Source organism: Mauremys reevesii, linkage group 14, assembly GCF_016161935.1.
Source record: "Mauremys reevesii isolate NIE-2019 linkage group 14, ASM1616193v1, whole genome shotgun sequence".
NCBI classification, from domain to species: Eukaryota; Metazoa; Chordata; order Testudines; family Geoemydidae; genus Mauremys; species Mauremys reevesii.
In genome coordinates, this window is record NC_052636.1 from 851,479 (window position 1) to 988,679 (window position 137,201).

Sequence of the window (137,201 nt, forward strand, 5' to 3'; positions counted from 1 at the left end):
GCGGGCGTCGGTTACCCAGGACCCATCGCCCGGCCCGAGATGCAGCCACCTCTGGGGTGGGCGGCCGGTTACCCGGGACCTCGCCCGGCACTGAGATGCGGCCACCTCTGGGGCGGGCGGCCGGTTACCCGGGACCCCTCGCCCGGCGCTGAGATGCGCCCACCTCTGGGCGGGCGGCCGTTACCCGGGACCTCGCCCAGTGCTGAGATGCGCCCACCTCTGGGGCGGGCGGCCGGTTACCCAGGGACCTCGCCGGCGCTGAGATGCAGCCAGCTCTGGGGCGGGCGGCCGGTTACCCAGGGACCTCGCCCGGCGCTGAGATGCAGCCACCTCTGGGGCGGGGCGGCCGGTTACCCGGGGACCCCTCGCCCGGTGCTGAGATGCGCCCACCTCTGGGGCGGGGCGGCCGGTTACCCGGGGACCCCTCGCCCGGCGCTGAGATGCAGCCACCTCTGGGGCGGGGCGCACCAGTCAGCAAATGAATTTGGAAGAGGAAACGCAGGGAAAGCACCGAGGCAGCTGCAGGGCGCGGAGAGAAGCCCTGGGTAGGATGCCAGGGGTCACACCCAGCTGTTTCCAGAAAAAGCCGGAGTCCTGGCACCCAGCCCAGCCCCAATCTACCCCCCACCCACACTCCCCTCCCAGAGCCGGGGAGAGAACCCAGGAGTCCTGGCTCCCAGCCCCCCCTGCTCTAACCCACCAGCCCCCACTCCCCTCCCAGAGCCTGGGAGAGAACCCAGGAGTCCTGGCTCCCAACCCCCCCGGCTCTGACCCACCAGCCCCCACTCCCCTCCCAGAGCCGCGGAGAGAACCCAGGAGTCCTGGCTCCCAACCCCCCCGGCTCTAACCCACCAGCCCCCACTGCCCTCCCAGCGCCGGGGAGAGAACCCAGGAGTCCTGGCCCCCAGCCCAGCCTGCCCCCATGTTTCCATCTGGTTTAGGGGGCACATGGGGCCGGGCTGGTGGCACAGGACGGTGCCAAGGGAGAAGCAGGCACCCGGCACCCCCCAGAGACCGAGAAAGGGGCGCCAGGGGGCACCCTGCTGCCAGGAGTGAGGGGGGGCTCAGCAGGGAGTGTTTCTCCCCCCCACTCCCGATTTCTCCCCGGCCTGGCCCCGGCTAATCCCGGCCCAGGTGCCAGGGTTAAATTTGGCCTGGATTCCCCAGCTGCTGCCCGAGCCAGGAGCCGTCCCCACCCCCACCCCCACCCGCTACTCCCCCCTCCCCCGACACAACTGCATGGGAACGGACCAAAGGAGCGGGGAGCCGGCAGCACTGCTGCCTAGGGGAAACTGAGGCACCAGCCAATGCCAGACACATCATGGAGCCGGGGAGAGAACCCAGGCGTCCTGGCTCCCAGCCCCCCCCTGCTCTAACCCACCAGCCCCCACTCCCCTCCCAGAGCAGGGAAGAGAACCCAGGCATCCTGGCTCCCCGCCCCTGCTCTACCCACCAGCCCCTCCTCCCAGAGCCAGGACAGAACCCAGGAGTCCTGGCTCTCAGTCCCCCCTGCTCTAACCCACTAGGCCCCACTCCCCTCCCAGAGCTGGGGAGAGAACCCAGGAGTCCTGGCTCCCAGCCCCCCTGCTCTAACCCACCAGGCCCCACTCCCCTCCCAGAGCCGGGGGGAGAACCCAGGAGTCCTGGCTCCCAGCCCCCCTGCTCTAACCCACCGGCCCCCACTTCCCTCCCAGCACCGGGGAGAGAACCCCGGCGTCCTGGCTCCCAGCCCCCCTGCTCTAACCCACCAGCCCCCACTCCCCTCCCAGAGCCGGGGAGAGAACCCAGGCGTCCTGGCTCCCAGCCCCCCTGCTCTAACCACCAGCCCCCACTCCCCTCCCAGAGCCGGGAGAGAACCCAGGCGTCCTGGCTCCCAGCCCCCCCCTGCTCTAACCCACCAGCCCCCACTCCCCTCCCAGAGCAGGGAAGAGAACCCAGGCATCCTGGCTCCCACATACACCTGCGAGAGGTGCAAGTGGGTGGGGGGGGATCTCAGGGCAGTTGCAGCTGTTGGGATATTTCCGGCCTGTGGGGCTGAGCTGGATAATATAGCTGGGGAGGGGCAGTGGGGTCCTGTGGCTGGAATGGGGGAGGGCTGGGAGCCAGGACTCCTGGGTTCTCTGCCCGGCTCTGGGAGGGGAGTGGGGGCTGGGAGCAAGGACTCCTGGGTTCACTCCCCGGCTCTGGGTGGGGAGTGGGGGCTGGTGGGTTACAGCAGGGGGCGCTGGGAGCCCGGACTCCTGGGTTCTCTCCTGGCTCTGGGAGGACGGGGCTGGTGGGTCAGAGCAGGGGAGCTGGGAGCCAGGACTCCTGGGTTCTCTCCCTGGCTCTGGGAGGGGAGTGGGGGCTGGGGGGTCAGAGCAGGGGGGGCTGGGAGCCAGGACTCCTGGGTTCTCTCCCCGGCTCTGGGAGGGGAGTGGGGGCTAGTGGTTAGAGCGGGGAGGAGAGCCAGGACTCCTGGGTTCTCTCCCCGGCTCTGGGAGGGGAGTGGGGGCTGGTAGGTTAGAGCAGCGGGGGCTGGGAGCCAGGACTCCTGGGTTCTATCCTCTGTGTACTTAGTTCCATCCCATCCGCTCCCCCTTGCCTCAGTTTCCCTGTCTGGGTTCCTTAGTGCTGGTATAATGAGGAGCCGGGAGAGGCCAGGACACGTCTTCCCCCCTCCCCCTCGGAAATTCCTGCCCTTCCTCTGGATTTTCCATTTCCTGCCATGGGAAAGACGCACTTCCCCTCCCCGCTGGGCCAGGGCGTGGGGGGGTGTCCCTGCACCACCCCCCCGCGGCTCCCTCTCCTCACCGCCCCCCTCCTGGGCAGGGCTTTGCTTTGGCAGGCTTCGGGGAGAGAACCCAGGAGTCCTGGCTCCCCTCGGCCCCGCCGGCGTGTGGGACCTTGGCACCGTACTGCCCCAGGCTGAGGGTGATTCCCCGCCCGCTCGGCTGCTGGGGGCGGCTCTCCCGGTACAAAGGGGCCCTGTGTGAGCGCGGCTGTGAGTCACCGGGGCCGGGGGGCAGCCGGCGGCTTGGCTGGAGCTCCCCCCTCCCGCCCGCACAAAGGGCCTTTGAGAGAGGGGCCGGGAGCGGGTTGGGGGGACCACGGGGGGCCTGGCTCTATGCTGTGGGGAACTGGGGGGGTGGGGCACCAGCCTTTTCCAACCACTAGCCTGGTTCACTGCCCCCTCTGTGTATAGCATGGGGGGGGGAAGCCCCCTCAGCATGGCAGACTAGCCATTCCTAACCCCCTACTTCCCACAGAGTCGCCCGCCCTGCTGTGTGTCATGGGCCCCGCGCTGTGATTCCCCGGGGGTGATTCTCCCCGATGTGGGGACTGATATCTGGGAAACTGAGGCACTGACAGATGGACAGATGTCCCCAGGTAATGGAACAGGGAGAGAACCCAGGAGTCCTGGCTCCCAGCGCCCCCTGCTCTGACCCACCAGCCCCCACTCCCCTCCCAGAGCCGGGGAGAGAACCCAGGAGTCCTGGCTCCCAGCCCCCCTGCTCTAACCCACCAGCCCCCACTCCCCTCCCAGAGCCGGGGAGAGAACCCAGGAGTCCTGGCTCCCAGCCCCTCCGCTCTAACCACCAGCCCTCACTCCCCTCCCAGAGCCGGGGAGAGAACCCAGGAGTCCTGGCTCCCAGCCCTCCCTGCTCTGACCCACTGGCCCCCACTCCCCTCCCAGAGCCGGGGAGAGAACCCAGGAGTCCTGGCTCCCAGCCCCCGCTGCTCTAACCACCAGTCCCCACTCCCCTCCCAGAGCCGGGGAGAGAACCCAGGCGTCCTGGCTCCCAGCCCCTGCTCTAACCCACCAGCCCCACTCCTCCCAGAGCCGGGAGAGAACCCAGGAGTCCTGGCTCCCAACCCCCCCTGCTCTAACCCACCCGCCCCCACTCCCCTCCCAGAGCCGGGGAGAGAACCCAGGAGTCCTGGCTCCCAGCCCCCCCTGCTCCAACCCACCGGCCCCCACTCCCCTCCCAGAGCCGGGGAGTGAACCCAGGCATCCTGGCTCTCCCCTCCCCCCGCTCTAACCACCAGCCCTCGCTGGTTCTCCGACCCCAGGGGCTGCGGTGGCTGCCTGAGCTTCCTGGTGGGACTCATTTAGCTTCCTGGCCGGCTCGGTGTCTGCAGAGCCCCCCACCCCCTCCAGCCACATCCTCTCTCACACACACACCCCCCACAACACACACGCAGCTTTGGGTCCCCGGCTCCTACAGAGACCCTGCGCACTCGGGGCTGCATGGTGTGTATCTTAGACCCCGTAATGCCTGAGGGGGATTCCCCGCCGGCTCTCTGGGCCCTGCTATCTCCGGACCGGTTGTGGGGCGCCCCGGGGGAGGGACACTGTGCCGGCCCCGGGCTGGAGGGGGGGACGTCACCCTGTCCCCAAGCACAGACCTGCTCTGAGTGTCTGGAGAGCTTTGCGGGGGAAGGGTTGGAGCCCGGATGCCTGGGTTCCATCCCTTGGCCGGGGAGGGGAGTGGGGTCTAGTGGTTACAGTGGGGGGGCTGGGAGCCAGGACGCCTGGGTTCTCTCCCCACACACTCCCCTTCCAGCCCTTGTATCCTAGTCAGTTCCTGGGTCTCTGCCCCAAGGGCCAGGCCTCCCCCCTTCTCCTGGTAGCGCCCCCTGAGCCCCCAAGCACGGCTCCCCCCCGGCAGTAAGTGAAACCACCCCCTGGGGCCCTGCCCCACAGGAGAGGTGGGGGGCCGGACTGGCAGCCCCGATTGGTAGGGGGGAATCTTGTGCCAGCCCCCTCCCCCCGCTCTAATCACTATACCCCACTCCCCTCCTGGAGCCGGGGAAAGAACCCAGGAGTCCTGGCTCCCAGCCCCCCCCTGCTCTAACCCACCAGCCCCCACTCCCCTCCCAGAGCCGGGGAGAGAACCCAGGAGTCCTGGCTCCCCGCCCCCTGCTCTAACCACCAGCCCCACTTCCTCCCAGTGCCAAGGAGAGACCCCAGGAGTCCTGGCTCCCAGCCCCCCCTGCTCTAACCCCCCCGCCCCCACTCCCCTCCCAGAGCCGGGGAGAGAACCCAGGAGTCCTGGCTCCCAGCCCCCCCTGCTCTAACCACCAGCCCCGACTCCCCTCCCAGAGCCGGGGAGAGAACCCAGGAGTCCTGGCTGCCAGCACCCCTGCTCTAACCCACCAGCCCCCACTCCCCTCCCAGAGCCGGGGAGAGAACCCAGGAGTCCTGGCTCCCCCTCCCCCGGCTCTAACCACCAGCCCTCGGTCGTTCTCTGACCCCAGGGGCCTGTGTTGTCTGACTGAGCTTCCTGGCGGGACCGATTTAGCTCCCTGGCCCCCACACAAACATCCTTCCCCCCCCACACCCGCCTCACACGCAGCTCTGGGTCCCCCAGCTCCTATGGAGGCCTCCGTGCTCAGTGCTTCCCCCCTGCCGGCCACATTTGGTGCTGCACGGTGTGTATCTTAGACCCCATAATGCCTGAGGGGGATTCCCCACTGGCTCTGTGGGGGCTACGCTGGGGCTGTCAGTTCCCTCCTGTCTCCAGACCAGTGTGGGGCGCCCTGAGGCAGGGACGCTGCGCTGGCACCAGGCTGCCCGGGGGATCGATAAGCCAGGGGGGCATCCAATGGGCCGCAATGGGGGTCGAGTGGTTAGAGCAGTGCAGGAGGGCAGGCTGGGAGCCAGGACGCCTGGGTTCTCTCCCCGGCTCTGGGAGGGGAGTGGGGGCTGGTGGGTCAGAGCAGGGGGGGCTGGGAGCCAGGACGCCTGGGTTCTCTCCCCAGCTCTGGGAGGGGAGTGGGGGCTGGTGGTTAGAGCAGGAGGGCAGGCTGGGAGCCAGGACGCCTGGGTTCTCTCCCCGGCTCTGGGAGGGGAGTGGGGGCTGGTGGGTCAGAGCGGGGGAACTGGGAGCCAGGACGCCGGGGGTCTCCCCCCGGCGCTGGGCGGGGCGTGGGGGCTGGTGGAGTACACCAGAGCGGGGGGGGCTGGGAGTCAGGAGAGAACGCGCCAGCCCCCACTCGCCTCCCAGGGCCAGGAGAGAACCCTGGAGCCCTGCCGCCCAGCCCCCCCGGCTCTACCCACCCGCCCCCACTCCCCTCACAGAGCCAGGAGAGAACCCAGGAGTCCTGGCTCCCAGCCCCCCCTGCTCTGACCGACCAGCCCCCACTCCCCTCCCAGAGCCGAGGAGAGAACCCAGGAGTCCTGGCTCTCAGCCCCCCCTGCTCTGGCCCCCCAGCCCCACTCCTCCCAGAGCCGAGGAGAGAACCCAGGCGTCCTGGCTCCCAGCCCCTGCTCTAACCACCAGCCCCACCCCTCCCAGAGCCGGGAGAGAACCCCGGTGTCCTGGCTCCCAGCCCCCCTGCTATAACCCCCCAGCCCCCACTCCCCTCCCAGAGCCGGGGAGAGAACCCAGGAGTCCTGGCTCCCAGCCCCCCCTGCTCTAACCCACCAGCCCCCACTCCCCTCCCAGAGCCGAGGAGAGAACCCAGGCGTCCTGGCTCCCAGCTCATCTAATCCACAACACAACTGGTGCCCCTGCCGATCCCCTACAAACGTTCCTCTGTCAGATGCCCCCCAGCACCAGGATTCCCCCTTCTCCCCGGCACGACCCCCCGACAGCCTGCCCCCTCCTGCCCCAGGTCCCCTCCCCTGCCCCTGTGCTGCCCTCGCAGGGCCCTGGCAGGGGGATGTGGGGCAGACGAGGGGCCAGCTCCCACCTTTACCGCCCCCCGTCTCCACCACAGCTCACCCCAAGCCAGCGGCTCCTCCAGCCCTTCCCCGACTGATGCTGCAGCTCCGGCTCTGCCCCCCCTGGCCCCCATACTCTGCTTCCTCCGCCCCTATTTCCTGCCCCTGCCCCTCGCGTGGGGGGCTGGGAGCCAGGACTCCTGGGTTCTCTCCCCGGCTCTGGGAGGGGAGTGGGGGCTGGGGGCTTAGTGCAGGGGGCGCTGGGAGCCAGGACTCCTGGGTTCTCTCCCGGCTCTGGGAGGGCAGTGGGGGCTGGTGGGCTAGAGCAGGGGGGGCTGGGAGCCAGGACTCCTGGGTCCTCCCCCCGGCTCTGGGAGGGGAGTGGGGGCTGGTGGTTAGAGCAGGGGGTCTGGGAGCCAGGACTCCTGGGTTCTCTCCCTGCTCTCGGAGGGGAGTGGGGGCTGGTGGGTTGGAGCAGGGGGGGCTGGGAGCCAGGACTCCTGGGTTCTCTCCCTGGCCCTGGGAGGGGAGTGGGGGCTGGGGGGTGAGAGCAGGGGGGGCTGGGGGCCAGGACTCCTGGGTTCTCTCCCTGCTCTCGGAGGGGAGTGGGGGCTGGTGGTTAGAGCAGGGGGGGCTGGGAGCCAGGACTCCTGGGTTCTCTCCCCGGCTCTCAGAGGGGAGTGGGGGCTGGTGGTTAGGGCAGGGTGTAATAAGGGGGGTGCATGGGATGGGGGGGCAGAAATACACCCCTCCAGCCTTCAGTCCTCTCACTCACAGCTGGCAGGGCCCGTCTGCCCCACCCGGCCCAGACCCGCTCCCGAAATGCGGCCACCTCTGGTGTGGAGCAGAGCTCAGCTGGGACAGCTGCCAGCAACACTGGGGGCGGAGACTGCGCCCCCCACAGTCCATTGCCCCCAACCAGCCCTGACACGCAGGAAGAAACTTTCCTGCCTGTGTCGACACCCGCGGTCCTGAGACACCTTCTGTTCCCGGAAGTCACCAGCGTCAGCGCCAGGTGTGCTGGCCCGAGAGCCCCCCCCGCCTTGTCCCCACCCCCCCGGCTTGGAACAGGCCTCCCTTCCCTTTGGCTCCCTGGGGTGAGTGGGAGAGGAGAGAACCCAGGAGTCCTGGCTCCCTGCCCCCCCTGCTCTAACCCACCAGCCCCCACTCCCCTCCCAGAGCCGGGGACAGAACCCAGGAGTCCTGGCTCCCAGCCCCCCCTGCTCTAACCCTCCAGCCCCCACTCCCCTCCCAGAGCCAGGGAAAGAACCCAGGAGTCCTGGCTCCCAGCCCCCCTGCTCTAACCACCAGCCCCCGCTTCCCTCCCAGAGCCAGGAGAGAACCCAGGAGTCCTGGCTCCCAGCCCCCCTGCTCTAACCACCAGCCCCCACTCCCCTCCCAGAGCCGGGAGAGAACCCAGGAGTCCGGGCGCCCCGCCCCACATGGTGCAGAGGTACCTGCCCGCAGACAAGGCTCCTTCCCCATTCCCTGAGCACCGACACCCTGACTCATTTCCTGTCTCCCACTTCCTCGTTCACCTGCTCTGGTCACCCCAGTTGCTGCCTCCTCCCCCCCACTGACACTGTGGGGCTGGATCTGATGAGCCTCATCCCGTTAGGAGCCCGCAGGCCTGGGTGCTCCCCCAGGGGGCGCAGAGAGACGGCCCGGGGACCCCCAATGCTGGCAGCCCTGCGCCCCCTAGTGCCGGGGTGTTGGGGCCAGCACTGACGGCCAGAGAGCGCCCCCTGCTGAGCCCCCCCCCAGCCCAGCGCCCCCTGCTACCCCCACCCTGCCCCCAGCGCCCCTGCTGAGCCCCCAGCCCAGCGCCCACTGCTACCCCCACCCTGCCCCCAGCGCCCCTGCTGAGCCCCCAGCCCAGCGCCCACTGCTACCCCCACCCTGCCCCCAGCGCCCCGTGCTGAGCCCCCCAGCTCAGCGCCCCCTGCTACCCCCACCCTGCCCCCCCAGCGCCCCCTGCTGAGCCCCAGCTCAGCGCCCCTGCTACCCCACCCTGCCCCAGCGCCCCTGCTGAGCCCCCTCTCCCACGGCCCAGCCCCCTGCTACTCCCCACCCTGCCCCCAGCCCAGCGCCCCCTGCCACCCCCCGGCTGCCCGGGAGAGCCCAGTTCTGGGGGGAGCCCAGGGACCCCTCAGCCCACAGGCCCCATTTGCCCCGGGCGCCGCAGGGCCCCCCCACGAGACTGGACCATTCTGTAGCATTGCCACTGGTTTTTATGGAAGCGGCCCGCGGTATCGCTTTGCCCCCGGCCCCCTGAATCCTCGGGGCGGCCCTGCAGGGATCCGTGGGGCGGGGAGCAGCGCTGGGGGCCGGGGGGCTGGGCCGGAAACAGCCCCCGCCCAGCAGCGCACTGCGGACGCCCCCCCCCGCTCCCCCCATGTCCCCCGGGGCGCGGGCTGCGGCTGCCGCCGGTTCTCTGCGGCGGGACCCACCTGCGGCCGCCTCCAGGGGCGCCGGGACCCCCCCGGGGCGCAGGATCCGGGGCGCACGGTCCCTCCTGGGGGCGCAGGATCCGGGGCGCACGGTCCCTCCTGGGGGCGCAGGATCCGGGGCGCAGGGTCCCTCCCGGGGCGCAGGATCCGGGGCGCAGGATCCGGGGCGCACGGACCCCCCTGGGGGCGCAGGATCCGGGGCGCACGGTCCCTCCTGGGGGCGCAGGATCCGGGGCTCACGGTCCCTCCTGGGGGCGCAGGATCCGGGGCGCACGGTCCCTCCTGGGGGCGCAGGATCCGGGGCTCACGGTCCCTCCAGGGGATGCAGGATCCGGGGCGCACGGACCCCCCTGGGGGCGCAGGATCCGGGGCGCACGGTCCCTCCAGGGGATGCAGGATCCGGGGCTCACGGTCCCTCCCGGGCCCCAGGATCTGGGGCGCACGGTCCCTCCTGGGGATGCAGGATCCGGGGCGCAGGATCTGGGGCGCACGGACTCCCCGGGGCGCAGGATCCCGCCCGCCGATCCGGGCTGCGCCGCCCTTTGTCCCGCACACGCCGCCGGGCTGCTCCGGGCGCCGCCGCCTCCATGTGACCGGCCCGGGATGGGGGGCGGAGCCGGGAGGGGGCGGGACTGGAGTCCCGGCTCCCGCCCTGGCACCGCTCCCCCTGCCCGGCACCGCCCCCCCCAGCGCCCTCCATCGGGGCACCGCCCCCCCCACTGTCCCCCAGCCTGGCACCGCCCCCTCACTGCACCCCGGCCTGGTACCGCCCCCACCGCGCCCCTGGCCTACCGCCGCCCCCACCTTCCAGCCTGGCACCGCACCCCTGGCCTGGCACCTCGCCCCATAACCCGCCTGGCATCACCCCTACCTGGCACCGCACCCCTGGCCTGGCACTGTGCCCCTGCCCCCACCTGGCACTGCCCCTGCCTGGCACCTCGCCCCATACCCCTGCCTGGCACCACCCCTGCCTGGCACTGTGTCCCCACTTGGCACCACAACCCCAGCCTGGCACTGACCCCACTGCACCCCCAACCGCCTCCCAGTCTGGCACCGTGCCCCCACCTGGCACCGCACCCTGGCCTAGCACTGTGCCCCTGCCCCCCACCTGGCACTGCCCCCTGCCTGGCACCGCCCCCCCACCTGGCACCGTGCCCCCAGCCTAGCACTGCACCCCCACCAACGGGCACCTAGGCCCCCCCACCTGGCACCACACCCCCCCACCTGGCGCTCTGCCCGCAGCCTGTGATTTCCGGTGAGCCGCCAGCGACACCCCGGGCCCTGTGCTCCAGGCCGGCCTTGGCCCCCTTTATCTCCGGGTGCAGCTGGCAGGGAACGCGGCCCGGGGAGGGCGTGTGGCTGCGGGTCTCGCTGCCGCTGAGCCGCTCACCCATGTGTCCTGGCCCCACACTGCCCCAGACCAGCGATTCCCCTCCGTCTCAAGGGCTGCCCAGCTCCCTTCCCTGCCTGATGGGGCGCAGCAGGGGGCGCTGTGGTACGAGGCAGGCGGGGGGCAGCAGGGGGCGCTGTGGTACGAGGCAGGCGGGGGGCAGCAGGGGGCGCTGTGGTACGAGGGGGGGGCAGCAGGGGGCGCTGTGGTACGAGGCGGGCGGGGGCAGCAGGGGCGCTGTGGTACGAGGCGGGCGGGGGCAGCAGGGGGCGCTGTGGTACCAGGGGCAGCAGGGGGCGCTGTGGTACGAGGCAGGCGGGGGGGCAGCGGGGGGCGCTGGGGTACGTGGCAGGCGGGGGGGCAGCAGGGGGCGCTGTGGTACGAGGTGGGGGCAGCAGGGGGCACTGTGGTACGAGGTGGGGGCAGCAGGGGCGCTGTGGTACGAGGCAGGCAGGGGCAGCAGGGGGCGCTGTGGTACGAGGTGGGGCAGCAGGGGCGCTGTGGTACGAGGTGGGGCAGCAGGGGCGCTGTGGTACGAGGGGCAGCAGGGGCGCTGTGGTACGAGGCGGGGCAGCAGGGAGCGCTGTGGTACGAGGCAGGCGGGGGCAGCAGGGGCGCTGTGGTACGAGGGGGCAGCAGGGGCGCTGTCGTACGAGGCAGGCGGGGGCAGCAGGGGCGCTGTGGTACGCGGCAGGCGGGGGGGCAGCAGGGGCGCTGTGGTACGAGGCAGGCGGGGCAGCAGGGGCGCTGTGGTACGAGGCGGGGGCAGCAGGGGCGCTGTGGTACGAGGGGGCAGCAGGGGCGCTGTGGTACGAGGCGGGGGCAGCAGGGGCGCTGTGGTACGAGGTGGGGGCAGCAGGGGCGCTGTGGTACGAGGGGGCAGCAGGGGCGCTGTGGTACGAGGCGGGGCAGCAGGGAGCGCTGTGGTACGAGGGGGCAGCAGGGGCGCTGTGGTACGAGGCGGGGGCAGCAGGGAGCGCTGTGGTACGAGGCAGGCGGGGGCAGCAGGGGCGCTGTGGTACGAGGGGGCAGCAGGGGCGCTGTCGCACGAGGCAGGCGGGGGCAGCAGGGGCGCTGTGGTACGAGGCAGGCGGGGCAGCAGGGGCGCTGTGGTACGAGGCAGGCGGGGGCAGCAGGGGCGCTGTGGTACGAGGCGGGGCAGCAGGGGCGCTGTGGTACGAGGGGGCAGCAGGGGCGCTGTGGTACGAGGCGGGGCAGCAGGGGCGCTGTGGTACGAGGCAGGCGGGGGCAGCAGGAGGCGCTGTGGTACGAGGCAGGCGGGGGCAGCAGGGGCGCTGTGGTACGAGGCAGGCGGGGGCAGCAGGGGCGCTGTCGTACGAGGCGGGGGCAGCGGGGCTGGGAGCCAGGACTCCTGGGTTCTCCCGGCTCTGGGAGGAGGGGGCTGGTGGGTGAGAGCAGGGGGCTGGGAGCCAGGACTCCTGGGTTCTCTCCCAGCTCTGGGAGGAGTGGGGTCTGGTGGGTTAGAGCAGGGGCCGGGAGCCCGGACTCCTGGGTTCTCTCCTGGCTGTGGGAGGAGTGGGGCTGGTGGGTTAGAGCAGGGGGCCGGGAGCCAGGACTCTTGGGTTCTCTCCCGGCTCTGGGAGGAGTGGGGGCTGGTGGGTTAGAGCAGGGGCCGGGAGCCAGGACTCCTGGGTTCTCTCCCGGCTCTGGGAGGAGTGGGGCTGGTGGTTAGAGCAGGGGCTGGGAGCCAGGACTCCTGGGTTCTCTCCCCGGCTCTGGGATGGGAGGGGCGGCTGGTGGGTTAGAGCAGGGGGGCTGGGAGCCAGGACTCCTGGGTTCTCTCCCTGGCTCTGGGAAGGGAGTGGGGGCTGGGGGTTAGAGCAGGGGGGCTGGGAGCCAGGACTCCTGGGTTCTCTCCCTGGCTCTGGGAGGGGTATGGGGGCTGGTGGGTTAGAGCAGGGGGCTGGGAGCCAGGACTCCTGGGTTCTCCCGGCTCTGGGAGGAGTGGGGGCTGGTGGGTTAGAGCAGGGGGGGCTGGGAGCCAGGACTCCTGGGTTCTCTCCCCGGCTCTGGGAGGGGTATGGGGGCTGGTGGGTTAGAGCAGGGGGGGCTGGGAGCCAGGACTCCTGGGTTCTCTCCTGGCTCTGGGAGGGGAGTGGGGGCTGGTGGGTTAGAGCTGGGGGGGGCTGGGAGCCCGGACGCCTGGGTTCTCTCCTGGCTCTGGGGGGCGGGGGCTAAGTGATGGCCATGGTACCCTCGCTGGGTGGCAGAGCCGGACGGAGCCGCAGGAAATGCCCCTTCCCCCTGCCCGGGGTCACCCCCACGTGACTCCGATGCCCAACACACCCCACGGAGAAAGAGCCTCGGGGTTACACCCCCAGGTGCAGGGGTGCCCCAGGGAGCAAAGGCTGCTGGGTAACCTCCCAGTGCATTGTGGGGCCTGGTGCATGATGGGACAGGCCGGGGGAACCGAGCGGGTTCCCGTGCCCACCGGGACGGCGGCTGGGCCCTTCCGGCACCGCGGCACCAGGCTGAAAGCCCAGGGGGTCCCGGGCATGGGCGCCCTGCTGGGGGGGCACAGGGGATGCCGCGCTCAGCTCGGGCACCCCCTGAGCTGCACCCCCTGCCCTGGGAGCGGGGCTGGCAGCCTCCCTCCCTTCTACCCTGGGGAAACCGAGGCACAGGACACGGCCATGGGCCCACACTGAGTGACAGAGCCAAGGGCAGAACCCAGGCGTCCTGGCACAAGAGGAGAGCTGGCGGGACCCCCCCACCCCCTGCCCACCAGAATAACCCAGACCCCCACGGCGGCAGCGCTTACCTGGGAAGGGTCAGACCCGGGTCTGCCCCGGGGTGGGGATTCTGCTGCCCGAGCTGGACACTTGCCCCGGCCCTGGCCGGTGTGTGACGCGAGCCCTTCCCTGCCCTTCACCTCACTGCACTGGACCCGACCCGAACCTTCTCCAGCCATTTTGAGGCCCCCCCAAATCGGTTCCACCCCCGAGCACTTTTGATTCGGCGTCTTCGCCAGGCCGGCCGGGCAGCGGGTGATCAGACGCCCGCCCAGCGCCGCCCGGCTCGGCTCCACTCTCATGCTTCAGGGCCGCCCACTGCAGGGGTCAGGAAGGGTTTACTCCCCCCCCCGGTGCAGACTACGTGGTGTGACGATCGCCCCGTCCTCTCCTTTGCCCACCGGCCGGGGGAGCCGCCCCCCAACCCCCCTATCTGAGAGGGGAGGGGTCGGGCACAGCAGCTCCGGGGGGGGCCTTGTGCCAGGGGCGAGCGAGGGGAAACTGAGGCACGCACCTGGTATTCACACAAACCAAGAAGGACGTTCCCACCCGTCCCCTCTCTGGGTGGCAGGGTCTGGACAAGCGCCCGGTCGATGGCTTCCTGGCACCCGCCACCGTGAGGGCATCGTGGGCACCCGCAAGGGGCTGGGGGGTCACGCCCCAGGGAGCGACGGGCTCAGGCTCTCTGCAGACTCAGGCAGCCAGTTCCACTTGCGCCCCATTTCCTTCCTTGTCCGCCTAACGCCCCAGGCCAGAGGTGCCCCCCCGGCTCAGCGCCTCCCCCCGGCCTGGCCCAGCACCCCACGCTCTCCATGGGGCGGCCCCGGCTCCCAGACCCAAACACGGCTGCCTCGGGGGTGGGGCGGGGGGCTGATCCCTCACCCGGTGCTGAGATGCAGCCGCCTCTGGGGTGGGGCCAGGGCGTTACGTGACTGAGCTGCCAACCCCCTCTGGCTCGTCTATGGCCCAGCAGCCCCCTGCCCCCCAGCTTGGGGGTCGCAGAGCCGCGTCCGTGAGCCGCTGTCCAGACCCCCCGCCCCCCGTCACTGCTTCCCACGGGCCCCGGATAGGCCTGGGACCGGGCATCTCGCTGTCAATACAGGGCTCATTCAACCTCCTCCCTAGGGTACAGCGCCCCCTGCAGCCCCCTATCCTGCCCCCCAACCCACCCCCTGGGACACAGCGCCCGCTGCTGCCCCCTATCCTGCCCCCTGGGCTCCCCCCAGCTCTACCGGTGCCCCTCACTCCCGACCCACAGCCCCTGCCCCCTCCAGCTCTGCCGGTGCCCCTCACTCCCGACCCGCAGCCCCCGGCCCCCAGGTCTGCCGGTGCCCAACACTCCCAACCCGCAGCCCCTGCCAGCCCAGCCCTGCCCCCCACAGCTCTGCCAGTGCCCCTCACTCCCGCCCGCAGCCCCTGCCAGCCGAGCCCTGCCCCCCCCGCGCTGCCGGTGACCCTCACGCCCGACCGGCAGCCCCTGCCAGCCCAGCCCTGCCCCCCAGCGCTACCGGTGCCCCTCACTCCCGACCCACAGCCCCTGCCCCCTCCAGCGCTGCCGGTGCCCCTCAGTCCCGACCCGCAGCCCCTGCCCCCCCCAGCTCTGCCGGTGCCCCGCACTCCCCACCCGCAGCCCCTGCCACCCCAGCCCAGCCCCCAGCGCCACCGGTGCCCCTCACTCCCGACCCGCAGCCCCTGCCAGCCCAGCCCTGCCCCCAGCGCCACCGGTGCCCCTCACTCCCGACCCGCAGCCCTGCCAGCCCAGCCCTGCCCCAGCGCTGCCGGTGCCCCTCACTCCCGACCCGCCGGCCCTGCCAGTCCAGCCCTGGCCCCCCAGCGCTGCCGGTGCTCCTCACTCCTGACCCGGAGCCCCTGCCAGCCCAGCCCTGCCCCCCAGCCCTGCCGGTGCCCCTCACTCCTGATCCGCAGCCCCTGCCAGCCCAGCCCTGCCCCCCAGCCCTGCCCGTGCCCCTCACTCCTGACCCGCAGCCCCCTGGGCTCCCCCCAGCGCTGCCGGTGCCCCTCACTCCCGACCCGCAGCCCCTGCCCCCCCCAGCGCGTCCCGTGCCCCTCAATCCCGACCCGCTGGCCCAGCCCCCCCGCGCGACCGCGGCCCCGCACGCCCGACCCGCAGCCCCGGCCACCCCACCCCGGCCCCCCAGCGCTGCCGGTGCCCCTCACTCCCGACCCGCAGCCCCTGCTAGCCCAGCCCTGCCCCCCCAGCGCTGCCGGTGCCCCTTGCCCGCTGGTGGCCTGACCCTTTGAAGGGCCGGGAGCTGCCTGGGTCACCCCCGGGGCTGGGCTTTGGGGAGCCAGGAGGGAAGCTGCAGCCACGGGAACATGCAGGGAGCTGCCTGCAGGGGGCGCTGCTGGGGAGGTCACGGTCAGGGCAAGAGTCACAGGGCTCGGGTCACCATTGGGCACCCCCTGCTGGTCGGATGCTGCAAAAACCCAGTGGGTTCCCCCGCCCCGTACCGCAAAACCAGGAGTCGGAGTGACCCGAAATGGAGCTGACTGGCCTGGCCATGTTTTCGGGGGGGGCCTGGCTCCCCCATCCAGGCCCTGATTCCCTAACCCGGGAGGGGCTGAGGATCGCGGGAACCAGCCCCTCCATGGCTCGGCTTGGGGTGCCGACCCGACCCTGCACGTCTGGGGTGGCAGATTTCGGTTACCGATCGGCCCGAGGCGTCAGGTGATCGGGCTGCAGCCGCAGGATCGTTCGGGGGGGAGATAACGAAACACACCAAGGGTCGACGTTTAAAGCTTTATTAATAAACTAATGAAATGACAGCGGAGAGTGACGGGTGCGTCCCCACGTCACGCAGCGGCCGGGGGAGTTCGTGCCCCGAGCCCTAACTCCCTGTCACACTCACACTCGCCCGACCCGAGGCTGGCCAGGCCTGGGGGGAACGTAAGGGGGGGGACGGGAGTTCTGTCCGGGCGCCGCTGCCATCGCCGAATTGCTCCGGCTCTCGGGAGGGTTTTTAAGTCCAGGGGCCTTGGGGGGTTTGTTCCACATGGTCTTTGTACCAGTCCAAACCGCCTCGACTTTCCCAAAACCCACCGGCCAGACGTCCTTGTCCTCGTTCCCCTCCGGGCGGCCTTCATGGGCTGCTCAGCTGCATCTGCCTTTCTCCCGGCCGGCCGGTGATTTCCGGGGCCCCTCGCCGGCCGAGAGGCAGGTGTGTGTGGTGGCCTTGAGCGGGCTGGGCTCAGCGACGGCCCTTTGGGCCTAGCAGGAGCGCGGCGTTAACCCGCTCTCTGCTCTCGTCCTCCTCTGGCCGCTCGCGACCGGCGAAGGAAGCTTCCGTTCCGCACTCACACCTTTGACCCGTCCCAAAACGCCCTGCGACGCTTGCACCAGCGTCGGCCACACCCAGTGCTGATCGGCCTTCCCCACGGGGACCCCTTGGGCCATTGGGGTGGGACACTGGGTCACCGGAGCTGCTGGTTCCTTGCACGTCACGGGGGTGATTCCCCTGGAGCGCTCCAGCCCAGCCCTGCCCCAGAGCTACCCTGCCACTGCCCGGCCCGCCTGCGTTTAAACCCTCACTGCGCCCCCGACATGACTGACGGCCCAGCTGCACCCCACACTGCGGCAGGGGAACCCCCCACGTTCCTGCCAATCTAACCTGGGGGGAAACTGCTTCCCCACCCCACGTAGGGTGATCAATTAGACCCTGAGCATGTGAGCAAGGAGCAGCCAGGAGATACGGTGAATTAATTGTACAGCCAATGCCACCGCCTGGCTGACCCGTGCGATACAGTTCAGCGTTCCAGGATTTCCAGCCTTAACGACTCGCGTCCCGGGTGGCACCGTGACTAACGCTTCCCTGAAGCCCCAGTATATTAGCTCTACTGCACGCCCCAGAGCTGAAAAGCCAGTTATTTCCTCAAAGAAGGAAATCAGTTTAGTCTGGGACGATAATATGCAAGTACGCTAAAGTCCAGACCAGCAATAATATCTACTTGGTGTTTTAATTGGGCCAATTTCCCAAAGCTGAAAACAATTATGAGCCAAATCAGCTGGAAGGAAGAATTTAATCAGAAAAACGTGAGTGGTAATTGGGACTCATTTAGGAACAGCTTACCGGATGCCCCACAAACCACAATCCTACAATTGAGGGAGAAGGCTGTGCTGGTAAAAAACGAAACACACTCAACACCACTCTGGTTTAGAAAAGTGAAGGCAATGGTAAAATATATATATAAAAAGGGGGAAGTTGATAGCAATGAATATCAATCAGAAGTTAGGAATTGTAGAAGACTGATAAGGGAAGCTAAGGGACACAAGGCGCAATCTGTGGCTAGCAGAGTTAAGGACAGTAAGGACAAAACATATTAGGGGGGAAAGAATCCTGACAATGGTATTGGTCCATTGCTAGATGGGACTGGTAGATTTATCAATAATGCAGAAATGTTCAATAAATATTCCTGTTCCATAGCTGTGGGCGGGTGGGGGGGCGGAGAGATGAGCCAGTTTCATCATACGGTGATAACACCGTTTCCCTTCTAATAGCATCTCTGGAGGACGTTAAAAAGAATGTACTGAAGTTAGACATTTTAAAATCAGCAGGTCCCGCTAACTTGCCTCCAGGAGTTTGAAAAGAGCCGGCTGAGGGGCTCGCTGGACCGGCAACGCTGATTTTCAATACGTCTTGGCGCACTGGGGAAGTTCCAGACGTCTGGAAGAAAGCGAACGTGTCAATTTACAAAGGGTAAATGGGATGACTTGGGTAATTCTAGGCCTCTCAGCCTGACATCGACCGATCCCGGGGAAGATAAGGGAGCGGCTGATAAAGAGCGAAAGGAGGTCAATGTCATTAATGCCAATCCACGTGGGTTTATGGCAAACGGCTCCGTCAGTCGAACTTGGTAGCTGTTCTGAGATGACAAACGTGGTCGGCAGCAGTCCCCGCTCCTGCCCTGACGGGCTTCAAACAGCCCTGGGGGAAGGTTGTGGCTGGGGGCTGCTGAGCTGGGCTGATGGGGAAGTGGCTGCAGCTGGGACACGCCCCAACCAGGCCACATCTGGCCTGTATGAGAGGCTGGGAGCCAGGAGCCCTGGGCGTCTCTCTCTGGCTGTAGAGGGAGAAGGGCCTGGCTGCAGGGGGCTGGACACAGGGTACCTGTGGAGCAGGGCTGGGGACAGGCAGAGGAGCCGGGGAGCTCCAGCCGGGAAAGCCCCAGGCTGCGGCCTGGCGAAGGGCTAACAGGTACTGGGGGTTGTAGGGGGCAGCCCAGGGGTCGGCCAAGGCAGCAGGTCCAAACCCTCCTTGCCAGTGATGAGTGGCTGATCCTGCAGCCTGCCCCAGGGCGTGGGAGTGAGACGATGACTGGCAGTGGCCTGATACTGGGGAGTGGGTGGGGGAGGCAGGAGGGGGCACTCACTGTACAGGGTAGGCAGCACCCCCTGCCCTGCCCACAGCCAGCCCCTGTCTGCAGCCAGCCCTGCACCCCCTGCCCTGCCCTGTCTGCAGCCAGCCCCACACCCCCTGCCCTGCCTGCAGCCCCACATCAGCCCCTGTCTGCAGCCAGCCCTGCACCCCCTGCCCTGCCTCCAGCCCCCCATCAGCCCATCTGCAGCCAGCCCCGCACCCCCTGCCCTGCCTCCAGCCAGCCCCATGTCCACTGGTGCCCTGCAGTTCCCACACCTTCAATGAGGGGGGCAGGGAGCAGCTGGGACCCACACATGTGCAAACACCCCCAGAGAGTGGCGGGGACCCACACGTGTGAAACGGAGCTCAGTTCTAGTTCAGGCCCATCTGTTAAAAACAGAACTTCAGGTGGGTTAACATCCAGCTGTATTTTCCCAGACACGTCCGGCTTTTTGGGTCTTAAATCGCCATCCAGGAGGAAAATACGGTCGTATGGTGACGCGATTGGCACAAAACATACAGACTGTGGCACATCCCTTAAATCAGAACTTTTTATAGGGAACTGGTTGCGAAGAAATGAAAAGATTTTGTTCCTTTTTTTTAAAGTCATCCCTGCCGGGGCCCTGCACTTCCTCAAGCCGGCCCTGCCTGGCAGTAGCCGTACACTGAGGTGAGGTGGGGATAGCGGGTGGGGGTTTCCCAGGGAGGGGAGCCCCTAAGCCTGAGGGGGTCACTGCCAGGGGCAGCACCCCAGGTAACAGGGCACCGGGTCCAGGGAGGGACACGGGGTCCAGGGGACGGGCAGATCACCGGAGCCGGTGGGCGCTCCGGAGCCGGAACGAGCCAATTCCCAGGAGTCACCCGCAGGACGCGCCACGTCTACAGCGTTGCTAAAGGTTTCTGTAAGGTGCGTGAGGGGTGATTTTGCCTCCGCGTCTGGCCCTGGTGCCACCGCTGCTGGGACCCCCCGGGCCGTCCTGGGGCCACCCCCCACGGGCGTTGGCAAGTGGCAGAGGGGTCGGAGAGCCCCGGGAACGACGGAAGGATCCGAAACCCTGCCTGAGCGAGAGTCCCCAGGAGCGAGCCCATCGCCGTCCCTAAGTACCTACATGGGTGCAGGGCTCTGCTGCTCTGGGCCAGTCCCGGGGGAGCCCTTCCGGGTGCCAGCTGCCCCCGCAGGGTCGCTCGCTGGCACCAGGGGAAGCCCCTTGGCTTCACCGCCTCCTGGACCAAACCTCCGAGCCTCCAGCCCCTGCTGCTCAAATCCAGCCTGCATCCTGCACAGGGTGCGCCAGCCCTGGGGGTAGCTGTTAGGGATCGAGCATCCCGGCGGCGTGACCCTGGTCTTCTCGGACTCCCGTGGCCATGGGGCCCAGACCCCCACGCCTGTGACCCCCGTGTCTCTGCAGAGAGTAAACCGACTTTCCCCAGCCATGCACCACACAGGGGAAACTGAGGCACACACGCTACTCATACAAAATATTACAGCAAATCCGCACTCCGGGGAAGAGAGATTTAATAACGGGCTTGTCAGTCTCGCAGGGAACGGTCTGGCACCACCCACCAGCTGGCAGTTGCGGCTGGACAAATTCAGACCGGGAAGAATAGTGGGAGCAATTTAACCGGGGGAACAATCTCCCGGCCGTCGGGGCGGGTTCTCCGTCGCTGGCCCCTTTTCCAAGCGAGATTGGATGCGGTTCTGACAGCTCTGCTCTGGGAAGGGGTTGGGGCCGACGAGCCGTAACCCCTGGGACAGAAATGACATTTCAAGCCCAGAGATCGGGCCACGGTGTGTCCCGGGGATCAGCGGGAGAGGGAGGGGGCCTATTCTGCAGGCAGCAGGGGGGTCTCTCCCTTGGCAGGCCACGCTACTCCCCAGAATCAGCAGCATTTCAGGGGCAAGGGGTTACAACCACCTGATGGAGTCTCGTCGCACTTTCCCTCCTGCTGGGATCTCTGCAGGCTAAACGTTACCGCGGAGCCGTTTTTAAACCGGCAGCCCCCCCAGAACGTGCGGCCAAGAGTTTCAAAGATCTGGCCGAGGCGCCGGCAGGGGGTTAACAGTGCCTGTCACCAGCTCGCACGGCGCGGGGGGAAGTCCCGGGACAACGCCGGTACAAAGGATAAACAGGAGGCCCCAGGTAGGCAGAGGCCGGTCAGGCCGACATCCCAGCCACGGTAACGGAGCGAGCGGCTGATTTAAAAACGTCCAACTCCGGCAGTATGTGACAACCGTGCCCCAGCAGCGTGACTCCCCCCTCCCCTGCCTTCATTCAGACCCTGCACCCAGCTCTGGGGTGGGGTCCGGCTCCGAGCACCCTGACTCATCAGCCCGGCAGGGACAGGCAGGGACAAACAGCACAGGGTGGGGTGGGTGGGTTGAGTTCAGTCCTGGCAGGCTAAACGCTGCGCGCATGCGCGCGTGCGCCACCGGCTTGAAATACTGCAGCCAGGGCCCAGCGCTCTCCCCCCAGGGGGGCCCCTGCCCCTGTGGCAGCAGCAGCAGCTGGGGTGGTGCCCCACCCTCCCCGTGCCCAGCCCGTGCCCACTCCGGCCCCAGGGCCCCCATTGCTCTGAGCACCGGGAATTTCCCGGCCCAAGGCACCACGGCGAAGGAGCTCCCGACCCCGCTCCCCCTCCAAGCACAGTGCCCCATGGGCAGCGGGCTCCAGCCTGCTCCCAGGACCGAGGGCTGCAGCCCCCCACCCCGTGGCAGGGACGCCCGGCCAGCCCCGTGCCTGGAACCACTGGGACATTTCCCAGCCGTCCCCATGCGGCGGGTTGCAGCCGTTCTCCTCCCCGCTCTTCGGCACCCGGGCCGGGGGGGGCCCAGGATATGTACGCGGGGAGGGGGGGTTCTGAGAGGTACCAGGGTCGAGGCCACCGCCTCCGGGATCCAGTGAGAAATGGTTTTCCCTGCACCCGCCCCAGCCAGGGAGTGGGGCCGGCTGGTTATTACCAAGCAGATCAGAACGTCTCCTCCCCGCCCCTTGGAGCTGGATTTTCACCCCCTCCCCGGCACCAAGGGACCGGAGCTGAGCCCCATTTACACACGTCCCTCTGCCATTCCTTTGCTAGGGAAACCAAACCGTCCCGAAATCTGGAGACAAAATGGCTAAGTCGGCAGCACCGCGAGGGGTTCGCAAATCCCGCGGCTTCCTTGCGGGGTTTCTTTTTATTTCTATGGCAAGCGCCCCTCTCCCCTGGGCTGAATGTCCTGTGTGAGGTCCCCGTGTGCTCGGCTGGGGGCCGTTCCCGGTGCCCCAGCCGGCACCGACAGAGGCTCTGCTGCCGCGGCCCCGCAGGAGTCACTTTCCCGGCGGCTCTAGCCCCACTTCTTGCCCGTCTGCCCCTTGGCCTTGGTCCGTGCGCAGAGCGAGGCCAGGCAGCCGGGCCCATGGCGCCCCATGGAAACGAGCAGTGAACCCCAGGAAGGGGGGTGCAGGGCCCCGACTCCCCGACTAGCGTGACCTCCCCTGCCCGGTGCGCACGAGGTCCCGTGCTCCCCCCCGCGACACGGGATACAAGCAGGTGCCAGTCCCGGCCCGGGGAGAAGCCTTCGGCTCTGAGCCCCGGCTCGGCCGTCAGGACTCCCCCTCTGTGCCGGTCTGAGCGTGAGATAATATTTCACTGGAAGGTGACGGGGCCAGAAAGAGTTAATCACCTCACCGCCTGACCCGAGCCGGGGCGAACCTTAAGGGTGGTTAGGAAGATCCGTAAATGAAGAGCTGGGAAATGCAGCCGCATTGGTAGAGGTAGAAGGGGGGATGCTTGCTCAGGGCTTGGGATGTCAGCAAACAAGGCTTGTCTGTTGCTATAGGTCTGATTCAAAGATCGAAAAAGGAACATTAACATTTATAACGATACCTGAGTGCAATAGGATTATTGTCTGTGTGTCTCTGGGAAGGTGGTGGGCACCTGGATCTGAAATGTTTAATGGATAAATTCCCCAGGCTGGTTGGGAGAAGGAGTTAAGCCGGCGGAGAGGCTGCTGGAAACGTATAAGAACCTGGGACACGATCCTGCTTCATCTCCGATCTGCTTTGGGTTTCAACAGGGGAAACCTTAAGCCCCAAGGACTGAGATCCCCAGTCACTGGCGGGAGCCGCCCTGAATACGGACCTGGGACTGGAACCTCTGGACTATTTCTAAAAGGACTTTTGGCAACTACAAGCTCATCTCTGCTGTGTCTGAACCTCGAGAATTGAATTCACGTCTGGCTGTAGATTGATCTTTTAACCAACACGCTCTCGCTTTTCGTTCTTAATAAATCTTAGCTGAGTTACTCAGAATTGGCTGTAGCGGGTATTTGGGGTGAGATCTAAGTTATACCTGGACCTGGGTGTGTGGCTGACCCTTTGGGATTGGAAGAACCTTTTCTTTTGTATGATGAGATCAGATGTTCAGGAACCGTCGTCGTCTCTGCCGCGTGTGTCTGGCCGGGGGCCGGGCACTGAAGGGAGCTGCGGGTTTGGACTCTAAGGGAGCAGGGAGGTAACACAGAGGCTGGTTCGTGCCGGTTGCTAAATCGAAGTATTGGAACAATCCCCAGCGTCCGGGGCTGCTCGGCCCCGTTTGCTCTGCGGTTCCCCCGCCCCGAGAGCCCTCGGCTGGCTGCCCCGGGCGGCGCCGTCGCAGGGCTGGCGCAGGCACCACTCGCAGGCGTTCTGGAAGAGGCGCAGCCAGGGCGAGACCTCCATGGTTTGGCGCCAGGCGGGCGGCATCCAGGCCCACTGCCAGGGCAGGACGCAGCGCTCGGGGTGCGGCATCATGGCCAGGTGGCGGCCGTCGGGCGAGCAGAGCGCGGCGACGCCCAGCGGGGAGCCGTTGGGGTTCAGGGGGTACTGCTGGGTGGGCTGGCCCTGGTCGTCCACGTAGCGCAGTGGGGCCAGGTGCCCCGAGGTCACGGCAGCCAGCACCTCGGGGGAGCGGAACCGCATGCGACCTGGGGCGGGGGAAAGAGGGGGTGAGCCGGGCAGAGCCCCCCACGGGCAGACCCCCCTACACAGGCCACTGCCTCCATATCCCAATGTGGCCTTGGGGGAGCGGAACCGCATGCGACCTGGGGCGGGGGAAAGAGGGGGTGAGCCGGGCAGAGCCCCCCCCACAGGCCACTGCCTCCATATCCCAATGTGGCCTCGGGGGAGCGGAACCGCATGCGACCTGGGGCGGGGGAAAGGAGGGGGTGAGACGGGCAGAGCCCCCCGCGCGGTACAGGCCCATCATATTTGTGAAATAGAGTGGGGCGCGGGGGCTGTGTATACGGGAGCCCGGCGCTGAGATGCAGCCAGCTCTGGGGTGGGACGCGGGGGCTGTGTATACGGGGACCCCTCGCCCGGTGCTGAGATGCAGCCACCTCTGGGGTGGGGTGCGGGGGGCTGTGTATACGGGGACCCCTCGCCCGGTGCTGAGATGCAGCCAGCTCTGGGGTGGGGCGCGGGGGCTGTGTATTCACAGATTCCTCGCCCGGCGCTGAGATGCGGCCAGCTCTGGGGTGGGGCGCGGGGGCTGTGTATATGGGGACCCCTCGCCCAGTGCTGAGATGGGGCCAGCTCTGGGGTGGGACACAGAGGCTGTGTATATGGGGACCCCTCGCCCGGTGCTGAGATGCAGCCAGCTCTGGGTTGAGGCGCAGGGGGCTGTGCATACGGGGACCCCTCGCCTGGTGCTGAGATGCAGCCAGCTCTGGGGGGGGCCCGGGGGGCTGTGCATACGGGGACCCCTCGCCGGGAGCTGAGATGCAGCCAGCTCTGGGGTGAGGCGCAGGGGGCTGTGGATACGGGGACCCCTCGCCCGGTGCTGAGATGCAGCCAGCTCTGGGGGGGGCGCGGGGGGCTGTGCATACGGGGACCCCTCGCCCGGTGCTGAGATGCAGCCAGCTCTGGGGTGGGGCACGGGGGCTGTGTATACGGGGACCCCTAGCCTGGCGCTGAGATGCAGCCAGCTCTGGGGTGAGGCGCAGGGGGCTGTGTATACCGGGATCCCTCGCCCGGCGCTGAGATGCGGCCAGCTCTGGGGTGGGGCGCGGGGTGTGTGTATCCAGGGGTGGAGCCAGCCGCCCCCAGCCCTGGCAGAGCCGTTACCTTCTCCATGTGCCACCCAGATGCCCAGGGTGGAGCCGGCCATGCCCCGCAGCATCACGGCCGAGCTCTCCTCGACGGCCACCGCCACGAAACGCGACTCGAACCGGCCCGAGTCGTTGGGGGCCAGCAGCACCCCGGGGCGGGCGGCCCCCTCTGCGGAGAGACGGACGGAGAGTGAGCCCTGCCCTGGAAACCCCCCCCAGCCGATACCCCCAGACCCCCCTCTGCTCTCCCAACCCCCCCGCGACACTCCCCCAAGCCCCCAGCCCCACTCACCCGCGGCGTCGCTCCGGGGGCTCTCGCCCCCCACCCAGCCCAGCAGCGCCATCAGCTGGCAGCCGTTGCAGACGCCCAGGCTGAACGTGTCCCTGCGCCGGCGAAACGCCTCGAACTCGGCCCGGGCCCGGGGGTTGAAGGTCACCGAAGCTGCCCAGCCTGGAGCCAGGGAGGGACACGGGGGGGGAGGTCAGTCACTGGGGGGGGGATGGGGCCCGGGGCCTTTTCCTTCTGGGGCCACCGGCTCCCACCCAGCCTCCGAGGGCAGCGACGGGCTGGCTCAGAGCTTGGGGGACACCGGCTCAGGGGCGAGGATGCTGGGGACACACTGGTTCAGGGGATGAGGGGACAACCTGGCTCGGGGACACACCAGCTCAGGGGACGAGGGGGACACACCAGCTGGGGGACACGCCGGCTCGGGGCAGGGTCTCACCTTTGGCAGATCCCAGGACGTCCGCGGAGCTGAAGCCCCCCACGAAGACCAGGCCCCTGAAGGACTCCAGAGTCACCTCCCCCGCGCACCGGTCCTGCAGGGTCACGTCCCAGGCCTGGGGGGAGAGGGGAGCGGGGGCTAGTGGTTAGAGCGGCGGTGGGGGAGGGGGGGGCAGGACTCCCGGGTTCGGGGTGGGGGGGGGGTCTCACCTGGAACCCGGCCAGGACGAACGCTGCCACCATCGCGCGGTCCCCGTTGCTGCCCTCCTCCCGCAGGACGGCCACGCGCGGGCCGGGCTGGGCTGGGGGCAAAGGGGGGGGGTTAGAGACCGAGTCGGCTGGGTTCGTGCCCCGGGAGAGACCCCTCCCCGCTGGGACCTGGGGCTGCCCCTCCCCAGACCCCAACTCCCCACCGGGACCTGGGACGCCCCTCCCCCAGACCCCAACCCCGCCGGGACCGGGGCGCCTCCCCAGACCCCAACCCCCCGCCGGGACCCGGGGACGCCCCCGCCCCCCCCCCAGGGGCCCCGGCCCTCACCCAGCTGGCGCAGCAGCGGGGGCTTGACCGCAGGGTCGAAGGTCAGGGTGAAGGTGGGGCCCACGCGCCGCGCCAGCCCCCTCTCCTCCTGCTCCACGCAGTGGGGTGACGCCTGCAGCCGCTCCAGCTGGAAACTCGTGGCCTCCCAGAGGGCCCGGAGCTCCCCCACGGGGCGCGCCAGCTCCTCCTGCCCGTTCACCCGCAGCCGCACCTGGGGGGCACGCAGGGGCGTCGGCCGGTGCCCCTCACTCCCGACCCGCAGCCCCTTCCCCCCCCCCCAGCTCTGCCGGTGCCCCTCACTCCCGACCCGCAGCCCCCTGGGGTCCCCCAGCTCTGCCGGTGCCCCTCACTCCCGACCCGCAGCCCCCCGGGCTCCCCCAGCTCTGCCGGTGCCCCTCACTCCCAACCCGCAGCCCTCCGGGGTCCCCCCGGCTCTGCCGGTGCCCCTCACTCCCGAGCCGCAGCCCCCCGGGGAACCCCAGCTCTGCCGGGGCCCCGCCCTCCCGGCCCACAGCCCCGGGCTCCCCAGCTCTGCCGGTGCCCCTCACTCCCAACCCGCAGCCCCCCAGGCTCCCCCAGCTCTGCCGGTGCCCCTCACTCCCGACCCGCAGCGCCCGGGGCTTCCCCCAGCTCTGCCGGTGGCCCTCACTCCCGACCCGCAGCCCCCCGGGCTCCCCCAGCTCTGCCGGTGTCCCTCACTCCCGACCCGCAGCCCCCCGGGCTCCCCCCAGCTCTGCCGGTGCCTCTCACTCCCGACCCGCAGCCCCCGGGGCTCCCCCCAGCTCTGCCGGTGCCCCTCACTCCCGACCCGCAGCCCCCCCCAGCCCTGCCGGTGCCCCTCACTCCTGACCTGCAGGCCCCCTGGGCTCCCCCCAGCTCTGCCGGTGCCCCTCACTCCCGACCCGCAGCCCCCCGGGCTCCCCCCAGCTCTGCCGGTGCCCCTCACTCCCGACCCGCAGCCCCCCGGGCGCCCCCCAGCGCGGCCGGTGCCCCTCCCTCCCCACCCGCCGCCCCTGCCCCAGCTCTGGGGTGCCCCTCACTCCCGACCCGCAGCCCCCCGGGCTCCCCCAGCTCTGCCGGTGCCCCTCACTCCCGACCCGCAGCCCCTGCCCCCCCCAGCTCGGGGGTGCCTCTCACTCCCGACCCGCAGCCCCCCGGGCTCCCCCCGGCTCTGCCGGTGCCCCTCACTCCCGACCCGCAGCCCCACTCACCATGGCCTGCGGGCCCAGGGGGCCCGTGTGCCCGATGGGCAGGCACCGCACTCCGGCCTCCTCGTACCGTCTGCAGACGTCTCCCGCCGCCGCGCTGGGCACCTCCAGCACCAGGCCCAGCTCCTCGGCAAACAGCACCTCCCGGGCTGGGGGGAGGGGGGGGGGGGCTCGTGTGAGGTTGGCCGTGTGGGGGAGGGGTCCCGGCTCTCACCTCTGGGGGGGCTCAGGACAGGGGTTTGGGGAGGGGTTATGGGACAGCGCCCCCCATTCCCCGCCGGGCTGGGGGCTCAGGGTGGGGATTCGGGAGGGGGTTACTGATGGGGGTTTGGGCTCGGGGATTCGGGAGGCAGGTTGCAGTGGGGTTTCCATTCCCTGCCGGGCTGGGGGCTCGGGGGATTTGGGGAGGTTGCGATGGGGTTTGGGTTGAGGGATTCGGGAGGCAGGTTGCAGTGGGGTTTCCATTCCCTGCCGGGCTGGGGGCTCGGGAGGTTGCGATGGGGTTTGGGTTCGGGGCAGGGATTTGGGAGAGGTTTGCAGTGGGGTTTCCATTCCCGCCGGGCTGGGGGCTCAGGGGTTTGGGGAGGTTGCGATGGGGTTTGGGTTCAGGCGGGATTCGGGAGGGGTTGCGATGGGGGTTGGGTTGGGGATTCGGGAGGTTGTGATGGGGTTGGGTTCGGGGATTCGGGAGGCGGGTTGCAGGGGGGTTTGGGTTCAGGGTGGGGATTCGGGAGGTTGCAGTGGGGGTTTGGGTTCAGAGCGGGGATTCGGGAGGTTGCGATGGGGTTTGGGTTCAGGGTGGGTATTGGGGAGGGGGTTGCAGTGGGGTTTCCATTCCCGCTGGGCTGGGGGCTCAGGGGTTTGGGAGGTTGCGATGGGGTTTGGGTTCGGGGGATTCGGGAGGCGGGTTGCAGTGGGGTTTCCATTCCCCGCCGGGCTGGGGGCTCAGGGGATTCGGGAGGCGGGATGCGATGGGGTTTGCGTTCAGGGGATTCGGGAGGTGGGTTGCGATGGGGTTTGGGTTGGGGATTCGGGAGGGGTTGCGATGGGGTTTGGGTTCAGGGTGGGGATTCGGGAGGGGGTTGCAGTGGGGTTTCCATTCCCGCCGGGCTGGGGGCTCAGGGGGATTCGGGAGGCGGGATGCGATGGGGTTTGGGTTCAGGGTGGGGATTCGGGAGGGGTTGCGATGGGGTTTGGGTCTGGGGTTTGGGAGGAGGTTGCGATGGGGTTTGGGTTTGGGGGATTTGGGGAGGGGGTTGCGATGGGGGTTTGGGTTTGGGGGGGATTCGGGGAGGGGGGTTGCAATGGGGGTTTCCATTCCCCGCCGGGCTGGGGCTCAGGGGATTCGGGAGGCGGGATGCAATGGGGGTTTGGGTTCAGGGTGGGGATTCGGGGAGGGGGGTTACGATGGGGGTTTGGGTTCGGGGGGGATTCGGGGAGGCGGGTTGCAGTGGGGTTTCCATTTCCCGCCGGGCTGGGGGGCTCAGGACGGGGGTTCAGGGCGAGGCCCCCCAGCTACCCCCAGGCTGGGGGGTTCGGGGCAGGGCCCCCCACTCACCGCTGGCTCCGGGGGCCACCAGCTCGGCCTGCAGCCCGCAGTTCCCGGCGAAGGCCATTTCCAGCAGGCAGGTCACCAGCCCCCCGTCGCTCACGTCGTGCCCCGCACTCAGCACCGACTCTGGGGGGGCAGCACCGGGTGGGACAGGACCCCAGCCCCCAGATCCCCAGCCCCTCTGACCCTGGGGCGCCCCAACTACCCCCAGCTTCACTGCCCCCTCAGACCCTGGGGACCCCCATCTACCCCCCAGCTTCACTGCGCCCCCTCAGACCCTGGGGACCCCCCCCACCTCCCCCCCAGCCCCCCCCAGCTTCACTGCACCCCCTCAGACCCTGGGGACGCCCACCCCCAAGTACCCCCCCAGCGGCTCCCATGCCAGCTTCACTCCACCCCAGCCCCTCCCCTGCCCCAGGGGCACCCCAGCCCTCCCGCTCCCCGCCCCAGGGGCACCCCAGCACCCTCCCCCGAGAGCAGGGCCCGTGCCCCCAGCAGGGACACCCACCTTGCAGCAGCCGCTGGGTGAGGCGGAAGGCGGCCGCCAGGGCCCCCGGGCTCTCCAGGTCGGGGCAGCGATCGCCCAGCTGGGAGTAGCACTGAGCCAGGGCGCTGCCCCCCAGCCGGTGCCGTTCGGGGCCCAGCCCCACGTACAGCAGGGCCCCTGCAGGGCGAGAGAGACGGGAGAGCCGGACGCCGGGGTCCCCGTGAACCAGCCCGTCCCCCCCCCCGCCCCGGAGCCAGCCCGTCCCTGCCCCACTCCCCGCCCCCCTGAGCCGGCCAGTCCCCGCCCTGGGGCCGGGGGGGGAGCCGGCGCCCCCCAGAGGGAACAGGCCCCTGCCCCGCCCCCCTGCCCCTCACCTTGGCCGTCGGGGCACTTGAGGTCGGGTGTGACGGTGGCCGTGATGTCCGGACACACGGCGTAGGCGGAGACGACCAGTGTCCCTGTGGGGAGAAGGGACGGGGTCAGTGGGGACGGGAAGGAGGCAGGCTGGGGGGCTCCGGGGGCAGGAAAGCCAGGGCGCCTGCAGGGGAAGAATCGGGGGCCGGTTGGGGGGCAGATGGGGGGCGTGAGGCCTGGCTGCAGTGGGGGGCGTAGCTCTGGGGACGGGCGTGGGGCGCACCCCCCCCACCAGAGGGGGTTTGTGGGAGATGAGGCAGCGGGCAGGGTGCCTCAGTTTCCCCACGGACACACGCTGAGCGTGGAGAGGTCGCGTGGCCGCCACGGGCCGAGGGGGGGGAGGGGGCCCACCCCACACTCACCGGGCGCCACGACGACGTCCGGGCCCACGCGGGCCGCCATGCTGAGCGAGTCCTTGCCCCCGTCCACGGCGACCCCCAGCTGGGCCATGACCTGGCACATGGCCCCACAGGCGTCCACCAGCGCCGCCCCCTCGCCCGCCTGCCTGGCCGCCCACATCCAGTTCCCGCTGCACTTCACGTCCTGGGGCGGGGTTAGCCACGGGGTCTGTACAGCCCCCAGCCCCGCCCGGCCCCAGCCCCGCCCGGCCCCACAGCCCCAGCCCCAGTTCCTGCTGCACTTCACGTCCTGGGGGCGGGGTCCCGTCCAGCCCCAGCCCCCCAGCCCCAGCTCCATGGCCCCCACCTCCAGTTCCCGCTGCACTTCACGTCCTGGGGGGTGGGGGGGGGTCAGCCACGGGGTCTGTCCAGCCCCCCAGCCCCCCGCCCGGCCCCCCAGCCCCAGCCCCAAGGCCCCACCTCCAGTTCCCGCTGCACTTCACGTCCTGGGGGCGGGCAGTTAGCCACGGGGTCCCGTCAGCCCCAGCCCCGCACTGCCCCATAGCCCCCGCCCGGCCCCAGCCCCATGGCCCCACTTCCAGTTCCCGCTGCACTTCATGTCCTGGGGCGGGGGTTAGCCACGGGTCTGTCCAGCCCCAGCCCCGTCCTGCCCCATAGCCCCCGCCCGGCCCCACAGCCCCAGCCCCATCGCCCCACCTCCCGGTCCCGCTGCACTTCCCGTCCTGGGGGGCGGGGGGGGTTAGCCACGGGGTCTGTCCAGCCCCCCAGCCCCCCGCCCGGCCCCATAGCCCCCCCCCGCCCGGCCCCCCAACCCCAGCCCCATGCCCCCCACCTCCAGTTCCCGCTGCATGTCACGTCCTGGGGGGGCACAGGAGGATTAGCCATGGGGGGAAGTGTCAGACCCAGCCCAGCCCCTCCCCAAGCAGACTCCCCCAGCCCCCAACCTCCCCAGCAGCCCCCCCGCCCGGCCCACAGGGCGACTCACCCGCAGGTCGGTGACGCGGGCGAAGACCAGGTTGGTGAGCGCCTCCCCCACGGCCAGCCGGGCCCCCGCGGCCGGGTCCACCAGCCCCTTGAGCGGCTGCTCCCCGAGGGCCGTGGCCGCCCCCACCCTCTCGAAGGGGGACAGGGCCACCACGGCCACGTCGGCCAGGGGGGTGTGCAGGGGCCCCACGCACTGCTGCTGGGCCACCAGCCCCGTCACCGACCGGTCCACCTGCCACAGGGGCCACAGGGAGACGGCTCAGGGCGGCCGGACCCCTCCTGGGGGGGGTGGGGGGCACTACCCCCCCCCGGGACGACGGCAGAGACACGGGGTCGGGGAGGGGCCGGATGGGAGGCAGGGGGGATCCTCCCTTGTCGCGCTGTTCTGCATGGACGCCGGGCGTGCCTCAGTTTCCCTGCGCGCCGCACCAGGGGCCAGGTGACTTTTCGGGGATGCCGTGGCCGCCCCCTGGGAACCTGAGAGCCCGGAGGGGGGTGCGACCGGGTGACTCTTGCCGGAGGAGGAGCTACGGGCCGGGCAGCTGGAAGGGGTCAGTCTCGGGGCGCACGGGGGGGTGGGGGGGACCACCCCTGGCTCTGGGCTCCCCTCCCCCAAGCTGGACTTGGCTGGACGCCCCTGATTTCGGTGCTAACGAGGCTCTGCCCTAGGCTGGGACCCTGCTGTGTCCCCGCCTGACAGGGTCCGGGGTGCTGCCACCCCGGGGGCACGCGGCCCTCCCCCCTCCGGGGGGGGGGGGGGGGCAGGGGCGGGGGCAGGTACCTTATTGGTCAGGTAGCGTTTGCTGGCCACGGCCGGCAGCCGCAGGACCCGCTCCAGGGCGTCCCCCACACTCAGCCCGGGGGGCAGGCGCAGGGGGCGCAGGGCGGGGCTCTGGCGGGACAGGACAAATTCCTGGAGAAAAGACGGGACAGTCGTGAGTTAAACCAGCGGGGGGGCCGGGGGCACTGCCGTGGGAGCTCCAGCCCCGGCCCCTCCCAGCAGGGGCACCGTGGGGGGCAGGTGGGGGCACTGCCGTGGGGGGAGCTCCAGCCCTGGCCCCTCCCACCAGGGGGCGGGGTGGGGGGCCGGTGGGGGGCACTGCCGTAGGGGGAGCTCCAGCCCCGGCCCCTCCCAGCGGGGCGCAGGGGCACTGCCGTGGGAGCTCAGCCCGGCCCCTCCCAGCGGGGGACGCGGGGGCACGGCCGTGGGGGGAGCTCCAGCCCCGGCCCCTCCCAGCGGGGGGGCGCTGTGGGGGGCAGGTGGGGGGGCACTGTCCATGGGGGGAGCTCCCGCCCCGGCCTCTCCCAGCAGGTGGCGCCGTGGGGGGCAGGTGGGGGGGGAGCTCCAGCCCCGGCCTCTCCCAGCAGGTGGCGCCGTGGGGGGCAGGTGGGGGCACTGCCGTGGGGGGAGCTCCAGCCCAGCCCCTCCCAGCAGGGGGCGCCGTGGGGGCAGGTGGGGGCACTGTCCGTGGGGAGCTCCAGCCCGGCCTCCCAGCAGGGGCGCCGTGGGGGCAGGTGGGGCACTGCCGTGGGAGCTCCAGACCCGGCCTCTCCCAGCAGGGGGCGCCGTGGGGGGCAGGTGGGGGGGGGATCTGTGGGCCCGACCCCAGGCCCCCCCCCCCCCCGGTACCTTCCGTGGCATGCGGCCCAGCACCCTCTCCAGCTGCAGGTCGACCGGCGTCCTCTTCCCGTTGGGCTTCCCCGGCCCCACGTCCGTCACCGGGGCCTCCAGGTCGTCCACCAGCACGATCTGGGGGGGGAACCCGGGGGGGGGGGGTCAGTGACGAGTCACAGCCCCCAGCCTACGCCCCGGAGCGCTGGGGGTGGGGCCAGGGGGCCTGGCGGTTAGCGCCCCACCCCCAGCCCCGTAGGGACGCTGCTGCCCCACGGCGACGCATCAGAGCCAGCCGCCCTGGCCGGCAGCGCCGTGGGGCCGCCCCCCAAGTACCCAGACGGGCAGGGCCCGGCCGGGGGGGGGTTCTCCCATTAGTCCCACCCACGGAGCCCAGAGGCCCTGTCCCCCGAACCCCATCAGGCCCAGCCAGAACCGACCCCCTCCAGTAGCCCACGTGCCCTGTCTGCCCATGCAAGCCCGGCCCCCTGCCCCACAAGCGCCCTGGCCCCACCTCCCCAGGGCCCCAACCCCTGCCCCAGTGCCAGCCAGGCCCCCGCCCCTGACTCCCCAACCCCGCACCAGTGCCAGCCAGGCCCCCGCCCCCTCCCCAGACTCCCCAACCCCCACCAGTGCCAGCCAGGCCCCCGCCCCTGACTCCCCAACCCCGCACCAGTGCCAGCCAGGCCCCCTCCCCAGACTCCCCAACCCCCACCAGTGCCAGCCAGGCCCCTCCGCCCCAGACTCCCCAACCCGCCCGGCGCCCCCCCCATACCCGGCCGTCCCCGGTGACGGTGCCCACGACGTCCACGGGGCAGCGCTCGCGCCGGCCCAGGCGCTGCAGCAGCTCGGCGTCGGGGGGGCGCAGCAGGAGGGCGTTGGACTCCTGGTACTCGGCCCCCCAGATCTCCAGCACGCTCAGCGTGGGGTCCCCCAGCTGCGGGGCACGCGGGGGTCAGGCAGGTTGGGGGGCTGGATCGGGGTCCCACACCCCCAGGAGGGGCCGGAGGGATGTGGGGGTCCCACACACTCAGGAGCGACGGACAGGGTGGGGCCAGGGGCTGGGGGGAAATCCGGGGTCCCACACGCCCTGGAGCCCCACACCGGAGCCCTGCTGGGGCGGGGCTGCAGCCAGCCCCACGGGGCGAGTCCCCACAGCTCCCCAGAACCCAACACTGGGGACGGGGGGGGCTACAGCTGGGCTCAGCCTCTGAAAGGGGAGAGTCCTGGGAGATTGGGGGGGGTTGCGGCCCCACCCCTAGCCATGGGGTCACGCCCGGCTACCCTGAAACTGGGACAGACCCACACCCCTGGGAGTCACTGGCATGGGGGGGGCGAGGGGCAGGGGGTCCCCACACCCATGGGAGCAGCTGGCATGGGGGGCAGGGGGTCCCCACACCCCTGGGAGTCCCTGGCATGGGGCGCGGGGCCGGGGGTCCCCACACCCCTGGGAGTCCCTGGCATGGGAGGCAGGGGGTCCCCACACCCCTGGGAGTCCCTGGCATAGGGGGCAGGGGGTCCCCACACCCCTGGGAGCGGCTGGCATGGGGGGCAGGGGGTCCCCACACCCCTGGAAGCGGCTGGCATGGGGGCAGGGTCCCCACACCCCTGGGGGTCCCTGGCATGGGGGGCAGGGGGTCCCACACACCTGGAAGCGGCTGGCATGGGGGGCAGGGGGTCCCCACACCCCTGGAAGCGGCTGGCATGGGGGGGAGGGGGCAGGGGGTCCCCACACCCCTGGGAGTCCCTGGCATGGGGGGCAAGGGATCCCCACACCCCTGGGGGTCCCTGGCATGGGGGGCAGGGGGTCCCCACACCCCTGGGAGGAGCTGGCACGGGGGGAGAGGAGGCAGGGGGTCCCCACACCCCTGGGAGTCCCTGGCCGGGGGGGCCGGGGGTCCCCACACCCCTGGGGGCGGCTGGCATGGGGAGCAGGGGGTCCCCACACCCGTGGGGGCGGCTGGCATGGGGGGCAGGGGGTCCCCACACCCCTGGGGGTCCCTGGCATGGGGGGCAGGGGGTCCCCACACCCCTGGAAGCGGCTGGCATGGGGGGCAGGGGGTCCCCACACCCCTGGGGGTCCCTGGCATGGGGGGCAGGGGGTCCCCACACCCCTGGGGGTCCCTGGCATGGGGGGCAGGGTGTCCCCACACCCTGGGAGTCCCTGGCATGGGGGCAGGGGTCCCCACACACCTGGGGTCCCTGGCATGGGGGCAGGGGTCCCCACACACCTGGGGGTCCCTGGCATGGGGGGCAGGGTGTCCCCACACCCCTGGGGGTCCCTGGCATGGGGGGCAGGGGGTCCCCACACCCCTGGGAGTCACTGGCATGGGGGGCAGGGGGTCCCCACACCCATGGGAGGAGCTGACACGGGGGGAGAGGGGGCAGGGGGTCCCCACACCCCTGGGAGCAGCTGGCATGGGGGGGAGAGGGGCAGGGGGTCCCCACACCCCTGGGAGTCCCTGGCATGGGGGGCAGGGGGTCCCCACACACCTGGAAGCGGCTGGCGTAGATCACGGCCCCGGCTGGGTCACTCAGCTCCTTCAGCACGTTCCCTGGAGGGCGGGGCAGGAAGAGTCACCCACGGCGGGGGCACCGGCCCCCCCGCTACGCCCCCCCACCCCCGGCCCGGCCCTGCCCCCCCCTCACCGTTGCCCCCGGCCCCCTGGTCGTGCAGGCTGCAGACGGGGTTGGCCTCCCCTCTCTCCACGCAGCCCCGCAGCACCCGGTTCATCTTCTGCTCCATCTCGGGGTCCCCCCGCTGCACCGCCCCGAAATCCAGCTCGCTGGCGTTGTCCCCCTGCACCTGGGGGGAGACGGGGGGTCACCCCACACAAACCTTGTTACACTCCCACCCCCCAGCCTAATCCTCCCAGCAGCCCCCCAAATCCAGCTCGCCAGGGCCGTCCCCCTGCTTCTGGGGGTGGGGGGGACGGGGCTCACCCCAGCAGCCCCCTGCTCTCAGGCCGGGGGGAGCATGGGGGGCACTGGCCAGGCAGCGCTGGGCACAGAGGACTTTGGGCTTCGTCAGGGAGTTGGGGGGATCCTGGGGGTCACGGAGGGATGAGGCCAGGCAGGCCCCACTACAGACATGTGGGGGGGAGGGCTGCGTGGGCCCCACTGGGGATGTAGCAGGGTGGGGGTAACACAGGGCCGGGGCTGAGGGGCAGGCCCCACTGGGAGGGGCGCTATCGCTGGGGTTGACTTGGGGCAGGGCTGAATGGGAGCAGTGAGGGGTGGGGTGCCCCGGGGCGAGGTAGGGGAGACAGGTTAGGGATGTAGGGCGCAGTACAGGCAGTGGGTGGAGGCTGACCCCACAGGAAACCCCGTCCCTGCCCCCCAGCTCCCCCCCTCACTCACCTGGATGGAGGAGGCCGAGCTCCCCCCGACTCCGATCCGGTACACGGGGCCCCCCTCTTTCACCTCCTGCATCCCTGGAGGGAGAGCGAACAGTCAGACCCCCCCAGCCCCACGGCGGGCGCTGCCCCTCCCTCGCCCCCCTGCCCCTTGCAAAGGGGGGGAGACTTGGGGCCAGTCACCGTGGGGTCGGGGGGGGCAGGGCGGTTCTTAGGCAGTGGGGCGGGGGAAGGCAGAGGGGGTTCCTGGGGAGCGGCCGGGGTGGGGTTGGGGGCACTGCAGGATGGGGAAGGCAGAGGGGTTTCCTGGGAGCGGCCGGGGTGGGGGCTTGGGGCACTCACCGGGCTCGGGGGGCTCCTTGCGCACGTGACTGGCCTCCATGGCGCCGATCCCCCCGCTGAACATGATGGGTTTGATCCACTCGCGGCGCCGCCCGTCGGGGAGCTGCTGGCCGAAGGAACGGGCGAACCCTGCCCGAGACGGGGGGGTTAGCGCAGAGACACCCCCTCCGCCCCTCCCCACGGGGCCCCGCCCGCTCCACCCCAGAGCCGGGCGCATCCCCGCCCCCCGCCCCGGCGGGCAGACCGGACCCCGCAGCCGACGGGGCGACTCGGGAGCCCACCCCGTGAAGACCCCCGCCCGCCGGGATGGGCCCCCCAACACTCACCGGCCAGGACCGGCTCCCCGAATTTATTGCCGTAGTCCGAGGCGCCGTCGCTGGCCCGGAGCGCCACCTGCAGGGGGTGGGCGTAGTTCTGGGGGTACGGCAAGGCCGGGTCCTCCCAGGGCAGAGGGTAGCCTGGGGGCAGGGAGAGACGGTCAGGGGGTGCCGGGGGCCCCACCCCACGGCGGCCGGTCGGCTGGCCGGGGACCAGGGCCAGAGCGAGAGCCCAGCAGGCAGCGCCCCACGGGGCTGGCAGGTGGGGAGGAGAAACCCAGCCTGTCCCCCAAGCAGAGGAGATTGATCGGGGGGGGGCAGCAAACAGACCCCCCCGCAGCCAGGGGACCCCGGGGCGGGGAGCCAGGGAGCGTGGCAAGCCAGGCGCTGGCTGGTGCGTTCGCCGGGGCAGAGCCACGCGGCAGGGTCCCGGGCACGCCCCGGTCGCAGCCCTCGGGGCAGGCTGGTCGGGGGCAGGCCTGGCACAGGGGCGGAGGGCAGGATAAGGGGTCGGGGCCGAGCTCTGCGGCCTGCCAAGGAAAGGGGGCGGGGGGCCGAGCCAGCTCCAGGAGGCGTTTCCGGGCAGGAGAAGTCGGGGTGCAAAGAGAGGGGCCCGGGGGGGGGGGCATGGGGGGTCCCGGGCCCTGCTCCCAGCGTGGGGGGGGCTGGGCTGGGGGGCAGGGCCCCCCCGCTCTCACCAGGGATGTGCAGGTTCCCGAAGCCGTACCCGGCCGTGCCGGCGATGACGTGGGCCCCGCGCCCCGTGCACTGCACGTCCCGGATCCGCCCGCCCGTCCCCGTCGCGGCGCCGCTGAAGGGGGCCACCCCTGGGGGGGAGCCGGGGGGGAGCGTGAGCGGACGCCCCTCCCGGGTACCCCCAAAACAGCATCCCCCCCAAGTGCCATGCGCACGGGGAGCAGGAAAGCGCATGGCGTCCGCCCCACAGCCACACTACCCACCCCCAGACCCCTGCCCCACGGACATCCCCTCACCCCCCCCGGCCCGGATTTCCCCCAGGGTCCCCCCACCACCCCCCCAGACCCCTGCCCCACGGACATCCCCTCACCCCCGGCCCGGATTTCCCCAGGGTCCCCGGCCACACACCCCCCGGCCACCCCCCCCACCCCTGCCCCACAGACATCCCCTCACCCTTCCCCCGCCCAGATTTCCCCAGGGTCCCCCGGCCACACAACCCCGGCCGCACCCGGCCCACAGCTAGTCCCCGGCCCCCCGCACTGACCCGTGGGGAAGTTGTGGGTCTCGGCAGTGAAGATGACGTGCCGGGTCGACTGTCTCTTCTCGAAGGGGCTGGGGCGGGAGGGGTCGCGGGGCCACAGGGACCACACGTCCCTGCCCTGGATGGCACTGGGGGGCAGAGAACCGGCCACGGCCATCAGCCACCGAGCCCCCCAGCCATCCCTGCCCCACGGGGATCCCAGCCACGAGCCCCCCAGCCATCCCTGCCCCACGGGATCCCAGCCTCCGAGCCCCCCCGCCATCCCGGCCCCCCGGGGATCCCAGCCCCGCGCCCCCCCGCCATCCCTGCCCCACGGGGATCCCAGCCACGGAGCCCCCCAGCCATCCCTGCCCCACGGGGATCCCAGCCACCGAGCCCCCCAGCCATCCCTGCCCCACGGGGATCCCAGCCACCGAGCCCCCCAGCCATCCCTGCCCCACGGGGATCCCAGCCACGAGCCCCCCAGCCATCCCTGCCCCAAGGGGATCCCAGCCACCGAGCCCCACCCCAGCCCTGCCCCACGGGATCCCAGCCACCGAGCCCCCAGCCATCCCTGCCCCACGGGATCCCAGCCACCGAGCCCCCCAGCCAGCCCTGCCCCACGGGATCCCAGCCACCGAGCCCCCCAGCCATCCCTGCCCCACGGGGATCCCAGCCACCGAGCCCCCCAGCCATCCCTGCCCCACGGGGATCCCAGCCACGAGCCCCCCAGCCAAACCTGCCCCACGGGATCCCAGCCACCGAGCCCCCAGCCATCCCTGCCCCACGGGATCCCAGCCACCGAGCCCCACCCCATCCCTGCCCCATGGGGGCGGGGGGGAGAGCACCCCAGCCACCGAGCCCCCAGCCCATCCCTGCCCCACGGGATCCCAGCCACCGAGCCCCCAGCCATCCCTGCCCCACGGGATCCCAGCCACGAGCCCCCAGCCATCCCTGCCCCACGGGATCCCAGCCACCGAGCCCCCCAGCCATCCCTGCCCCACGGGGATCCCAGCCACGAGCCCCCCAGCCATCCCTGCCCCAAGGGGATCCCAGCCACCGAGCCCCCCAGCCATCCCTGCCCCAAGGGGATCCCAGCCACGGAGCCCCCAGCCATCCCTGCCCCACGGGATCCCAGCCACGAGCCCCCAGCCATCCCTGCCCCACGGGATCCCAGCCACCGAGCCCCCCCGCCAGCCCTGCCCCACGGGGATCCCAGCCACCGAGCCCCCCAGCCATCCCTGCCCCATGGGGATCCCAGCCACGGAGCCCCCCAGCCATCCCTGCCCCATGGGGATCCCAGCCACCGAGCCCCCCAGCCATCCCTGCCCCACGGGGATCCCAGCCACCGAGCCCCCCAGCCATCCCTGCCCCGCGGGGATCCCAGCCACGGAGCCCCACCCCATCCCTGCCCCATAGGGGTGGGGGGAGAGTATCCCAGCCACCGAACCCCACCCCATCCCTGCCCCATGAGGGCGAGGGGAGAGCACCCCAGCCCCGGCCGCCAGCTGGAGCCCTGCTCCCAGCCCCACGGGTGGGGGTCCCAGGCAGGCACCTGCTGTTGTCGGAGAACTTGATGACGTTGTTGGAGTTGCTGCTCTCCTGGGTGCGCATGATGGACTCGAACAGCGACTCCGCCACCTCCTCCCCGTCCACCAGGAGGCGCCCTTTGAAGAACCAGTGTCGGCTGTGCTCGCTGGGGGGCAGGGAGGGGGGTGAGACATGCACACGGGGGGGGGCCTGTCCCCTCTGGGGGGCACCGGCTCCCCCCAGCCCCAGGGCGGGGACTGGCCGGCTCCGGGGGGCGGGTAATAGGGGGGCGCCGGCTCCGGGGGACAGGAAATGGGGCAGGGGGCGCTGGCTCGGGTGCGGGAATGGGGCAGGGGGGCGCCGGCTCGGGGGGGGGGGGAACGGGGCCGGGCCGGGCCGGCTCCGGGGGGCGGGGAATGGGGCAGGGGGCACCGGCTCTGGGGGCAGGGAATGGGGCAGGGACTGGCCGGCTCGGGGCGGGAATGGGGCAGGGACTGGCCGGGGCCAGGAATGGGGCTGGGGGCACCGGCTCGGGGCAGGGAATGGGGCAGGGACTGGCCGGCTCGGGGCGGGAATGGGGCTGGGGGCACCGGCCCGGGGGCGGGAACGGGCAGGGACTGGCCGGCTCGGGGCGGGAATGGGGCAGGGACTGGCCGGCTCGGGGCGGGAATGGGGCTGGGGCACCGGCTCGGGGTGGGAATGGGGCTGGGGGCACTGGCTCCGGGGCAGGGAATGGGGCAGGGACTGGCCGGCTCGGGGCGGGAGTGGGGCTGGGGCGCCGGCGCGGGGCGGGAATGGGGCTGGGGCGCCGGCGCGGGGCGGGAATGGGGCTGGGGGCACCGGCTCGGGGCGGGAATGGGGCAGGGACTGGCCGGCTCGGGGGCGGGAGTGGGGCTGGGGCACCGCCCGGCCGGGCGGTACCTGTTGGACTGGGCCAGGTCGAAACACTCCACGCTGGTCGGGTTGCGCCCGAAGCCCCTGAAGAGCTCGGTGTAGAAATCCAGGTCCCAGGCGCCGAAGGCCAGGCCTGGGGGCACAGACCTTTGACCCCCAGCACTCGCCATGGTGGGCAGAACCCCCCCCCCAGGACATCGGGGGGGGAGAACCCAGGCTGCTGGGGACATTGGGTCACCCACAGCTCCCACCCCACCCATCATACACCTCGCGGAGCCCCAGCGTCCACCCCGGGGTGCCCCTCTCCCCCCCCCACGCCCCAACCCCTGCAGCGCGCTCGGCCCCTCCCCCACCGTACCCAGCCCCCCCCAACCCGGGCGCCTCTGCCCCACAGAGCCCCAGCGTCCACCCCAGAGTGCCCGTCTCCCCACGCCCCCAACCCTGCTGTGCGCTCGGCCCCTCCCCGCCATACCCAGCCCCCTGTACCCGGGGTGCCCGTCTCCCCACACGCCCCAACCCCTGCAGCGCTCGGCGCTCCCCACCCCCATCATACCCAGCCCCTAAAGCCGGGCCTCAGACCCCAGCCTGACTCCCATGATACACCCCCCCCCGTAGCCCTGGTGCTGCGCCCCCAGACCCCTCCCCCGTACGCAGGCCCTGCCCCCCCTACCCAGCTCCTGGCTGGCTCTCTCCAGCGCGGGGCGGCCCCCCCCCAGCACGTCCACGTGCCAGGTGGGGGCCGGGCGGGCGGCCACGGCGAAGCTGCGGATCGGCTCCCGGTAGCGCTGCTCCGTCATCCGGTCGCTGAGCGCCGCCTCCAGGGCGGCCTCCTGGGCGGGCGTGGGGCGCTGGGCGCACTGCCGGGTGGGAGTCAGAGCGGGGCGCTGTCTGCCCCCCCCGCCCACCCCTCCCCGCTGGGGACAGGCGGGGGGGGCTGGGAACACGGACCCCCCACCCCAGGGGAGCAAGGGGACCCCCCGCCCACCCCTCCCCGCTGGGGACAGGCGGGGGGGGGGCTGGGAACACGGACCCCCCACCCCAGGGGCAGGAAAGGGACCCACCGCCCACCCCTCCACAGCCGCCCACCTCCCGCTGGGGACAGGCAGGGGGCTGGGAACACGGACCCCCCACCCCAGGGGCAGGAAAGGGACCCACCGCCCACCCTCCACAGCCGCCCACCCCTCCCGCTGGGGACAGGCGGGGGCTGGGAACTGGACCCCACCCCAGGGGCAGGAAAGGGACCCACCGCCCACCCTCCACAGCCGCCCACCCCTCCCGCTGGGGACAGGCAGGGGGCTGGGAACACGGACCCCCCACCCCAGGGGCAGGAAAGGGACCCACCGCCCACCCCTCCACAGCCGCCCACCCCTCCCCGCTGGGGACAGGCAGGGGGGGCTGGGAACACGGACCCCCCACCCCAGGGGCAGGAAGGGGACCCACCGCCCACCCCTCCCCGCTGGGGGCAGGCAGGGGGGGCTGGGAACACGGACCCCCCAACCCAGGGGAGCAAGGGGACCCACCGCCCACCCCTCCCCGCTGGGGGCAGGCGGGGGGGGCTGGGGACATGGACCCCCCACCCCGGGGGCAGGAAGGGGAGACAGACAGACCGAGCCCCCCCCCCCGCACTCCCCCCCTGGAGATCTGGGCATCGGGGAGGGGGGCAGCCAGCGGCCCAGGATCTCCCACCCCCCCGGGGTCCCCCGCGCCCCCTCACCTGCAGCAGGTAGCGGTGGGAGCGCTCGACCCGCCCCACGCCGGCCAGCCCCGCGGCCCGGCACACGGACACCACGTTGGTGCTGAACGCCGTGGAGACGCTCAGCCTGCGCCAGGGGAGGGGGGGTCAGTGCCGGGCCCCACGGCTGCCTCCCCCCGCCCCACGGCGCCCTCTCCTAGGCCTCCCACCCTGCCCCACGGCGCCCCCCTGGGGCGGCCCTGCTTCCGGGGAGAGCGCCCCCCATGAGCCCCCACCCCACAGCGCCCCCTAGCGCCGCCCTGGGGCAGCCCTGCCTGCCGGGGGAGAGCGCCCCCTGCTGAGCCCCCTGCCCCGCTCCCTGCCCCCCAGCACCCCCTAGCGCCCCCCTAGAGCCAGCCCTGTCTGCCGGGAGAGCGCCCCTGCTGCCCCGCCCGCTCCCTGCCCCCAGCGCCCCTATTCACCCCAGCACGGCGCCCCGCTGAGCCCCGGGACGCACCGCGGCCCGATCTCCATCAGCAGGTCGGTAGGCGCCGGGCGCAGGAAGGACTCGGTGGCCACGTCTCCGGATTCCAAGGGGCAGCCGAAGAGCCAGTGCAGCAGCTCGGTCTCCCGGGGGCTGGGGGGGGACGCGCCTGCGGGGGGGGGAATGGGGCTGTGTTACCCAGCAGGCAATGGGGCTGGGGGGGGGGGGAGAAATGCTTCCTGCGGCAGGTTTCATTTCAGTGGGTGCCCCCGGTTCTCGGGTTCTGCGAATGGGTTAATAACACGGCTCCGGGCGCCACCCCCGGGTTCACAACCCTCTATCGTATCCCTCCTTAGCCCTCTCGTCTCCAATCCCCGGCTTCTCAATCCCTCCTCGCCCCGTAGCCGTCATCGCCGGCGAGGCCCTTCTCGGGGCCTTTTCCAAGCCTCAGTTTTTAATCTCTCTGTAAGATGGGGTGACCAGAACCGCAGGTGGCATTCGAGGTGTGGCCGTGCCACGGATTTATAGGGGCAATATGATATTTTCTGTCCTATTCTCGATCCCTTCCCTAGCGGTTCCCAATGTGCTGCTCACTCTTTGACGGCCGCATTGAGCCGATGTTTTCAGAGAACTATCCACAGTGACGCCAAGATCTCTCTTGAGTGGGAAGAGCGAATTCAGACCCCGTCACTGTGTGTGCAGAGCTGGGATTGTGTTTTCCAGTGTGTTTATCAACACTCACTGAAGGACTGTCTGGATATGTGGACTCTCTACTGAGACCCTATGCCACCAGCACTCCCAGCTATCTCCGTGACACCACTGATTTCCTGAGGAAACTACAATGCATTGGTGACCTTCCAGAAAACACCATCCTGGCCACCATGGATGTAGAGGCTCTCTACACCAACATCCCACACGCTGATGGAATACAAGCTGTCAGGAACAGTATCCCTGATGATGCCACAGCACAACTGGTTGCTGAGCTCTGTGCCTTTATCCTCACACACAACTATTTCAAATTTGATGACAATATATATCTCCAGATCAGTGGCACCGCTATGGGCACCCGCATGGCCCCACAATATGCCAATATTTTTATGGCTGACCTGGAACAACGCTTCCTCAGCTCCTGTCCACTCACGCCCCTTCTCTACCTACGCTACATTGATGACATCTTCATCATCTGGACCCATGGGAAAGAGACTCTGGAAAAATTCCACCACGATTTCAACAGCTTCCACCCCACCATCAACCTCAGCCTGGACCAATCTACACGGGAGGTCCACTTCCTAGACACTACGGTGCAAATAATTGATGGACACATTAACACCACCCTATACCGAAAACCTACCAACCGCTATGCCTACCTTCATGCCTCCAGCTTCCATCCCGGGCACACCACAAGATCCATTGTCTACAGCCAAGCACTGAGGTACAACCGTATCTGCTCTAACCCCGCAGACAGAGACCAACACCTACAAAATCTCCACCAAACATTCTCAAAACGACAGTACCCGCACGAGGAAATAAGGAAACGGATCAACAGAGCCAGACGTGTACCCAGAAGCCTCCTACTACAAGACAAACCCAAGAAAGAAACCAACAGGACTCCACTGGCCATCACATACAGTCCCCAGCTAAAACCCCTCCAGCGCATCATCAGGGATCTACAACCCATCCTGGAGAATGATCCCACACTTTCACAGGCCTTGGGTGGCAGGCCAGTCCTCGCCCACAGACAACCTGCCAACCTGAAGCATATTCTCACCAGCAACTGCACACCGCACCATAGTAACTCTAGCTCAGGAACCAATCCATGCAACAAACCTCGATGCCAACTCTGCCCACATATCTACACCAGTAACACCATCACAGGACCTAACCAGATCAGCCACACCATCACCGGTTCATTCACCCATGTCCACCAATGTAATATATGCCATCATATGCCAGCAATGCCCCTCTGCTATGTACATCGGCCAAACTGGACAGTCTCTAAGGAAAAGGATAAATGGACACAAATCAGATATTAGGAATGGCAATATTCAAAAACCTGTAGGAGAACACTTCAACCTCCCTGGCCACACAATAGCAGATCTTAAGGTGGCCATCCTGCAGCAAAAAAACTTCAGGACCAGACTTCAAAGAGAAACTGCTGAGCTCCAGTTCATCTGCAAATTTGACACCATCAGCTCAGGATTAAACAAAGACTGTGAATGGCTTGCCAACTACAGAACCAGTTTCTCCTCCCTTGGTTTTCACACCTCAACTGCTAGAACAGGGCCTCATCCTCCCTGATTGAACTAACCTCGTTATCTCTAGCTTGCTTCTTGCTTGCATATATATACCTGCCCATGGAAATTTCCACTACTTGCATCCGAAGAAGTGGGTATTCACCCACGAAAGCTCATGCTGCAAAACGTCTGTTAGTCTATAAGGTGCCACAGGATTCTTTGTTGCTTTTATCAACACTGACATTCACCTGCCAGTTGGCTGCTCCGTCACCCAGCTTCGGCCTCGCTGGAGCCCTGGGTGTGACGAACAGTGCGACCCGAAGGTGGGGAACCTGCGTAGGCCGGGCCGTGACAAAACACCAGCACACTAGGCACTGGCTAGCCGAGCGCACAAGCCTGACCCGGGCGGAGGTGCAAGAACGCCCGGCGACGCACAGACATTCGGGAGAGACGGTGCGGGAACCCAGCAGCCCCCTCCTAAGGCGAGGCGGGGCGGGCGGGAGACCGGTTTGTGCAGAGCAGCAGGTACAAGGAGCAGGCTGGTAACTGGCAACGTCCGGAGTGTAACTCGTTCGTCCCCAAGTCACAGGAACGGCGCCGGCGTCCAGCGGAGCTGGTACCATTGCCGGGGGCTTACGTGTGTCACCACAGAGCCAGGGCGACCTCTGCCGCTGAAGCCTGTGGTCTGTCTCGCACGTGAAACGTGTGGGGGGGGGGATACAGGGTTACATCCCCCCCTCCCCGATTGCTCGATCATAGGATGTGTTTGGGCTCCGCTCCCCAGCCTGAAAACCGCCCGTTTCTTCCCACCCTGTGTCTCCTCTCCCCAGCTATCGAGCCACGAGCGGATCCCGTGACGTACCCCGTGACCGCCGGCTTTGCTAAGAGCCTTTGGTGAGGGACGCTGGGAAAAGCTTTTGGGAAGTCCAGGCGCAGAATCCCTCCGGCCATCTGCCTCGGGCCTTTTGCTCGTTTCTCTTCGCATGTGTTTAGCCTCCCTGATTGTACCCGTCCACGTGACGTGCCAGAGTTTATTCCCCTTTCCATTGCCCCGCGCAGGATCTGCCTTGCGGGTTTCGACGGACGCCTGTTGGGCTCTAACCACTTCTTTTGCGTTGCTGTTTAGCCACGGTGGCACGTTTTTGATCCTCTTACTGTGATTTTTAATTTGGGGGCCGTAAATTTATTCTGGTGGCTCTGAAATTGCCAGGCAGCTTGGCAGGCGTGTCACGTGTGGGACGGCACCGTCCCATTTCCTTGTCGCCAGCAGCCAGGCTGGGCAGGGAGGCGGCCCCCGGCTCTGGGCGTCCCGAAACCCGAGTGCCAGCAGCTGGGAAGGGGCGACAGGGGCTGGGTCACTGGGGGATTCCCGGCTCGGTTCATTCCCCCCGGGACACCGGGCGCCGGCCGCTGTCGGCAGACAGGACGCTGGGCCGGACGGACCTTCGCTGTGACCCAGTCTGGCCGCTCGCCAGACGTGCCCCACCCTTGGGGGGTGCCAGGACTAGCTGCTCCGAGAAAGCTTCGCTGTTCGCCCCCCCCGGCCATGTGCCCCCCCCGGTACCTGTCCAGCTGACGTTGTAGCACAGCTCCCGCTGCAGGGCCCGGACGCCCCCCAGCACGGCCTGGGCCGAGCGCAGCAGGGAGTCGGGGACGCTCTCCGCCCCGGGACGCTGGTAGTAGTGCAGCACCGCCATGGCCGGCCCTGGGGGGGTGGGGGGGAGAACGGGGTCAGCGCAGAGCCACACAGCCCCCACGGCGCCCCATACATCACCCACAGCCACAGTGCCCCACTGCGCCCCACAGCGCCCCATACATCACCCACAGCCACAGTGCCCCACTGCGCCCACAGCGCCCCATACATCACCCACAGCCACAGTGCCCCCACTGCGCCCCACAGCGCCCCATACATCACCCACAGCCACAGTGCCCCCACCGAGCCCCCACAGCCACACAGCCCCCACATCACCCACAGCGCCCTACACAGCCACAGTGCCCCACTCGCCCCACAGACACACAGCACCCCCACAGCGCCCCTCCCCAGCTACACAGGCCCCACAGCACCCCACCCCACAGCACACCCATACATCACCCACAGCACCCTTACACAGCCACGCAGCCCCCAGCGCCTCCACCCCCAGCACCCTCCCAGCACCCCATATATCACCCACAGCACCGCTACACAGCCACAGTGCCCCCACTGTGCCCCCTCAGACACAGCGCCCCTCCCCAGCTACAAGCGCCCCCACTGTACCGCCCCAGCACCCCATACACCACCCACAGCACCCTACACAGCCACACACCCTCCACCCCAGGCCCTCCCACAGCCACACAGCGCCCTCATACATCACCCACAGCCACAGTGTCCCCATTGCACCCCTATGCAGCCACACAGCACCCCATATACCACCAACAGTGCCCCCCACAGCACCCCCCCACTAACCACAGCGCCTCCATACACCCCCACTGCACCCCCATGTCCCTACACCATCCAGAACACCCCGGATCCAACAGCACCCCCAGACCACCCCCTCAGCGCACCCCCATAACACCCCCAGCCACACAGCACCCCCATACCTCCATGCACCCCACGTGCCCCATACACCACCCACAGCGCCTCCACACTGCACCCCACAGCACCCCTGGGTCCAACAGCGCCCCACCCTCCATGCACCCCCACGTGCCCCCAATACAACCCCACGTGCCCCATACACCACCCACAGCGCCCCCATGCCTCCCCACAGCCACACAGCGCCCCATGCAACCCCACGTGCAACCACCCACGTGCTTCCCATGCACCCCAGCGCCCTATGCAGCCCCGCCCCCGGCCAGACCCCGCCACGCGCCCGCGGCACGAGCCGACCTACCGGCCCGAAACAAGTTTGCCGCGCGCGCCTGTCCCGGGGCGGAGCTCACGCGCATGCCCTGTGCCGGGTTCATGGAGCATGCGCAGTCACCGCGGCTGAAGCCACTTCCGGTCTCCCTGCCCTTTCCCTGCCCTCACAGCCTGGAGCTGCTATGAACAGGGGGCTAAAGAGGGGTGGGGGCAGGGGCTGAGCAGGGGTCAGGAGAGGGCAGGGCCCCAGAGGACTCAGGGCCTGCGGCAAAGCAATTCCGGGGGCCCTTCCTTAAAAAGTTGCAATCCTGTAGAATAGTGGGGCTGTGGGGCCTGGGGAAAATTGCCCCACTGTGCCCCCCATGCACCCCCCCACTGTGCCCCCCACTGCGCCCCCCATGCACCCCCATGTGCCCCCCATGCACCCCCATGTGCCCCCATGTGCCCCCCCACTGCACCCCCCACGTGCCCCCCATGCACCTCCCACTGTGCCCCCCCTGAACCCCCCAGGCACCCCCCACTGCGCCCCCACGTGACCCCCACGCACCCCCCACAGCCACAGCCCTGGGGGTGGGGTGAGCAGACAGCAAAGGTGAAAAATCAGCCCTGGGGGTGGGGGGGTCATAGGAGCCTGTATAAGAAAATGACCCCAAAATTGGGCCTGTCCCTATAAAATGGGGAGCTCTGGTCTCCCCAGGGACAAGGCATCTGCCCTGTCGTTTCCACCTGCGTTCAATCAGGCAGGGCAAGGGAACCAAAACTGGTGATGGGGAAGGTTCACATGCTTCCCTGCCCAGCAAGGTGATATCTACCAATCTCCTGGAACTGGAAGGGCCCTTGAAAAGTCATCCAGTCCAGCCCCCTGCCTTCACTAGCAGGACCAATTTTTGCCCCAGATCCCTAAGTGGCCCCCTCAAGGATTGAACTCACAACCCTGGGTTTAGCAGGCCAATGCTCAAACCACTGAGCGATCCCTCCCCCTTTTCCTAAAGCCAGTTAAGCAGCATGCTAAGAGCCAGCGAGCCTGGGGCAGGAGTAACAGAACTGAAATCAGGAAATGCAGTATAGTCTAGCTTGCACGGCTTGCGTCATTGGCAAGTACGACTGCATTTGTAATTCTGGGGTTTTTTTCAATGAACACCGGGTGGAATTGTGCAAAGTGATATCGGATTGCTTCCTTTCGATGCACCAAAGCATTGGGATGTTGTGGTACAGTGTTTTCCATTGTGATACACTGGGATTGTCTCCACGAACTGTCGTACTACACAACAGGTGTCAAAGACAGCTGCCTAGCAGGGATACAATTTCCTGTGTTGTGGGTTGTCGATCTGTTTAATGCACACACCGGAAAACGGAACTTCAGTGCGAGTCTTGACATTCTGAGGACTGCAGTTTGAAAAGAAAATGCCAGTGTGAAAAATGTGTTATGTTGGTGATGTAAATGTAATGTAGTGTTTTAATCAGGGAATTACCAATATGATTTTTTTCTTGTGCATTAGTGAGACATTTATCTGCATGCAATGTTCTGAACAATCAGTATAAAAGTGTCTACATTATGCTATTGACAATAACCTACCTATCTGTATTTACACTTACAGATCACAGTAATGGAAACAAAAGGATTGTTAAGAATTGACCCCTTGTGTGATGAGGGGAGATATGAAAGAACCTTCCTGAGGAATTAACATAAGAACGGCCAGACTGGGTCAGACCAAAGGTCCATTTAGCCCAGGATCCTGTCGGCCAACAGTGGCCAGTGCCAGGTGCTTCAGAGGGAACGAACAGAACAGGGAATCACCAAGTGATCCATCCCCTGTCACCCATTCCCAGCTTCTGGCAAACAGAGGCCAGGGACACTAATTGGAGGTGATTTTTTTTTTTTTTAGAAACTTATGTTCATAGTTTACATGTAGGGTTAGCATGAGACTGGTTTAAATAAATAGAACCACTAGCATTTAGAGTGAGTGAGAAGGTGTTATTAGCAACATCGGTCAGAGCAGATGAGGTGATCGGATAATATGAAACCAAGGCTGTGAATATGAGCACTGTCGCGGCAACTATTCATTAAACAGAAAATGTGTCGGCTGCGACACTCCCTGCACATTTCAGACCCTTCGTCTACCAAGATACTGGAAAATTCCCAGTGGGACTTTGGGAAACAAACACTGTGGAACATAAGATGGGCAGAACTGTGGGCCCCTCACCCTAAAGGGATTCCATGCCACATGTTCATGATTATTTGTCAGTGTCGTGTCACTGTGATGTGTTTTCTAATTAGAAGTGTTGCAGAAATGTATTTACAGCATAAAGACATCCGTTCTGTAGAAACCACACAAGAGGCTCCAACTAGGTTTAGAAGAAAAATAGCAATTCTTTCGATACAAGAGTTAGTTAATAACTTTGTTACAGAAACCTGGTGAGCCCATGGGATATGGGGGGCGACTAGGAAGAGTGGAAGAACGTCATATCACAGTTCTCTGAATACACCTACAGCGGGATAAGCCAGGGCTGGTTCTGTAATGGTGACTCTGTATGAATAATGGCTCTCAGTAGTAGAGGGGGTGAGTGGTTGATATTGACAGAGCAGTGAAATCTAATTATAATTATATATATAATTATATTGTATTTATTATAAATATATTAAATCATTATATCTACCAGCAGTAAACTAAAAGTTTGAGAAACAGACCAGGGTACCAAATATGATTTAAAATATGACCCCCACACAAGAAAAAAAATATATTTGCAAAGCAGGCACTTAATTGCAATAATTGACATTATTCTATTTAGAGTGTTGGTCACAATGTAGTCATCGTTTGAGTACGTTCTGATTTGTTCTGAGCTCATGGAGTACTGCATGTCCTGCAACCCTGTTACTTGCAAAACAGAAAATGAAGATTGCATGATGGTAAGAAACACACAATTGTATCCAAAACACACGCCATACATTGGAGCAGATAAGTGAGCAGAATAGGATTATTTTATTGTACAAACACAAAAGTCACAGCCCAAGATCTAGCCAGTTGCATAGTGACCAAATGGAATAACCCGCCTAAGGAGCAGCATTCTTGCAATAATTTCATATTAGTAAATATTCCCACTGCTGCGGCTAGTCCTATCTTGACTAATGAGGATGTGTTCAAGGAATATGATTTTATCCATTTTATGAAGGAATTGAAATTATATTTCGCACGATTAGTTCTGAGATTTCGTTTGCCGCTCTAGTACGTCTCAAAGCTCCAGGGTGACTCCAGTAAGACGTGGGCGTGGGTGCCCTGCCTTCCAGAAGGAACTACTGAAGAAAACCTATCGGAGAAGAAGGAAGCGTATAGCTGCACGAAGTGCGCGCAGTTCGGCTGTTCACCAAACATGTCAATTGTACATTATTTTGCTAAGAGACCTATTGTGGTTTTCTTGGCATAACGGAGTTAGCATGTAAATGAGTAATAGAGACGTTACATTTGAACGTCCATTTCAGGAAAGAAAAAAGTGTGTCAGTTACTCCGTATCAATACATACATTGAGACCAGGGGTAGGCAACCTATGGCACGGGTGCCGAAGGCGGCATGCGAGCTGATTTTCAGTGGCACTCACTGCCCGGGTCCTGGCCACCGGTCCGGGGGCTGTGCATTTTAATTTAATTTTAAATGAAGCTTCTTCAACATTTTAAAAACCTTATTTACTTTCCATACAACAATAGTTTAGTTCTATATTATAGACTTATAGAAAGAGACCGTCTAAAAACGTTAACATGTATTACTGGCACACGAAACCTTCAATCAGAGTGAATATATGAGGCCTTGGCACAGCGCTTCTGAAAGGTTGCCGACCCCTGGTTTAGATGCTTCTTTCTGAATAAATCTGGACCCGGAAAGCAAGCTGTTCTTGTTTCTATACCCTGTTACCATAATCTGGTTTTAAAACTTTGAACAATACCTCCCTTTATTTGCGTCACATTTACAAGGGAGATTCCAGAATTCTAGCAAATTTTGAACCGTGCATCGCGGTTCCCTACCGCTCCCCTTCGCCATCCCCTGGGCTAGGGAAAGCGGGCGGTGACGTCACCATTGGCTACCCAAGGAGAAAGGGGAGCGGTGGCTAATGGTGACGAGGCAGCGAAAAGCACAGGGGTACGTCTCAGCCCAAGATCGGTCACCAGGGGGTGTTGACACGACACTGCCCCCGGCTGGCGGGAAGGGCAGAAGGCGGAGGCAGGTCGGCCGGACCAAGCGCCTGGGGGGCGCCCCGGAGGGAGAGGGTGCAGGGGGCTAGGGCCGCGAGGGAGTGCAGGGGTGTCACCGCGTGTGGGGGAGTCCGGGCCCGGCACCCCCCCACTTCCTGCGATTCACCGGGACTCGCAGCCAGCCGGGAAAACCGAAGGTTTATTAGCCGACAGGAACGTGGTTGAAAACAGAGCTTGTAGGTACAGAGAGCAGGACCATCTTGGGGCCAGGGAGGCCAGACCCCAGGTGTGGACCCCCCGCCACCATTTCCCCAGCCGGCGCCAGACTGGAACTCTCCAGCCCCTCCTCTGGCCTTTGTCTCTTTCCCCGGCCAGGAGGCACCTGATCTCTTTGTTCTCCAGTTGGCACCTTGCCGGGGAGGGCTCAGGCCATCAGTGGCCAGGAGACAGGGTGTCGCCATTCTCTGTGCAGACCCATCGCACCGGCCCTCCCGGGCTCTGCACCAATCACCCCCCTTTCTCCCCCCACCTAGATACATAAGAAAGACACGAGGGAAACTGAGGCACCCATGCACTATTCAGAGAGCAAACATTAAGACCGTTCCCACTTGGTCACATCGGGGGTTAGGGGAGACGCGGGCGCGGGCGGGGAGCGGATCGATACCTGCATGTCCTCAGGGGAGGTTTAACGCCCATTGGTGACCCGGCGTCTGCGGATATTGAGGCAGGGCTGTGTGTGTCTCAGCCCTCAGGGAAAATGCTGCCCAGGGCCCACCCCGGGGAGGAGGCTCTTTCTTCGGTCAGGAGCTGGGTGGCCGTGAATTAGCCGGCAAAGCACCCCCTGATCTCTGACTTGGCGGCGGGGGAAGCGTCCCTTTATTCCCCGTACACATTCTGGGGAGATGAACTGCTCCAGCTCACAGTGTCATGCTACCTGTCGCTTCACCTGTGAATGACATCTCCCGCCGTCCCTCGCGAAGCAGCAGCATCCCCCTTTTCTCTCAGGGGAAACTGAGGCACCAACCCCTAGGATCTGCCCAAGAGACGCAAGCGGCAGAGCTGCAGGGCCGTAGCCAGGGTGGGGTCGAACCCGGCCCATCCTCCCCCCAGCACTGGCAGCCCCGGTACCGCTCCAGGCCGGGCGAGAGAGGCACTGCCCAGAGCCCCAATAAATCTGAATCTGCCTCTGGGGACACGGGAGGAGCCCGACTGGATCTGAGCAGTGGAAAGGTTTCCTGGCCAGCTGACAATCCCACGTGCCTCCTTGGGCGGGGATTGGGCTGGGTCCCCCGTAGGGCGCTGTAAGGAGCAGGGGATTCCCAGTAAAAATAACCAGCCCCCCCCCGCCCCATACACATGGGGTGGGACGACTGGGACCGCCCCCGGTAACAAAAGAGGTTTTGCTGAAAACTCACCACATGTGAGGGATCCCGACAGATGAGACACTGACCCCAGGTCACTGCGTATCTCAGACCCTACCCCGCTGCCAGCCCATCCCTGGGAAAGGAACGAGATTCACGAAGAGCAGCAAAGCAGCGAGTTATCACTGGTTAATAGGTCGGATGCACACAAAGGCTTGCAAAGCCCTCAGAGCAGCGTCGCGGCGGCGAGGGAGGAGATTGCTGGTACCTGCCCAAAGACGGGACGCTCCTCGGTCCCTTGTTCCAAACGGCCCTTTGGCTTGTAAATCCGCAGCCCGGAGAATCGGAGCCGGCGAGAGGCCAAGCCGTGATGGCCCCGCTTGCAATTCAGAGCATGGAAAGTTACCGGCCCGGTTTGGAGCCCGGGGTCCCACGAGCCTGGGACGTTACTGGTGAAAGATGGCCTCTTAGGTCACGTGACCTCGGCCCGTGTCCTTGCCCGGTTCGCTGAATCGCAGGGGCAGCCAGCCCGATTCATAACTTCCGATGCAAAGCTGCTACCGGCCTGTCAACAGGATAATCCCACTTGGCAAAGCGTCACTTTCCCAGTGATACCCTCCAGGAGATAGTGCAAGATTTAGTGCAACTTCGTAACCATTAGTGCAACTAGTCGTGTTTACACAGCATCACAAGGGCTTCTCCTCCCCGCCAGGAAATCCCCCCATCGATCCCCCCCTGCCCCTTCACGCCCAGTTTTCTACACCCCAATACGGAAAAGAGGCTTGAGATGCCCAGGCTTTGCCGTTGCCGCGCTCTCGGGGTCCCGGGGCAGAGCCACTGATGGGGTTTGGGGCCAGGGGGAGGTACGGGGGCTGCATCGTAGGTACGGGGCAGCGGTGGGATGCCCAAGGTGTGGCGGATGTAGCGCCCCTGCTGTCATAGGTGAGGGCCCCACGTTCCCACGGCCTCTCCAGGAGCCTCTCGTTTCATTTCCTGGCTCCAGCCTGCGATAACGGGGAGATTCCTGCCGCCCCAACGCACTGCTGCCACCGGGATCGGGGATGCTTCCAGTTAAAGCTTCGTCCTTCGTTTCATAAACCTTCTTTGGGGTTTTTTACAGGGGCTCTCGGGTGCTGCCTGGCGCGCCGGCGAGGTGGGTTCAGGGAAAACCAGAGTAGCCTGGACCTGTGGGTGACGCTGAGGTGGCATCTCTGTGAGTAGCCGGTGGCAGGAGCAACGTTCCCTCTCGTTCGTTACTTGGGGTGCGGGAAGGGAGCTCTGGGGTGGGGCAGGAGATGAGGGGTTTGGGGTGCGGGGGCTGAGGGCTCCAGCTGGGGGTGCAGGCTCTGGGGTGGGCCCAGGGATGAGGGGTTTGGGGTGCAGGCTGCCCCGGGGCTGCAGTGGGGAGAAAAGACTCCCCTCATCTCTCTCTCCCGCTGGCAGCAGCTCTGGGGTGGAGGCGCCTCTCCCTGCGGCAGCCCCACACTCCCCAACTCGCTCCCCTCCCGCCCACCCCCTCACCTCTCTCCTCTCCAGGCCCCTGTGGCTGCCTGCGCGGCCCTTTAGAGCCGGCTGCGCGGCCGCGCGGCTTAGAGGGAACTTCGGCCAGGAGCTGGATACCGGCGGGGGGACGATTCAAAGGTACTCGGGGGCTAGCGGTGCAGCTACTGTTAACCTGCGGGTGGCGTAGCTCAGAGGCGAGTGCCGGAGCAGCTCCCAGGCTGCCGGAGACCTTCCACGAGAGAGACTCCCTCTCAGGGGATAATTAGGTGACTCAGGTCTGAGTCCCCCCCCCGAACCACCACAACACAACACAAAACACAAGACAACTTTCAGGTTTCCAATATAATTCAGGTGATCGCACCTGGTTCCCACAGGGAGCCTGATTCGGGGACAAGAAACTTCTCTTCTGGTCAGATCAATTGGTGACCCCTCAAACAATAACATACAACGCTCTAAAACCAGGTCACATGTTCCAAGATCACAAAAGCTTGTCATACGTGTTCGTTTTCACTTACTTGTCACCTAGTCAACCTCTGAGTCAAGTTGTGGTTGGTCAAACACAGGTGCCTCCCACTTACGTGAGTTCACATATCTCCAGAACTCCTGCCACGTGTGTGGGTGGAAGGGGTCTCCTCTGTGGGAACGTTTGCAGCATGAGAAAAACCCCCTCCGGTGTATTTTCACCCTTTTTAACCTTTCAGAGGAGGAGGACGTAGCGGAGAAGCGATGCAAATGCACAAAACACAGGAGCAAAACCAAAATCTGCTCTACGCTCCAGCCCCATATCGGTACAGCTGCATTGCTTAGGTGTGTGAAAAACCCACGCCCCTGAGCGATGGGTTATACTGACCCAACGCCCCATATAGACAGCGCCGTGTGGCCAGGAAAGCGTCTCATTTGAGAGTCTCCTCCTTACCGATGCAGCATTTTAAGTGCAGTAGACAAGCCCTAAGAGAGAAAACCAGAGAATCGGGCTCAGCGTGCGGGTACCCTGCCCTCTGATACTGGAGCCCGACACATTCAGACCCTCGCTGGTTACCGTTATTTCCGCTGCATGAAAGTCCTTGCTACCCAGGCAGCCAGGCTGGGCTCCCCGGGGAAGGAACGTCCGCTGAGGAACTCTCTTTCTCTCTCTGCCTTAGGAAACTTTGGAGCCAAAGAGTGAAGGCTGCTTGTGCTCAATCTAACCGTGGGATCCTTTGGGACTGTAAGCGTGACACTGAACTAGGGAGCGGTGTTCTAGGAACAATTTTCCTTGGGCCGTGGCTCACCATAGCTTCCCTTACTGGGTGAAACCCAAGACCCGGGTATGTACCGGTACTATTTCTACCCTTCTTTCTAAATCATTGGCCTGGGTTATAGTAAATGTACATGGCTCTGAAGTAGAACCCTTCACCAAACCACTCAAAAATCTCAGCCGGGCTAGTGCGGAACGGCTTCCCCAAACATCCCCAGCGTTGCTTTAATTCGGTGGCACAGGTCACGGCTAGGAACTAGCGACAGGCCTGGATCGGGATCTCTCTAAGTTACCAGAAGCGACATTTCTATTCAAAATCGGCTATTTTTCTGCAGCTATTACATTTTTAACACTGGTTTCATTTTACACACATTTGTGGCTCCTACAAAGGATAAATTCAACAAAAACCCCCACTTCTATTGCTTCCACACCCTGTGTCGTGAAGGGCAGCATTTCCCATAGCATGGGATTAGCTAGGAGAGACCTTCCGTAGAGCCTGATTTCTGAGTGGAGATTTGAAATCAGCAGTGTTTCTTCGTTAGCATGGCCAGTGAATTGGAGAGTTCGCTCCTGCTGACAGAACTGCACTTGAACTTTCTCCACGTCATCGTGGAGAGGTGGGGAAACGCAGCGCTGAAGTGAGAAGTCATGACTTTAGCGAATGGTCACATGTCTCAAAGTCTTCAATAAATCTGAGCTCCAGCCTGTCCAACTAAACTAATCTCCAGCTGGGCGACCAACCAGCCTTCGGGAGAGCTAGAAACCCACATCACAGAGGGAGACAATACATGACAATAAAAGTGTCAAGGGAAAATCCAGAGCAGGTTACATCTGATCACTCAGACTCAAGACAAGAGTCTCCCAGGACATTCTCCTCTGATCCACTCAAACCTGCTTCACTAAGTACCGTCTCATTTTTTGAGTTACATTATATACAAAAGTTTTAGCATCCTCACAGTGTGGGGGGGGGAACAGCCCCCTTGCCAGAAGTGGCTTTACCGATAGATGGAACCTGGGATTTAAACTCCAAATGATCCCACTGCGTTTGGGATCCATCTGAATTCCCCTCCCAGGTCTTCGACACTTTCATCTCCACTCACAGCGACTCCGATCTAGGATTAAAGAAGTCAAAACGTCATCTCCAAGCCCAGACAGCTGAGAACACTGCACCACACGACACTCTGAATGTGAAGAGGATAAACTCTGCATGGCTCAGACAGGAGGTAACAGTTCTGGAACGATGGGGAAGGAGGGAATCTCTCTGAGTCAGCCCATCTCCTTCCAGTGTCACAGAGGCTGAAATGACACTTTCCCCCTGCACCACCTGCTTTTCACTGTATTTAAATATATTTAAAATGAAAATTAAAAAAACGTCCACAAATAACTGCTCTTCAGCACAACCCAGAGCGACCTGTATCACTGGTGACTCTAGCGGTGCCTTTGCAATAGCAGGAACGGTATAAATGCGACGCTCCCTGGTTCCTGGAAGGAGGCAGGCACTCCCATTACTCATGGGACAACGGAGTTGATAGAAAGGACAATTGGGACCACCTCAAAACAGGGCGAACGGCAAAAATGGGCCACTCATCTGGCCAAGCTGAGGGATAACAGTGCTGCAAACGGTGCAAACAGCCTGAAAGGTTACTACGTGGGAATTGGCACAATTCTGGTAGCCCTAACGGCACAATTCCGGTAGCTACAATTCCGGTAGCCCTAACGGTTTTTCTGGCGTTTCTCTCCCTTGCAGATTCTCTGATGAGAGATGAAGGCGGCGCGCCGAGTGAAGGTTTTCCCGCACTCGCCGCATTCGTAGGGTTTGTCTGCTGCGTGGATTCGCCGATGTTTAAGAAGGGCCGAGCTCTCCGCGAAGCTTTTCCCACACTCACACTGATAGAGCCTTTCCGCCGTGTGGATTCGCTGGTGCGTGATAAGGTTTGAGCTGTGAGTGAATCTTTTCCCGCACTCGCCGCATTCGTAGGGTTTCTCACCCGTGTGAATTCTCTGGTGGGTAATGAGGTTTGAGCTCCGCGTGAAGGTTTTCCCGCACTCAAAGCAGACGTAGGGTCTCTCCCCGGTGTGGATTCGCTGATGATTGAGGAAGGCGGAGCGATCCGTGAAATTTGTCCCACACTCACTGCATTCATAGGGTCTCTCGCCCTTGTGCATTCTCTGATGCGTAGCAAGTTCTGAGCTCTGAGCGAAGCTTTTCCCGCACTCGCAACATTGGTAGGGCCTCTCCCCCGTGTGGATTCTCTGATGCTGAATGAGGTTTGAGCTGGCAGTGAAGCTTTTCCCGCACTCGCAGCATTCATAGGGTTTCTCCCCTGTGTGGATTCTCTGATGCGTAATCAGGTGTGACCGTCGAATGAAGCTTTTCCCGCACTCACAGCATACGTAGGGTCTCTCCCCTGTATGGATTCTCTGATGCGTAGTAAGATCTGAGCTTTGAGTGAAGCTTTTCCCGCACTCAGAGCATTCATAGGGCCTCTCCCCTGTGTGGATCCTCTGATGCTGAATGAGGTTTGAGCTGGCAGTGAAGCTTTTCCCGCACTCGCAGCATTCGTAGGGCCTCTCCCCTGTGTGGATTCTCTTATGCGTGATCAGGTGCGAGCGTCGAATGAAGCTTTTCTTACACTCGCGGCATTCATAGGGTCTCTCCCCGGTGTGGATTCTCTGGTGCGTGGTGAGGTCTGAGCTCTGAGTGAAGGTTTTCCCACACTCGCCGCACTCGTAAGGCTTCTCCCCCGTGTGGGTTCTGTGATGCGCAGTCAGGTTTGCGTTCGGAGGGAAGGTTTTCCCGCCCTCGCGGTACTCGGAGCGTTTCGCACCGGTGTGGACTCTCTGATGGGCAATAAGGTGTGAGTGCCAAAGGAAGGTTTTCCCGCACTCGCAGCATTCAAAGGGTCTCTCTGCTCTGTGGGTTCTCTGGTGTTTAGTGAGGGTTGAGCAGCGACTAAAGGTTTTCCCACACTCAGCGCACGTGTTTCTTTTCGTTCCCCTGGGGAGTTTCTGCTGGGCTGTGGTTTCCTTGAGGTCCTGGTGTGTTCCCTGGCAGTAAATCAATGTTCCCGATTTCTCCTCGGGCTGGTTCACCTCCTCTCTCTCTGCTCTGTGCTGAATCTCACAGGATTGACCCTGCTCGTGACTCCTGGACACATCCCCTTTCGACCTTTGCGATGATGCTCCGTCTGAGTCCACTTCCTGCGGAGACTTCTGCTCCACATTCTCACTCTCCATCGCACCTGCTGGGACAGAGAGAGAAACCTCAAACTGGGCTGGACAGGGGAAGAGCAAACCAGAATAAGTGCAGGAGAGATGTCAAATAAAAACCGGGAACTGAACTCCCCCAAAGGGAAACAATTCAGCTTCACAGCCCATCTAAACACTCAGTGGGAAGGGAAGAAGCTACAGCCAGGTGTCTGTCAGGATCTGTAGGACGCCATGAGCTCTAGCTTCCCTGGGGATACGACATCTGCTGGGAACTCAGAGAGCTCCCAAGGTCTTTGTAGAGGATCCCAGATGTTTCCTTCAGGCACTTCCAGACTCCGAGTAGGTTTCGTGTTTCCTCACCTGTGCAGGGACGTCTCAGCATCTCTCTTTCCTCTGAACCCTGCAGGTCTGGGACCCCCGGCTCTGCCCCTTGTTCCAGCTGGGAGATCACGTCAGGTCTGGAAACGGGAAACCCTGCTCAGAGGAAAGAAAACAAATGAGATCAGGTGAATTCCTAAGACGCTGTCATTCATTTTTTTTTTATTAATTAAGCCCCAGTCCTTAGTAACCAATAAAGTCCAGCTCCAGCTCCCCAGCTCCTCAAAGGTGCAGAACACTTTGCTTGTGAGGGACATATCTGCTGGGAACACGCACAGACTAAAGGCCTAGAAAACATGACCTGTGAGGGAAGGTTGAAAAAAATGGGTTTGTTTAGTCTGGAGAAGAGAAGACTGAGTGGGGACATGATCACAGTTTTCAAGTACATAAAAGGTTGTTAGATAATAAGCCAGAAAATATTGTGTTGCCTCTATATAAATCCATGGTACGCCCCGGCTTGAATACTGCGCGCAGTTCTGGTCGCCCCATCTCAAAAAAGATATAGTGGAACTGGAAAAGGTTATGCTGGAGGTCTATAAAATCATGACTGGTGTGGAGAAAGTAAAGAAGGAAGTGTTATTTATTCCGTCTCATAACCCAAGAACTAGGAGTTACCAAATGAAATGAATAGGCAGCAGGTTTAAAACAAACAAAAGGAAGTATTTTTTCCACACAACGCACAGTCAACCTGTGGAACTCCTCGCCAGGGGATGTTGTGAAGGCCGAGAATATAACAGGGATCAAAAAAGAACGAGATAAATTCATGGAGGACGGGTCCCTCAATGGCTATTAGCCAGGCTGGGCAGGGATGGTGTCTCCAGCCTCTGTTTGCCAGAAGCTGGTTATGGGCGACCGGGGATGGATCACTTGATGATTCCCTGTTTTGTTCACTCCCTCTGGGGCACCTGGCACTGGCCGCTGTCGGCAGACAGGATCCTGGGCTACCTGGACCTTTGGTCTGACCCAGAGTGGCCGTTCTTTTCCTTTGCAGGCCGCCCTTCTCTGGGGTGAATCCCATGGTCCTTTCTACCAACTCCGTTGTCCTGTGGGTCATGGGAGTGCGTGTCACTCCGGCCAGGAGTGTCCATCAGCCTCATGTGGGGTTAATAGGGGTGACCTCAGGTAGGAGAAATCTAAAAGTAACCTGGGCTTTGCCTCCTCTAGGATTTTCCAGCCTGCTGGAAGTAGCTATCCTAATGTAAACACCCCGCTAGATGGGCCGTGCTGACATAAAAGACGGTGGAAACATCTCCATTTTCTCTTCTTTTCCTGTTTCATTTCTTGGGACTGGATTTCTAACAAGGAAGCTTTACACAAGGCCCGAGGTGGCTGATCTTTTGAGATCAGAAGAACCCTTTGTCTGATGACAGTGGTTTTCAGTATCCACTAATCACAACGTCTAGGGTCTGGGGGGTGACAGAAATGCTTAAGGAGATCGCATGTTTGACGACTGTGCGGCGAGACAGACATTTACTTTTCTTACTGCCTTGGTACATCTCATGGTGGAATAACCACCCCCTTGGCGATGAGTCTGCCCCAGTTCTCAGCAGTTTGTCCTGAATCTGGTATTCTCAGCTGGAACCCACTGAGTCATGGTGACAACAGGATCTCAGCGGTGTTAGATGTCAGGAAAGCACCTATTGCAGCATTAGGGAACCTAGGTGTGTCCAGTGTAACGGGAGGGAGTATGAAAATCCCTGGGTGTGGAGAACACGGGGAAATTAGAAGCTAGAATTCAGGAGCAATAGACTCTAATTCCTCTGGCCAAGCAGACTGAAAAATAAGCATCAGGTCAGGTGACGTCAGGAATGATGGCCCCCAAGATCCAAGGAGCCTGCAGAGAAGAGAGATGGTGGCTATTGCAGCTGCTGATGGAGGAGAAAGACTCTCAGATGTTTCACTACCAACCGAGGCCATTTTCACATGCTGGGGGGCAATCCAGACCCGTGAGGAGTTGTGTCATCTGTAATCCTGGGTGACTTTCAATGTTCTGCTGCTGGAGCTCCCTTGTCTGGATGCTCCCAGCCAGCATTCAAGGCCGCGCTGAGTGTCTGTGAGATAAATAACCCTGGCCCAGCAGCTCTGACTGCAGCTGCCTGCTTCTTACACCCCCCGGCACATTCTGGATCCTACCAGCCTTGAATAAACCTGGCAAGAGTCAGCAACCGCTGAATTTCCCCCAAACCACGTGCTCTGCAATGGCGACTTTTTCCTGGACTGTTAGAGAAATAACAAGAATTCTTTGCTGATCAAATGACACAACTCATTACTTTAACTAGAGTGAGCTATCAACGTGAGAACGGCCCTACTGGGTCAGACCAAAGGTCCGTCCAGCCCAGTGTCCTGTCTACCGACAGTGGCCAGTGCCAGGTGCCCCAGAGGGAACGAACAGAACAGGGAATCATCAAGTGACCCATCCCCTGTCACCCATTCCCAGCTGCTGGCAAACAATCAAAAAGAAATATTTCTTCACACAACACACTGTTAACCTGTGGAACTCCTCGCCAGAGGATGTTGTGAAGGCAAAGACTATAACAGGGTTCAAAGAACTAGATAAGTTCATGGAGGACAGGTCCATCAGTGGCTATTAGCCAGGCTGGGCAGGGATGGTGTCTCTAGCCTCTGTTTGCCAGAAGCTGGGAATGAGCGACAGGGGATGGATCACTTGATGGTTCCCTGTTCTGTTCATTCCCTCTGGGGCACCTGGCACTGGAAGACAGGACACTGGGCTAGATGGACCTTTGGTCTGACCCAATCTGGCCGCTCTTATGAGACACACCAGGAAGGGGACAGGGTCCACCTAGCTCGCTCCCTGATTTTGACATCTTTGCTTCAAACTCCCAAGAGCTCCTGTTCCCTCCCATTGCTAGTTCCCCCATTTCCTGCAGGAAATGTTACCCAGCCCCCACCTCCCCTTTACTCCCCTCCTCCAACTCCTCAGCATCCCAACTCCTTCCCACATCTTCCAGCCCCCCACTTCCCCCGGACGTCCCAGCTCACGGGAACTCTTTACCCCGAACCTACCCCCCGACCAGCCTACCACTGCCTGGAGACGCTCCTGCTCTCTCTCCCACTGCTTGGGCCTGCCAAGGATTGTTACTTGTATTACCGTAATGCTCATATTCTCAGTCGTTGACCAGGATCCGGGTAGTAGCGGTTATTAAACATTCATACTTTTAGTTCAACAAAGAGTCTCTCTGAATTCTAAGACCCTTGGCCGATAAGTGACCCGATACAGGCATGTTCTCTATGATGCTGTATTTTAACCGTCTTGAACCCCTTCCATGTCTACACAACTGCAGATATGCTTGGAAACCCTCTCCTTAACATAGATCTATAACGCTGGCATAGGCACCTATAGACTTGGGAAACTCATCAGGGATGTGTGACATTGCGGTCTATACGATTTTATAAAAATCTGATAATGAGTGAATATAATGTAACGGGAATATGCTTCATGCAAAAGGTCTCGTGTAAGGTATCATTACAAAGCTTATTGTCTACTGAGTGGGATTATCCTGTTTGTACGAATGTATCACTCTTGTAGCTGAAACTAGGAATATGAAATATAACGCTGGGGACCTATTGTAATTATGCAAAGTGAGGGCCATTAATGATGGTTTGGAATCGTGATGGCTCCGATTAACTGGGGAGATTGACGGGATGGCTGCGTTTGCGGGCAGGAGGAATGAAGGCTTGAGAGGGGTCTAACAGTGACATGTGATCATGTCACCTGAACTGGAATCCGTCTTTAACCTGGTGCTTTTCCAGTGGGGGGGGGGGTGGGAACCCAAAGGGACAAAGGATTCCCCCCTTATGCAAGAGATATATAAAGGGGGAACAGAACAGGGAGGAGCCGTCATGGGGAATCCCCCAGCTCCCACCTGAGCTGGAAGAAGGGCCGTACCAGGGGAAAGGATTGTGCCCAGGCCTGGAGGGTCTCCAGTCTGAGGAAAAACTTACTGAAGCAGCTCTGAGGGTGCGATTATCTGTGTTCAGTTTGATTAGACAGAGATTTGTGCGTTTTATTTTATTTTGCTTAGTGACTGACTTTGGTCCGTCTGTTACTACTTGGAACCACTTCAATCCTACTTTCCGTATTTAATAAAATCACTTCTTACTTATTAATTGACCCAGAGTATGTCTGAGTACCTGGGGGAGCAAACAGCCGTGCATATCTCTCTATCAGTGTTATAGAGGTGACCAACTGAGGAGTTCACCCTGCATACACTTTATAGAGGGTAAAAGGGATTGATTTGGGTTCAGACCCCACTGGGAGTTGGGCATCTGAGTGCTAAGGACAAGCACACTCCTGTGAGCTGCTTTCAGGCAAACCTGCAGCTTTGGAGCAGGTAATCCAGACCCTGGGTCTGTGCTGGAGCAGACGGGCGTGTCTGGCTCAGCAGGACAGGGTGCTGGCATCCCGAGCTGGCAGGGAAAGCAGGGGGCAGAGGTAGTCTTGGCACATCAGCTGGCCGCTCCCAGGGGGGTTCCTGTGATCCAACCCGTCACAGGACGAATGTTACAGCAGGGAAATCAACAGGGAAGAATGACTGTGGGGTAAGAAGGACCCGCAGAGAGACTATCTTGAAGAACTGTTAGTTTTCCCAGCCGTAAATAATCATGCCAACACACACTAATCAGGTAAGCTGAGAATGTACAGAAATGACACCAGAACATATGTTTCTGGGAGAATATTCTCGGCAATGACGTATCCTTTGTCTGAAACCCTCTGCCATGATATTGATACGGGAACTTAGCTGTGGGCATGAGAGCCGCGCGTCCCCTCCAGATACAGGAGAGAGACAGATCCAGCTCTTAGTCTGACACCAAAGGCTGGTAATGTCCCTATTTCGGTCTGTGCTCTCTATGGTGCTGTGCTAATCTCTGCTTGAGGGTCTTAGATTAAATAATTCCAGGTGAGCCGGTTATTTCGACAACCTCGAGTCGTTAACTCGGACACGCACCAATCCCCCCGGGCTGGAGATTCTACGGACGCAGACCAAAAAGACGTCCCCCCAGAGCTGGCAAGCTAAGCCTAAGACAAGAGACAGATGGGATCAGACAGACAGACGGGCGGCATGTCCCAGTCTGTACCCTGAGCCAAAGGGTAAGGAACAGATTGTGAAACCTGCAAGAGAGGAAATTTACACACACACAAAAGCAGCAGGATCTATTTATGAGTGAGGATAATGGGGCGTGGGGGTACGTTTCACCCTGCCCCTTCCAGCATGGAGGCAAGCTGGCAGTGGGATCTGTCTCACGAACAGACAATCACAATCACAGCACACAAAAGAATCCAGTTCTGCACTCTGATTGTACCTGTGGTGTAGTTTTCCCCAATACTTCTTGCTACCACTTCAAATTCTAGACGTCATTAAATAAACACGTCCTTGTTTTCACTCGAAACACGTCTAAGTGCTGCGTTAGGCGGAGCGGTGACGGGAGGTGTAACTGTTAAGCTGGAATATCTGTGAACCTGAGAGTAAAGAGCGTCCAATGGAACAGGAGCTGGACTCTCCAGGGAGACTCGCAGAGGGCCCAGCGCTTTGAGTGGGTCTGTCGCTTCCCTCTTGAGAATATTTTGAAGTGCTGTAAAATCCACATGCAGCCTCTGACGTGGTCTCCTCTTGAAGGTTTTGCCAGGACAGCTCGATTGTTTAGGGCAGTGAAAAATCACTTTCCCTCCTGCTCCCTTCCCCTGCAAATCCAACACAGCTCTGCTGGCAAAAGTTCGAGCGTGGACACAGTTATCGTGGCAAAACGTCCACGACAAAAAAATGAAGCAAACTAAATGCCCAGCAACGACTTTACTGCAGAGCTCAGGGTGCCCAGGGCTGTGTCCTGCCTTTCGGCGGCTAAACGTAAACCTCTGCGAACCAGAAAACAAAATTCATGTCCACGCCACCCCTACAATGCAACCTTTCCTGTGCTCAAACCTCCAACCCTGCGGCTGGCAAGAGGCGCTGGGAATGCAACGGGGCAAAGGTGAACAAATTACCACAGGAACTGGAGAATTCTCCAGCTGTTGAAGTCTTCACGTCGAGACCGGATGCCTTTCCGAATAGGATTTAGTCAAACACAAGGTGTTCAGTACAGAGCAGCAGTCACTGGATGACATTCTATTGCCGGTGTTACTGTGACATTCCATACCTTGGGGGAGCGCCCTGTACCCCCCCCAATCCTCACTGATACGTAATTGTGATCTTGCGGAGAAAGCAGGCCTTGTAAGGCATCGGGGAAAGCTTAGGATCTGCTGAGAGTCATTTCTCTATCCATAGGTGTATCATTAGTGCCTAGGAAGTTCTGAGAATTGTGGTGTAGGGTTGTCACTAAAACCCGCTGTACGTTGGGGAATCAGCCAGATCTTCGCTCTCCAGAGACAACAGCCAGGAAAGTAACCAACGCCGGGACCAGTGTCTAACAACCCATCACCAGCCATTGTCCCGCAAGGGAGCTGCAATGCGACGACTCACCCGCATGAGGCCACACCAGGGGAATTGCTCCACCTGGCCTGAAGACTCAGCGACGCCCCCCAAAGGTGCCGGGACGTGTGACCCCCAAGCACATGGGCTGAGGGTATCAAACAGAACCCAGGGGCCCCAGGCTTGGCCTGTCTCCTGCCCCCACCTACGCTGCAAGCAACAAGGACATTGAAGACTTGAGACGCCAACAGAAGATACTGGCCCAGATTTCAAGGGAAGAATCTGTCTATTAAGGAGGCAATAGCCGGGGGGGTGAGAAAACCTGCTTCATCCAGATGCTGCCCAGTCTAATAGGGTTGAGAGTTTGGACTGCGTGCGAGTTGGGTGGGGTGGGGTCGGGGGTAGTTAGGGTGGGGTCTCGGGAGGGGTGGTCAGGGGACAAGGCGCGGGGTTGATGGGTTGCAGGTTCTGAGGGGCAGGATGGGGGTCCTGGGGTGGGTAGTTAGGGTGGGGACTCGGGAGGGGTGGTCAGGGGACAAGGCGCGGGGTTGATGTGTTGCGGGTTCTGAGGGGGCAGGATGGGGGTCCTGGGGGTGGGTAGTTAGGGTGGGGTCTCTCGGGAGGGGTGGTCAGGGGACAAGGAGGCGGGGTTGATGGGTTGCGGGTTCTGAGGGGCAGGATGGGGTCCTGGGGGGTAGTTAGGGTGGGGTCTCTCGGGAGGGGGTGGTCAGGGGACAAGGCGCGGGGGGGGTTGATGGGTTGCGGGTTCTGAGGGGGGCAGTCGGGGACAGGATGGGGGGGACAGGCTGTTTTGGGATGCACAGCCTTCCCTACCCGGCCCCCCAATACAATTTTGCAGCCCCGATGTGCAGGGCCGGCTTTAGGAAGTGCGGGGCCCGATTCGACCAGGTTTGACAGGGCCCTGGCAGGGATGACTAAAAAAAAAAAAAAACCACGTAAAAACCCACGTGGGGCTTGTACTCGCCGGGTGGCGCTCCGAGTCTTCGGCGGCGGGTCCTTCACTCGCTCCGAGTCTTCGGTGGCACTGAGGGACCCGCCGCCGAAGTGCTGCCGAAGCCCCGGAGCGAAGGAAGGACCCGCCGCCGAAGTGCCGCCAAAGACCCGGTAGGGAACGGGGTTGTTAAGATTTTGGCAGCTCATCCCTGTGCTGGACCAACCCCCAGGTTTACCTTAGCAAACAGGAGAGATTTGACCGTGTGCCAAACTGCTCCTGGGCTCTGTTCCCGCAGTGTTGTGTAGCAGGGGAGGGCAGAGGGCTGGTGTGTGTGTCACTGGCATGGGGGGTGATGCTGAAACCGGGCAGAGGGGAGGTTGCATTGTGGGGGTGACATGAACCTTATTTTGTCACTTCCCTTTGTAAGAACCGAGGGGACGGGACTCCTTACCCAGCGAGGTCACCGTCTCATAGTTCTCCTGCATGACGGCTCTGTAGAGGGCTCTCTGAGCGGGGTCCAGCAGAGCCCCCTCTCCCCTGGTGAAATACACAGCCACCTCCTCGAAGGTCACCGGCCCCTGAAAGAGCAAGAGTCCAACACTCAGTACCTGCTGCCCCACTCACAGCCCCACTATTCGTGGGGGAGAGGAGCCCATCAAATGGGAGCTCTGGGTGGCGTCCCATGAACAGAGTCCCACCTGCACCCTGCTCAGCGTATCCAGCAAATACCAGGGGGAGGGGACGAAGCGAGAGCCCCTTATCTCTCCCAGCAGATCCATCACACACCTACCAGCCACCGACTGATACAGGAGATGGAGCCCCCAGCAGGGTCCAGGGAGAGCTCCCTGGTAGGAAGCCCAATAACCTCCTCCTTGTGAGGAGCTGGATGTGAAGGGAGGGGAATCTCCCCTAAGCCTGACTGGTGGGTGCCCCCTTCATATCTCACAGCAGCCGCTGGTTAGTCAGGGCAGGCTCCAGCCCTGGCAGTCTGGTGAGTTTTCCACGCCTGCGATGAGATCTACCTACTCCGCACTGGCCATGCTGGGGTCAGCTGTGCATCGCAGGCTGAGGAAACCCCGCCAAGCTCAGCCTGCAGACGGGATATAAAGGGAAGCAGACGAGCTTTGTCGGGCCGGACTGCCCAGGAGGGAAGATGCAGATTGCGAGCTTCTCGCCCGGGATCTGCGGGAGCCCCTGTCCACAGAGGCCAGGCACCCCAAACCCCAGGCGGACACGGGACAATTTGCAGTGACCCCGGCAGGGGCTGAGACGTCACAGCCGACCACCCGAGAGACCCAGAGGACCTGGTAGGAAGTGGCCCAGGGGAAATAGACCCTAAGTCCAAGTCATAGGACCAAGAAATCGGTCAGCGTGCTGCAGCGGGATCCCCGCTGACACACCCCGCTGTTCAGTCCCTGGGCTGGGCCTGGAGGAGCAGGGTGGGCCCGGGGCTCCCTACCTCCTGCGGCTAACCCCACCCAGGGGTGGCAGCTCCCCAACCGCTAGGTCACGCTCTCCTGTTTTCCGGGTTAGGCCATCAGGGAGACTCTGGCAGCTGAGACGCAAGCTCCCCGCTGACCCTGCACGACCAGAGACCCCTTCACCGGGTGCATCTACCCCATGACACAGCCCCATCTAGGTGGGTCTTTCCCCTTCCATAGATTAGGGGATTTCTACTTCTGAACCCTCCTGGGTCCGTTCCTAGAATCTAAGCCATGTGTTAAATGAGTCCAAGTTTTAAACGCCCCCCATGTATGATCTAAAACCAGTAACCAGGAGTTTGGCTGAGAACTATATAGATTCTCCCTCCCCCCACAAATACATCTAAAAATATTTTTCTAAGCCACTATTTCACAAGACCAGAAGCAAAGTTCTAAAGAGTCTGGACTTTACAGCTGACCAGGTCACACGTTCATAAAACCCACATGAGAAATTAGGTTTGAATTGAAACCCCCACCCTCTTCAAGGCCTCATTTGTCTGCATAGTCTATCGTTTGCATCCCTGTCTCGTTAAGACACGTCGTCCTCACAATGGCCTCTGTGACAGCATATGGGTCGCAGTTGGCTGCAGGCCGGCGGTCCTCGAAGTAGCCACAGCCGTCCTGGCCGACTTGGCGGGGGATACGGATGCTGGCCCCTCGGTTGGCCACGCCAGCAGAGAACTCAAAGATGCTTGAAGTCTCGTGGTGCCCGGTCAGTCGCCTGGAGTTGTCCCTGCCCCCTCTGGGGTCGTACACACAGATGTGGTAGTCGTGTCGCTTGCTTAGCTTCTCAATGGCAGCTTCAATACATTTGAGACCGCCCTCCTTCCTCATGTCTTCTGTGCTGTAATTGGTGTGGCACCCAGCTCCGTTCCAGTTGCCAGTCATCGGTTTGGGGTCCAATGTGGCCACGACCCCAAAGTCTTCACAGACGCGGTGCAAGATGAACCTTGCCATCCACAGGTGATCTCCCATCTCGATGCCTTCACAAGGCCCGACCTGGAATTCCCACTGGGAGGGCATGACCTCAGCGTTGGTGCCACATATCTTCACCCCGGCATAGATGCACGCCTTGTAGTGGCGTGCATCTACACGGGCTCTACATGAGCGCGGCCGGCCCGGAGCGCGGGGAGGGGCGAAGGGAGCCAACCCTCCGCCGGCTCTTGCATCAGCTGGGGAGCGGCCGCCCCACTCTGCCCCCGGCCCCGCTGCCTGGCTGGGGCGCTATAAGAGGCGGCGGCGGCTGCAGCCGGGCTGCGGGCGGGGAGCTGCATCGCGGCGCTGGGCTCCTGCGCGGCCGGGGACGATCCATCAACATGTCTGTGTCACACAGTTCCAAGCTGAACAAGGTGGTCAGGGACCAGTACATGAGGCTTCCCCAGGGGGGCAAGGTCCTGGTGACTTACGTATGGATTGACGGGAGTGGAGAAGGAGTCCGCTGTAAAACTCGAACCATGGACCAGGAACCAAAGTGCATAGAAGATGACCCAGAATGGAATTTCGATGGATCCAGTACAGACCAAGCTGAAGGCTCCAACAGCGATATGTTCCTGATACCAGTCAGGATGTTCCGAGACCCCTTCTGTCTGGACCCTAACAAGCTAGTGTTGTGTGAAGTCCTGAAGTACAACAGAAAACATGCAGAAACTAACTTGAGGAACACATGTAAAAAAGTCATGGACTTGGTTAAGGACAGCCACCCGTGGTTTGGAATGGAGCAGGAGTACACGCTGCTGGGCATCAATGGACACCCGTATGGCTGGCCTGATAATGGGTTCCCAGGTCCACAAGGGCCTTATTACTGTGGGGTTGGAGCAGACAAGGTGTACGGTCGAGATATTGTCGAGTCCCACTACAAGGCGTGCATCTATGCCGGGGTGAAGATATGTGGCACCAACGCTGAGGTCATGCCCTCCCAGTGGGAATTCCAGGTCGGGCCTTGTGAAGGCATCGAGATGGGAGATCACCTGTGGATGGCAAGGTTCATCTTGCACCGCGTCTGTGAAGACTTTGGGGTCGTGGCCACATTGGACCCCAAACCGATGACTGGCAACTGGAACGGAGCTGGGTGCCACACCAATTACAGCACAGAAGACATGAGGAAGGAGGGCGGTCTCAAATGTATTGAAGCTGCCATTGAGAAGCTAAGCAAGCGACACGACTACCACATCTGTGTGTACGACCCCAGAGGGGGCAGGGACAACTCCAGGCGACTGACCGGGCACCACGAGACTTCAAGCATCTTTGAGTTCTCTGCTGGCGTGGCCAACCGAGGGGCCAGCATCCGTATCCCCCGCCAAGTCGGCCAGGACGGCTGTGGCTACTTCGAGGACCGCCGGCCTGCAGCCAACTGCGACCCATATGCTGTCACAGAGGCCATTGTGAGGACGACGTGTCTTAACGAGACAGGGATGCAAACGATAGACTATGCAGACAAATGAGGCCTTGAAGAGGGTGGGGGTTTCAATTCAAACCTAATTTCTCATGTGGGTTTTATGAACGCGTGACCTGGTCAGCTGTAAAGTCCAGACTCTTTAGAACTTTGCTTCTGGTCTTGTGAAATAGTGGCTTAGAAAAATATTTTTAGATGTATTTGTGGGGGGAGGGAGAATCTATATAGTTCTCAGCCAAACTCCTGGTTACTGGTTTTAGATCATACATGGGGGGCGTTTAAAACTTGGATTTAATTTTTTTTTAATTGACTTTATACTGTGTTAAATGAGGTTGCCACACGGTGTCCTCCTCCCTGTGTGTTCCCATGGGAGGCCGGGAAAAGGGCACGCAGGGTCCATGAAAGCAGAAGGAACGTTTGGGCAGCCGACCTCGGGGTTCGGTGTCTCGGCCGCGTACGTTTTATTGCCGTTATCGGCCAAGCATTTCTAGTCATGAGAAGAGCGGTTGCTGGCGGGGGCTAGGGACCTGGTTGGCCTCGCAGGGGTGGTTCTGAGTGAGGTGATTTGTCCGGAGAACATTTATAAAGAGGTCGGTTGGAAAGCGCGCAGGCCGAGGAAGCTTTCCTGGGGCAAGGATCTGCCACCTCAGCTCCCCAGCAGCTAGACGGAAGGAGGCGTCACCTCCCGATTCCCCCAGATTTCCCTTTCCCTGCAGACAGACACCCCAGATTCTGCCGTGCTGGGAACATGCTCCATCGCTTCATTGCGGTGCAGGCCTGGCCCCTCCTGCCAGGCAAAGCCCCCACCGCTTTAACCCCCCAGGAAAGAGCAGAACCAGAGGAGTCACTTTGGGGGCTCACCCCTGACACTGACCCCTGAGCAGTGCACACCCCAGCTCGGGGGATATGGAGTCAGGAACCGGCTTTGCTTCTCCCAGATCACAATGGAGGCTGCAGCCTCTGACCCAGGACGCTGAATCCTAATAACCAGGACAGAGCGTTTGAGCCGCCGTCCCTCCTTTAGCAACAGCCAGAACCTGTGGGGAGAGCAGCTAGTGAACCCCCTCCCCAGAGGGACAGGTGTTCAGGTCACTCCCTGTCTTTCCTTGCAGTGACTCCGGATTAACTCTGGTCTCAATGACACCAGAAGCTCAGTTCAGAAAGGATGGGGCCAGAATCCTCTTCAGCAGATCCCTGGGTGGGCTCCTAACCCCCTTCCCACCTCCCTCAGCCCCAGATCTGGGACAAGGACTCAGGGCGAGAATTTTCCCCACAGAACCGGAAGTCCCGGCAGTTTTCCAGAGGGGAGAGAAGCAAAAATCTGCTGGTGGTTTCACCTCATGGTGTTTGATACGTGGATAGAAAGTTACCACCCGCCTCTGCTGGCCACTCACACAGGCAGAGGGAGCCCTGGGGGGGTGCATCTTTAACAGGGGAATGGAAGGCCAAAATAGTACATGTCCATGGCCTGTCACTAGCAAATAATGGCCACCATGGATCCACCCCAGAGGTGGCTGCATCTTAGCGCAGGGGGAAGCAGCCCCTGATGGAGACCCTTTGTCATGGGGTTTGGGAAACTGCTGGGCCCTCGCTGCACTCAGAGCGACCTCCTCATCCCGTGTCGGCTGGAGCAGAGAGAAGGGTCCTGCCAACCCTCCTGCTACCAGCCGGGACCCACTGATCCCCAAACAGGGGGAGGCCTCTGGCTTGGACGGGTATTAAATATGTGGCTGGTCCCTTTCATGGGCAAACCTTTTAACAGAGCTAACGGGGGGAAGAAATGACATTCACAGGAGAGGAGGAAAGATGATCTCTGGGCAATTTAACCCCCTGCGACCTCCAGGACGGAGAAGGACTCAGGGCAAAAGGTTCTCTCCAAGGAAGAAGTCGCTGGGATTTAGGAACCTGGGGAACAGCCCCAAACCCGAGAGGATTTTTAACTGACGTTTGATAATGACATAGAAAGAGGCAAAACCTGAGATTTGAGATCAATGTTCAGAAATGAAAGACAAAGGGTGGAAATCTGAGGGATTTCGGACCCAGTTTTGCAAATTATAGAGAGGAAAGTGGAAAACCTGAGGGATTTTATAGCAGTTGTTGACAAGAGGTAAAATCTGAGTGTATTTCCCATCAATATTTGATAAATGAATAGAGTGGAAATGGACATTTGCAAAGATTTTACAGCCACCTTCAAGAATTCGAGAAAAGGGGTAAATCGGAGATTGTTCGTATTTTATAATTAGAGAGACGCGGGGGGAGGGGGGGAGAATCTCAGGGCACATTCAATTAGTAACAGACAACTAGAGAGAACAGGGGTAACATTTTGGAGTATTTTATATCAATCTTTGAGATTTGCAGAAAAAAGCAGGACCCAAACTATGTATTTGATCACATGAGATGAAACACACCAGTGTCTGAGGGGATTTTATGTTGCTGTTAAATAACTAGTTGGAAAAGGGGGATGGTTGGACTGGATTTTATGTGACTGTCCAACACACAAACGGAAAGTGACGGTTCCCCCCAGCACCATCATTCACACGGGCCGCAGGGAGCCCTGGGGGGGGGGGGGACCAGTTTTAAGGTGGCCGGGGAGGGGGAGCTGGAAGGTGCCTGGATGAGGGAAGGGGCAGCAGGGGGGGATGGGCAGAGGCTGGGGGCGACTGTTGGCAGTTCGGGGGATTGTGTAACGGGGTCTGGGCCGTCCCCATGGGGGACACGTGCTCCCCCCTTCGCCGCCCTGGCAGAGACCGGCCCCCCATCCCCACCCCAGAGGCAGCCGGGTCTCAGGGCTCCCCCAAACAGCCCCCACTGACCCCAACCCCTTTGGGGGAACGACTCAGGGTGACAATTTCCCCCCAGGCCCAGGGCAAATCGCTGCAGATACAATGGGTGGGGGTTTGGAGGAGATTTTAAATGGGCATTTGAGGATTATGAAGAGAACAGCGGAAAATCAGGCCAGACGAGAGAGCGGCTCATTGGAGGGGATGGGGGGGGGAATCTCCCCGGATTTTAGAGCCACGTGTGAGATAGAGAGAGAGAAAAGGGGGCAGAACTAGAGGGAATTTGTATCAGGGGCAAGAGGCCAGGGGCCGGATCCAATTACCCCCCCCAGTTACCCCATCCCACTGACCTTCCCCCACTGCAATTCCCGCTTCCCCCGCCCCCGACACCTCCCCCCACACCACAGGGGCGCCCCGCCCAGCCCCCAGTCTCTGTGTCGCCCCAGAGTGACCAGACAGCAAGTGTGAAAAATCGGGGAGGGGGGGTAATAGGAGCCTATATAAGAAAAAGACCCCAAGATCAGGACTGTGCCTATACAATCCGGACATCTGGTCACCCTAGCCCCCCCCCCCAAATTCCAGCTGTGCCGGGGGCAGCTCCGAGGGGCCTCCCAGGTTCCCTGGGGCAGAGAGTCACTTTTCTGCCCGGCCCCAGTGCCCCCCCCCAGCTCTCTCACTCACGGGGGGGGCTCCAGCCCGGGAGCTGGTCCCAGCTGGAGAAAGCCCCCTCCCCGGCCGGGCACCGAGGGGTTAATGCCGGGCTCCCCCCCAGCAGCAGCTGCCCAGGATCACCAGGGAGGCAGCAGCAGCGCCTGCTCCGTGCCAGGCCCCCCCCCCGGAGGAGCAGCGATGGGGGGGGCGCACCCCCTGGCTGGAAGCAGGTTCCATCCTACCCAGGGGTTACAGGTCGGTTCAGTGGCTCTCAGCCCCCATTGCACAAATCGCTCCAGCCCCGTCTGTGGGCTTTGTTCTCCTTCCTCCCGGCACCCCCCGCTCCCAGCTGCTCCAGCCCCTTCCTGTGCCTGCCACCCCCCCGCCCCCCAGCTTACCGGCGGCCCCTGCCAGCAGTCAAGGGCGATGGGGTGATGCAGGAGCCAGGGGAGCCCCGGCCAGGGCGTGCAGGGGGCGAGAACCCAGGAGTCCCCCCCCCACACACCTTAAGTTGCAGGAGAGAGAGACGGGGAGGGAGGTGTGGCCAGATGCCCTCTCTGGAGCCGCAGCTGATTGGTGCATTCCCCTGCAAGCTGACAGATCCCCTGTGGGGGTGTGTGTTTGTGTGGGTGTGTGTGTGGGTGTGTTGGGGGGGGGTGTCCCTGCCAGAAACTGCTCCCCGGAGGAACGTGCCACCCTGTTAGTCTGTATCCGCAAAAAGAACGAGGAGGCCTTGTGGCACCTTGGAGACAAACACACGTATCTGAGCAGAAGTTTATGGAGCCCAGAGGGATTGTGAAACCCCAGCGATTGTAAAAACCGGCTCACTGAGCTCAATTCCTACCTGTAGCAGTTACTCGTAGGTGAGGGATTGTGAAACCCAGAGATTGTAAAAACCGGCTCGCTCAGCTCAATTCCTACCTGTAGCAGTTACTCCTAGGTGAGGGATTGTGAAACCCCAGCGATTGTAAAAACCGGCTCACTGAGCTCAATTCCTACCTGTAGCAGTTACTCCTAGGTGAGGGATTGTGAAACCCCAGCGATTGTAAAAACCGGCTCGCTCAGCTCAATTCCTACCTGTAGCAGTTACTCGTAGGTGAGGGATTGTGAAACCCAGCGATTGTAAAAACCGGCTCGCTCAGCTCAATTCCTACCTGTAGCAGTTACTCCTAGGTGAGGGATTGTGAAACCCAGCGACTGTAAAAAGCGGCTTGCTCAGCTCACCAGCAGTTTCCTCGCACACTTGTAAAAAACAAGAGCCCAAACCTGCTCTCTGGTGCAATTTGCTGCTGGTAGCAGAGATCGAGACCAAAGCTGGTTCTCATGTGCTGACTCGTCCTCATGTGCCAAAACTCGACAGAGTGTGTGTGTGTGTGTGTGTGTGAGAGCATCAAGTCTTCGGCTTCCAAACGACACAGCCTGCTGCACAAATGCCTCTTAATAGGGGATTGTAAAAAAAAAAAGGGGGGGGAGTCATTGAAACATGATTTGGGGGGTCTGGGTGTCTAAGGTGCCAGGCACAGAACTTTATTTTCTCCTCACTCGGGTGTTCTGGTCTCTGGATGGAGGCTTGGATACAAATCCAGCCCCCTTCCCCGGGGCACGGCCCTGCCCCCTGGCCCGCAGCCCCATTCCCCGTGGCACCCAGCCCCATGGCACCCAGGGCCCTGCCCCATGGCACCGCCCTGCCCCATGGCCCCCAGCCCCATTCCCCACGGCACCCAGCCCCATGGCACCCAGGCCCCTTCCCCGTGGCACGGCCCTGCCCCCTGGCCCCCAGCCCTATTCCCCCCTACCCCATGGCACGGCCCTGCCCCCTGTCCCCCAGCCCCAGTCCCCGTGGCACCCCGCCCAAGGGCACCGCCCTGCCCCATGGCACTGCCCTGCCCCTTGACCCCCAGCCCCATTCCCCATGGCACCCAGCCCCATGGCCCCCTGCCCCGTGGCGCGGCCCTGCCCCCTGACCCCCAGCCCCATTCCCCATGGCACCCAGCTCCATGGCACCCAGGGCCCTGCCCCATGGCACAGCCAGCCCCAGCCCCATTTCCCGTGGCCTCCAGCCCCACAGCACCACGGCCACGCCCCCTGGCACTCAGCCCCGCCCCTTACACTCCCCCGCACCCGGCACCGCCCACCCCGATTCCCCCACCCCTCTCTGGGGCGGGGCACCGCCCGCGCGCCAGGCCCCGCCCCCCCAACCCGGAAGCAGCTCCCGGCCCCGCCCCCTCGCGCGCGCGCGACGCCCTCGCTCCAACAGTCCTAACGGCACCGCCTCGCGCCGGGCCCGCGGGCGCGTCACTTCCGGGCTCTGCTGCCCGCCCCGCCCCGCCTTCCCCTTTTCTTCCCGGCGCGCGGGGACCGCGTGGAGACCGGTAAGAGCCGGAGCCGGGTCAGTGCGGGCCGGGGGGGTCGGTGGGGGGAGGGGCCGCCTTGTCTGTCACTGGCTGAACCTCCCCCGCGATCCCCCCGTCGCTCTGACTATCCAATACCAACACTGCCAGAGTGACCCCGTCCCCCCGATTCTCCAGCGCGGGTCTCAGATCTGTGCCCCTGGCGCCCCCTTGTCTGTGCCGGCGTCTGTCACTGGCTGAACCTCCCCCGCGATCCCCCCGTCGCTCTGACTATCCAATACCGACACTCCCAGAGTGACCCCGTCCCCCCGATTCTCCAACGCGGGTCTCAGATCTGTGCCCCTGGCGCCCCCTTGTCTGTGCCGGCGTCTGTCACTGGCTGAACCTCCCCCGCGATCCCCCCGTCGCTCTGACTATCCAATACCGACACTCCCAGAGTGACCCCGTCCCCCCGATTCTCCAACGCGGGTCTCAGATCTGTGCCCCTGGCGCCCCCTTGTCTGTGCTGGCGTCTATCACTGGCTGAACCTCCCCCGCGATCCCCCCGTCGCTCTGACTATCCAATACCCACCCTCCCAGAGTGACCCGTCCCCGATTCTCCAACGCGGGTCTCAGATCTGTGCCCCTGGCGCCCTCTTGTCTGTGCTGGCGCCTGTCACTGGCTGAACCTCCCCCGAGATCCCCCCGTCGCTCTGACTATCCAATACCAACACTCCCAGAGTGACCCCGTCCCCCCGATTCTCCAGCGCGGGTCTCAGATCTGTGCCCCTGGCGCCCCCTTGTCTGTGCTGGCGTCTATCACTGGCTGAACCTCCCCCGCGATCCCCCCGTCGCTCTGACTATCCAATACCGACACTCCCCGAGTGACCCCGGCCCCCCGATTCTCCAGCGCGGGTCTCAGATCTGTGCCCCTGGCGCCCCTTGTCTGTGCTGGCGTCTGTCACTGGCTGAACCTCCCCCGAGATCCCCCCGTCGCTCTGACTATCCAATACCGACACTCCCAGAGTGACCCCGTCCCCCCGATTCTCCAGCGCGGGTCTCAGATCTGTGCCCCTGGCGCCCCCTTGTCTGTGCCGGCGTCTGTCACTGGCTGAACCTCCCCCGCGATCCCCCCGTCGCTCTGACTATCCAATACCGACACTCCCAGAGTGACCCCGGCCCCCCGCGTCTCCAACGGGTCTCAGATCTGTGCCCCTGGCGCCCCCTTGTCTGTGCTGGCGTCTATCACTGGCTGAACCTCCCCCGCGATCCCCCCGTCGCTCTGACTATCCAATACCGACACTCCCAGAGTGACCCCGTCCCCCCGATTCTCCAGCGCGGGTCTCAGATCTGTGCCCCTGGCGCCCCCGTGTCTGTGCTGGCGGCGGTCACTGGCTGAACCTCCCCGCGATCCCCGTCGCTCTGACTATCCAATACCGACACTCCCAGAGTGACCCGTCCCCGATTCTCCAACGCGGGTCTCAGATCTGTGCCCCTGGCGCCCTTGTCTGTGCTGGCGTCTATCACTGGCTGAACCTCCCCCGCGATCCCCCCGTCGCTCTGACTATCCAATACCGACACTCCCAGAGTGACCCCGTCCCCCCGATTCTCCAGCGCGGGTCTCAGATCTGTGCCCCTGGCGCCACCTTGTCTGTGCTGGCGTCTGTCACTGGCTGAACCTCCCCCGCGATCCCCCCGTCGCTCTGACTATCCAATACCGACACTCCCAGAGTGACCCCGTCCCCCCGATTCTCCAACGCGGGTCTCAGATCTGTGCCCCGGCGCCCCTTGTCTGTGCTGGCGTCTGTCACTGGCTGAACCTCCCCCGCGATCCCCCCGTCGCTCTGACTATCCAATACCGACACTCCCAGAGTGACCCGTCCCCCGATTCTCCGCGGGTCTCAGATCTGTGCCCCTGGCGCCCCTTGTCTGTGCTGGCGTCTGTCACTGGCTGAACCTCCCCGCGATCCCCGTCGCTCTGACTATCCAATACCGACACTCCCAGAGTGACCCGTCCCCGATTCTCCAGCGGGTCTCAGATCTGTGCCCCTGGCGCCCCCTTGTCTGTGCTGGCGTCTGTCACTGGCTGAACCTCCCCCGCGATCCCCCCGTCGCTCTGACTATCCAATACCGACACTCCCAGAGTGACCCCGTCCCCCCGATTCTCCAACGCGGGTCTCAGATCTGTGCCCCTGGCGCCTCGTTGTCTGTGCTGGCGTCTGTCACTGGCTGAACCTCCCCCGCGATCCCCCCGTCGCTCTGACTATCCAATACCGACACTCCCAGAGTGACCCCGTCCCCCCGATTCGCCAGCGGGTCTCAGATCTGTGCCCCTGGCGCCCCCTTGTCTGTGCTGGCGCCTGTCACTGGCTGAACCTCCCCGCGATCCCCGTCGCTCTGACTATCCAATACCGACACTCCCAGAGTGACCCGTCCCCCGATTCTCTACGGGTCTCCGATCGGTGCCCCGGGCGCCCCGTTGTCGGTGCTGGCGTCTGTCACTGGCTGAACCTCCCCCGCGATCCCCCCGTCGCTCTGACTATCCAATACCAACACTCCCAGAGTGACCCCGTCCCCCCGATTCTCCAGCGCGGGTCTCAGATCTGTGCCCCTGGCGCCCCCTTGTCTGTGCTGGCGTCTGTCACTGGCTGAACCTCCCCCGCGATCCCCCCGTCGCTCTGACTATCCAATACCAACACTCCCAGAGTGACCCGTCCCCCGATTCTCCAACGCGGGTCTCAGATCTGTGCCCCTGGCGCCCCCTTGTCTGTGCTGGCGTCTGTCACTGGCTGAACCTCCCCGCAATCCCCGTCGCTCTGACTATCCAATACCGACACTCCCAGAGTGACCCGTCCCCCGATTCTCCAGCGTGGGTCTCAGATCTGTGCCCCTGGCGCCCCCTTGTCTGTGCTGGCGTCTGTCACTGGCTGAACCTCCCCCGCGATCCCCCCGTCGCTCTGACTATCCAATACCAACACTCCCAGAGTGACCCCGTCCCCCCGATTCTCCAGCGTGGGTCTCAGATCTGTGCCCCTGGCGCCACCTTGTCTGTGCTGGCGTCTGTCACTGGCTGAACCTCCCCCGCGATCCCCCCGTCGCTCTGACTATCCAATACCAACACTCCCAGAGTGACCCCGTCCCCCCGATTCTCCAGCGCGGGTCTCAGATCTGTGCCCCTGGCGCCCCTTGTCTGTGCTGGCGTCTGTCACTGGCTGAACCTCCCCGCGATCCCCGTCGCTCTGACTATCCAATACCAACACTCCCAGAGTGACCCCGTCCCCCCGATTCTCCAACGCGGGTCTCAGATCTGTGCCCCTGGCGCCCCCTTGTCTGTGCTGGCGTCTGTCACTGGCTGAACCTCCCCCGCGATCCCCCCGTCGCTCTGACTATCCAATACCAACACTCCCAGAGTGACCCGTCCCCCGATTCTCCAACGCGGGTCTCAGATCTGTGCCCCTGGCGCCCCTTGTCTGTGCTGGTGTCTGTCACTGGCTGAACCTCCCCGCGATCCCCGTCGCTCTGACTATCCAATACCAACACTCCCAGAGTGACCCCGTCCCCGATTCTCCACCGCGGGTCTCAGATCTGTGCCCCTGGCGCCCCCTTGTCTGTGCTGGCGCCTGTCACTGGCTGAACCTCCCCCGCGATCCCCCCGTCGCTCTGACTATCCAATACCAACACTCCCAGAGTGACCCCGTCCCCCGATTCTCCAACGCGGGTCTCAGATCTGTGCCCCTGGCGCCCCCTTGTCTGTGCTGGCCCCTGTCACTGGCTGAACCTCCCCCGCGATCCCCCCGTCGCTCTGACTATCCAATACCGACACTCCCAGAGTGACCCCGTCCCCCCGATTCTCCAGCGTGGGTCTCAGATCTGTGCCCCTGGCGCCGCCGTGTCTGTGCGGGCGTCTGTCACTGGCTGAACCTCCCGCGATCCCCGTCGCTCTGACTATCCAATACCGACACTCCCAGAGTGACCCCGTCCCCGATTCTCCAGCGCGGGTCTCAGATCTGTGCCCTGGCGCCCCCTTGTCTGTGCTGGCGTCTGTCACTGGCTGAACCTCCCCCGCGATCCCCCCGTCGCTCTGACTATCCAATACCGACACTCCCAGAGTGACCCCGTCCCCCCGATTCTCCAACGCGGGTCTCAGATCTGTGCCCCTGGCGCCCCCTTGTCTGTGCTGGCGTCTGTCACTGGCTGAACCTCCCCCGCGATCCCCCCGTCGCTCTGACTATCCAATACCGACACTCCCAGAGTGACCCCGTCCCCCCGATTCTCCAACGCGGGTCTCAGATCTGTGCCCCTGGCGCCCCCTTGTCTGTGCTGGCGTCTGTCACTGGCTGAACCTCCCCCGCGATCCCCCCGTCGCTCTGACTATCCAATACCGACACTCCCAGAGTGACCCCGTCCCCCCGATTCTCCCGCGCGGGTCTCAGATCTTTGCCCTGGCGCCCCTTGTCTGTGCTGGCGTCTGTCACTGGCTGAACCTCCCCCGAGATCCCCCCGTCGCTCTGACTATCCAATACCGACACTCCCAGAGTGACCCCGTCCCCGATTCTCCAGCGCGGTCTCAGATCTGTGCCCCTGGCGCCCCTTGTCTGTGCTGGCGTCTGTCACTGGCTGAACCTCCCCCGCGATCCCCCCGTCGCTCTGACTATCCAATACCAACACTCCCAGAGTGACCCCGTCCCCCCGATTCTCCAGCGCGGGTCTCAGATCTGTGCCCCTGGCGCCCCCTTGTCTGTGCTGGCGTCTGTCACTGGCTGAACCTCCCCCGAGATCCCCCCGTCGCTCTGACTATCCAATACCGACACTCCCAGAGTGACCCGTCCCCCGATTCTCCAGCGGGTCTCAGATCTGTGCCCTGGCGCCCCTTGTCTGTGCTGGCGTCTGTCACTGGCTGAACCTCCCCGCGATCCCCGTCGCTCTGACTATCCAATACCGACACTCCCAGAGTGACCCGTCCCCCGATTCTCCAGCGGGGTCTCAGATCTGTGCCCCTGGCGCCCCCTTGTCTGTGCTGGCGTCTGTCACTGGCTGAACCTCCCCCGAGATCCCCCCGTCGCTCTGACTATCCAATACCGACACTCCCAGAGTGACCCCGTCCCCCCGATTCTCCAGCGCGGGTCTCAGATCAGTGCCCCTGGCGCCCCTTGTCTGTGCTGGCGTCTGTCACTGGCTGAACCTCCCCGCGATCCCCGTCGCTCTGACTATCCAATACCGACACTCCCAGAGTGACCCCGTCCCCCGATTCTCCAGCGCGGGTCTCAGATCTGTGCCCTGGCGCCCCTTGTCTGTGCTGGCGTCTGTCACTGGCTGAACCTCCCCGCGATCCCCGTCGCTCTGACTATCCAATACCGACACTCCCAGAGTGACCCCGTCCCCGATTCTCCAACGCTGGTCTCAGATCTGTGCCCCTGGCGCCCCCTTGTCTGTGCTGGCGCCTGTCACTGGCTGAACCTCCCCGCGATCCCCGTCGCTCTGACTATCCAATACCGACACTCCCAGAGTGACCCGTCCCCCGATTCTCCAACGGGTCTCAGATCTGTGCCTGGCGCCCCTTGTCTGTGCTGGCGTCTGTCACTGGCTGAACCTCCCCGCGATCCCCGTCGCTCTGACTATCCAATACCAACACTCCCAGAGTGACCCGCCCCCGATTCTCCAACGCTGGTCTCAGATCTGTGCCCCTGGCGCCCCTTGTCTGTGCTGGCGTCTGTCACTGGCTGAACCTCCCCGCGATCCCCGTCGCTCTGACTATCCAATACCGACACTCCCAGAGTGACCCCGTCCCCCGATTCTCCAACGGGTCTCAGATCTGTGCCCCTGGCGCCCCTTGTCTGTGCTGGCGTCTGTCACTGGCTGAACCTCCCGCGATCCCCGTCGCTCTGACTATCCAATACCAACACTCCCAGAGTGACCCCGTCCCCCGATTCTCCAGCGGTCTCAGATCTGTGCCCTGGCGCCCCTTGTCTGTGGTGGCGCCGGTCACTTGCTGAACGTCCCGAGCGATCCCCCCGTCGCTCTGACTATCCAATACCGACACTCCCAGAGTGACCCGTCCCCCGATTCTCCAGCGCGGGTCTCAGATCTGTGCCCTGGCGCCCTTGTCTGTGCTGGCGTCTGTCACTGGCTGAACCTCCCCGCGATCCCCGTCGCTCTGACTATCCAATACCGACACTCCCAGAGTGACCCCGTCCCCCGATTCTCCAGCTCAGATCTGTGCCCTGGCGCCCCTTGTCTGTGCTGGCGTCTGTCACTGGCTGAACCTCCCGCGATCCCCGTCGCTCTGACTATCCAATACCAACACTCCCAGAGTGACCCGTCCCCCGATTCTCCAACGCGGGTCTCAGATCTGTGCCCCTGGCGCCCCCTTGTCTGTGCTGGCGTCTGTCACTGGCTGAACCTCCCCCGCGATCCCCCCGTCGCTATGACTATCCTATACCGACACTCCCAGAGTTACCCCGTCGACCCGATTATCCAACGCGGGTCTCAGATCTGTGCCCCTGGCGCCCCTTGTCTGTGCTGGCGTCTGTCACTGGCTGAACCTCCCCGCGATCCCCGTCGCTCTGACTCTCCAATCCCGACACTCCCAGACTGACCCGGTCCCCCCGATTCTCCAACGCGGGTCTCAGATCTGTGCCCTGCCGCCCCCTTGTCGGAGCTGGCGTCTGTCCCTGGCTGAACCTCCCCCGCGCGCCCCCCGTCGCTCGGACTATCCAATACCGACACTCCCAGAGTGACCCCGGCCCCCCGATTCTCCAGCGCGGGTCTCAGATCTGTGCCCCTGGCGCCCTTGTCTGTGCTGGCGTCTGTCACTGGCTGAACCTCCCCGCGATCCCCGTCGCTCTGACTATCCAATACCGACACTCCCAGAGTGACCCCGTCCCCCGATTCTCCAGCGCGGGTCTCAGATCTGTGCCCTGGCGCCCCTTGTCTGTGCTGGCGTCTGTCACTGGCTGAACCTCCCCGCGATCCCCGTCGCTCTGACTATCCAATACCGACACTCCCAGAGTGACCCCGTCCCCCGATTCTCCAACGCGGGTCTCAGATCTGTGCCCTGGCGCCCCTTGTCTGTGCTGGCGTCTGTCACTGGCTGAACCTCCCCGCGATCCCCGTCGCTCTGACTATCCAATACCGACACTCCCAGAGTGACCCGTCCCCCGATTCTCCAGCGCGGGTCTCAGATCTGTGCCCCTGGCGCCCTTGTCTGTGCTGGCGTCTGTCACTGGCTGAACCTCCCCGCGATCCCCGTCGCTCTGACTATCCAATACCGACACTCCCAGAGTGACCCCGTCCCCCCGATTCTCCAACGCGGGTCTCAGATCTGTGCCCCTGGCGCCTTGTCTGTGCTGGCGTCTGTCACTGGCTGAACCTCCCCGCGATCCCCGTCGCTCTGACTATCCAATACCGACACTCCCAGAGTGACCCGTCCCCCGATTCTCCAACGCGGGTCTCAGATCTGTGCCCTGGCGCCCCTTGTCTGTGCTGGCGTCTGTCACTGGCTGAACCTCCCCGCGATCCCCGTCGCTCTGACTATCCAATACCGACACTCCCAGAGTGACCCCGTCCCCCCGATTCTCCAACGCGGGTCTCAGATCTGTGCCCCTGGCGCCCCTTGTCTGTGCTGGCGTCTGTCACTGGCTGAACCTCCCCGCGATCCCCGTCGCTCTGACTATCCAATACCGACACTCCCAGAGTGACCCCGTCCCCCCGATTCTCCAACGCTGGTCTCAGATCTGTGCCCCTGGCGCCCCCTTGTCTGTGCTGGCGTCTGTCACTGGCTGAACCTCCCCCGCGATCCCACCGTCGCTCTGACTATCCAATACCGACACTCCCAGAGTGACCCCGTCCCCGATTCTCCAACGCGGGTCTCAGATCTGTGCCCTGGCGCCCCTTGTCTGTGCTGGCGTCTGTCACTGGCTGAACCTCCCCGCGATCCCCGTCGCTCTGACTATCCAATACCAACACTCCCAGAGTGACCCCGTCCCCCGATTCTCCAACGCTGGGTCTCAGATCTGTGCCCTGGCGCCTTGTCTGTGCTGGCGTCTGTCACTGGCTGAACCTCCCCGCGATCCCCGTCGCTCTGACTATCCAATACCGACACTCCCAGAGTGACCCCGTCCCCCCGATTCTCCAACGCTGGGTCTCAGATCTGTGCCCTGGCGCCCCTTGTCTGTGCTGGCGTCTGTCACTGGCTGAACCTCCCCCGCGATCCCCCCGTCGCTCTGACTATCCAATACCGACACTCCCAGAGTGACCCGTCCCCGATTCTCCAACGCTGGTCTCAGATCTGTGCCCTGGCGCCCCTTGTCTGTGCTGGCGCCTGTCACTGGCTGAACCTCCCCGCGATCCCCGTCGCTCTGACTATCCAATACCGACACTCCCAGAGTGACCCCGTCCCCGATTCTCCAACGCGGGTCTCAGATCTGTGCCCCTGGCGCCCCCTTGTCTGTGCTGGCGTCTGTCACTGGCTGAACCTCCCGCGATCCCCGTCGCTCTGACTATCCAATACCAACACTCCCAGAGTGACCCGTCCCCCGATTCTCCAACGCGGGTCTCAGATCTGTGCCCTGGCGCCCCTTGTCTGTGCTGGCGTCTGTCACTGGCTGAACCTCCCCGCGATCCCCGTCGCTCTGACTATCCAATACCGACACTCCCAGAGTGACCCCGTCCCCGATTCTCCAACGCGGGTCTCAGATCTGTGCCCTGGCGCCCCTTGTCTGTGCTGGCGCCTGTCACTGGCTGAACCTCCCCGCGATCCCCGTCGCTCTGACTATCCAATACCGACACTCCCAGAGTGACCGTCCCCCGATTCTCCAACGCGGTCTCAGATCTGTGCCCCTGGCGCCTTGTCTGTGCTGGCGTCTGTCACTGGCTGAACCTCCCCGAGATCCCCCCGTCGCTCTGACTATCCAATACCGACACTCCCAGAGTGACCCCGTCCCCCCGATTCTCCAGCGGGTCTCAGATCTGTGCCCTGGCGCCCCTTGTCTGTGCTGGCGTCTGTCACTGGCTGAACCTCCCCGCGATCCCCGTCGCTCTGACTATCCAATACCGACACTCCCAGAGTGACCCCGGCCCCCCGATTCTCCAACGCTGGTCTCAGATCTGTGCCCTGGCGCCCCTTGTCTGTGCTGGCGTCTGTCACTGGCTGAACCTCCCCGCGATCCCCCCGTCGCTCTGACTATCCAATACCAACACTCCCAGAGTGACCCCGTCCCCCCGATTCTCCAACGCGGGTCTCAGATCTGTGCCCTGGCGCCCCTTGTCTGTGCTGGCGTCTGTCACTGGCTGAACCTCCCCGCGATCCCCGTCGCTCTGACTATCCAATACCCACACTCCCAGAGTGACCCCGTCCCCCCGATTCTCCAACGCTGGTCTCAGATCTGTGCCCTGGCGCCCCTTGTCTGTGCTGGCGTCTGTCACTGGCTGAACCTCCCGCGATCCCCGTCGCTCTGACTATCCAATACCGACACTCCCAGAGTGACCCGTCCCCCGATTCTCCAGCGCTGGTCTCAGATCTGTGCCCCTGGCGCCCCCTTGTCTGTGCTGGCGTCTGTCACTGGCTGAACCTCCCCCGCGATCCCCGCCGCTCTGACTATCCAATACCTACACTCCCAGAGTGACCCCGTCCCCCGATTCTCCAACGCTGGTCTCAGATCTGTGCCCCTGGCGCCCCTTGTCTGTGCTGGCGTCTGTCACTGGCTGAACCTCCCCGCGATCCCCGTCGCTCTGACTATCCAATACCGACACTCCCAGAGTGACCCGTCCCCCGATTCTCCAGCGGGTCTCAGATCTGTGCCCCTGGCGCCCCTTGTCTGTGCTGGCGTCTGTCACTGGCTGAACCTCCCCGCGATCCCCGTCGCTCTGACTATCCAATACCGACACTCCCAGAGTGACCCCGTCCCCCCGATTCTCCAGCGCGGGTCTCAGATCTGTGCCCCTGGCGCCCCCTTGTCTGTGCTGGCGTCTGTCACTGGCTGAACCTCCCCCGCGATCCCCCCGTCGCTCTGACTATCCAATACCAACACTCCCAGAGTGACCCCGTCCCCCCGATTCTCCAACGCTGGTCTCAGATCTGTGCCCCTGGCGCCCCTTGTCTGTGCTGGCGTCTGTCACTGGCTGAACCTCCCCGCGATCCCCGTCGCTCTGACTATCCAATACCGACACTCCCAGAGTGACCCCGCCCCCGATTCTCCAGCGGGTCTCAGATCTGTGCCCTGGCGCCCTTGTCTGTGCTGGCGTCCTGTCACTGGCTGAACCTCCCCGCGATCCCCCCGCCGCTCTGACTATCCACTCCCGACACTCCCTGAGTGACCCCGGCCCCCCGAGTCTCCCCCCCGGGTCTCAGATCTGTGCCCCTGGCGCCCCTTGTCTGTGCTGGCGTCTGTCACTGGCTGAACCTCCCCGCGATCCCCGCCGCCTGACTATCCAATACCGACACTCCCAGAGTGACCCCGTCCCCCGATTCTCCAACGCTGGTCTCAGATCTGTGCCCTGGCGCCCCTTGTCTGTGCTGGCGTCTGTCACTGGCTGAACCTCCCCGCGATCCCCGCCGCCTGACTATCCAATACCGACACTCCCAGAGTGACCCGTCCCCCGATTCTCCAACGCTGGTCTCAGATCTGTGCCCTGGCGCCCTTGTCTGTGCTGGCGTCTGTCACTGGCTGAACCTCCCCGCGATCCCCGTCGCTCTGACTATCCAATACCGACACTCCCAGAGTGACCCGTCCCCACGATTCTCCAGCGGGTCTCAGATCTGTGCCCCTGGCGCCCCTTGTCTGTGCTGGCGTCTGTCACTGGCTGAACCTCCCGCGATCCCCGTCGCTCTGACTATCCAATACCGACACTCCCAGAGTGACCCGTCCCCCGATTCTCCAGCGCGGGTCTCAGATCTGTGCCCTGGCGCCCCTTGTCTGTGCTGGCGTCTGTCACTGGCTGAACCTCCCCGCGATCCCCGTCGCTCTGACTATCCAATACCGACACTCCCAGAGTGACCCCGCCCCCGATTCTCCAACGCTGGTCTCAGATCTGTGCCCTGGCGCCCTTGTCTGTGCTGGCGTCTGTCACTGGCTGAACCTCCCCGAGATCCCCGCCGCTCTGACTATCCAATACCGACACTCCCAGAGTGACCCGTCCCCGATTCTCCAGCGCGGGTCTCAGATCTGTGCCCTGGCGCCCCTTGTCTGTGCTGGCGTCTGTCACTGGCTGAACCTCCCCGCGATCCCCGTCGCTCTGACTATCCAATACCGACACTCCCAGAGTGACCCGTCCCCGATTCTCCAGCGCGGGTCTCAGATCTGTGCCCTGGCGCCCCTTGTCTGTGCTGGCGCCTGTCACTGGCTGAACCTCCCCGCGATCCCCGTCGCTCTGACTATCCAATACCGACACTCCCAGAGTGACCCGTCCCCCGATTCTCCAGCGGGTCTCAGATCTGTGCCCCTGGCGCCCCTTGTCTGTGCTGGCGTCTGTCACTGGCTGAACCTCCCCGCGATCCCCGTCGCTCTGACTATCCAATACCGACACTCCCAGAGTGACCCGTCCCCGATTCTCCAACGCGGTCTCAGATCTGTGCCCTGGCGCCCCTTGTCTGTGCTGGCGTCTGTCACTGGCTGAACCTCCCCGCGATCCCCGTCGCTCTGACTATCCAATACCGACACTCCCAGAGTGACCCGTGCCCCCGATTCTCCAGCGCGGGTCTCAGATCTGTGCCCTGGCGCCCCTTGTCTGTGCTGGCGTCTGTCACTGGCTGAACCTCCCCGCGATCCCCCCGTCGCTCTGACTATCCAATACCAACACACCCAGAGTGACCCCGGCCCCCGATTCTCCAACGCTGGTCTCAGATCTGTGCCCTGGCGCCCCTTGTCTGTGCTGGCGTCTGTCACTGGCTGAACCTCCCCGCGATCCCCGTCGCTCTGACTATCCAATACCGACACTCCCAGAGTGACCCCGTCCCCCCGATTCTCCAACGCGGGTCTCAGATCTGTGCCCTGGCGCCCTTGTCTGTGCTGGCATCTGTCACTGGCTGAACCTCCCCGCGATCCCCGTCGCTCTGACTATCCAATACCGACACTCCCAGAGTGACCCGTCCCCCGATTCTCCAACGCTGGTCTCAGATCTGTGCCCCTGGCGCCCCCGTGTCTGTGCTGGCGTCTGTCCCTGGCTGAACCTCCCCCGCGAGCCCCCCGTCGCTCTGACTATCCAATACCGACACTCCCAGAGTGACCCCGTCCCCCCGATTCTCCAACGCGGGTCTCAGATCTGTGCCCTGGCGCCCCTTGTCTGTGCTGGCGTCTGTCACTGGCTGAACCTCCCCGCGATCCCCGTCGCTCTGACTATCCAATACCGACACTCCCAGAGTGACCCGTCCCCACGATTCTCCAGCGCGGTCTCAGATCTGTGCCCCTGGCGCCCCTTGTCTGTGCTGGCGTCTGTCACTGGCTGAACCTCCCCGCGATCCCCGTCGCTCTGACTATCCAATACCGACACTCCCAGAGTGACCCGGTCCCCCCGATTCTCCAGCGCGGGTCTCAGATCTGTGCCCTGGCGCCCCTTGTCTGTGCTGGCGTCTGTCACTGGCTGAACCTCCCCGCGATCCCCGCCGCCTGACTATCCAATACCGACACTCCCAGAGTGACCCGTCCCCGATTCTCCAACGCTGGTCTCAGATCTGTGCCCTGGCGCCCCTTGTCTGTGCTGGCGTCTGTCACTGGCTGAACCTCCCCCGAGATCCCCCCGTCGCTCTGACTATCCAATACCGACACTCCCAGAGTGACCCCGTCCCCGATTCTCCAGCGCGGTCTCAGATCTGTGCCCTGGCGCCCTTGTCTGTGCTGGCGTCTGTCACTGGCTGAACCTCCCCCGCGATCCCACCGTCGCTCTGACTATCCAATACCGACACTCCCAGAGTGACCCCGCCCCCGATTCTCCAACGCTGGTCTCAGATCTGTGCCCTGGCGCCCCTGGTCTGTGCTGGCGTCTGTCACTGGCTGAACCTCCCCCGAGATCCCCCCGTCGCTCTGACTATCCAATACCGACACTCCCAGAGTGACCCCGTCCCCGATTCTCCAACGCGGGTCTCAGATCTGTGCCCTGGCGCCCCTTGTCTCTGCTGGCGTCTGTCACTGGCTGAACCTCCCCGAGATCCCCGCCGCTGTGACTATCCAATACCGACACTCCCAGAGTGACCCCGTCCCCGATTCTCCAACGCGGTCTCAGATCTGTGCCCTGGCGCCCCTTGTCTGTGCTGGCGTCTGTCACTGGCTGAACCTCCCCGCAATCCCCGTCGCTCTGACTATCCAATACCAACACTCCGATTCTCCAGCGGGTCTCAGATCTGTGCCCTTGGCGCCCCCTTGTCTGTGCTGGCGTCTGTCACTGGCTGAACCTCCCCCGAGATCCCCCCGTCGCTCTGACTATCCAATACCAACACTCCCAGAGTGACCCCGTCCCCCGATTCTCCAGCGGGTCTCAGATCTGTGCCCTGGCGCCCCTTGTCTGTGCTGGCGTCTGTCACTGGCTGAACCTCCCGAGATCCCCGTCGCTCTGACTATCCAATACCAACACTCCCAGAGTGACCCCGGCCCCCGATTCTCCAACGGGTCTCAGATCTGTGCCCTGGCGCCCCCTTGTCTGTGCTGGCGTCTGTCACTGGCTGAACCTCCCCCGAGATCCCCCCGTCGCTCTGACTATCCAATACCAACACTCCCAGAGTGACCCGTCCCCCGATTCTCCAACGGGTCTCAGATCTGTGCCCTTGGCGCCCCCTTGTCTGTGCTGGCGCCTGTCACTGGCTGAACCTCCCCGCGATCCCCGTCGCTCTGACTATCCAATACCGACACTCCCAGAGTGACCCCGTCCCCGATTCTCCAACGCGGGTCTCAGATCTGTGCCCCTGGCGCCCCTTGTCTGTGCTGGCGTCTGTCACTGGCTGAACCTCCCCCGATCCCCGTCGCTCTGACTATCCAATACCGACACTCCCAGAGTGACCCCGTCCCCCGATTCTCCAACGCGGGTCTCAGATCTGTGCCCTGGCGCCCCTTGTCTGTGCTGGCGTCTGTCACTGGCTGAACCTCCCCGCGATCCCCGTCGCTCTGACTATCCAATACCGACACTCCCAGAGTGACCCGTCCCCCGATTCTCCAACGCGGGTCTCAGATCTGTGCCCTGGCGCCCTTGTCTGTGCTGGCGTCTGTCACTGGCTGAACCTCCCCGCGATCCCCGTCGCTCTGACTATCCAATACCGACACTCCCAGAGTGACCCCGTCCCCGATTCTCCAACGCGGGTCTCAGATCTGTGCCCCTGGCGCCCCTTGTCTGTGCTGGCGTCTGTCACTGGCTGAACCTCCCCGCGATCCCCGTCGCTCTGACTATCCAATACCGACACTCCCAGAGTGACCCCGTCCCCCCGATTCTCCAGCGCGGGTCTCAGATCTGTGCCCCTGGCGCCCCCTTGTCTGTGCTGGCGTCTGTCACTGGCTGAACCTCCCCCGAGATCCCCCCGTCGCTCTGACTATCCAATACCGACACTCCCAGAGTGACCCCGTCCCCCCGATTCTCCAACGCGGGTCTCAGATCTGTGCCCCTGGCGCCCTTGTCTGTGCTGGCGTCTGTCACTGGCTGAACCTCCCCGCGATCCCCGTCGCTCTGACTATCCAATACCGACACTCCCAGAGTGACCCGTCCCCGATTCTCCAGCGGGTCTCAGATCTGTGCCCTGGCGCCCCCGTGTCTGTGCTGGCGCCTGTCACTGGCTGAACCTCCCCCGCGATCCCCCCGTCGCGCTGACTATCCAATACCGACACTCCCAGAGTGACCCCGTCCCCCCGATTCTCCAGCGCGGGTCTCAGATCTGTGCCCCTGGCGCCCCCTTGTCTGTGCTGGCGTCTGTCACTGGCTGAACCTCCCCCGCGATCCCCCCGTCGCTCTGACTATCCAATACCGACACTCCCAGAGTGACCCCGTCCCCCCGATTCTCCAGCGCGGGTCTCAGATCTGTGCCCCTGGCGCCCCCTTGTCTGTGCTGGCGTCTGTCACTGGCTGAACCTCCCCCGCGATCCCCGTCGCTCTGACTATCCAATACCGACACTCCCAGAGTGACCCGTCCCCCGATTCTCCAACGCGGGTCTCAGATCTGTGCCCCTGGCGCCCCTTGTCTGTGCTGGCGTCTGTCACTGGCTGAACCTCCCCGCGATCCCCGTCGCTCTGACTATCCAATACCGACACTCCCAGAGTGACCCGTCCCCCGATTCTCCAGCGGGTCTCAGATCTGTGCCCCTGGCGCCCCTTGTCTGTGCTGGCGTCTGTCACTGGCTGAACCTCCCCCGAGATCCCCCCGTCGCTCTGACTATCCAATACCGACACTCCCAGAGTGACCCCGTCCCCCCGATTCTCCAACGCGGGTCTCAGATCTGTGCCCCTGGCGCCCCCTTGTCTGTGCTGGCGTCTGTCACTGGCTGAACCTCCCCCGCGATCCCCCCGTCGCTCTGACTATCCAATACCAACACTCCCAGAGTGACCCCGTCCCCCCGATTCTCCAACGCGGGTCTCAGATCTGTGCCCCTGGCGCCCCCTTGTCTGTGCTGGCGTCTGTCACTGGCTGAACCTCCCCGCGATCCCCGTCGCTCTGACTATCCAATACCAACACTCCCAGAGTGACCCGTCCCCGATTCTCCAACGCGGTCTCAGATCTGTGCCCCTGGCGCCCCTTGTCTGTGCTGGCGTCTGTCACTGGCTGAACCTCCCCGCGATCCCCGTCGCTCTGACTATCCAATACCGACACTCCCAGAGTGACCCGTCCCCCGATTCTCCAACGCGGGTCTCAGATCTGTGCCCTGGCGCCCCTTGTCTGTGCTGGCGTCTGTCACTGGCTGAACCTCCCCGCGATCCCCGTCGCTCTGACTATCCAATACCGACACTCCCAGAGTGACCCCGTCCCCGATTCTCCAGCGGGTCTCAGATCTGTGCCCCCTGGCGCCCCCTTGTCTGTGCTGGCGTCTGTCACTGGCTGAACCTCCCCGCGATCCCCGTCGCTCTGACTATCCAATACCGACACTCCCAGAGTGACCCGTCCCCCGATTCTCCAGCGGGTCTCAGATCTGTGCCCCTGGCGCCCCTTGTCTGTGCTGGCGTCTGTCACTGGCTGAACCTCCCCGCGATCCCCGTCGCTCTGACTATCCAATACCGACACTCCCAGAGTGACCCGTCCCCCGATTCTCCAACGCGGGTCTCAGATCTGTGCCCCTGGCGCCCCTTGTCTGTGCTGGCGTCTGTCACTGGCTGAACCTCCCCGCGATCCCCGTCGCTCTGACTATCCAATACCAACACTCCCAGAGTGACCCCGTCCCCGATTCTCCAACGCGGGTCTCAGATCTGTGCCCTGGCGCCCCTTGTCTGTGCTGGCGTCTGTCACTGGCTGAACCTCCCCGCGATCCCCGTCGCTCTGACTATCCAATACCAACACTCCCAGAGTGACCCCGTCCCCCCGATTCTCCAACGCGGTCTCAGATCTGTGCCCCTGGCGCCCCCTTGTCTGTGCTGGCGTCTGTCACTGGCTGAACCTCCCCGCGATCCCCGTCGCTCTGACTATCCAATACCGACACTCCCAGAGTGACCCCGTCCCCCGATTCTCCAGCGCTGGTCTCAGATCTGTGCCCCTGGCGCCCCTTGTCTGTGCTGGCGTCTGTCACTGGCTGAACCTCCCCGCGATCCCCGTCGCTCTGACTATCCAATACCGACACTCCCAGAGTGACCCGTCCCCCGATTCTCCAACGCGGGTCTCAGATCTGTGCCCTGGCGCCCCTTGTCTGTGCTGGCGTCTGTCACTGGCTGAACCTCCCCGCGATCCCCGTCGCTCTGACTATCCAATACCGACACTCCCAGAGTGACCCGTCCCCCGATTCTCCAACGCGGGTCTCAGATCTGTGCCCTGGCCCCCTTGTCTGTGCTGGCGTCTGTCACTGGCTGAACCTCCCCCGCGATCCCCCCGTCGCTCTGACTATCCAATAACCACACTCCCAGAGTGACCCGTCCCCCGATTCTCCAACGCGGGTCTCAGATCTGTGCCCTGGCGCCCCCTTGTCTGTGCTGGCGTCTGTCACTGGCTGAACCTCCCCCGCGATCCCCCCGTCGCTCTGACTATCCAATACCAACACACCCAGAGTGACCCGTCCCCCGATTCTCCAGCGCTGGTCTCAGATCTGTGCCCCTGGCGCCCCTTGTCTGTGCCGGCGTCTGTCACTGGCTGAACCTCCCCCGAGATCCCCCCGTCGCGCTGACTCTCCAATACCGACACTCCCAGAGTGACCCCGTCCCCCCGATTCTCCAACGCGGGTCTCAGATCTGTGCCCCTGGCGCCCCCTTGTCTGTGCTGGCGTCTGTCACTGGCTGAACCTCCCCCGCGATCCCCCCGTCGCTCTGACTATCCAATACCAACACTCCCAGAGTGACCCCGTCCCCCCGATTCTCCAGCGCGGGTCTCAGATCTGTGCCCCTGGCGCCCCCTTGTCTGTGCTGGCGTCTGTCACTGGCTGAACCTCCCCCGCGATCCCCCCGTCGCTCTGACTATCCAATACCGACACTCCCAGAGTGACCCCGTCCCCCCGATTCTCCAACGCGGGTCTCAGATCTGTGCACCTGGCGCCCCCTTGTCTGTGCTGGCGTCTGTCACTGGCTGAACCTCCCCCGAGATCCCCCCGTCGCTCTGACTATCCAATACCGACACTCCCAGAGTGACCCCGTCCCCCCGATTCTCCAGCGCGGGTCTCAGATCTGTGCCCCTGGCGCCCCTTGTCTGTGCTGGCGTCTGTCACTGGCTGAACCTCCCCGCGATCCCCGTCGCTCTGACTATCCAATACCGACACTCCCAGAGTGACCCGTCCCCCGATTCTCCAACGGGTCTCAGATCTGTGCCCTGGCGCCCCTTGTCTGTGCTGGCGTCTGTCACTGGCTGAACCTCCCCGCGATCCCCGTCGCTCTGACTATCCAATACCGACACTCCCAGAGTGACCCGTCCCCCGATTCTCCAACGGGTCTCAGATCTGTGCCCCTGGCGCCCCTTGTCTGTGCTGGCGTCTGTCACTGGCTGAACCTCCCGCGATCCCCGTCGCTCTGACTATCCAATACCGACACTCCCAGAGTGACCCGTCCCCCGATTCTCCAACGCGGGTCTCAGATCTGTGCCCCTGGCGCCCCTTGTCTGTGCTGGCGTCTGTCACTGGCTGAACCTCCCCGCGATCCCCGTCGCTCTGACTATCCAATACCGACACTCCCAGAGTGACCCCGTCCCCGATTCTCCAACGGGTCTCAGATCTGTGCCCTGGCGCCCCCTTGTCTGTGCTGGCGTCTGTCACTGGCTGAACCTCCCCGCGATCCCCGTCGCTCTGACTATCCAATACCGACACTCCCAGAGTGACCCCGTCCCCCCGATTCTCCAACGCGGGTCTCAGATCTGTGCCCTGGCGCCCCCTTGTCTGTGCTGGCGTCTGTCACTGGCTGAACCTCCCGCGATCCCCGTCGCTCTGACTATCCAATACCGACACTCCCAGAGTGACCCGTCCCCCGATTCTCCAACGCGGGTCTCAGATCTGTGCCCTGGCGCCCCTTGTCTGTGCTGGCGTCTGTCACTGGCTGAACCTCCCCGCGATCCCCGTCGCTCTGACTATCCAATACCAACACTCCCAGAGTGACCCCGTCCCCGATTCTCCAACGCGGGTCTCAGATCTGTGCCCCTGGCGCCCCTTGTCTGTGCTGGCGTCTGTCACTGGCTGAACCTCCCCGCGATCCCCGTCGCTCTGACTATCCAATACCAACACTCCCAGAGTGACCCCGTCCCCCCGATTCTCCAACGCTGGTCTCAGATCTGTGCCCCTGGCGCCCCTTGTCTGTGCTGGCGTCTGTCACTGGCTGAACCTCCCCGCGATCCCCGTCGCTCTGACTATCCAATACCAACACTCCCAGAGTGACCCGTCCCCGATTCTCCAGCGGGTCTCAGATCTGTGCCCTGGCGCCCCTTGTCTGTGCTGGCGTCTGTCACTGGCTGAACCTCCCGCGATCCCCGTCGCTCTGACTATCCAATACCGACACTCCCAGAGTGACCCGTCCCCCGATTCTCCAGCGCGGGTCTCAGATCTGTGCCCCTGGCGCCTCCTTGTCTGTGCTGGCGTCTGTCACTGGGTGATCATGCCTCTCGATGCCCCCGTCGCTCTGACTATCCAATACCGACACTCCCAGAGTGACCCCGTCCCCCCGATTCTCCAGCGCGGGTCTCAGATCTGTGCCCCTGGCGCCCCCTTGTCTGTGCTGGCGTCTGTCACTGGCTGAACCTCCCCCGCGATCCTCCCGTCGCTCTGACTATCCAATACCGACACTCCCAGAGTGACCCCGTCCCCCCGATTCTCCAACGCGGGTCTCAGATCTGTGCCCCTGGCGCCCCTTGTCTGTGCTGGCGTCTGTCACTGGCTGAACCTCCCCGCGATCCCCTGTCGCTCTGACTATCCAATACCAACACTCCCAGAGTGACCCCGTCCCCCGATTCTCCAACGCTGGTCTCAGATCTGTGCCCCTGGCGCCCCTTGTCTGTGCTGGCGTCTGTCACTGGCTGAACCTCCCGCGATCCCCGTCGCTCTGACTATCCAATACCAACACTCCCAGAGTGACCCCGTCCCCCGATTCTCCAACGCGGGTCTCAGATCTGTGCCCTGGCGCCCTTGTCTGTGCTGGCGTCTGTCACTGGCTGAACCTCCCCCGCGATCCCCCCGTCGCTCTGACTATCCAATACCGACACTCCCAGAGTGACCCGTCCCCCGATTCTCCAACGCTGGTCTCAGATCTGTGCCCCTGGCGCCCCTTGTCTGTGCTGGCGTCTGTCACTGGCTGAACCTCCCCGCGATCCCCGTCGCTCTGACTATCCAATACCGACACTCCCAGAGTGACCCCGTCCCCGATTCTCCAGCGCGGGTCTCAGATCTGTGCCCCTGGCGCCCCTTGTCTGTGCTGGCGTCTGTCACTGGCTGAACCTCCCGCGATCCCCGTCGCTCTGACTATCCAATACCGACACTCCCAGAGTGACCCCGTCCCCCCGATTCTCCAGCTGGTCTCAGATCTGTGCCCTGGCGCCCCCTTGTCTGTGCTGGCGTCTGTCACTGGCTGAACCTCCCCCGCGAACCCCCCGTCGCGCTGACTATACAAAACCGACACGCCCAGAGTGACCCGTCCCCCGATTCTCCAGCGGGTCTCAGATCTGTGCCCTGGCGCCCCTTGTCTGTGCTGGCGTCTGTCACTGGCTGAACCTCCCGCGATCCCCGTCGCTCTGACTATCCAATACCGACACTCCCAGAGTGACCCCGTCCCCTGATTCTCCAGCGCGGGTCTCAGATCTGTGCCCCTGGCGCCCCCTTGTCTGTGCTGGCGTCTGTCACTGGGTGAACCTCCCCCGCGACCCCCCCGTCGCTCTGACTATCCAATACCGACACTCCCAGAGTGACCCCGTCCCCCCGATTCTCCAACGCTGGTCTCAGATCTGTGCCCTGGCCCCCTTGTCTGTGCCGGCGTCTGTCACTGGCTGAACCTCCCCCGAGATCCCCCCGTCGCTCTGACTATCCAGTACCAACACTCCCAGAGTGACCCCGTCCCCGATTCTCCAACGCTGGTCTCAGATCTGTGCCCTGGCGCCCCTTGTCTGTGCTGGCGTCTGTCACTGGCTGAACCTCCCGCGATCCCCGTCGCTCTGACTATCCAATACCAACACTCCCAGAGTGACCCCGTCCCCCCGATTCTCCAACGCGGGTCTCAGATCTGTGCCCCTGGCGCCGCGTTGTCTGTGCTGGCGTCTGTCACTGGCTGAACCTCCCCGAGATCCCCGTCGCTCTGACTATCCAATACCGACACTCCCAGAGTGACCCGTCCCCCCGATTCTCCAACGCGGGTCTCAGATCTGTGCCCTGGCGCCCCCTTGTCTGTGCTGGCGTCTGTCACTGGCTGAACCTCCCCCGCGATCCCCCCGTCGCTCTGACTATCCAATACCAACACTCCCAGAGTGACCCCGTCCCCCCGATTCTCCAGCGCGGGTCTCAGATCTGTGCCCCTGGCGCCCCCTTGTCTGTGCTGGCGCCTGTCACTGGCTGAACCTCCCCCGCGATCCCCCCGTCGCTCTGACTATCCAATACCGACACTCCCAGAGTGACCCCGTCCCCCCGATTCTCCAACGCGGGTCTCAGATCTGTGCCCCTGGCGCCCCCTTGTCTGTGCTGGCGTCTGTCACTGGCTGAAGCTCCCCCGCGATCCCCCCGTCGCTCTGACTATCCAATACCGACACTCCCAGAGTGACCCCGTCCCCGATTCTCCAGCGCGGGTCTCAGATCTGTGCCCTGGCGCCCCCTTGTCTGTGCTGGCGTCTGTCACTGGCTGAACCTCCCCGCGATCCCCGTCGCTCTGACTATCCAATACCGACACTCCCAGAGTGACCCGTCCCCCGATTCTCCAACGCTGGTCTCAGATCTGTGCCCTGGCGCCCCTTGTCTGTGCTGGCGTCTGTCACTGGCTGAACCTCCCGCGATCCCCGTCGCTCTGACTATCCAATACCGACACTCCCAGAGTGACCCCGTCCCCCCGATTCTCCAACGCTGGTCTCAGATCTGTGCCCTGGCGCCCCTTTGTCTGTGCTGGCGTCTGTCACTGGCTGAACCTCCCCGATCCCCTGTCGCTCTGACTATCCAATACCGACACTCCCAGAGTGACCCCGTCCCCGATTCTCCAACGCTGGTCTCAGATCTGTGCCCTGGCGCCCCTTGTCTGTGCTGGCGTCTGTCACTGGCTGAACCTCCCCCGCGATCCCCCCGTCGCTCTGACTATCCAATACCGACACTCCCAGAGTGACCCCGTCCCCCCGATTCTCCCACGCGGGTCTCAGATCTGTGCCCTGGCGCCCCTTGTCTGTGCTGGCGTCTGTCACTGGCTGAACCTCCCCGATCCCCGCTCTGACTATCCAATACCGACACTCCCAGAGTGACCCGTCCCCGATTCTCCAACGCGGGTCTCAGATCTGTGCCCCTGGCGCCCCCTTGTCTGTGCTGGCGTCTGTCACTGGCTGAACCTCCCCCGCGATCCCCCCGTCGCTCTGACTATCCAATACCGACACTCCCAGAGTGACCCCGTCCCCCGATTCTCCAGCACGGGTCTCAGATCTGTGCCCACGGCGCCCCCTTGTCTCTCTTCACTCATCGGATACTGATGGGAAACCCACTCAGCTTTCGCCTCATCTCCACCACTGACATCACCACCCATTTGTCACTTCTCGAATTTACAAAACTAGATCCACATTCCTCACATTTCTGCCCTTTTCTCTTCCGTTTCTGAACATTGACTCAGAGCTCAGGTTTGCCTCTTTCTATGTCGTTATCAAACGGCAATTAAAAATCCTGCACTTTAAGTGGGTTAAATTGTACCAGGATCATCTTTCCTCCTCTCCTGTGAATGTCATTTCTTCCCTCCGTTAGCTCTGTTGAAAGGTTTGCCCATGAAAGGGACCAGCCACATCTTTAATACCCGTCCAAGCCAGAGGCCTCCCCCTGTTTGGGGTGATCAGTGGGTCCTGGCTGGTAGCAGGAGAGTTGGCTGGACGCTTTTCTCTGCTCCAGCCGACACGGGATGAGGAGGTCGCTCTGAGTGCAGCGAGGGCCCAGAAGTTTCCCAAACCCCCTGACAAAGTGTCTCCATCACAGGCTGCTTCCCCCTGCGCTAAGATGCAGCCACCTCTGGGGTGGATCCACGGTGGCCATTATTTGCTAGTGACAGGCCATGGACGTGTCTTCACTATTTTGGCCTTTCAGGCCTTCCCTTCCCCTGTTAAAGATGCACCCCCCAGGGCTCCCTCTGCCTGTGTGAGTGGCCAGCAGAGGCGGGTGGTAACTTTCTATCCACGTATCAAACACCGTGAGGTGAAACCACCAGCAGATTTTGCTTCTCTCTCCTCTGGAAAACTGCAGGGACTTCCGGTTCTGTGGGGAAAATTCTCGCCCTGAGTCCTTGTCCCAGATCTGGGGCTGAGGGAGGTGGGAAGGGGGTTAGGAGCCCACCCAGTGATCTGCTGAAGAGGATTCTGGCCTCCTCCTTCTGAACTGAGCTTCTGGTGTCATTGAGACCAGCGTTAATCCGGAGTCACTGCAAGGAAAGACAGGGAGTGACCTGAACACCTGTCCCTCTGGGGAGGGGGTTCACTAGCTGCTCTCCCCACAGGTTCTGGCTGTTGCTAAAGGAGGGACGGCGGCTCAAACGCTCTGTCCTGGATATTAGGATTCAGCGTCCTGGGTCAGAGGCTGCAGCCTCCATTGTGATCTGGGAGAAGCAAGGCCAGTTCCTGACTCCATATGCCCTGAGCTGGGGTGTGCACTGCTCGGGGGTCAGTGTCAGGGGTGAGCCCCCAAAGTGACTCCTGGTTCTGCTCTTTCCTGGGGGGTTAAACGGTGGGGGCTTTGCCTGGCAGGAGGGGCCAGGCCTGCACCGCAATGAAGCGATGGAGCATGTTCCCAGCACGGCAGAATCTGGGGTGTCTGTCTGCAGGGAAAGGGAAATCTGGGGGAATCGGGAGGTGAAATGAACTGAAGCCTGTTCTGAAACCTCCACCACTGCCCTTCTCGCCCTGCCAGGCTGCAGAGTGTCGCCCACGTCTCGCTCCCGCTGATCCCACCTTCCCTTGGGACAGGGCAGAGAAGTGACTGCAGTGGAGTCAGTCCAGGTAGGGATTATCGGGGGGTTGCTGGTGGGTTCCTGCAGGAGGGAGGGGGCAGCAAACACACAGAAGATGGGAGGGTTTGCACAGTCCGGTCTGGAGGTTGGAGCGGGGCAGGAAATTCACAGCGTGGGGAAGGGAGGAGGCCAGGGGGTGGCAGACCTGCTGGGGTCTGTTTAACGAGTGGCCTAGATTCTAGGACCAGGCTGTAGTGGCGGCAGGGCGGCTTCAGGCTGATTCCCCTGAGCCGGGCCCCGTGCCCAAGCCCCAGTCTGGGGTACTGGCAAGAGCCGGGGTGCCGCACCGGGGCGGCCCAGCTTCCCCGGGGGCAATTTAAAGGGCCTGGGGCTCCAGCAATACCCCCAGAGCCCTGGGGTGGGGCTGCGGGGCTCTGGGGGCTATTTAAAAAGTCCCGGGCTCCAGCTCCTCTGCCGCCCCGTCCCTTTAAATAGCCGCGGGAGCCCCGCCACTTCCCCAGGGTCCTGCAGCTGTTTACAGGGCCGGGACGGTGGAAGCAGGGGAGCCCCCGGCCCTTTAAATAGCCCCTCAGCCCCGGGCTGCTGCAGCTACCCTGGTGGGGGAGGGAGGAGGAGGGGACACTTACAGTACAGGGTAGGCTGTACCCCCTGTCCCCGCACCCCCTGCCCTGCCCACACCAGCCCCCGTCTGCAGCGAGCCCTGAAGCCCCTGCCCTGCCCACAGCCAGCCCCTGCCGCACCCCTTGCGCTGGCTCCAGCCAGCCCCTGCCGCACCCCTCTGCCTGAAGCCAGCCAGTCTCTCACTCCTCTGTCTCCAGCCCTGCCAACCCCTGCTGCACCCCCCTGCAGCCCTGCCTGAAGCCAATCAGCCCCCCACACACCCCTGCCTGCACCCCCTGCCCTGCCTCCAGCCAGCCCCGCACCCCTTGCCCTGCCTGCAGCCAGACCTTACCTCCGATCAGCCTCTGCCCTGCCTCCAGCCAGCCCCATGGCCACTGGTGCCTGCAGTTCCCAGGGCACTAACCCTGCACACCTGCTTCAATGGGGGGGGCAGGGAGCAGCTGGGACCCCACATGTGCACACCCGAGGGTGACCAGACAGCAAGAGTGGAAAATCGGGATGGGGGGGGTAATAGGAGCCTAGATAAGAAAAAGACCCAAAAATCGGGACTGTCCCTATAAAATGGGGACATCTGGTCACCCTAGCACACCCCCAGGGAGTGGCGGGGACCCACACGTGTGAAACGGAGCTCAGTTCTAGTTCAGGCCCATCTGTTAAAAACAGAACTTTAGGGGGGGTTCACATAAATCTGTATTTTCCCAGACATGTCAGGCTTTTTGGGGTCTTAAATCGCCATCCAGGAGGAATTTTTAAATTTAAAATTTTTAAATTTTAAAAATTCCTCCCGGGAAAATACGGCCATATGGTGATGCTATTGGTACAAAAAATACAGACTGTGGCACATCCCTTAAATCAGAACTTTTTATAGGGAACCGGTTGCTAAGATTTTAGCAGCTCATCACTGCCCTCAGCCCCGGCCACAGCGTACAGCCCGTGTTTGGGTCACGCCCTGACGTCACGGCTGCATTCGGAACGAGGCAACCCAGAGCTGCTCGGCAAGCTGTCACATAGCTCCTCTTCCTGTCTTGCAAGGGTTAGCTGCATTTTTACTGGTAAGTTGAACTTAACCATGGTTATAAATTGTCTCTGTAATAATAATTACGTCCTACGCGTTAGCTGGCCCCAGCTGATTCCGCGATGCGAAAACACTTATAACAACGCGTTGTTTTGGTATTCCACATACTTAAAATATCATCAATGAACTGTGTTATTCACTTGCTGCTTTAAGACTTTAGTTCATTACTGTTGCAAATATATATTTTAAAACTGATTAGGCCTATTGTCTTAATTTCATCTAATATAAAAAACCGGAAATATTTTATACATTTTTATAAAATAAACATTATTGAAGAAACTCAGTTGTACAACTATCACAACATACATTATTTTCCTAATATGAAAGTGAAAATCTATAATTAATATTCCTTTAGAATGTGGTGACATCTATCAATATGGGTAAGAGATCGAGAGACCTTGGTAGAAAGTACCCAAGTGGGAGTAAGAAACGAGCCATCTACAAGGCAAAGGCAGTTGAAAGAGAGAAGCAAAAGGGTGCGTTAAGCAAGTATTTTAGCAGACCTGATTCTGCTGTTGAGCCGGAAGAGCTCAGTGAAGACGCAGACATGGCTGAAAATCCTCCAGTAGAACATACGACGCAGACAGAGAACGACAGCAGCGGCGAAGACTTTGAAGAGCGAAATCAGTCTGAAGAAGACCCTCAGGACCGTCCCGGTGAGGAGAAGACTACAACAAGGGCTGTAACTGGTGCTGAAGGTCAAGAATGCTGGTCTGATAATCAAGGTGCAGGTGGTTTAGATCCAGAGCAGAAAGGCAACTTCAACTCTGCTGAGCAGATAGAAATATCTGATGATCCCGCAGCTTGGCCAGAATACATTAGCCAGCGTCTCCGGGAGTATTTACTAAAACAAGGGCCACCTAAAATTATTGTGGAAGATTTCCCTAAAAATAAGATTGGGAAACACTTTTCAAAGTTTCACTGCCAAAGGAAACTTTCAAATGGTGAAACTGTACCTCGTCCATGGGTGATCTACTCCGTGTCAGCCGACAAGATCTTTTGTTATTACTGTAAGGTTTTGTGCAATAATGTGACAAGTTCCTTAGCATCTGATGGTTTTAATGACTGGTCTAATATTCATACGAGATTGGCTGAGCACGAAAACTCAAAAGGACATTTACAAGCTGTGCTTACTTGCTGCGACCTTCAGCAAAGGTTATCTGCTGAAAAAGCCACTGACGCAAAACAACCAAAATTTACTGACCAAGAAGCAAGACGCTGGCATCAAGTTTTTGAGAGGCTAGTTGCCGTCGTTCAGCTGCTAGCGGAACGAAACTTATCATTTCATGGATCTGATGAACAGCTGGGAACATCGTACAATGGAAATTTTCTCGGAGTGATTGAATTACTGGGAAAGTTTGACCCAGTGATGCAGGAACATTTACGAAGAATCACGAACAAAGAAATACATGACCATTATTTAGGAAACAACATTCAAAACGAACTTGTTAGTATTGTAGGGAACGCTGTTAAGCGTGAAATAATAGCTCGAGTGAAGGCTGCTAAGTATTTTGCTATTATACTCGACTGCACTTCTGACAGTCACCAAGAACAAATGTCATTGACAATTAGGTATGTGGCTGATGGTGCATCCCCAAATATTCCGGCAGGAGTATATGAACATTTCATTAAGTTCATAGTAGTAGAAAGCAGCACAGGTGACTATTTGTACAATATCCTTATAAGTGAACTCGAAGACCTGGGATTGGACGTTGCAAATATCCGTGGGCAGGGCTTTGACAGCGGCGCGACTATGAAGGGAAACGTCTCAGGTGTCCAAGCACGACTTCTGAAAACAAACCCAAGAGCTTTTTGTACACCAGTTGAATGTCACAACTATCATCTCATTTTGGGAGATGTGGCCAAAACATGCCGTGATGTGATGAGTTTCTTTGGAGCCCTGCAGCGTATTTACGTCCTTTTTTCTGCATCTACTAAAAGCTGGACTGTTCTTAGCAAACACGTTACTGGCCTTTCGGTCAAGCCTCTTTGCGAAACACGATGGGAATGTAGAATGCAAAGCGTCCAGGCTCTGCGGTACCAAGCAGGGGAGTTTTACGATGCACTCGTAGAGGTAGCAGAAAGAACGGATGATGCTCAAGCGAAATATGAAGCTGAATCGCTGGCTATTGAAATGAAGGATTATAAGTTTTTGGTTTCGCTAGTTTTCTGGCATGATTTACTGTCTCAAGTGAATTTTGTGAGCAAAGAGCTGCAGCGTGATACAATGGATATTTCTGCAGGAATTTCTTCAGTCGAAAAGCTTTGTAACCGGTTAAAAACGTACAGAGAGAAGGGTTTTCAAGAAGTGTTAATTGGTGCCAATGAGCTTGCCGAGGATCTAGATGTGACTCCAGTATTCCAGACTAAACGTTTGCGCAAACGAAAAAACCAATTTGAGTCCGAGTCTGCAGACGAGCCCTTTTCTGATCCAAACGAAGCTTACAGAGAGCAGTGCTTCAATCACGTCTTAGACAAAGCCTTACAGGCGCTCGAACCAAGCGTTGAACAGTTACAAAAGCATGAGAGTTTATTTGGATTTTTATGCGAATTCAAAACTCTTCCCAAGGACGCCATACGAAAAGCTGCTGCCGATCTGGAACTCGCACTGACAGCTGTGAAACTAGTGCAGGAAAACGAACACGTTTCAAGTGTAAAATCAGTTGACATAAATGGCGACATGCTTTGTGCAGAACTGGAAGCATTAAAGCCAGTTCTTCCGTCTGATTGTAGAACCCCCCTACAGATGCTTCAATTTCTTGCATATAATAACCGCTCAACAACATTCCCAAATTTATTTATCGCAATTCGAATCTTCCTGACTATTCCGGAAACTGTAGCCTCAGGAGAGAGGAGCGTCTCCAAGTTAAATCTCATTAAAGCATATCTGCGATCAACGATGCAGGAAGACCGATTCAACAGCTTGGCAATCATGTCGATTGAAGGCGACGTGATGAGGAGCTTACAGTTAGGCCACGTACTGAAAGAGTTTGCTGAAGAAATGGCAAGGAAGAGAAAGCTTTAAAAGCATGTAGGTGAGGTGTACGAGGACGTTCCTCTTAACCAACTGGATAGTTATAATCCATGACGCAATGTACAGAATATGTCATTTTGTTGTTGTTTATATAGTTATGGAAAGTAAATAATACATGGAAGAAATGAAAGGCTTTTTTTTACATGGTTTTTTTAAATCATCCCTGCCGGGGCCCCGCTGAAAGTGTTCGAATTGGGCCCCCCCTTCCTAAAGCCGGCCCTGAGCGGTGGTGTCATCGTCCCTCCCCGTCTGGGTCGGGGGGAGGCCGCAGCACCTGCCTCGTCTCAGGGGCATTAGCAGCCCAGGGGTCAGTGTCCCGACCCCAGTCAGTATCTGGGTTGTGATCCTCAGGCAGGAGCAGGGCCCCCCAGGAGCGGGGCAGAGCGGGGAACAGTCCAGCACCCTGGCTTTGGCAGGTGAACCCTGGCCTGGGGTGGGGGGCCCGGGGCTACCCGAATCAACCAGGGCCCAGGGCCTAACCGTGGTGGAGTGATCCACCGCTGGGTCAGCAGGGAGCCCAGCCGCAGTGCACTGACTGCGCTCCAGGCTGCCTCCCCTCCCCTCCCCTCGGGGTGCGCCTGGACCAGCGGGGGTCCGCTCCGGTCTGCCCGGGGCTGGTAGCCAGTGGCCGTCACGGCAGCTCCCCGGGTTCCTCCGGCAGCAGGGCGTCTCTTGGCACCGCAGCCTGGAGCTACCAGGATGCGTCTGTCTCCGCTCCAGCCGAGCTCGGGGCTCCGGCTTTTCTACTTCCAGTTCCACCATCCACTGCTGGGTCAGAGGGAGCCCCCCGGCCCCCCTACAGGGGCTGCAGCTCTCCCTGGCTGCTCTGCCCTCCCCTCCGGAGGGACGCGGCCCCCACCGCCATCCCTGGGGTCTCCTGGCTGCCGCTGGCTGCCCTGCCCTGGGGAGGGACGCGGCCCCCACCGCCATCCCTGGGGTCTCCTGGCTGCCCTGCCCTCCCCTCCGGAGGGACGCGGCCCCCACCGCCATCCCTGGGGTCTCCTGGCTGCCCTGCCCTGGGGAGGGACCCGGCCCCCACCGCCATCCCTGGGGTCTCCTGGCTGCCCTGCCCTGGGGAGGGACCCGGCCCCCACCGCCATCCCTGGGGTCTCCTGGCTGCCCTCCCCTGCCCTCCCCTCCGGAGGGATGCGGCCCCCACCGCCATCCCTGGGGTCTCCTGGCTGCCCTGCCCTGCCCTCCCCTCCCCTCCGGAGGGACGCGGCCCCCACCGCCATCCCTGGGGTCTCCTGGCTGCTCTGCCCTCCCCTCCGGAGGGACGCGGCCCCCACCGCCATCCCTGGGGTCTCCTGGCTGCCCTGCCCTGCCCTGCCCTGGGGAGGGACGCGGCCCCCACCGCCATCCCTGGGGTCTCCTGGCTGCTCTGCCCTGCCCTCCCCTCCGGAGGGACGCGGCCCCCACCGCCATCCCTGGGGTCTCCTGGCTGCCCTGCCCTGCCCTCCCCTCCCCTCCGGAGGGACGCGGCCCCCACCGCCATCCCTGGGGTCTCCTGGCTGCTCTGCCCTCCCCTCCGGAGGGACGCGGCCCCCACCGCCATCCCTGGGGTCTCCTGGCTGCCCTGCCCTGCCCTGCCCTGCCCTGGGGAGGGACGCGGCCCCCACCGCCATCCCTGGGGTCTCCTGGCTGCCGCTGCTGCTTCGGAGCCGCCCGCTGGGGTGCAGGAGGAGTCCCAGGACGGCTGCAGGACACGGGGACGGGGTTTGTGGCCGGACTGAGGGACTCTCCCAGCCCTGCTGCTGTGCTGGTGGTAGCTACTGCTGTTGTGGGGAGGGGGCACGGAGCCCCCCCCCAGCCCGCCTGCCACCCCCCGCCCGCCTCCCCCACCAACCCTCTGGGCCGGGTCTTGGTCCCTCAACACAGCTGCTTCCTTCACCCATGTCAGCACCTGGCCGGACTGCGGCCATGAGTTCTGCGGGCGCGCGGCCTTCCCCCCACCCCCGGACGGGTCCTCCCTTCCCCAGCCCTGCGTGGCCAGGGGGCTCCCCCCTCGCTCAGCCCCTCCGGCTGCGAGCGCCACATTCCTTCCCCAAGCACGTGTGCCCCTTCCCCTGTTTTACACCCCCCCCCGCTCACTGCGCCCCCCCTGGATATTGTGAGCCGGAGGAGCAGTGCCCCCACCCTGCCCTGCTCAATCGGCCTCCCGGAGCCCCCCTCCATGGGCACCTTCCCGCCCTGCCCGCAGCCCAGTGGGGAGGAGTGGTTGGCCTTCCCCCTCCCCCCTCGCCCTCCATCTCCCCCCCAATACCACCAGTGCTCCCTCCTGCCCCTCCCCACAATGGGGGGGCCCCCTCCTGCCAGTTCCCCCATCTCGCCCTGCTGCCACCTCCCCCAGCACCGCCGGCCCCTCGGCCATCGCCCCGCTGGGGGCGCCGCCGGCAGACACGAGAACGGACCCTGCTGCTGTCATGGCCCCTGCCCCCTCCAGTGTCGGGGGAGCCCCCTGGGAAGGCGAAACCCCCCTGTGGTCGGGGCCGTCCCCCCATCATCCGCCCCGGGCCCCCCTTCTCCTGCTATTCCCCAGCTCTGGGGGTGTCCCTCCCTCGGCCCCAGAGCGTACGCCCAGGGGACTGCAGCCCCTGCACACGCCACTGCTTCCTCTGCCGCAGCCAGTCCCATCCCTGGCGCCCGGGGCCCTTTCCCACCTTCACCAGGGGGCCTGGTTCCCATTGACCCCCGGGAAGACCTGGGCGTACGGGTGGATTTTACCTCCGTCCCGCCCTTCCTGCCCCCCCCCGGGGAAACCCTTTTCTGTCATCAGCCCTCGCCCGGGGCTGGAAGGACCCCGCCCCGTCCCGTCCTGTCCCGCCGGCAGCTCCAGCCCCAGCTGCGGGAGGCGCCAGAGGGGTCCCGCCGTGGGGCCCGTGACCGGGTACTCTGCTCGGCGGGGGAGCCCCGGTGCTGCCTGTGCCATGGCCGGAGGGGCCGCCCCCTGGCCCGGCACGGAGGGACGCCTGGGACCACCGGGGGCTGGGAGCTCGGACAGGGGAACGCGTCAAACGGGAGGGGGAGGGGACCCCCGCAGACTGAGGGGGGGGCCGCGACTGCCGAGCCGTCCGTCCCCCCCCTCCTGGGGCCCAGCTGAGGATGCCGTGGGGAACGGCCCCACCCTCCTGGAGTCCCGCCCTGAGGGGGCCTCGGAGGGAGCCCCTGCCGCCCCCCGTCATCCGTGCCCCCTCGGCGCCCAGGCAATTGCTGCTGGCAGGGAGGAGTCGGGGGGGTGGGGGGAGATTTTGGCTCCAGTTTTCAGGAGATGGAGGCCCCGGGTCTGACCCCGGGCACCCAGCGGGAGGACGCCCCCTTGCCAGAGGGCCTCGATGTGGGGGGAGGGTTAGTCACGCCGCCTCCTCCTCTCCTGCCCCTAGCCCAGGCTGCTGCCTCCACTCTGCACCCTGGGGTGTTCCTGGGCTCGGCTCCGAGCCGCACCCCTTGTGGGGACGGACAGTGCCGAGGGAGCGGGCCCCGAGCCCTTGGGTGCACCCCACCCCGAGGCGACGTGCTGCCTTTCCTCCCAGCTGGGGCCCAACTGCCATCCTGCCCGACACCGTGGTGACCGGTGCTGAGCTTGGGGTGCCCAGGCCAGGCGTCCCTGAGGGACCCCTTCCTCTCCCTGTACCCTCGGCCCCTGAACCCCGTCGAGAGGTGCTGTCCGCTGGGGACACTGACCCCACCTCTGCCTCTGCTCCTGATCCCGTTCCCGCTCCTGGCTCCGTCTCTCTCCCCTCCACCTCCCACACTGCTGCCGCCCCCGGGGTCGTCTCGTTTCCCCTTCCCTGGGACGACCCTCGGGGCAGTTTTCGCGTCTCCCCTTCCCAACCCTTCTCTGAGCGGCTGCGGAGGTGGGCGTGACGGCGCCGGGGCCTTTCCCTACGGGGGCGACACTGATCCTCATCCCGCTGGTCCTGTCCATGCTCTGAGCCCAGCCCCGTGTATCCTGGCCCGGCTCCAGAGGTGAGCTCTGGAGCTCGTCTGGCCGGGATTGCACTGGGTCTCCCTGCACAGACGCGTGGGGTTCGGAGGTGGAAACCCCCTAATTTGTGGAACAGGAAACAACCCACCTAGCTGGGGTTAGGAACAAGCACCAGACTCCCAGGGCTGGAGCCTGATCTAACTTACCACTGGCTACTATGAGAGATGAAGGGCTGTGAGTGGGGCAGCAGGTCCTGAGTGTGGGACTCTCGCTCTTTCAGGGGCCGGTGACCTTCGAGGAGGTGGCTGTGTATTTCACCAGGGGAGAGGGGGCTCTGCTGGACCCCGCTCAGAGAGCCCTCTGCAGAGACGTCATGCAGGAGAACTATGAGACGGTGACCTCGCTGGGTAAGGAGTCCCGTCCCCTCGGTTCTTAGAAGGGGAAGTGACTAGTTAAGGTTCATGTCACCCCTACGGTGTAACCGTTACGCTGCCCTGAGGCAGCATCACCCCACATGCCAGTGACACACACACCAGCCCTCTGCCCTCCCCTGCTGCACAACACTGCGGGAACGGAGCCCAGGAGCAGTTTGGCACACGGTCAAAGACCTTCTGGTTTTAAGGTGAAACTGGGGCTTGGGTCCCGCATAATGGACAGAAGCTTCCAACCTCGGCCTTCACTCACACACTGATCCTGCTCCACGCAAGCCAGCTCCGACTTGCAAACTGATCCCACTCCCCTGCCCTCGCCGTGAGGATTCCCTCTGAGTCACTGCCCTCACTGGCCCCTCACTACACCCCGCAGATCACTAGCGTGTGTCCCACCAGAGCGCTGACAATCCCCGTGGCAAGAACCCCCCTTTGTGCACCTTTAGTGACACAGCCTACAACACTGAGCACTGAAACGGGGCAGACTCGGTCCCTCAGGGTCACCTGCACCTCTCTGCAGACCACGGTCACAGCTCTGCCAAGCTGCTCCAACTGCTCCCTCCACCATCCAGCTACAGCTACAGCTGACCCAGTGCGCACAGCTGGGGGGCATGCGGATAAATGCCGGGATTCCCGTCTGTGAACACAACAGAAACGATGGCGCGTTCGTCGTCCTTCCTCGTATCTGTTATAGAGTCATTGAATTTTAAGGCCAGAAGGGATGATTTGGTCGTCTAGGCTGATCTCCTGTATCACCCAGACTGTAGAATTTAATCCGGTACTGAGCTGGACACCTTGTGTTTGACTAAATCATTTTCAGAAAGGCATCCAGCCTTGGTGTGCAGCCCTGAACAGATGGGGAATACCCCAGTCCCTGGGGTAGATTGTTAATCTTTGCACCCCCCCTTAGAGAACCATTCCCAGGGGCTCTTACCAGCTGCAGGGATGGGAGCAGAGTTAAGGTGGTAATGCAGGGAAGACGTGTACATTTACTGTTCATTTTCTGGTTTGCAGAGGTTTAAGTTTAACCACCGTCCATAAGGTGAAAAGCAGGAGACAGCCCTGGGCACCCTGAGCTCAGCAGTATAGTAGTTTCTGGGCATTTAGTTTGCTTCATCTTTTGTAGTGGACGTTTTGCCACTATAACTGTGGCCACACTCATCCTTTTACCAGTATAGCTGTGTGTGTGTGTGTGTGTGTGTGTGTGTGTGTGTGTGTGTGTGTGTGTGAGAGAGAGAGATTGTGGGGGGGAAGGAGGGTGTGATTTTTCACAGCCCTAAGCAACGGAGCTATCTTGTCAGATCTGTAAAGAGGAGACCATGCCAGAGGCTGCATGTGGATTTTACAGCACTTCAAAATATTCTCAAGAGGGAAGCGACAGACCCACTCAAACCGCTGGGCCCTCTGCGAGTCTTCCTGGAGAGTCCCAGCCCCTGTTCCATTGGACGCTCTCAGTACTCTCAGGTTCACAGATATTCCAGCTTAACAGTTACACCTCCCATCACCGCTCCCCTTAGCACAGCCCCGAGACGATGGCTACACTAGCACTTTGGTCGGTAACGCTTTTTGTCTGTCAGGGCTATGGAAAAACACACCCCTGACCAACAGAAGTTTCACCCACAAAAGCTCTGGGGTGGCCAGCGCTCTGCTGGCGGGGCCCGCTCTCCTGCCGACGTAGCTACCGCCGCTTGTAGGGGGTTTCATTCTGCCGAGAGGAGAGAGCTCTCCCGTTGGCATGGAGGGGCGAAGTACAGCTGTGCCTCTGCAGCGCAGACGTCGTCTGAGATGTGTTTAGGGTGAAGACAAGTCGTAGTTCAATCCATGAAGTCTGGAGATTCCAGGGATAGCAAGTAGAAGTCTTGGGAAAAAACAGTTGCACACAAAGTACAATCAGAGCCCTCTGGCTGGGTCCTAGACGTACAGAACTGGAGCCTTTCGTATGTTCTACAGCAAAGTCCTTCCAGCGTTTCACAGCCGGGCTGGGCTGAGATCTTCTGTTCATGAGACAAATCACGCTGCCAGTTGCCTCCACGCTGGGGGATGCAGGGTGCCCCTCTGTACAGCCAGATGTACCTCACTCAGAAACAGGATCCTGCTGTTGTTATTTTGTGTAAATTTCCTCTCTTGACGATTTCACAATCTTTTCATTAGCATTTGGCTCAGGTACAAACTGCGGCACCTCCCCCATCTGTCTGTCCCCATCTGTCTCGTCTCGTTCTTCGATTGTCAGCTAATCTAAGGGGCAGGGTCCGTGTTTTTAGTCTGTGTCTGTAGAACGTCCAGCACAAGGGGATGATGGTCTGTGGCTGGGGCTATGAGCATTACGGTAACAGAAATAATCCATACCAGTCCTTGGGAGGGTCCAGGCCGGGGAGGGAGGGTGTTGGCGAGCAGAGAGGTGGGGGGTAGGTTTGGGGTGAATCGTTGCTGTGAGCTGGGACGCCTGGGGGCAGGGAAAGGAGATGCACCATGGAGTGGGTCCTGTAGGGAGTTGTGATGCAATGGAAGGCTGGAAGAGAGAAGAAGGAGTTGGTTTCAGTGGGCACGAACCGTTCCGAGTACCCCAGCTCCCCAAAATCGTAACCTGTGCAGTAGCACCTCAGAGTTACAAACACCTGGGGGCGGGAGTTGGTTTCTAATTCTGAACAAAACGTTGTGGTTCTTCTTTCAAATGTTTACAACTGAACAGTGACGTCATACAGCTTTGAAACTTTATTATGCAGCAGAAAAATGCTGCTTTTAACCATCTTAATTTAAGTGAAACTAGCACAGAAACACTTGCCTTTTCGTGGCAAATCTTTTTTGAAAACTCCCCTTTATTTTTTTTAGTAATTTACATTTAGCACAGGACAGTTCTGGGTTTGCTTCTCTTTTGGAGGGGTGCGGGGGGGGGGGGTCTTTCTTCCTGCCTGATTGGGTGTTTCGCATTCCAGATGAGATGTACGGTTGACCGGTCAGTTCATAACTTTGTAACGCTGAGGTTGTCGTGTGTTTGAAAGGTGTCATGGAAGGTTATGGCTGCACTACAGACACTCTAAACCAACAGGAGAGAGTTCTCCCATCGACTTAATTACCGCAGGCCCCAGGAGCGGCAGTCGCTTTGTTGGCAGGAGAAGCTTTCCCACTGACAGCGCTGGCCACACCGACACGCCACTGTAGCTTACGTTGCTCAGGAAGGTGGCGTCTTCACACCCCAGAGTAACATTATTTATGCCGACACAATCTGTAGTGCGTATCTAGCCTAAGATACCAATTAGGGCTGTGAAGCGATTAAAAAACTTAATCGCGATTAATCAGACTGTTAAAAATAATAAAATATCATTTATTTAATATTTTTTGGATGTTTTCTACATTTTCAAATATATTGGTTTCTATTACAACACAGAATACAAAGTGTACAGTGCTCATTTTATATTTATTTCTCATTACAAATATTTGCACTGTAAAAAAAAAGAAATCGTCTTTTTCAAGTACTGTAGTGCAATTTGTCATGGAAGCTGAACTTACAAATGTAGAATTATGCACAAAAAATAACTGCATTCAAAAATAAAACAATGTAAAACTTTGGAGCCTACAAGTCCACTCAGTCCTACTTCTTGTTCAGCCAATCGCTCAGACAAACAAGTTTGGTTACATTTGCAGGAGATAATGCTGCCTGCTTCTTGTTCACAATGTCACCTGAAAGTGAGAACAGGTATTCGCGTGGCACTGTTGTAGCTGGCGTTGCAAGGTATTTACAAGCCAGATGTGCTAAAAATTCATATGTCCCTTCATGCTTCAACCACCATTCCTGAGGACGTGCGTCCTGGCTGATGACAGGGTCTGCTCGATAACGATCCAATACTGTGTGGACCAAGGCATGTTTATTTTCATCCTCCTGGAGTCAGATGCCACCAACAGAAGGTTGATTTTCTTTTTTGGTGGTTCAGGTTCTGTAGTTTCCGCATCCGAGTGTTGCTCCTTTAAAGTCACCCAGGATTACAGATGACACAACTCCTCACGGCTCTGGATTGCCCCCCAGCATGTGAAAATGGCCTCGGTTGGTAGTGAAACATCTGAGAGTCTTTCTCCTCCATCAGCAGCTGCAATAGCCACCATCTCTCTTCTCTGCAGGCTCCTTGGATCTTGGGGGCCATCATTCCTGACGTCACCTGGCCTGATGCTTATTTTTCACAGTCTGCTTGGCCAGAGGAATTAAGAGGTTGCTTCTGGATTCTAGCGGCTAATTTCCCCGTGTTCTCCACACCCAGGGATTTTCATACTCCCTCCCATTACACCTGACTCACTGGATTCCCTAACGCTGCAATATGCGCTTTCCTGACATCTAACAGCGGTGAGATCCTGCATTCAGTGATATCCCTGCCCTTCCTATTCACTTTCTGCACTGAACCCCACCAGCCCATGCTGACTGTTCCCAGCTTCCCCAGGACTCTCGCGTTGTCTCAGGAACTCTCTGTCAGCAAGAAGCAGAGCCCGGGAGACTTGCCCTCTGTGTGGAGTCTTCACTTTCTGAGACATGGATTTACCGTCTGTGTGTTTTAGGAGCCTCTTTGCTAATGAGTGTCTGTGACGTTACGCAGGGTACAGCTGTCCCCCGTCACTGCTCCAGCCTGGGGTGCCTTTCCACGCTGCTTTGCTGTGAGAGCAGCCACTCCTGGGCAGCCAACACACAGTCTCCAGCATGTAACTCGCAGTATTGAGTGCTGCTACTCCGCCACTCGTGAATGACACCCCAGGGGAATACCGGCCCATTCTCCCCCAGAAATGGGTGTCTGGCACTCTCCAGCACATTACTGAACACTACAAGGTCATACAAAGTCTGTCACTTCATCCATGCACCAGGCTTGTTATCCCAAGGGGAATGTCTCACACCCTGTAATCCAACAGTAAAGTTGTTTTATTGTCGTATCTATTAACTACAGAAAGAAAAGATTTGAAGTGACTACAAGGAATGAGGCATAAAAGTCAGAATTGCTCCCAAAAGAAATAAAAGATGAAACGCAAACTATCGTCTGACTTCACAAGCTAGAACAGATCCACAGCCAATGTCTCTTTCTCTCCACATGCCGTGACAGGCTGGGTTTCCTTTCAGCCAGGGGCCCCGCCTCCCAAAGTTCAGTTCTTCAGGAGTTGTTCAGAGAGAAAAGGGGCAGGAGAGAGAGTCAGGTGTTTTCCCCACCTCTTTTTAGAATTCAGGCCTTTGTGCTAGAAACAGCTTCAGTGTTCAGCTGAGCCGTGGTGACGGGCTGTCTGTCGTGGACGTGAGTTCAAGTCCTCCCTGGGATAAAATGTCAATTTCTCGCTCACGCCTTCTCCAGCTCACTACTGGAGAGTGGCCATTTAACCAGGTGTTGGCCTTGCTGTCTCTGAGGAACTGGGCTGTGGGTGTTCCCCAGAACTGTAACCGTTTTTTCAGTAACATCATGCAGTAAAATCTTCTCTCTTTTGTGAGGGGGTCAAGCCAGATGGCTGCAGGAGAGAGGTGGAAGGCAAGTATATTAGCCCCAGGATAAGCAGGTTCCTTTTCCCCTGGTAACTGAACAGGGGTTACTCCAGGTTAATTAAGACACCTGGGGCCAGTCAAGGGGCCTGCCAGAACCTGTTAAGAGCCCCCCCTCCGGCCAGATAGGAGCGCGTGATAGGTGCTGTGGGAGGCAGGCAGGCGTACTACTGGAGAGCTGGGCGGTGCAGACGCTGATGAGCACCAGGAGGGAAACCCCACGGGTACAGAGGCGAAGGGCTGGGGAAACCCTGCCCAACACAGCAAACAGGCCTTCGGGGAAGAGAACCCACCAGAGGGGAGAGACTGAACTGGGTATCTGGCCTGTCACCACCATGCCCAGAGGGGCTACCAGAGATTAAGAGGCTCCCCTCCCCCTTCCCCTGTCACAAAGGCCGTGAGGAACCCTGCTCAGGCAAGGTGTGAACAGTAAACCCAGGGGCGTGGGGAAATCCTGAGGGGGAGAGGAATATCCCAGCCCGCCACTAAGAGGAAGTACAGAACCCACTGAGCCGGAGAAGGAGCTCTGTCACACTTTATATACGCAGTGTTTCTATTTTAACACACAGTTTAACAAGACAATAATGTTCAGCGTATTATGAGTTTCCAAATGATGCCTGACAAGGCACACTTGGTACAAAATATATCATAATTTTGCAAAAGAGTGAATATAGGGTTACAGACTGTCACAGTGTCTGTCTGTGTGTGTTCCTAGCAGATATGTGTGTATTTCAATCCCTTTTAAGCAGAGTGTTCTGCATCTTTGAGGACCTGGGGAGCTGGCCCTGGGATTTCACTGGTTTACTAAGGACTGCGTTTTAAATTAATAATTATTTTTCATGACAAAGTCATATAAATTCACCTGATCTCCTTTGTTTTCTTTCTTCTGAGTAGGGTTTCCAGTTTCCAAACCTGATGTCATCTCCCAGCTGGAACGAGGGGAAGAGCCGTGGGTCCCAGACCTCCAGGGTTCAGAGGAAAGAGAGATCCTGAGATCTCTCTGCACAGGTGAGGAAACATTTAACCAACTCAGAATCTGTAAGTGCCTGAGCGAAAAATCTGGGGATACCCTACAAAGAGTTTGGGAGGTCTCGGTTCAGGATTGTCCCCAGCAGGTGCCGTATCGTCAGGGCAGATACAGCTCATAGCTTCCTCCCTTCCATCTGAGCATTTGGATGGGATGTGAAGGCAGAATTTGGGAGAATTCAGTGCCTGTTTTTTGACATCTCTCCAGCACTTATTTTGGTTTGCTCTTCCCTTCTCCAGCCCAGTTTGAGGTTTCTCTCTCTGTCCCAGCAGGTGACGCGATGGTGAGTGAGAATGAGGAGCAGAATTCTCAGCAGGAAGATCCTGAGCAAGTGGAATCAGACGGAGCCTTATCGCAAAGCTCCAAAGCGGACGTGTCCAGGAGTCATGAGCAGGGAACAGCCTGTGAGGTTCAGCGCAGTCCAGAGAGTGAGCAGGGAAACCAGCCAGGGGAGAAAATGAGAAAAGTAATTTACCCTTGGGAAACTCACAGGGACCTGAAAGAAACCACAGTCCAGCAGAAAATCCTCAGAGGAAAGAGAAAATACACATGCACGGAGTGTGGGGACAACTTCAGTGACTGCCCAGCCCTTATTAAACATCAGAGACTCCACACGGGAGAGAAACTCTACGAATGCTGCAAGTGCGGGAAAACCTTCAATCGCATCTCACACCTCACTCGACATGAGATAATCCACACAGGAGAGAGACCCTATGAATGTAGAGAGTGTGGGAAAACCTTCACCCTCAGCTCGTATCTCACTACACATGAGCGAATGCACAGGGGGGAGAGGCCCTTTCAGTGCTCTCAGTGTGCGCAAAGCTTTACTCGGAGCTCATCCCTCATTAGACATGAGAGAACGCACACGGGAGAGAGACCCTATAAATGCTGTGAGTGCGGAAAAAGCTTCACATCCAGCTCAAACCTTATTCAGCATCAGAGAATCCACACCGGGGAGAGGCCCTATGAATGTGGCGAGTGCGGGAAAGCCTTCAATTGCAGCTCAGAGCTCACTAGACATGAGAGAATCCACACAGGAGAGAGACCCCATGTATGCAGAGAGTGTGGGAAAACCTTCACTCTCAGGTCAGATCTTACTACCCATGAGAGAATCCACACAGGGGAGAGGCCCTTTCAGTGCTCTCAGTGCGGGAAAACCTTCACTAGGAGCTCAGACCTTACTAGACATGTGAGAATCCACACGGGAGAGAGACCCTATGAATGCTGTGAGTGCGGGAAAAGCTTCATTGCCAGCTCAAAACTTATTCAGCATCAGAGAATCCACACCGGGGAAAGTCCCTATAAATGCCGTGAGTGCGGGAAAACCTTCAGTTGCAGTTCAAAGCTCACTAGACATGAGAGAATGCACAGGGGGGAGAGACCTTATGAATGCCGCGAGTGCGGGAAAACCTTCACTTACAGCTCCGATCTTACTGCCCATGAGAGAATCCACACAGGGGAGAGGCCCTTTCAGTGCTCTCAGTGCGGGAAAAGCTTCACTAGGAGCTCAGATGTCACTAGACATGAGAGAATCCACACGGGAGAGAGACCCTATGAATGCTGTGAGTGCGGGAAAAGCTTCATTTCCACCTCAAACCTCATTAAACATCAGCGAATCCACACTGGGGAGAGGCCCTATAAATGTGGTGAGTGCGGGAAAGCCTTCAATTGCGGCTCACAGCTCACTAGACATGAGAGAATCCACACGGGAGAGAGACCCCGTGAATGCTGAGAGTGCGGGGAAACCTATCCTCACAGCTCAGATGAGAGAATCCACACGGGAGAAATCCTGTGAATGCTGCAAGTGTGGGAAAACCTTCACTCTCAGCTCGCACCTTACTAGATGTTGGAGAATCCCCACGAGAGAGAGATCCTATGAATGTTGTGAGTGCGGGAAAACCTTCATTCAAAGCTCATACCTCAGTACTAGGACTGTCCATTAATCACAGTTAACTCACGCAATTTGCTCAAAAAGTTAATCACGATTACAAAAATTAATCGTGATTATTCACAGTTTTAATCGCACTTAAACAATAGAATACCAATTGACCTTTATTAAATATTTGTGGATATCTTTCTATATTTTCAAATATATTGATTTCACCTACAACACAGAATACAAAGTGTACAGTGCTCAGGTGATATTATTTTTCTCACAGCTATCTGTACTGTAAAAATGATAAAGAAAACATAGTATTTTTCAGTCCATCTAATACTAGTAATGTAGTGCAATCACTATCATGAAAGTGCAACTTACAGATGTAGATTTTTTTGTTACAGATCTGCACTCAAAAACAAAACAATGTAAACCTTTACAGTCTAAAAGTCCACTCAGTCCTACTGCTTGTTCAGTCCCTTAAGAATCTCTGCAACCAGCTTAAATCATCATCTAGGGTGAGAATTTGCTACTCATATCCAGTCTCTTTAGTATATTAAGTTTAAATTGTGATTTTTATTTGCTAGGTAATCTGCTTTGATCTATTTGCTATCTCTTATAACTACTTTTCTTCCACACCACTTAAAATCTATCTTCTGTAGTTAATAAACTTGTTTTTGTTTGTCTAAAACCAGTGCGTGGAAGTCATAACTTGGGGGCGGAAAGCTGTTGTATATTGCTCTCCTCATTGAGGGAGGAGGCGAATTTCATGAGCTTATACTGTACAGTTCTCCGTGCAGTGCAAGGCAGTATAATTTTGGGTTTACCCTCCGGGGGGGGTGGTGCCTTAGCTGTGCCTCCCTAGGCAGGGACCGGTTAAAGAACCCGTGTGTGTGTAGCTGCACCTGGGTGTGTGTAGTGAGGCGGCCTGGCTCCCAGCCGCCCCAGAGAGGGACGAGACCCTACGGACGCCAAAGTGGGCGGAGTCGCTGGCGCCTGCGCCCGCCCCCCCAGAGGTCACGGCGCAGGGCAGGAAGTATAAAAGCCCCAGGGCTCAGAAGCTGCGTGGCCACCGGAGAGGCCAGACGCTGATGCCCCAGCTCCCGCTGGGGAGACTCCGGCCGCCTGCGACCGACCCGAGGACTGGCCCTACCCGCGGAGACTGGACGCCGACCAGGCGCTGGAAGAGCCCCTAGGCCGGCCGGTACAAAGGGACCCCGAGGAGCTGCCCAGCTTACCCCTCGCTCAGTATCCCAAGGAGCCCATGGTGTGGGACGCTGCGGAAGACGCCGCCGAGACAGAGGTACCGGCAGAGGGGGAGGTCAGAAGTAGCCCGGGGGCAGCCGACCCTAGTCTGGCTGCAGCACACCCAGAGCGGCCAGGATCCCCACTGACACAGCAGCAGACGGCCTGCCGCTGGTAGGGCCCTGGGCTGGGACGCAGAGGAGTGGGCTGGCCTGTGTCCCCCCTGCCACCCCACTCACGGGTGGCATCTCCCCCTCGCCCCGACGCCCAGGAGCCTGGGCTTCTTAAACTACTGAGCTGTTTATTCAGCCCCTGCCGGAGGGCCTGAGCTCCTGGCCGTTCCCTGGCCCTCCAGGCTAATTCACCAATGCACCGGACTCGTGTAGTGAGGCGGCCTGGCTCCCAGCCACCCAGGGAGGGGCGAACCCCCAGCAGTGGACGCTTACAGTGTGTCACTCACTACCGGTATGTGCGCTGGTGGAAGCGCATTGTGAAGCCTAGAGGGGTTGGCAGCTTGTCCCAGCAGTACAGTGTGAGTGGAAACCCAGGCTGGTGGGTCAGGGGGTCTCAGTGGTATCCCAATTCCAGGTGGCACCCCAGGGGGGAACCCATCATAGTGGAGCAGTTGAGCAGGATCATATGCACAGCTCGCTGCTCTGAGACACTGGTGGTGATTTTATGTGAGTTTTAAATGTAGTGGCTGAAGACCATCAAAGAAGTTACCGGTTATTTTCTGTTTGCTTATTTCGGGCAAGGGAAGTCGGGAGAGAAAAACAGGAAACTGCATGAAAGTGAGACTAGTAAGAAGCTGGATGTGTGCAGGTTGCAGGCGGAAGAGAAGGGGAGAGAACACAGGAGACACAGGGCATTACAGCGACTGCAGACTGAAGCAGAGAACGCCAGCCAGGAAGCTGCACACCAAAGGGTCCTGGAACTGCAAGGTAAAGCAATGGAGGGGAAGGAAGAAGAAAGGAAACATGAACTGGACTTGATATAGAGGTGGAACCGGGACCCCCTCTCCTGCCTCCCGCTCCGGGGAGTCCCCTCTCCAAAAATCAGTGCTGAATGGAGCAGGTTTGAAAGGATCAGAGGAGAATGTGGTGGGAGAATCTCTTGTCCTAATTCTGAGTCATCAGCCGTAACCTGCTCTGAAAGGTCACTTGACTCTTTCATTTTCATGTCGTCTACCTCTCTGGGAGGTGCGTTTCTAGCTTTCCCGAAGGCTGTTTGGTCACCCAGCTGGACAGGCTGGAGCTCAGATTTACTGGAGACTTCGAGACAAACGACCAGTTGCTAAAGTCATGACGTCTCACTTCAGCGCTGCTTCCCCCCCGTCCCGCCATGATGACGTGGAGAAAGTTCAAGTGCAGTTCACTCAACAGGAGCGAACGCGCCAATTCACTGGCCAGGCTAACGAAGCAGCAGCCGTGATTTAAAATCTCCGCTGGGAAATGGTGAACACCAGCAGAGCCCCAACTAACTGAAGCAAGTGCCGATGATCATGGTGGAGTTCAGTTGTTTAAGCCAGCGGTTCTCAGGCTTCATTGCACCGTGACCCCCGTCTGACAACAAAAATTGACACGACCCCTGCCCCAATCCGCGGGAGCCGAAGTCAGAGAGCGTCAGCCTCAGTAGCATGAGCTCCGCCTTGCAGGGGAGATGAAGCTGAAACCTGAGTCCTCCGGACTGTGGATTAACGCTGGTGTCAGTCACACCAGAAGCTCAGTTCAGAAAGGATGGGGCCAGAATCCTCTTCAGCAGATCACTGGGTGGGCTCCTAACCCCCTTCCCACCTCCCTCAGCCCCAGATCTGGGACAAGGACTCAGGGTGAGAATTTTCCCCACAGAACCGGAAGTCCCTGCAGTTTTCCAGAGGGGAGAGAAGCAGAAACCGGTGGTGGTTTCACCTCACGGTGCTTGATAAGTGGACAGAAAGTTACCACCACCCCGTGCCGGCCAGTCGCAGAGGCAGCGGGAGCCCTGAGGGTGCTGCTTTAACAGGAGAACCAAAATAATTTAAAAGTTCACATTTCTTATCACTAGGAAATAATGGCCACCCTGGATCCACCCCAGAGGTGGCTGCATCTTAGCACTGTGGGAAGCAACCTCTCATGGTGACCCTTTGCCATGGGGTTTGGGAAACTTCTGGACCCAGGCTGCACTCAGAGCGACCCCCTCATCCCGTGTCGGCTGGAGCAGAGAGAAGCCTCCAGCCAACCCTCCTGCTACCAGCCGGGACCCACTGATCCCCAAACAGGGGGAGGCCTCTGGAGCTGGACTCTTTCAGGGGAAAACCTTTCAAGAAAGATAAAGGGGGGAAGATGATCATTGGGCAATTTAACCCCCTGCAACCTCCAGGACAGAGAACGACTCAGGGAACAGTTTCCCTCCAAGGAAGGGGAGGTTGCTGGGATTTAGGAACCTGGGGAACAGCCCCAAACCCGAGAGGATTTTTAACTGACGTCTGATGATGACACAGAAAGAGGCAAAACCTGAGATCTGTGGTCAAAAGTGAAAGAGAACAGGGCCGAAATGTGAGGGATTTTTGGATCCAGGTTTGAATATCCAAGAGGCCAGTGGAAAAGCGGAGGGGTTTTACGTCGGGGTGGAGAGGAGGTACAATCGGGGTGCGTTTCACAGCAATATCTGATAAATGACTAGAGAAAAGGGGGCGACACTTGCACAGAGGGGACACCCATGCTGAAGGAGCTGAGAAAAGGGGTAAATTGGAGATGTTGTGGGTATTTTAGCATTAGAGAGACGGGGGGAATCGCTGGGCACATTCGATTAGTAACGGACACCGAAGGAGAAAAGGGGACACAGTGTTTAGGGTGTTTTCGTCCTATCTTTGAGATCTGCCGAGAAAACGGGCCAGGAACAGCTTCTGGGGGGCCAGAGATGGGGGACTGGCAGGTCGCTGGAGGTGGGAGGGGGGTAGCGGGGGGCAGGGGATGGGCGAGCCCCCCCCCTGGCCCCACTCTCTGCCCCCCACCCCACCCCGACCCCAGCGCCCCCCCCCCAACTCCGGTCCCGCTCTCCACCCCTTCCCCCAATGACCCCCCCGCCCAGCCTCGCTCTCTCCCCTCCCAGCGACCCCCCCACACGGCCCTGACCCCAGTGACCCCCCCATCCAGTCCCGCTCTCCCCCGTAACCCCACCCACCCAGCCTCGCTCTCCTTCCCCATTGCGCCCCCCCCCCCGCCCGTACCCGCTTCCCCAGCCTCAGCGCACCGGGACGGGGGGAACGTCATGCGGGGAACCGCAGAAGCCGGAAGTGACGCACCGCATTAGGGTGGGAGGGGCCGTCGCGAGACGCGGCCGTTGGGGCGGTCGCAGCAGCGCACGGGACGCTCCAACCGCCCCGCCCCCCTCCAGGCAGCCCCCGCACGCTGCTCTGGCCCCGGCCTGTGTCCTGCGGATACTGACCCGTGCTCGTCCCGCCCCTCCTCCAGCTCCACCCTCTGCACCCCCATCCTCCCCACTCCCCAACCCAGCATAAGTTTGGCTTGTGACCTTTGGCACAGATAAATGGCCTTGTAGTTCCCCTTTTGGCTTTCGGGGAACTGAACGTGTCTACCTAAGACATTTGGGACTTAGCGGTAACCACAAGAACATGGACGTAACGACCAGAAACTGGTTTGTGCAACAGGTTTCGAGAACGAGCTCGTTGGCATTAATAGGTATGACTGTGCTAGCCTATAGGAGAAGTGCTCCCCGATATTATGGGGGTGAGGACGTTAGATTCAGGCACAGGTTGGGCACTGGCATGAATACTCAGGAGAGTGCTCAGACCCAAACCACCACGTGGCAGCAGCTCTCGCGGGCTTTTCCCGCTCTTGGCTTTTTCATCTCCTTTATTTTTCAAGGGCTTGTCTCCACTTACCGGTGGATCGACGCTGCGGCGACTGATCCACCGGGGGTCGATTTAGCGGGTGTTCACTAGACCCACTGAAACAACCGCCAGTCGCTCTCTCGTCGACTCCGGTACTGCACCGGAACGAGAAGCGTAAGGTAAGTGAATGGGAGAGTTTCTCCCGTCAAACCAGCGTGGTGTAGACACTGCAATAGGTCGACCTAAGGTACTACAGTCCTATATCGGTATAACGACATTGCTCAGGGTTTGAAAAATCCACACCCCTGAGCAATGTCGTTATACCGACCTAACCCCCTGCAATGGGCTCCCCCCGGTACAGCCTGGCACTGTGGGACCGCTGTGCCTCCTTAACTCTCCTGCCTGGGTTGTCTCTCTCAATGCTGTGGCAGTGACAAGCAGCAAATCTCAACCGGTCCTGTGATCTCTCAGCCCTTGGCACATGGAGCCCCGCACCCAGCTAAATTGCATGAATGCTCCCTGAGTCACTCCTGGAAAATACGGAGAGGCACCGGCCAATCACCCCAGAAACATACCGTCTTACACTGCTCCCGCCTCCCTTGGACAGTGCAAGCTCATTAATTAATTGGCCACTTCTTCCAAGGGACATGGACATGCCCCAGCCTTTGTAACCTGAGGAGAGATTCCCCAGGCACTTCAACCAGACCCACACTGGTTTAGGTCAAATATAAAACAGATTTATTAACTACAGACAGATTTGAAGTGACTATGAGTAGCAAGAAGAGAGAGAAAAATTGGTTACCTACCAAATAAAAATAGAAACAGAGTCTAAATCGAACTTTAACAGACTAAGCAAGATTTGACTCAGAGTCTCTCCCCCTAATAGACGTTAGCAGCAGCTCCCAGCTCTCAGTACTCAGACTGAACTCCCTTCCAGCCTGGGACCAAGCTCCTAGTGCAAAGTCTTTGTCCTCCAGACAATCTTCCAGGTGTTGATACGAGGTGGGGAGAGGCCAGGTGATGATGTCGTTCTCCCTCTTTTATACTTCCAGCTGCTAGAAAGATCCTTGCTGTGACATTGGTTGGGGTAAATTCAACAAAAACAAACCAACCCCCCACTTCTATTTCCTCCACACCTGGGCAGCATTTCCCATAGCACAGGATTAGCTAGGAGACACCTTCGTAGGGCCTGGCTTACAAATGCTCTGGGAACCGAATACTGCACATGGGCATTTTGTCTAGTTCCCAGTCAGTTACTGTGGAATTCTCTTCCCCGGATCATCTGAGACAATACTGACTAAACCAGCAGTTCCCAAACCGGCTTAAGGGGATCGCCAGGGCTGGCGTTAGACCCTGGACTGAAGCCCAAGCCCTGCTGCCTGGGGCTGAAGCCCTCTGACTTCAGCTTCCGGAGGGGGGGGGATCCTGTAGCAATTGTTGTTAGAAGGGGGTCACGGTGAAACGAAGTCTGAGAACCGCTGGCTTAAACAATTGAACTCCACTGTGATCGTCTGCGCTTGCTTCAGTTAGTTGCACAGTTTGGGTCAGCTGGTGTTCACCATTTCCCAGCGGAGATTTTAAATCACGGCTGCTGCTTTATTAGCCTGGCCAGTGAATTGGAGAGTTCGCTCCTGTTGACAGAACTGCACCTGAACTTTCTCCACGTCATCATGGCGGGATGGGGGAAAACGCAGCACTGAAGTGAGACGTCATGACTTTAGCAATTGGTCATTTGCTCCAATAAATCTGAGCTCCAGCCTGTCCAACTAAACAAATCTCCAGCTGGGCGACCAACCAGCCTTCGGGAAAGAGAGAAACCCACATCACGGACAGACTAAATGAAAATGAAAATACCAAGTGAAATTCCAGAACAGGTTACATCTGATGACTCAGAATTAAGACAAGAGATTCTCCCATCAGATTCTCCTCTGAGCCACTCAAACCTGCTTCACTCAGCACTGTCTCATTACTGAGTTATGTTATGTACAAAAGTTTTAGCATCCTAACAGCCTCATAATGAGGGCAAAAAACATCTAACCTTCCCCAAAGTGGCTTTGCCAATAAACGGAAACTGGGATTTAAAATCCAAATGATCACTCTGTGTTTGGGATCCATCTGAATTCCCCTTCCAGGAACTGACACTTTCATCTCCCCATGACTGATTAAACAAGTCAAAGCATCTCCTCCAAGCCCAGACAGCTGAGAACACTGCACCACACGACACTCTGAGAGGTGCAGCGACAGACTGTGAAGAAGAGAAACTCTGCCTGGCTCAGAGAGGCGGTAACAGTTCTGGAACGATGGGGAAGGAGGGAATCTCTCTGAATCACCCCATCTCCTTCCAGTGTCACAGAGGCTGAAATGACATTGTTTTTCTGCTCCTGCTTCTCTTCATTATATTTAAATGTATCATAAATGAAAAAAAGGGTCCAAAAATGCCATTGAGCACACTCCACAGCAACGGGAGAACAACTGAGAATGATACAATCTGTATCACTGGTGACTATAAAAAATAACCGTACAATAAGAGGAACGGTATAAATGTGATGCTCCTTGTTTCATGGAAGGAGAGACAAACTCCCGTTACTCAGGGGACAATGGAGTGGCTAGAAAGGACAATCGGGTCCACCCCAGAAAAGGGTGAGCTGCCCAAGGGAAAAATGAGCAAATCACCTGGACAAGCTGAGGGATAACACTGATGCAAATGGTTCGCACAGCTTTAAAGGTCACTACAGCGAAAGTGTTAAAGAAAAAAATGTCTTGATAGCCTAGAGGTTATGATGATGTTTAACTCCCTTGCTGATTCCGATAAGGGCTGAGCTCCGAGTGAAGTTTTTCTCACACTCACAGCATTCAAGGGGTCTCTTTCCCGTGTCGATTCTCCGCTGTCAAGTGAGCTGGGGGCTGCAATTAAAGGTTTTCCCACACTCGCAGTGTTTATAGGATCCTTCTCCCGTGTGGACTCTCTGATGTGCAGTGAGTAGTGATTACATATAATGATTAATTGCACAGTTAAACAATCACAGAATACCATGTACTTAAATACTTTTGGATGGCAATTGGTATTCTATTGTTTAACAGCGCGATCAAAACTGTGAATAATCACGATTAATTTCTTAAATCGCAATTCATTTTTTGAGTTAATCATAGTTAACTCACGTGATTAATGGACAGCCGCAGTACTGAGGTGTGAGCTTTGACTGAAGGTTTTCCTGAATTCACATTAATAGGATCTCTCTCCCGTGTGGATTCTCCAATATCTAGTAAGGTGCGAGCTGAGAGTCAAGGTTTTCCCATACTCAGAGCATTCATAGGATTTCTCACCTGTGAGGATTCTCTGATGTTGAGCAACATTTGAACTGTCAGTGAAGCTTTCCCCGCACTCTCAGCATTCATGGGGTCTCTCTCCCGTGTGGATTCTCTCATGTCTAGTGAGCTGTGAGCCGCAATTGAAGGCTTTCCCGCACTCACCACATTTATAGGGCCTCTCCCCAGTGTGGATTCGCTGATGTTTAATGAGGTTTGAGGTGGAAATGAAGCTTTTCCCGCACTCACAGCATTCGTAGGGTCTCTCTCCCGTGTGGATTCTGTGATGTCTAGTGATGTCTGAGCTCCTAGTGAAGGTTTTCCCACACTGAGAGCACTGAAAGGGCCTCTCCCCTGTGTGGATTCTCTCATGGGCAGTAAGATCAGAGCTGTAAGTGAAGGTTTTCCCACACTCACGGCATTCATAAGGTCTCTCCCCCCTGTGCATTCTCTCATGTCTAGTGAGCTTTGAACTGCAACTGAAGGTTTTCCCGCACTCACGGCATTTATAGGGCCTCTCCCCGGTGTGGATTCTCTGATGCTGAATAAGCTTTGAGCTGGCAATGAAGCTTTTCCCGCACTCACAGCATTTATAGGGTCTCTCTCCCGTGTGGATTCTCACATGTCTAGTAAGGTCTGAGCTCCTAGTGAAGGTTTTCCCGCACTGAGAGCACTGAAAGGGCCTCTCCCCTGTGTGGATTCTCTCATGGGTAGTAAGATCTGACCTGAGAGTGAAGGTTTTCCCACACTCTCTGCATACATGGGGTCTCTCTCCTGTGTGGATTCTCTCATGTCTAGTGAGCTCTGAGCTGCAATTGAAGGCTTTCCCGCACTCGCCACATTCATAGGGCCTCTCCCCGGTGTGGATTCTCTGATGCTGAATAAGGTTTGAGCTGGACGTGAAGCTTTTCCCGCACTCACAGCATTTATAGGGTCTCTCTCCCGTGTGCGTTCTCTCATGTCTAATGAGGGATGAGCTCCGAGTAAAGCTTTTCCCACACTGAGAGCACTGAAAGGGCCTCTCCCCCTTGTGCATTCGCTCATGTGTAGTGAGATACGAGCTGAGGGTGAAGCTTTTCCCACACTCTCTGCATTCATAGGGTCTCTCTCCTGTGTGGATTATCTCATGTCGAGTGAGCTGTGAGCTGCAATTGAAGGTTTTCCCGCACTCACAGCATTCATAGGGTCTCTCTCCCACGTGGATTCTCTGATGTCGAGTGAGATGTGAGCTGCAATTGAAGGTTTTCCCGCACTCACAGCATTCATAGGGTCTCTCTCCCACGTGGATTCTCCGATGTTGAGTGAGGTGTGAGCTGCGATTGAAGGCTTTCCCGCACTCACAGCATTCATAGGGTCTCCCCACAGTGTGGATTATCTCATGTCGAGTGAGGTGTGAGATGCGATTGAAGGTTTTCCCGCACTTGCAGCATTCGTAGAGTTTCTCTCCCGTGTGGAGTCTCTGATGTTTAATAAGGGCTGGGCAGTCACTGAAGTTGTCCCCACACTCCGTGCATGTGTATTTTCTCTTTCCTCTGAGGATTTTCTGCTGGACTGTGGTTTCTTTCAGGTCCCTGTGAGTTTCCCAAGGGTAAATTACTTTTCTCATTTTCTCCCCTGACTGGTTTCCCTGCTCACTCTCTGGACTGCGCTGAACCTCACAGGCTGTTCCCTGCTCATGACTCCTGGACACGTCCGCTTTGGAGCTTTGCGATAATGCTCCGTCTGATTCCACTTGCTCAGGAGCTTCCTGCTGAGAATTCTGCTCCTCATTCTCACTCACCATCGTGTCACCTGCTGGGACAGAGAGAGAAACCTCAAACTGGGCTGGAGAAGGGAAGAGCAAACCAAAATAAGTGCTGGAGAGATGTCAAAAAACAGGCACTGAATTCCCCCAAACTCTTCCCCCCAATTCTGCCTTCACATCCCATCCAAATGCTCAGATGGAAGGGAGGAAGCTATGAGCTGTATCTGCCCTGACGATACGGCACCTGCTGGGGACAATCCTGAACTGAGACCTCCCAAGCTCTTTGTAGGGTATCCCCAGATTTTTTGCTCAGGCACTTACAGATTCTGAGTTGGTTAAATGTTCCTCACCCGTGCAGGGACCTCTGAGGATCTCTCTTTCCTCTGAACCCTGGAGGTCTGGGACCCACGGCTCTGCCCCTCGTTCCAGCTGGGAGATGACATCAGGTTTGGAAACTGGAAACCCTACTCAGAAGAAAGAAAACAAAGGAGATCAGGTGAATTTATATGACTTTGTCATGAAAAATAATTATTAATTTAAAACGCAGTCCTTAGTAAACCAGTGAAATCCCAGGGCCAGCTCCCCAGGTCCTCAAAGATGCAGAACACTCTGCTTAAGAGGGATTGAAATACACACATATCTGCTAGGAACACACACAGACAGACACTGTGACAGTCTGTAACCCTGTATTCACTCTTTTGCAAAATTATGATATATTTTATACAAAGTGTGCCTTGTCAGGCATCATTTGGAAACTCATAATACGCTGAACATTATTGTCTTGTTAAACTGTGTGTTCAAATAGAAACACTGCGTATATAAAGTGTAACAGAGCTCCTTCTCCGGCTCAGTGGGTTCTGTTCTGCCTCTTAGTGGCGGGCTGGGATATTCCTCTCCCCCTCAGGATTTCCCCACGCCCCTGGGTTTACTGTTCACACCTTGCCTGAGCAGGGTTCCTCACGGCCTTTGTGACAGGGGAAGGGGGAGGGGAGCCTCTTAATCTCTGGTAGCCCCTCTGGGCATGGTGGTGACAGGCCAGATACCCAGTTCAATCTCTCCCCTCTGGTGGGTTCTCTTCCCCGAAGGGCTGTTTGCCGTGTTGGGCAGGATTTCCCCAGCCCTTCGCCTCTGTACCTGTGGGGTTTCCCTCCTGGTGCTCATCAGCGTCTGCACCGCCCAGCTCTCCAGTAGTCCGCCTGCCTGCCTCCCACAGCACCTATCACGCGCTCCTATCTGGCCGGAGGGGGGGCTCTTAACAGGTTCTGGCAGGCCCCTTGACTGGCCCCAGGTGTCTTAATTAACCTGGAGTAACTCCTGTTCAGTTACCAGGGGAAAAGGAACCTGCTTATCCTGGGGTAATATACTTGCCTTCCACCTCTCTCCTGCAGCCATCTGGCTTGACCCCCTCACAAAAGAGAGAAGATTTTACTGCATGATGTTACTGAAAAAAATGTTACAGTTCTGGGGAACACCCACAGCCCAGTTCCTCAGAGACAGCAAGGCCAGCACCTGGTTAAATGGGCACTCTCCAGTAGTGAGCTGGAGAAGGCGTGAGCGAGAAATTGACATTTTATCCCAGGGAGGACTTGAACTCACATCCACGACAGACAGCCTGTCACCACGGCTCAGCTGAACACTGAAGCTGTTTCTAGCACAAAGGCCTGAATTCTAAAAAGAGGTGGGGAAAACACCTGACTCTCTCTCCTGCCCCTTTTCTCTCTGAACAGCTCCTGAAGAACTGAACTTTGGGAGGCGGGGCCCCTGGCTGAAAGGAAACCCAGCCTGTCACGGCATGTGGAGAGAAAGAGACATTGGCTGTGGATCTGTTCTAGCTTGTGAAGTCAGACGATAGTTTGCGTTTCATCTTTTATTTCTTTTGGGAGCAATTCTGACTTTTATGCCTCATTCCTTGTAGTCACTTCAAATCTTTTCTTTCTGTAGTTAATAGATACGACAATAAAACAACTTTACTGTTGGATTACAGTGTGTGAGACATTCCCCTTGGGATAACAAGCCTGGTGCATGGATGAAGTGACAGACTTTGTATGACCTTGTAGTGTTCAGTAATGTGCTGGAGAGTGCCAGACACCCATTTCTGGGGGAGAATGGGCCGGTATTCCCCTGGGGTGTCATTCACGAGTGGCGGAGTAGCAGCACTCAATGCTGCGAGTTACATGCTGGAGACTGTGTGTTGGCTGCCCAGGAGTGGCTGCTCTCACAGCAAAGCAGTGTGGAAAGGCACCCCAGGCTGGAGCAGTGACGGGGGACAGCTGTACCCTGCGTAACGTCACAGACACTCATTAGCAAAGAGGCTCCTAAAACACACAGACGGTAAATGAACGTCTCAGAAAGTGAAGACTCCAGACAGAGGGCAAGTCTCCCGGGCTCTGCTTCTTGCTGACAGAGAGGTCCTGAGATAATGCGAGTGTCCTGGGGAATCTGGGAACAGTCAGCATGGGCTGGTGGGGTTCAGTGGAGAAAGTGAATAGGAAGGGCAGGGATATCACTGAATGCAGGATCTCACCGCTGTTAGATGTCAGGAAAGCGCATAGTGCAGCGTTAGGGAATCCAGTGAGTCAGGTGTAACGGGAGGGAGTATGAAAATCCCTGGGTGTGGAGAACACGGGGAAATTAGCCGCTAGAATCCAGGAGCAACAGACACTAATTCCTCTGGCCAAGCAGAATGTGAAAAATAAGCATCAGGCCAGGTGACGTCAGGAATGATGGCCCCCAAGATCCAAGGAGCCTGCAGAGAAGAGAGATGGTGGCTATTGCAGCTGCTGATGGAGGAGAAAGACTCTCAGATGTTTCACTACCAACCGAGGCCATTTTCACATGCTGGGGGGCAATCCAGACCCGTGAGGAGTTGTGTCATCTGTAATCCTGGGTGACTTTCAGTGTTCTGCTGCTGGAGCTCCCTTGTCTGGATGCCCCCAGCCAGCATTCAAGGCCGCGCTGAGTGTCTGTGAGATAAATAACCCTGGCCCAGCAGCTCTGACTGCAGCCGCCTGCTTCTTACACCCCCGGCACATTCCGGATCCTACCAGCCTTGAATAAACCTGGCAAGAGTCAGCAACAGCTGAATTTCCCCCAAACCACGTGCTCTGCAATGGCGACTTTTTCCTGGATCGTTCAGAGGAATAATGATTGTTTGCTCCTCAGAAGAGACAAAATGGCCCAGCTTATCACTTCAGCTGGAGCTGGCTATCGCTTGAGTTCAAAGACAGCACCGGATTCGTTTAGATTAAGAGTAAAACAAGTTTAGTGACAAAAGCATTCAGGTGAGTTCAGGTATAAAGGAGAAAGTCAGAAATGGTTACAAGCAAGTGAAAGTGAAAAATTTCTGGAGACTAGGACCTAACAAAACTACAATCTTGGCTCAAGGTAAGATTCTTAACACACTACTTTCCAGCAGGAGGGCAGACCACCCCCTTACTCAACATCTCCCCCAAAGTCCAAAGGGCTTGGGTCTGTTGTCTTCTTAAGTGGAAGATAAGTTGGGGTTCTCTGCCTCTCTTTTGTGTAGTTCAGTGAACCTTTGAAAGGGAGTTTTCTGGAGGTTCCTCTCCAAAGTAACGTTCATTCAAGCTGCGAGGAAGGAGGCCTGGAGTCTAGCGCTGAAGGATGTTCCATGCTTGTTTCTTCCCCCGCTGGTGTTTGCTAAAATGGAATTTGGTCTGTTCCTGCGATATCCCCCCTGCCATGATGCTGAGTGGTTGCCTCTGCACCTTGTTAGTTTGATGGCTTCTTTTATGCAAACTGCATTCGCATTGTCTCTTAATGTACCTCCCCCTCCTAACATGCAGCGGCTGGCTGCCTGCTGGCATCCTGTTGCCATAGGCAGCAGCAGCTTTCATTCTGGCAGGGGCTTTTCTGCGCCCCTCAGCTTTGCGCGCCCGAGGCAAGCGCTACCCTTGCCGCGCCCTTGTTACGGCACTGAACTTCTGCTGGTGGCATCTGACTCAGATAGTGAAACATGCATCAATCTGCCCTGCTTTGGATTGTTATTGAACAGAACCCATCATCAGCATGGACACATGTCCTCAGGAATGGTGTTTGAAGCATGAAGGGACATACGAACCTTTAGCGCATCTGGCATGTAAATATCTTGTGAAGCTGGCTACAACAGTGCCATGCGAATGCCTGTTCTCACTTTCAGGTGACATTGTGAACAAGAAGCAGGCAGCATTATCTCCTGCAAATGTAAACAAACTTGTTTGTCTGAGCGACTGGCTGAACAAGAAGTAGGACTGAGTGGACTTGTAGGCGCTAAAGTTTTACATTGTTTTATTTTTGAACGCAGTTATTTTTTGTGCATAATTCTACATTTGTATGTTCAACTTCCATGACAAATTGGACTACAGTACTTGAAAAATACTATTTCTTTTGTTTTTTAAAGTGCAAATATTTGTAATCAGAAATAAATATAAAATGAGCACTGTACACTTTGTATTCTTTGTTGTAATAGAAATCAATATATTTGAAAATGTAAAAACATCCAAAAATAGAATACCATTTATTTAAGTATTATTTTTAACAGTCTAATTAATCCTGATTAAGTTTTTTAATCACTTGATAGTCCTAATTGGTATCTTAGGCTAGATACGCACTACAGGTTATGCCGGCATAAATTATGTTACTCTGGGGTGTGAAGACGCCACCTTCCTGAGCAACGTAAGCTACAGTGGCGTGTCGGTGTGGCCAGCGCTGTCAGTGGGAAAGCGTCTCCCGCCAACAAAGCGACTGCCGCTCCTGGGGCCTGCAGTAATTAAGTCGATGGGAGAACTCTCTTCTGTTGGTTTAGAGTGTCTGTAGTGCAGCCACAGCCTTCCATGACACCTTTCAAACACACGACAACCTCAGCATTACAAACACCAGAGTTATGAACTGACCGGTCAATCAGACATGTCATTTGGAATGGGAATTACCCAATCATGCAGCAGCAAAGACACCCCGCACACCCAAACATACCCCTGACTGACAAAAAGTGTTACCGACAAAAGTGCTAGTGTAGACATCGTCTTGGGGCTGCGTTAGGCGGAGCGGTGACAGGAAGTGTAACAGGTAAACTGGAATATCTGTGAACCTGAGAGTAGAGAGCGTCCAATGGAACGGGGCTGGACTCCCCAGGGAGACTCGCAGAGGGCCCAGTGGTTTGAGTGGGTCTGTCGCTTCCCTCTTGAGAATATTTTGAAGTGCTGTAAAATCCACATGCAGACTCTGGCATGGTCTCCTCTTTACAGATCTGCCAAGATAGCTCCGTTGCTTAGGGCTGTGAAAAATCACACCCTCCTTCCCCCCCACAATCTCTCTCTCTCTCACACACACACACACAGAGCTATATGGGTAAAACGATGAGTGTGGCCACAGTTATAGTGGCAAAACGTCCACTACAAAAGATGAAGCAAACTAAATGCCCAGAAACTACTATACTGCAGAGCTAAGGGTGCCCAGGGCTGTCTCCTGCTTTTCACCATATGGACGGTGGTTAAACTTAAACCTCTGCAAACCAGAAAATGAACAGTAAATGTACACGTCTTCCCTGCATTGTCACCTTAACTCTGCTCCCATCCCTGCAGCTGGTAAGAGCCCCTGGGAGGGTGGTGCAAAGATTAACAAACTACCCCAGGGACTGGGGTATTCCCCATCTGTTCAGGGCTGCACACCAAGGCTGGATGCCTTTCTGAAAATGATTTAGTCAAACACCAGGTGTCCAGCTCAGTACAGCAGTGACTGAAAGAAATTCTACAGTCTGGGTGATGCAGGAGATCAGCCTAGACGACCAAATCATCCCTTCTGGCCTTAAAATTCAATGACTCTATAACAGATACGAGGAAGGACGACGAACGCGCCATCGTTTCTGTTGTGTTCACAGACGGGAATCCCGGCATTTATCCGCATGCCCCCCAGCTGTGCGCACTGGGTCAGCTGTAGCTGTAGCTGGATGGTGGAGGGAGCAGTTGGAGCAGCTTGGCAGAGCTGTGACCGTGGTCTGCAGAGAGGTGCAGGTGACCCTGAGGGACCGAGTCTGCCCCATTTCACTGCCCTACAGCGTTGTAGGCTGTGTCACTAAAGGTGCACAAGGGGGGGTTCTTGCCACGGGGATTGTCAGCGCTCTGGTGGGACACACGCTAGTGATCTGCGGGGTGTAGTGAGGGGCCAGTGAGGGCAGTGACTCAGAGGGAATCCTCACGGTGAGGGCAGGGGAGTGGGATCAGTTTGCAAGTCGGAGCTGGCTTGCGTGCAGCAGGATCAGTGTGTGAGTGAAGGCCGAGGTTGGAAGCTTCTGTCCATTATGCGGGACCCAAGCCCCAGTTTCACCTTAAAACCAGAAGGTCTTTGACCGTGTGCCAAACTGCTCCTGGGCTCTGTTCCCGCAGTGTTGTGCAGCAGGGGAGGGCAGAGGGCTGGTGTGTGTGTCACTGGCATGTGGGGTGATGCTGAAACCGGGCAGCGTAACGGTTACACCGTAGGGGTGACATGAACCTTAACTAGTCACTTCCCCTTCTAAGAACCGAGGGGACGGGACTCCTTACCCAGCGAGGTCACCGTCTCATAGTTCTCCTGCATGACGGCTCTGCAGAGGGCTCTCTGAGCGGGGTCCAGCAGAGCCCCCTCTCCCCTGGTGAAATACACAGCCACCTCCTCGAAGGTCACCGGCCCCTGAAAGAGCAAGAGCCCAACACTCAGCACCTGCTGCCCCACTCACAGCCCCACTATTCCTGGGGGAGAGGAGCCCATCAAATGGAAGCTCTGGGTGACTCTCAGTCAGCAGAGTCCCACCCCCACCCCGCTCAGAGCATCCAGGAAACGCCAGGGGGAGGGGACGAAGCGAGAGCCCCTCCTCTCTCCCAGCAGATCCATCACCCCCCTACTAGCCACGGATGGATACAGGAGATGGAGCCCCTAGCAGGTAGGAAGCCCAACACTCTCCTTGTTGTGAGGAGCTGGGTATGAGGGAGGGGAATCTCCCCTAAGTCTGACTGGTGGGTGCCCCCTTCATATCTCTCAGCAGCTGCTGGTTAGTCGGGTCAGGCTCCAGCCCTGGGAGTCTGGTGCTTGTTCCTAACCCCAGCTAGGTGGGTTGTTTCCTGTTCCACAAATTAGGGGGTTTCCACCTCCGAACCCCACGCGTATGTGCAGGGAGACCCAGTGCAATCCCGGCCAGACGAGCTCCAGAGCTCACCTCTGGAGCCGGGCCAGGATACACGGGGCTGGGCTCAGAGCATGGACAGGACCAGCGGGATGAGGTTCAGTGTCGGCCCCCGCAGGGAAAGGCACCGGCGCCGTCACGCCCACCTCCGCAGCCGCTCAGAGAAGGGTTGGGAAGGGGAGACACGAAAACTGCCCTGAGGGTCGTCCCAGGGAAGGGGAAACGAGACGGCCCCGGGGGCGGCAGCAGTGTGGGAGGTGGAGGGGAGAGAGACGGAGCCAGGAGCGGGAACGGGATCAGGAGCAGAGGCAGAGGTGGGGTCAGTGTCCCCAGCGGACAGCACCTCTCGACGGGGTTCAGGGGCCGAGGGTACAGGGAGAGGCAGGGGTCCCTCAGGGACGCCTGGCCTGGGCACCCCAAGCTCAGCACCGGTCACCACAGTGTCGGGCAGGATGGCAGTTGGGCCCCAGCTGGGAGGAAAGGCAGCACGTCGCCTCGGGGTGGGGTGCACCCAAGGGCTCGGGGCCCGCTCCCTCGGCACTGTCCGTCCCCACAAGGGGTGCGGCTCGGAGCCGAGCCCAGGAACACCCCAGGGTGCAGAGTGGAGGCAGCGGCCTGGGGTAGGGGCAGGAGAGGAGGAGGCGGCGTGACTAACCCTCCCACCACATCGAGGCCCTCTGGCAAGGGGGCGTCCTCCCGCTGGGTGCCCGGGGTCAGACCCGGGGCCTCCATCTCCTGAAAACTGGAGCCAAAATCTCCCCGCACCCCCCCGACTCCTCCCTGCCAGCAGCAATTGCCTGGGCGCCGAGGGGGCACGGATGGCGGGGGGCGGGAGGGGCTCCCTCCGAGGCCCCCTCAGGGCGGGACTCCAGGAGGAGGGTGGTGCCGTTCCCCACGGCATCCTCAGCTGGGCCCCAGAAGGGGGGGGACGGACGGCTCGGCAGTAGCACCCCCCCCTCAGTCTGCGGGGGTCCCCTCCCCCTCCCGTTTGACGCGTTCCCCTGTCCGAGCTCCCAGCCCCCGGCGTCCCAGGCGTCCCTCCGTGCCGGGCCAGGGGGCGGCCCCTCCGGCCATGGCACAGGCAGCACCGGGGCTCCCCCGCCGAGCAGAGCACCCGGTCACGGGCCCCACGGCGGGACCCCTCTGGCGCCTCCCGCAGCTGGGGCTGGAGCTGCCGGCGGGGGGACAGGACGGGCGGGGCGGGTCCTTCCAGCCCGGGCGAGAGGGCAGCACTGACCCCCAACTCTGGCTCCGCCCCTCCCCACACTGCCCCCAGCTCCGCCCCTCTCCCCACTGACCCCCACACACTGGCTCCACCCCTCCCCACTGACCCCTCTAACTCTGGCTCTGTCCCTCCCCACTCCCCCTGGCTCCGCCCCTCCCCACCCTCTGGATCCACCCCTCCCCGACCGACCCACCCCCGGCTCCGCCCCTCCCCACACTGCCCCCGGCTCCGCCCCTCCCCGACCGACCCACCCCCGGCTCCGCCCCTCCCAGCACAGACCCCCGGCCCGCACTGACCCGGCTCCCAGGGGCTCCCCGCGCGGCGGGAAGAAAGGCAGGGCAGGGCGGGCCGCAGAGCCCGGAAGTGACGCGCCCGCGGGCCCGGCGCGAGGCGGTGCCGTTAGGACGGTTGGAGCGAGCGCGCCGCGCGCGCGGGGGGGGCGGGGCCGGGAGCTGCTGCCGGTTTGGAATGGCCCCGCCCCCAGCTCCAGCCCGGGGCTGCCCCAGAGGCGGGAGGGGACCCCAGTGGGGTTCCTGGGTGTGTCTGGGGGCGGGGCCGGGAAGGAGAGGGGGACAGACCGGGTGAAGGGGGATGGACCTGGCTCTGGGGAGGCAGGAGATCGCAGGGGAGGGGGCGGGGGCCGGGAAGGGGGACAGACCGGGTGAAGGGGGATGGACCCGGCTCTGGGGAGGCAGGAGATCGCAGGGGAGGGGCGGGGGCCGGGAAGGGGACAGACCGGGTGAAGGGGGATGGACCCAGCTTTGGGGGCAGGAGATCGCAGGGGAGGGGCGGGGCCGGGAAGGGGGACAGACCGGGTGAAGGGGGATGGACCCGGCTCTGGGGAGGCAGGAGATCGCAGGGGAGGGGGCGGGGGCCGGGAAGGGGACAGACCGGGTGAAGGGGATGGACCCAGCTTTGGGGGCAGGAGATCGCAGGGGAGGGGGCGGGTGCCGGGAAGGGGACAGACCGGGTGAAGGGGGATGGACCCGGCTCTGGGGGCAGGAGATCGCAGGGGAGGGCAGGGGTTGGCTCTGGTTTTGTCACTTCAGACTCAGAGGCTGAATAATTTCCCCTGAATTCTTCCCCCTTTCCTCCAACTATCAACTATGGGGATAAAATCCATGGAGATCCCCCCCCCCGACACTCACCCGCTCTTTTCTCCCCAGTGACTGTCGGGGTCT

The 137,201-nt window shown here is 61.1% G+C and overlaps 8 protein-coding genes across 10 annotated transcripts in view; 3 read left to right on the plus strand and 5 right to left on the minus strand.

Moving 5' to 3' along the window:
- Window positions 1–10,493, minus strand: part of LOC120381393 (basic proline-rich protein-like) — a 12,652-nt gene extending 2,159 nt beyond the window's left edge. The window contains exons 1-2 of the mRNA XM_039499587.1: window positions 10,324–10,493; window positions 9,100–9,682 (exon numbers count right to left, since the gene is read on the minus strand). Coding sequence (XP_039355521.1) covers window positions 9,100–9,682; window positions 10,324–10,493 — 753 coding nt within the window. The remainder of the gene's footprint in view (window positions 1–9,099; window positions 9,683–10,323) is intronic.
- A 12,519-nt stretch (window positions 10,494–23,012) lies between these two features.
- On the minus strand, window positions 23,013–47,547 carry PFAS (phosphoribosylformylglycinamidine synthase). The gene is made up of 29 exons (XM_039499588.1): window positions 47,475–47,547; window positions 46,172–46,312; window positions 42,407–42,542; window positions 41,932–42,037; window positions 40,888–41,074; window positions 40,245–40,350; window positions 39,349–39,489; window positions 37,818–37,942; window positions 37,276–37,404; window positions 36,587–36,718; window positions 36,261–36,389; window positions 35,923–35,996; window positions 35,212–35,368; window positions 35,056–35,117; window positions 33,338–33,499; window positions 32,581–32,700; window positions 31,732–31,863; window positions 30,952–31,182; window positions 29,970–30,150; window positions 29,568–29,651; window positions 29,215–29,370; window positions 28,713–28,832; window positions 27,158–27,303; window positions 25,947–26,157; window positions 25,619–25,710; window positions 25,410–25,524; window positions 24,977–25,135; window positions 24,701–24,853; window positions 23,013–23,562 (listed from the first exon to the last, which is right to left on the minus strand). The coding sequence occupies exons 1-29, from the start codon at window positions 47,545–47,547 to the stop codon at window positions 23,141–23,143; spliced, it is 4,182 nt and encodes a 1,393-aa protein (XP_039355522.1). The 3' UTR covers window positions 23,013–23,140.
- A 7,270-nt stretch (window positions 47,548–54,817) lies between these two features.
- On the minus strand, window positions 54,818–59,346 carry LOC120381813 (zinc finger protein OZF-like). 2 transcript variants are annotated; one of them, XM_039499949.1, is made up of 2 exons: window positions 59,298–59,346; window positions 54,818–58,969 (listed from the first exon to the last, which is right to left on the minus strand). In XM_039499949.1, the coding sequence occupies exons 1-2, from the start codon at window positions 59,317–59,319 to the stop codon at window positions 57,441–57,443; spliced, it is 1,551 nt and encodes a 516-aa protein (XP_039355883.1). In that variant the 5' UTR covers window positions 59,320–59,346; the 3' UTR covers window positions 54,818–57,440. The 2 variants fall into 2 exon arrangements, with proteins under 2 accessions (XP_039355883.1, XP_039355884.1); XM_039499950.1 differs by having other exon boundaries at window positions 54,818–58,972; window positions 59,298–59,310.
- Window positions 59,347–68,650: 9,304 nt separating this feature from the next.
- On the minus strand, window positions 68,651–69,262 carry LOC120381823 (glutamine synthetase-like). The gene has a single exon (XM_039499978.1). The coding sequence runs from the start codon at window positions 69,197–69,199 to the stop codon at window positions 68,666–68,668; it is 534 nt and encodes a 177-aa protein (XP_039355912.1). The 5' UTR covers window positions 69,200–69,262; the 3' UTR covers window positions 68,651–68,665.
- A 102-nt stretch (window positions 69,263–69,364) lies between these two features.
- On the plus strand, window positions 69,365–70,632 carry LOC120381821 (glutamine synthetase-like). Its single transcript, XM_039499975.1, has one exon. It carries the CDS (start codon window positions 69,493–69,495, stop codon window positions 70,615–70,617), a length of 1,125 nt encoding a protein of 374 aa, XP_039355909.1. The 5' UTR covers window positions 69,365–69,492; the 3' UTR covers window positions 70,618–70,632.
- Window positions 70,633–76,307: 5,675 nt separating this feature from the next.
- LOC120381810 (52 kDa repressor of the inhibitor of the protein kinase-like) lies at window positions 76,308–104,875 on the plus strand. Of its 2 annotated transcripts, none has more exons than XM_039499945.1 (4): window positions 76,308–76,371; window positions 99,969–100,057; window positions 101,519–101,702; window positions 102,081–104,875. In XM_039499945.1, exon 4 carries the CDS (start codon window positions 102,102–102,104, stop codon window positions 104,748–104,750), a length of 2,649 nt encoding a protein of 882 aa, XP_039355879.1. In that variant the 5' UTR covers window positions 76,308–76,371; window positions 99,969–100,057; window positions 101,519–101,702; window positions 102,081–102,101; the 3' UTR covers window positions 104,751–104,875. The 2 variants fall into 2 exon arrangements, with proteins under 2 accessions (XP_039355879.1, XP_039355880.1); XM_039499946.1 differs by having other exon boundaries at window positions 76,345–76,388.
- Window positions 104,876–115,232: 10,357 nt separating this feature from the next.
- On the plus strand, window positions 115,233–118,221 carry LOC120381815 (zinc finger protein 501-like). The gene is made up of 2 exons (XM_039499954.1): window positions 115,233–115,620; window positions 115,912–118,221. Exon 2 carries the CDS (start codon window positions 115,920–115,922, stop codon window positions 117,369–117,371), a length of 1,452 nt encoding a protein of 483 aa, XP_039355888.1. The 5' UTR covers window positions 115,233–115,620; window positions 115,912–115,919; the 3' UTR covers window positions 117,372–118,221.
- Window positions 118,222–123,212: 4,991 nt separating this feature from the next.
- Window positions 123,213–134,205, minus strand: LOC120381432 (zinc finger protein 345-like). Its single transcript, XM_039499629.1, has 3 exons — window positions 134,179–134,205; window positions 127,993–128,106; window positions 123,213–127,689 (listed from the first exon to the last, which is right to left on the minus strand). The coding sequence occupies exon 3, from the start codon at window positions 127,679–127,681 to the stop codon at window positions 125,978–125,980; it is 1,704 nt and encodes a 567-aa protein (XP_039355563.1). The 5' UTR covers window positions 127,682–127,689; window positions 127,993–128,106; window positions 134,179–134,205; the 3' UTR covers window positions 123,213–125,977.
- Between the last annotated feature and the right edge of the window lie 2,996 nt (window positions 134,206–137,201).

Bases quoted from the DNA above. Each gene is read 5' to 3' on its own strand.
- LOC120381815 (XM_039499954.1), top strand. From the start codon at position 115,920: ATGGTGAGTGAGAATGAGGAGCAGAATTCTCAGCAGGAAGATCCTGAG.
- LOC120381823 (XM_039499978.1), bottom strand. From the start codon at position 69,199: ATGCCCTCCCAGTGGGAATTCCAGGTCGGGCCTTGTGAAGGCATCGAG.
- LOC120381813 (XM_039499949.1), bottom strand. From the start codon at position 59,319: ATGCTGAGACGTCCCTGCACAG. The intron at 58,970-59,297 runs GTGAGGAAACAC...CTGTCCCAGCAG, and splicing joins GCTGAGACGTCCCTGCACAG to GTGCGATGGAGAGTGAGAAT.
- PFAS (XM_039499588.1), bottom strand. From the start codon at position 47,547: ATGAACCCGGCACAGGGCATGCGCGTGAGCTCCGCCCCGGGACAGGCG. The intron at 41,075-41,931 runs GTGAGGGGGCGC...CCCACCCGGCAG, and splicing joins CCCACCGCTACCTGCTGCAG to TGCGCCCAGCGCCCCACGCC. The intron at 29,652-29,969 runs GTGAGTGTGGGG...TTCTCCCCACAG, and splicing joins GGACGTCGTCGTGGCGCCCG to GGACACTGGTCGTCTCCGCC.
- LOC120381432 (XM_039499629.1), bottom strand. From the start codon at position 127,681: ATGGTGAGTGAGAATGAGGAGCAGAATTCTCAGCAGGAAGCTCCTGAG.
- LOC120381821 (XM_039499975.1), top strand. From the start codon at position 69,493: ATGTCTGTGTCACACAGTTCCAAGCTGAACAAGGTGGTCAGGGACCAG.
- LOC120381810 (XM_039499945.1), top strand. From the start codon at position 102,102: ATGGGTAAGAGATCGAGAGACCTTGGTAGAAAGTACCCAAGTGGGAGT.